At 53.7% G+C, this 112008-nt stretch overlaps 2 protein-coding genes across 3 annotated transcripts; both read right to left on the reverse strand.

Moving 5' to 3' along the window:
• Positions 1-13834: 13834 nt before the first annotated feature.
• Positions 13835-42127, reverse strand: SAMD14 (sterile alpha motif domain containing 14). 2 transcript variants are annotated; one of them, XM_090044720.1, is made up of 10 exons: positions 42009-42127; positions 31883-31934; positions 21156-21292; positions 19592-19913; positions 18946-19033; positions 16419-16493; positions 15760-15919; positions 15040-15159; positions 14558-14713; positions 13835-14084 (listed from the first exon to the last, which is right to left on the reverse strand). In XM_090044720.1, the coding sequence occupies exons 2-10, from the start codon at positions 31920-31922 to the stop codon at positions 13929-13931; spliced, it is 1254 nt and encodes a 417-aa protein (XP_089900846.1). In that variant the 5' UTR covers positions 31923-31934; positions 42009-42127; the 3' UTR covers positions 13835-13928. The 2 variants fall into 2 exon arrangements, with proteins under 2 accessions (XP_089900846.1, XP_089900845.1); XM_090044719.1 differs by having other exon boundaries at positions 21156-21313.
• Positions 42128-57994: 15867 nt separating this feature from the next.
• Positions 57995-104207, reverse strand: PPP1R9B (protein phosphatase 1 regulatory subunit 9B). Its single transcript, XM_090044718.1, has 10 exons — positions 102267-104207; positions 82681-82813; positions 79823-79943; positions 74163-74267; positions 69832-69967; positions 65554-65706; positions 64242-64295; positions 62958-63187; positions 62179-62275; positions 57995-61069 (listed from the first exon to the last, which is right to left on the reverse strand). Exons 1-10 carry the CDS (start codon positions 103656-103658, stop codon positions 61016-61018), a joined length of 2475 nt encoding a protein of 824 aa, XP_089900844.1. The 5' UTR covers positions 103659-104207; the 3' UTR covers positions 57995-61015.
• Between the last annotated feature and the right edge of the window lie 7801 nt (positions 104208-112008).

The raw sequence follows: 112008 nt of genomic DNA on the forward strand, positions 1-112008 counted from the left end.
CTTGAGCTGGCAACCAGGAGATGGGGTTCTCTTCTGCTCTGTGACCCTGATTTTTCTCCATCCTTGAGTGTCTCCTCCCCCAGCCTTTTGTTCATCTAGTCACTCTGACCCATGACAGCAGCTCTCTGTCCCCAGTGATCAGCAGTGACTCTCTCAGGACTTGCAGCCTGTCCTGCTCTGCCACTGACTCCCTGGTGACCCTGAAAAGGTCACCTCCCCTGCTGTGCCTCAGAGCTGCCAGCACAGCAGCCCAGTACCAGGACAGGGGCCTGGCCCAGCTTTATTGTGGGTTGGCATGAATTTTCTTGACGTGGTGGGGCTGAGAATAGAACCCAGGAGTCCTGCTCCCTAAGTTTCACTAGCAACAAGCTGCTGCACAGATCTGTGCAGATCAGGTTTCCTTGTATGGCTGGCAGAGGGCCTGGTAGGCACTTGGCAGCTGTGCTCACACACACCCTCTCGCCAGTGATTCAGACCCAGCCACCTAGCTCAGCCTCTCCCCTGCTTGGCTGGCTCCTGTGCTGGGTGTCTGGGGTGGGGGAAGCAGTGGGACCTGTGCCCCTGGCACCAGAGAGCATTGTGTACATGCACCCCATGGGCTTCAGGGTGGCTGGGGCATGGCACTGCACTGACCCTGCATTTTAAACCCTTCTTGATGTCCTTGAGAGGACTCTGCCTCTGAGGGCAGGAGCGGCTGCCAGGACAGCATGTACTCTGGGAGCTGTCACGCCTTCCCTGTGGCTGAGGGTCAAGGGCCAGTGGTGCCAATCAGGGAGGGGCAGGGCAGGATATGCTGCCTGCCAGCAAGTGCCTGCGTACACAGGGGCCCATCCCCACGTCACGAGCCTTGCTCCCTCTGTCCTTCCCCCCAGAGCTCCAGCACCTGTTCCTTTGGCTGGGACCAGCCAGCAGAGGCATACCTTCCCCCAGCCCTGCAGCTCCTGTGCCATAGGCCCTGGGCAAAGCTCCCGATCCCAGGGCTGGATTCTGCTTTTGGGTAGCCCCTTGCTGGATTATATCTGGAGCACACCACCATTCACCCCACTGCTCGGCTCATTGATGTTCTCCAAAGCAGACCCAGGCCTGGAGTGGATGGCATCAAGCAGGCACCAGTGCTGCATGGCTGTCTGTTGCTCAGCCCCAGGCCGGCAGGTCTAGCCCTTATGTCCCCATCTCTGCCCCACCTGCAGCAGGGCCCCCTTCCCCAGGGAGATCAGGGCTTCAGTCTGATCCTAGCCCCTACTCAGACTCCACCTACACCTCCTGTCACTTGTTGTAGGTAGGCCTGAGGGAGGGGTACAGCCCCTTTGCTTACAAGGGGAGGCAAGGGGGTGGGGGACGGGGCCTGAGACCTGACAACGGGGGTGCAGGCAGGAGGTGCTATGGGGCTGTGTTAGGGGTAGGCAGCCTGCAGGCGAGGGTGGAGCCCACCCCTTGGGGCCAGAGGTGGGGCAGAGACCTGGGGCTGAGGGCACTGCAGGGCAGCACCCGCTGGTGGTGCCAGGCCTATCCCTTTGTTCTGTGGCCCTGCCCCTCCTCATGCTCCCACACCTCCCAGCCTTGCTTGATCTTTCTACTGTAAAAAATAAGCTACAAAGCTGCCTGCTCTGGTTTCACCCCAGCCTTTTCCAGGCAGCCCCCAGGTGCCCCAGATTAATAACTCAGAGCCACTGGTATTTCTAGCCCCCTCCTTCCCCAGATACCATTGTTGTTGTCTTGCCATACTCCCTGCCAGTCCAACCAGAGCCTGTAAAGCCTTGCCAGTGGGTATGATTTCACTGTATCACTAGGGGCATAGCTTCTGCACCCCATCCCCGGGCTGCCACCAGAAAGTGCTTTCTCCTTGCTGCATGCTTTCTTCCTCTTCCATGAGGCCATCACCCTGCAGCTATAAAGCACCCGAGTCCCCCCAGAGCTGCGTCCAAGCCAGGTTTTGGGGGGGAGGGGGCATTGCAGTGCTGCGACTTGATGCCCTTCCCCCTACCACCACTTGTTGCCTCCCTGGTGTGGGGGTTATTAGCTCCTTGCTTTACTGCCTCCTCTCTGGTAGGGAGGTATTTTCCACAGCCTCTGTCTTTTCCCACCCTTCATTGCAGTGGTACCCAGCCTGTGGCTCACCCATGCACCTAATGAACACTGCCCCCACCTCCAGCCTCACCTGGGGCGACAGGACATGGTGTTTACCAGGGCCTGGGGCTCCCAGGTGGGCAAGGAGGGCACTGTTCTGCTGCTGCCTGCTCACTCAGCGTAGCTGCCAGCAATTGGCATTGGAGGTGTTGGGGGGCGGGGGGAAGAGAAAGTGTAGAGGGGCATGGAGAAAGTAGTGATCCCTTGTGCTCCAGGAAGAATGGGTGAGCAGCAGCCAGAGGCTTCAAGTTATTGGAGAAGCCTCTGAGCCACTGATTGGGCCGGCCCCCTGCTCCAGGTAGGATCGGCTGCACAGAGCCCCCTGCCGAGTGCTTGTCCACCCTACTCGATCACGCCCAGGAACAGTCACAGCCTCTGGGGAGTGTGTCCTGGTGCTGAACCACCCCCCAAGTGAGATGCCTCCACTGAATCTCCCATTACAATTGAGGCCTGTTCCTTCTTGTCCTGTCCCCTGTAGACCCAGAGAAGAGGCCATCACCATCCTCTGTATAGCCGCCCTTCTCGTATTTCCACACTGATATCAAATCCCCACCTCAGCCTTTTCTTCTCTAGGCTCGTTAATCCCCATTCTCCCAGACTTTCCTTGTCAGGCCTGTTTCCCAGGCCTCTAATCACTCCCGCTGCTCCAGTCTGGACACTTTCCAATGTGTCCACGTCTTTCCTGCCATGCAGTGCCCAACCTGCCCCTACTACACTGGGTGAGGCCTGCCCAGCGCTAGCACTACAGCAGGCTCCTGGTCCTGGAAGTTCTGCCATGCTGGGACAAGCTGCACACAGCCCCTTCAGTCTGAAGACCAGGCCTGACAAACAGCTGCCAAAGTGAGCAGCCTTGCCCTGACCCAGAGCAGGGCATGTTGCAAACCACCCCCCACCCGCTTCCAGCCCTATATCTCCGTGATCTGCATTGAGGGGAGGGGAGTGTTATTTCACTCAGTGTGTGTGGAGGAGGGAGGTGATGTTGGGTCATGAAAACTGTGCCTGTCTGGCCCCATGCCAGCCCCCCCCCTTCCCAATGGCTTTCTCTCCTCCCCTATTACTCATGGGGCCTGGAAAGGATAGCGCCAATGCAGCAGCAGTCACACTCCTAAAAGGGAAAGATAAGCCTCTGCGTCTGCCAATCCATGCTCTAGCCTTGAGCCAGGCCCACTGGGAAAAAGGCTGCTAGCCCCTACAAAAGGGCATGGGTCCATCTGGGCTTTCCAGCCAGGCTTTGGCTAGTGTATGGGGCAAGGCCCTCAGGCAGCCTGGCAGTGGTATGGCAAAGGCCACAGCTCCAGGCAATACCCTCTTTGCAGCAGGAACGTGGGAGGCGGGAGGGTAAGTCAGGGGAAATAAAACCCAGGCATCCTGATGGCTGCTCCTCCCCAGTGTGCCAACCAGCTGGCCGTGTTTCCTCCTAGAGCCAGGAATAGAAGCCAGGAGGCCGGCTTGCCAGTCCCTGTGCTGTGGTTCTGCTGTGTCTTGATGAATTTAGGAAAGGGGCTGCCCCCCTGTCTGCAAGCAGGACTCCCTAGAGCTGTTGCCATGCTGAGCACCCCCATCTCCTGGGGCACACAGGGCTCACCCCACCCCATGTCAGCACCATGAGAGGGGCTGGGGCAAAGCAGGGGCAGGGGCACTGGATCAGGAGCAGGGGATGCTCCTTTAGTTCTGCCCAACCCTCTAAGCCCATCCCTATGGTGATGCCAGCCCCCACTGTTGCAATCCCAGGGAGCCTTTCATGGCTTCTCTGTTCTAGGAAGGTTGGGGAGGGGGGTGGGAAGCAACCTCCAGCATACCTTGAAGCAGGCCAGATCTGTAGGAGCTTCAGGCTGATGTGCCTAGGACTCAGTAACCACATCAGCCTGTACTGGGGTTGCAAAGGAGTCTGGATCAGCTTTTGCAGTGCAGGGCATGCTAGCAGCCTCTTGCAAGGGCTACACATGCCCAGAGCAGGGACAGAATCCACCTCTGGACCTGCGTGAGCCTTAAAGGTGTCCTGCAAAGGGATAAGGCTGGAGCAGTGTGGGGATGAAGGGGGGTAGGGGGTCCCCTTATGCTGTAGAAAAAAAGGCACCTGGTCTGCAACACTAAGGAGTTACACTGAAAACAACCCCTTTGAAGGCCTGTACCAGAGGGCTGCACCCCAGAAACGTGTGGTGGTACCTGGCTGACTCCAGCCATGCTCATGGAGAGGGGCTGTGCAGCTGAGTAGCACATTCTGACCACCTGCGGGGTGGGATCCTCTGTCCATCCTTCAGGCAAAGGCTAGAGAAAACCCCATCTCTCCTCCATCCCAGGGACTTGCATGTAGCCCTTCAGGGACCCTTGTGAGCTGCCTGATGTGACACCCCTGAGGCTGCTAACCTGAGTGGCAGGGGGAAAGAAACCTCCAGATCCTTATGCATGCAATATATTAACTCTCACCCCCTTTCCCCACATGCTGCAGGTCATCTGGTATGGTTGAGGGCCTCATATGGTTGAGGGGCTCTGTGGCCAGCCCTATGAGGAGAGGCTGAGGGACCTGAATCTTTTCAGTCTCCGCAAGAGGAGACTGAGGGGGGAACTTGTGGCTGCCTACAACCTTATCGGGGCCAGCAGCAGGGACTCGGGGAAAGTCTGTTCACCAGGGCCCCCTTGGGGTCACCAGGAACAATGGCCACAAGCTGAGGGAGGATAGGTTTAGGTTAGATATTAGGAAGAACTACTTCACTGTGAGGGTGGCCGGAGCCTGGAATGGGCTCCCCAGGGAGGTGGTGCTCTCACCTTCCCTGGACATCTTCAGGAGGAGACTGGACAGGCACCTGGCTGGGGTCTTATGACCCCTGCCACCCCCAGCGCTCATTCCTGCCCATGGCAGGGGGTCAGACTCGGTGATCTGTCTAGGTCCCTTCCGACTCACTGATTCTACGATTCTATGATTTCTGACAGGTCTAAAAGAAAGTGCTCATGCTCCAACCCCCTTCCCTGCTCCTGTCACTGCACTGATCACACCATAACCCAGCACCAGGCAGGCCACGCTGTATTATAGACAGCTCTGCCTCTCTCTGTTCTTGATCACTGTGTGTGTGTGCATGCCTATACATGTATCTGCGTGCACGCGCGTGTGTGTGTGTGTGTGTGTGTGTGCACGCGCGTGCGCATGTGTGTGTGTGTCCTGGGCATTGCACCACTGCTGGCCCCACATGCCAGGACCCTGGAGCCTTAGGATCCCAAGGGAACGGCTGAATTGTAGCAATAAACCATGGACTTTTCCTTCAACTTGCAGGTTTCCCCTTACATGCCTTGCACTTATGCAGCCCCTAGAACAGTGGGGCCCTGCCCCCGGTGTGGCACCAGCTACCTCACCTGGCAAATCAAGGACAGACCGTGCTACTTTGAAAGCCCCCCCACTTCACCCCTGGAGGCCTGGCGTGCTGTCCAGTTATTGAGTGCATGCTGGCCTCCTGCGGCAGCTCTGGGGTACTGCATGCCGCTCTCGGAGAGGTGATGGCCTGGCACTCACTATACAGGTTTCCTTCACTTCATGCAGGTTCTGTATGTGTGAATTTGCTCTTATGCACTGACCCTTTTTATACCAAAAATGTGTTTTATGCGAGGCAAATTCACTCTTATGCGACTGGTGTGGTGGAAACCTGCAGTCAGTTGCTTCATGCAGTGCTCCTCGCTCACGTGTTTCTGTAGTTGCCATCCCCATTATGATAGTGCCTTGCACTTGTGTGTACTGTCTGCTGTTGGTGAGTATGAAAATTGTCTTGTAAAAGTGGTAGAAATGGGCTTGGGGGTCATTGCAGTCGATCTTGGAACATGTCCCTATGTGTTACATTGTAAAGTGGGTTCCCTTTATGCGAATTCGAGTTATACACCGTTTTCCAGGAGCACACATACAGCATAAAGCGAGGGAAACCTGTACATAGGCATTTCCACTCACTGTAACTGTCCCCACCGGGTTCAGCAGGACTTGCCAGGCACAGGGGCTGGCATGCCAGTGGTAAATGCCTTCACAGGCTCACAGGGCTAGATGGGGCATTACTTCTGCCCTGCCCCCTTCTGTGGTGTTTGCTCTGCTTCCTCTGTAGTGATGTATTATGTAGTGCCATGTGTTGTGTGAGCTGGAAATTAATATGAGTGTGTAACAGAAGCGGAGCAGTCCTTCTGGCTGTCATTCTGGACTACAAATCCCAGGGGCTTTCTGGAAGCAGGAAGAGGAAATGCTCAGAGAGTTAAGGTCTGGCTACCTGCCAGAAGGCAGGGAAGATGATGGAGAGGGGAAGGGACCAAACAGTACAGCTGAGCTAGACTGAATGTGGATGACGCCAGGCTTGGGAATGTGCACAGAGTGACTAAAGGCTGGTTTCTGGGTGCACCTCCGGAGGGTGGAGAGGGAACTTTAGTGCTGAACATATGTGTTCTGGTGGTACTGACTGCTGCTGGGGACTCACCCCTTGAGTGTGTGTTGTTATACTGTAAAAGTCTGTTTACCTGTATTTGTTCCTCCCCTTTGGCCCATTGGCTTGTGATCCTGATCCCTAGGACTTTCTGTATAAAAGAGAGAAAACCCCTTTTGGCTGTGGTGCTCATGCCCAACACGGCAGAGGTTTGGTGCAACTGGTGATAGCAGTGGGATTGGTGGTCACAAGCCACGAGATGCAGGGCAAACTGTTGCAGTGAGTGCATAGCTTTTGTCATTGTGTGGGCTTTGAGCAGGGAAGATGGGTCTAACAGGAGAGGAGAAGATGGGTTTAACCATGCAACCAACACGGGTTCATCAGACCAACCTGGTGGCCTTTTACGATCAGATCACCAGATCATTAGATGCAGGGGTAGCAGTGGATATAATCTTCCTGGACTTCTGGAAGGCTTTTGACACTGTCTCGCACCCTGTTCTCATTAAGAAACTGGGGGGCTGTGGTGTCGACACACACACAATCAAATGGGTCACCAGCTGGTTGGAGGGCCGCACCCAGAGGGTGGTAGTGGATGGGTCCTTCTCAACCTGGAGGGATGTGGGCAGTGGGGTTCTGCAGGGCTCGGTCCTCGGGCCCGCACTGTTCAACATCTTCATCAGTGATTTGGATGAGGGGGTAAAAAGCACCCTGTTCAAATTTGCTGATGACACTAAGATGTGGGGGGACGTGGGTACATTGGAAGGATGCAACAGGCTACAATCAGACCTCGACAGGTTACAAGGGTAGGCGGACGAGAATAGGATGGGTTTCAACACAGACAAGTGCAAGGTGATGCACCTCGGGAGGAACAACTGGCACCATACCTACAGGTTGGGTAACTCCCCTCTTATCAGCACAGAGGTGGAAAGGGATCTGGGGGTCATCATTGACTCCAAGATGAACATGGGCCGGCAGTGTGGGGAGGCAGTCAGGAAGGCCAACTGCACCTTGGCATGCATCCACAGATGCATCTTGAGCAGGTCCAAGGAGGTGATCCTCCCCCTCTATGCGGCACTGGTCAGGCCGCAGCTGGAGTATTGCGTCCAATTCTGGGCGCCGCACTTCAAGAGGGATGTTGACAGCATGGAGAGGGTCCAGAGGAGGGCCACTCGTATGATCAGGGGACAGCAGGGCAGGCCCTATGAGGACAGGCTGCGGGACCTGAACCAGTTCAGCCTCCAAAAGAGAAGGCTGAGGGGGGATCTTGTGGCCTGTTATAAACTAGTCAGGGGGGATCAGCAGGCACTGGGGAAGTCACTGTTCCCCCGAGCACCGCCAGGAGTGACCAGGAATAACGGTCACAAGCTGGCAGAGGGTAGATTTAGGTTAGATATCAGGAGGCGCTACTTCACAGTCAGGGCGGCTAGGGTCTGGAACCAGCTTCCAAGAGAAGTGGTTCAGGCTCCTACCCTGGGGGTGTTTAAGAGGAGGTTAGATGAACATCTTGCTGGGGTCATTTGACCCCAGTACTCTTTCCTGCCATGGCAGGGGTTGGACTAGATGATCTGCTCAGGTCCCTTCCGACCCTACAAATTATGAAACTATGAAACTAGGAGCAGGACCATGCGGCTGGACACGAGGGAGAGGGATGCCAATATGGGGGAGCTCAAAATTACTTCTTTAGTACTTGAGCCTGAGCAGCTGAAGTATCCAGAGAGTGCAGAGCGCAGCTGCAATGGGACAGCCCAGCTTGAGGGGGGAGCTCCCTCTGGGGGAGGGGGAGCCCACCTGCATCCCATCTACTGGTCTAAGGCCTATGTTCAATCTGGCACGTTATAGTGGGGAGCAACAAGAATGGGATGACTGGCATGAACAGTTTGAAATGGCAGCTGAGTTAATGAATGGGATGAGGCCACTAAGCTAAAAATCCTGATCCTGTTATGGGGAAGGCTGGGCTAGTCTCCTGTGAGCTCAGCAGTGAAGGCAGGTGGGATTACAAGCACCTGACAGGGGCCCTCAGGGACACTTTGGACCCAGATGCAGGTTCTGGCTGGGCCAGTACCATTTTCCCTAATCGTAAGAGGACATCAACTGAGTCAGCACAAGATTGGCCTGGCCCTAAGACAGCTACTGTAAAGGCCTTCTGACAAGTCAGCCTGGAGGTAGAGGACATGCTGGCTCATGACCATTTTGTCAACAGTGCCTTCAGTGGGCCAGTGCAGTCCCAACTTTGGCTGAGAAAACCCCAGAGTCTGGATGAGGCTATAAAGCTAGTGTGGCAGGGTACTGTTGGTACCAGCCACTTCAAGGGATGGAGCAGGCAGCAGCCAGGTGCTTGAATACGGGGCCATTTTGAGACCCAGGATATGTATAGGGTGAAGCAGCAGTTTGGTGCTGGCAGCCATGAGAGAGACATCAGCCGGCAGAGCTGAGGCTCAGGAACAGCTTGGAGGTAAGGGCAGGAGGGATGCCCAGCACTGTGGCCTGGGCTTCCGACTGGCCTGGAGGTAAGGCCAGGGTCTGTGTGGCCAAAGGTCCCAGGCGGGGGGGCACGCTCAAGAGGGAGAAGAGTGCAGAGAGCTAGGCAGCCCAGCATGAGGGCAGAGTAGGCTGCCTGATTAAGAGGGATCTAGTTGGGGTCCAGACTAGAGAGTTATGGGGCCCAGTATGGGGCTGGAGATGTTAAGAGCTTAGATGCCATCTGCGAGGCATGGGCTGCAGTGTAGGAGAGGTTTCGGAGCCACAGATAACGCCCTGGCAGGAAATGGGCAGCCTCCTGCCTTGGTAATGGGTGCTCTCACCCCCGGGTGGAGTGAAGTGCAATCATCAACTTCCAAGACCTACAGCTGCCATACAAACTCTTCATAGCAAAGGATACCAATCAAGATGCCTTGTTGAGCACCGATTTCCTAAAACAATTCCAGGTCACCATCAGTTTTGTTGATTGTTCCTGTTCCTTTCCGGGACAACATTTTCCCCTGTATATCACAGATGGTCAGACTGGAGTGTGTGAAGTGGTAGTGGAAGAGAACCTAATGATACCTCCTAGAAGTGAAATGATGATCACTGGCAAACTGAAGAGATGGCACCATAAGGACGAGGAGGGCTTATTTGAACCTAAGCCCAATAAGGAATTGGGATTCCTAGTGGGAACTGCAATGGGTAAGAGCCACAGGGCTGAAATCCCAGTGTGTGTTGCCAGCGCATTGACAGAACCTCAGGTTGCATGTCAAGATACCATAATTGGGACATTTGAAACCAGTGTGGCTGTCCTGCAGGAGGATCCTGGGTCAGGGAGGTCAGTTGCTATTCAAGTAGTGAGAACAGCACCTTGGAGAGCCAGGTGTGAATCACCCAAAGGACTGCAGGTTGATTGGCACACAAGTTCAAGTTGAGTCATTGTGGCCTGGAGCCAGAGCAAGTGAGGGGCAGTGCAAGAAGCACTGCTGGAGTATGCTGATGTACTCGACCTGGGGGACCATGACCTAGGATAGACAGGCCTGACAAAGCATGGGATTGACATGGACAGTGCCAGACCTGTCAAACAGGGGCAGCAAAGAGTACCTATTCATTTCCAGTGGGAGTTTGGGCAGCAGCTACAAGAGATGGATAAGAGGGGTGTCATCAGGCCCTCTGTCAGCCCTTGGGCTGCTCCTGTGGTGTTGGTGCAAAAGAAGGGCAAAGAAGTGCGGGTCTGTGTTGATTACCATAGAGACTGAATGACATTACTGTTAGGGATACTTATCCCTTGCCTAGAATTAATGATATGCTGGACCTCCTGCTTCTAGAAATGTCAGATGGGATCCGTGATCTGATAGGAATGAAGATAGCGAAGATGAGCAGGTGTAAAAGGGAAGGCCAGACCGGGGTGCAACACAGGGTACCCAAAATCCTTTAGAACCAGTGAGGAACCCCCATCCCTGAATTCTCAGGTAGACCACAGACAGCAAAGACCTCCCAGGTAGCTTAGTGACTACATGGTGTAACGCAATAGGATGTGGGTGTGAATCCAGTTAAAAAGCGGGGTTAGTGTAATGTATTGTGTGAATTGGAAACGCAATATAAATGTATAACAGAAGGGTAGCAACCCTGCAGAGTCCTGCAGCTGTCATTCTGGACTGCAAATCCCAGAGGCTTCTGGAAGCAGGAAGATGAATTGACCAGACAATTCCTGTCTGGCTACATGCCAGAAAACAGGGAAGAGATGGAGAGAGAGGACCAGTGTTGGATTTAGGCATAAGCTACTTAAGTCACAGTTTAGGGCCTCACAATATGAGGGGCTTCTAAATAAGTAAAAAAACCTGACTCAATATGAAGTTTTATAATAATCAGTTGGTAAATAAAGGAGAAATGGGCAAAATGACTCTAAATATGGACATTTTTGTTCTAATACGACAAAAATATACATACATTGGATAATTTTTATCCTATGGGGCCTCTTAAGCTGGACATAGTTTAGGGCCTCAGCATGTTATAATCCGTCACTGGAGGGGACCCACCACCACAGCTAAACTAGACTGAATGCAGATGACCCCCTGACTTGAAAGGCTGTATAGAGTGACTCTGCATAAAGGCTGGTTCCTGGGTGCACCCCCGGAGCGGGGAGAGGGAACTGTAGTGCTAAAGGTATGTGTTCTGTTGGTACTGACTACGGCCGGGGACTTACCTACCCTTTGACTGCATGTTGTTATACTGTGACTGTCTATTTACCTGTATTTGTTCCTCCCCATTGGCTTGTGACCCTAATTCCTAGGACTTTCTGTATAAAAGTGATAAAACCCTTTTTGGCTATGATGCTTGTACCTGATACTGCAGAGGTTTGGTGTACCCTCTGCCCCACCTGCCCTGGTGGTAAAGACTGTGATTCCCCCTGCCCCATCCCTGCTCCCTGGGGTGCCGCACTGCCCTTGGGCCCTGCTGTGGGCAGTGGTGGGGTTTGCAATGATGGAGACAGGCAGGTGCATCAAAGTCACATCACAAGGGATGGGGGGACGTGTTGCCTGACTCCCTCCCCCTGCCCTCTGATCAGCTGGGCGGCCTCTCCCTGCTTCTGTGCCTGCCTCACCCATCAGCTGTGTGGCTGTCCTGGCCTCACAGAGATGTTCATCTCTGGATACCATTCCTCCTACAGGCCACTCATTCCCCCATGGGCTGCATTTCCAGCTTGTGACACCTTCTCAACTGGGACACTGGGTTGTGCTGATAAAGGCTGGAGGTGGACCAAGTCCAGCAGGACAGAACCCTTAGGTAGGGTGGCCCCTGCACACTCTTCCCCTTCCTTTCTTCAATTGCAGAGCCAGGGCATCGCTGTTCATGGATGCAGGCCAGGGGAAGGACTGGGAGCAGTGGAGGAGTCTCAGGCTGGCTTAATTCAGGACAGGAGAGAAGAGAAGGGCATCTTGCTTCATCCAGGACATCCTGTGGTAGGGGAGGGCATCTTTCTCCCCCTCTGCAGCATGGAGACAAGGCCTGTTCGCCTGGCTGCCATGGTAGGGGTCGCTACATAGGGGCTTGACAGAGGGAATCCAGCTCCTTGAGGCCTGAAGCCTTTTGTTCTCCTGGCTGGCAGCTCAGTCTTTCCTGATGGTTGGGCAAGGAAGGATCTCTGGGATCCCCCAGGAGACTGTATTTGTTGGAGGGGATTGGTTTGTATTATACCAAAAGGCCCAGATCGTATTCTGCTACAACTACGAGGGGATCTTTTCCCCAGGGAGCATCATTCTCTAGTGGCTGGGTGGGTGAGCTTTGGTTGGCTGTGTCATGGCTCCTTGGCCAGATTGATGGTCACCCTGTTACCCGAGACAAGCCACAACTAGAGTTCATCCCCTGCAGCATTCATGGGCATAGGAGCCCCTTGCTCTCTTTTCATCCTCCAGCAGGTGCAAGGCAAGGCCATGCTCAGAGCTGCTGCACTCACTAAGGAGATGCTGATTCCCTGTGAGCACTGCTCCAAGTAACTCTGTGCCGTGTGTACCAACATGCATGGGGGGGGAGCCAGGTGAGCCCAGCACTGGGCTAATGGGGGATGTATGACATTGGTTGGGAGCCAGCATGCACAGAGCAAGCCTATGCCACCTTTCTCCACATGCAGCCCCCTCACTACTGATCTAGCTAAGAGGGCAAGAGCCTACTACAGCTGCATCAGTACAAACAGCAGAGGGCTGTGCTTTTAGTTCAGCAGGTTATGTGTTCACCCCCAAGGGAGGCACTGCAGCCTTGCATTTAAAAATACCTCCCTGGTGGGCCCTGCTGACGCATACTGCAAGCTCTCCCATCTAAATGCAGGGCTGTTTGATCGCAGGCCCTAGGCCATACTTCACATAGGCTGCATGCCATGCAGCTCCCTGAGAACTCCAGTGAGGGCAGGACAAGTTCCCCGTCACTGCCGGATGAGGTCCCACCAGGCACCCTCCCACTGTGCTGCCCCACGCTGGAGGCCCTGGTGGTCAAAGCAGCAGCAGCAGCCTGCAGGCCCCCAGTGGGACAGAATAGGTTGGGAGGTGACAGGTCTTTAACAAGGATGCCCTTTCTCCACCTTGTTGGGAATGGAGTTTCAGGACCACAGGTTACAACTGGCTGTAGCTGGACACCTCTAGATCTGACACTGGGACCTGCCCTAGTGTTGCTTCCTTGGCAGGCTACCTGACAGCCCCCTCCAGGAGCCCGCAGCGCAGCACATAGCCAGCCCCCTGGGGCTCATTGAAACTAGTTTTATTCCCTGGTAGCCTCTCCCTTGCCATGGCACCGAGTGTCTGTGCTCTCTAACAAACAAACCATTCCCTACTGGTCCGAGCCGTGCAGGCCCAGGCCCCTCTTGTGGGGGAGGGGGGAAAGCCCCTTGGGGGAGTGCCTGAACTCAGCACAGGATGGCCCATGGGTGGGGGAAGGGGTAATGCCATGCACTATCTTCATCCTGTGTGCCCGCTGTGGGTGCCGGGCTGTCGTTCGGGGGGGTGGCCGTGGTGCGCATGGCTCAGGGGAATGGGGCAGTGTGACAGGGCAGCCAACTGGCACGGAGCAGGGGAGACACCTTGGCACTGGGGACCAATCAGGAGCAGCTGAAGGGAGGGAGAGCAGAAGTAGGGCATCGACTCCTCCCCAGCACCTGCCCTGTTGTGCTCAGAGCTGCACGTGCCAGGCTTGCCCTATGGGGTGGGGAATGAGGCAGAACATGGGGAGAGGGGTTAGGAGGCAGCCGGGACACCTGTGGTGGAGCGGCTCCAGGGGCTGGCGTCGGGGTGGCACTGATGTCCCAACACAGCGCTGCCACCTCCGGCACTGGCAGGACCCCCACAAAGTCTGGTGCTGCCCAGCCCGAGACCTCCATTGTGGTCCATGGCTCCTGCATCCCCTGTGTAGGGGGGAGCCTGTGCCACTCCCCCAGGGACTGTTTGCCAGAGTGTCTTGCTGCCCTTAGCTCCTGCGCTGCTCCTGCTCCTTCCGCTTCTGCTTCTCCCGCTGCTTCTCCACCTTCTCCTGGGCCTTCCGCTCCTTCTCCACTGCGGCGCTCAGCTCCTTCAGCTTCCGCTTCAACAGCCCCCGGTCATGGGAGTTGCTGACACCCAGGGCCTGGTCAGGGGAAGGAGGGAGCAGAGGCTTCAGGATCTTGCACCCCAGGTTGCAAGGGAAGTCCCTCCGCCCTCCAGCCCTAATGGATCAGCCCAGTGATGTAATCAGCCTGCTCACACCCCTCCTGCCCCAGTGGGTCAGCCCCATTGGTCACTACTCCCTTCTGCTCCAGTAAGTCAGCCCATGGGTGTCACTAGGCCTGTTAAACCCCTCTTGCCCCACTGGATCAGCCCAGTGAAGTAACTGGCTTACTTGCACCCTTCCTGTCCTAATGGATCAGCCCATCGTTACCTGTCCTGCTTTTATCCCTCCTGCCCCGATGTGTCAACCCACTGGTGTCACTAGTCCTGTTACACCCCCTCCTGCACCAATGGGTCAGCCCATTAGTGCTTCTAGCCCAGCACCCCCATCACAGACTGCAGGGATCTGGAGCTACTCCAGCTTCCCATCAGGGCTTTCTGGCACCCACCTACCTTCAGCTTGGCCCCATCTAGGTGCAACAGCTGCTGGCCATCCACCTCGCGGGCAGCAAACTCCCCCACGTACTGCTCCAGGTTGAGGCTCTCCAGCCACTGCCCCACTTGTTGGCAGCTCCAGCCTGTGGCAGCGCTGAGTGGCTCATCCAGAAACTGCAGCAGAGGAGGGGAGGTCAGGGGTGACTGGGCTGGGGGGGTGGAAGGGGCAGCCCAGGCAGGTCCCACACTCCCACCCCCAGGGCATCCCCGGAGGGGCTGCTCTGAGAAGCAGACCAGCTCCACAGCATGGGGGACTGCCACCCCTATGTTCCCCATAGGCACTGTGGGGGTCAGGGCAGACCCAGCCTAGCTGCAGCGGTCCCTCAGGTGTGGGGCACCCCTGCTGTTGCCTTGACCAGCTGAGTTCTGCAGCCACCTGGATGGGTCAGCTCTGGACCCTGGAACCAGCAGGGCAGTCCCGCCCTGTCCTGCAGCCTCACCTCATCCGAGGACTGGGACAGGGTGTGGTAGGGATAGGAGCACTTGGATTCACTGGCACCGCTGCTCAGGATCTTGGGGCTGCTGCTCGGTGGGGTGGAGTCATCGCTTAGTGTGGATTCCTGTACCAGGAGAGGCTGCAGTGTAAGCATCACCCCTAGGGGCTGCACCTGGCCCTGTGGGAGCTGTGGCTCCCTCTCATCTACTGGTGCTGCTCTGGACCCTATAGGGGGCTTCAGTTCCCTGCCCCTTCATCTACAGGGGGCTACACATCCCATGTAGCAATGCTGCCCTTTGATCTGAAAGGCAGCACACATCTACCCCCATGGCAGTGCTGACCCTGGCCCTATTGAGAGCTTAAACAACCTTCCCTATAGCTGGCCTTTAATCTATATAGCTCTACACGCCCTCTCCTACAGGAGGGTTACCCTAGAGCCTGTCAGTGCCACCCCCTATTTCAATGCTGACCCTAGCTCTATTGCATCCTCCCCTGTGGCTGGCCCTGACCCTCTAGGGGCCTTAGGCACCATCACATCACTGTGTCAACCCTACAGGGGACTTTAGCACCCTTCCCTAGAGCTGTGCTGTTCCAGACCCTACAGAGTGGCCCTATGGGCTCCCACTCCACTTTTCTCTACCTGTGCTGCCCATGCCCCTCCCCAGATGTTCCTGCAGGCCTTGTTGCTTCCTGCTGGCAGTCCAGGATGCGGGCTGGGACTCACCTGGGAGGCCGACTTCTTGGGGCTGAAGCCCTCGTTTTTGGGCGAGCAAGTTGGGGAGACGGTGCTGCCAGAGGAGGCTGAGCCCTTCCCACTGTCCGTGAACCAGGAGAAGGGCATGAATGGGGACACGGATGAGCGGCTGGAGCCCTCCATCAGCTCTCTGGGGGAAGAGCCAGGGCTGGTCAGTGGGGGAAGCTGCAGGGGCAGGGAACCCCTGTGAAACCCTGCCCCAGGGGGCCCAGCAGGCTGCCTCAGAGTTAAGTCTGTCCTTGTGCGTGTCTCCACCCATCCTCCTCCCTGCCTGTCTCCTCCACCCCTTCCTCTACCAGTCTCCTGAACACTCCCCAAACACTTCTCCTCCATCTCTAAACTCATCCTCCCTCCCAGGACCTCTGTCTCTGTAGCCTGGCCCTTTAGCACTTGCCAGGCTCATGAGGTCCCACTACTTCAAGGGAGGTTTGAACCTGTATAGGGGAGGCCCATGGGGCCTGAACAAGCCAAGTGGGTTAAAAGAGAGGCTGAGGATGGGTCAGGAGGCCGTGGCTGCAGCTGTGACTGTATGGCTTGGTGAGATGTTTTTGCTGTGGACACTGCCTTGGGACATGTCATGGTGAGGGGCTACCTCACAGCTGAGGGTCCTGCAGAGGTCTAGTCCTTACCTGCTGCCCATGGACAGTCTGTTGCTTCCTTTTTCCTTCCTGCTTTTGCTGGAAGACGCCCGTCTCAAGGTCACCCTGTGGTAGAGAGGAAAGGACTGTCAGCACTGGGACAGAGGAGGTGGGTGCCAAAGGGACGGGGCAAGATGGGTTCATGGCATCAGCTGGGAGGGGCAGGGGACACCAGGGGGAATGAAGGATTTGGACCCATCCATCTCTGATGTGATCTGCCCTTGCCCACACACAGCCCTTCATCCATCACTGCACCCTCCACCCACCAACATCCTCCACCCTGTCAACATCCACTGACGCATCTGCAGGCACACCCCTCCATCCCTTCCCCACAAACCCCACTTCGTCCATCCATCTCTCTGGCCTCACACAGACTCCTCTATCAGTTCATCCCCACATGTTCTTCTGTTGATCCATCCATCCATCTGTTCTACCAGCACCTGCCCACCACAGCCTGCAACGTCCTACATCCCCCTGCAGTAGCCTTTGTTGCCCCTCTCTCCCAGGCCTGGAGAGGGGCTGGCTCTGCTCTTGGAAGGAGGCTCTTGGGCTTGCAAGTCTCTCATCATCTGGAGCACAGTGGCATCCAAGGGCCCCAGCCATGGACTTGGGGCCCTCACTGAACTAGGACCTGCATAGAGCAGCCCCTGCCCTGGTGAGCTGACTGGCCCCAAATACGACTGTCCAGCAAGATGGGCCTCTTGTGTTATCCCAGAGGCAGTGAGTACAATGGCAGGCTGTGCCAGCCAAGGAGGCCTTAGAGTTCAAGGCCAGGAGTGACCATCCAGCCTGATCCCCTGCATCACAGAATCCAGACAGCCCATCAGTCAGCCCAGAGCTTCTGGCTGAGCTGTGGCTTTCCCAGGGCTTGTAGCCACGACCCATACCATGACGCTGAGTATGTCCCAGGAGCCACCTGGTCCCCTCCATGTTTTGATACTGTGCTTGTTAGTGGGCTCTAAGCCTTCCTCAGGGTAATCTACTCCCAAGCGGCATCCTCAAGAGGGAGAGGGAGATGTGAGCAGGAGTCCTATAGGGGCATAGGCACAGATGAGTATCAGGGACCACTGGCTTATGGTAGCCTAGGGAAGGGGAGATGGAGCAATGCAGGGTCCACAACAGGCCTGCAGGTTGCAGGGAGGACACAGGGTGTCCAGAGAGAATGGGAGCCTGTAAAGAGGAGGAAAAAGCACATCCACTCGCAAGCGGGCTGGGGGTCCATAGACCGCTCTGAGAAAAACTAGGTCATGGTGCTTCCACAGCCTGGGCCATGGGCCCTCAGGGGCTCTATGGAAACAGGAGTGCTAAACTGGGTCTGGGTGGTATCAGGGATTCACTGTAATGGGTCTCTGCCTCCAAAGGCAACTCAGGAGCCTTCAGGCAAAGGCAATCCCAGTCCCATTTTGCACTCTGGCCTTCCAGGGCACTACCCTGTATTCACCTGCCATGCCTTGATCTTGATTATAATAAATTTGGGAGACAGCCCTCAGATTACCAAAGTGACACCTTAGGTATCTCACTCTGTCCTACTCATCACTGAGTCACCCGTGTCTGGCCCAGGCTTTAACTACCTCTAACTCTTTTAGGGTGTCCCTGCCCTCAAGTGGGCTCAACCCCTCTCCCCAGCATCTTGGATCTTAGTTTCTCGGACCTCAGTCTGCCAGCTCTTAGTCCCCAGGGCCTCTGTCAGCCCCAGATGAACCAAAAACACAGTGTCCTCCCTTCAGGTGCCCACAGTGGCCTCCCTACAAGCCACTCCTTACCTCATAGCTTAAACAAAATCATCAATGGAATATACTCATGGCCTCACTGAATCCTATACTGTCTTGCAAGGCACCTTCCCTCAGGTCCCCTTCTATTGCTGGCACATGCCACCCTCAGCCCCTCTGGGCTTACTTACTATAACATGTCTCTTCACAGCTCCTTCAGGGAGCTCTATTAAGTTCCCCTGCCTGGGCGAGACTGAATCCTCAAGCCTGGTTTATAACTCCTGCTGGGTTTTGTCCCTTCTGGTCACTATACTCCCCTACCCCAGTACAGCATAGGAGGTCTCTGTTTGTAATCTGAAGGCTAGCATCCCAGGGCACCTATATATGTGCAGCGAGGTCGCTCTGGTGCACTGTAATTACAGTTTGTTGCAGCAGACTTGATTAATCAAGTCCTCTGGAGTGTGGTAATTACAGCAGACTCCAGCGTCATGTGCATCAGCATCCCCAGACAGAAAAATGGTGGTGGGGGCGATTAAACTAAAGCTCGTTCTAAACTAAAGCGCCCTCGCTGCCACTTTTCAGCATGGGGACACTGATATATGTGATGCTCCAGGCATTTTAATTAGAACAGCTCTTGGAGCCTCTCTAAAACACCCCCCGCCTTCCCCCCCTACACACTCCTGTTGCATGTGTATAAATGCCCTCAGTGGTCCGCAGCCCTCTAGCAGTGCTACCTGCATCACTGATACCGTATAGTACTGCCCCACTCTACTTAAGTAACTGGGGCTAGTGGCCTCTGTCACACTCACCCCAAATCCAGGAACTTCCTCCGTGTCTTCTTGTCCAGGCCGATGGTGGGGCTGGCAGGCTCTGGAGGGCTCGTGTCTCTGCTGTCATCTGGAATACAACAGGAGGAGGTCAAAGGGCCTGGGAGGACATGACCTCCCCTCCCTTCCCTGGGCAATAGGTTTGCCCCTCCTGGGGTGGGGAAGCCCACTAGGCTTGGAGAGGAGGATGCTAAGAGGAAAGGCGGTGTGGCCTGCGGAGCCCAGGCTGCTGGCAGGTTGTCAGCTCAGTGAGAAGGTGCTTCTTTGCTGCTCCCACCGAAGACCATATGGGGATAGAGCATGGTGCTGAGGGCCATCAGGGAGCAGCATCTGCCTCCTTGCATTGCAGTCTTTCTCTGCCCAGCTGGGACCGCTGCGTTCTGCAGCTCAGGACCCATCCCAGTGAGGATGTGCAGTGCACTGGGGCAGGGAGCCCCGCTGCAGAAAAAAGCAGGGGAGCCCTGGCAGAGAAGAGAGACACGTCTCCTAGCCTCTCCCAGCAGGAGGTGCTAATGTGCAAGGTGTGGGAGCACTGCAGGGCTGGAAGCACCCAGCCACCCCTGCCCAGCCTTTCCCAGCAGGCAGGGTGCAGGGTGCTGGCAGTGGGGTGGAGCTGGTGGGCCATTACCTTCACTGTGCCGCTCGGGCCGGTGGTCCCTGCGGGCATAGATAGGCGAGCTGTCTGAGCTGTGGCAGGACTTGGGTGACGAGCTGGTGGGGGTGCCCCCCAGGGCCTCTTGGGAAGACACATTGGTCAGGGGCCGGTAGCGGATGAGCGGGGACGAGGGCTGCTCGTCCTCCTCCAGCGTCCTCCGCACAACGGCGGTCTCGAAGGAGAACTCGGTGGCACGCAGGAACGGGGAGGAGCCAGACAGGGGCGACGACGCCTGCAGGGAGGAGTGCAGCGGGGACCGCATCCGGTGCAGGGGGCTGCCGTAGCTGTCAGCTCCCTGCGGGCGGGACACCCAGGGGTTGGCCACTGGGGACCTATCCCATGACAGACCCTGGCACCCACTGCCCCAGGGTGACTCCTGCCTTGCACCCTTTGAGCTGATGCAGCTGCAATCGTGGCAGAGGGTTGAGGCTCCTGGCCCCACTCTTGCCATAGTGCCTGAGTGTGAAGGGGTGGGGTGGGCACCCTGGTCCAACACCTGAGTGCATCTAGAATGGCACCCACTTTGCAGCCATTATGGATTAGCCCATTGCTGGGCTTCTCCACCCCCCTCCCCACCAGCCTTCTGCCCAGCTCTTGCTGGGCTCCCCCTCCTCTTCTGCAATAATGGATCAGTCCATTGCTGGGATTCCCCCCTGCAGCTACATTGAATTAGCCCATTGCTGGGTTTCACATCCCCCCTTCGCATTGGATCAGCCCATGGGTGGTAGCCCCCACCCCAGCAGTTCCAAGGGAGTCTCCCTTTGCTGAGAGCCCCCTCCCTGCTGCTGCAATGGTTGGGCCCATTGCTGGTCTGGCCTGTGGTGCATGTAGCCCAGTACCCCCCATCATGCCAAGCTGGATGACGTCATTGCAGGGATCCCCTCCTCTTAGCTGGGGTCACTAGTACACCCAGCCTGGTGCCCCCTCCTCCCACCACACTGCAAAGGTGTTGCATGGGCCCACCTACCTCTACACCTCCCTACTCTCATGGCTGTTCGGCTCTCGCCTCATCTCCCACAACGCTAGCATCGGCTACTCCAGAGTGGGGGGCAGGTGTAAAGCCCCAGTAGGGAGGGTCTCTGGGGTAGGCATGTGTCCTGGCGTGCTCGTTGGGCAGCATTGGGTGCACATGGGAAAGTTTGTAGCCATTGCTTTGAGCCCTGTGCTGTATGCAGCGTCCCCCTTCTCCCCACCAACCCCCTGGCTTGTCCAGCCCTTCCTGGCACCTTTCCTCAGCCTTGGCCACTGCTCGCTGCGCCAGATGGCCCCAGCATCTGCCCTGGCGTGAACAGGTGGCAGGGCATTGCACTGGCAGCACACACGGCTGGCCCTGGGACAAAGGGCAATGGGGGGCAAGATGAGACAGCCCTGTAGCCTGGTCCAGGGTGGCAGTCGGCACCAGGATAAGGACAACAGTGACTTGGTGGGGCAGAAGAGGCTGGGATTGTACCTTAGGAACGCCTTCCCTGCTGCCTCTGCCCTTCCACCATGGTAGCACCGTGCCCCTGGGGGTTGGAGGGACTGGGCACACACTCACTTTCCTCTCCAGGCTCTCATCCCCCTCTGTGGAGCTGACACTGTCTCTCAAGCGGGACCGGGATGGGCGCTGCCGCCTGCCTTTGACCGATAGCTGGGCTCGGGCCTTCTGCAAGCTGCTGTCCAGTCTCTGCGTCTCTGGAATCACATCATTAAAATCTGGGAGTGACAGAGAGAACGGGGTAAAGAGGCGGGAGAGAGAGAGACAGCCAAGACAGACGGCAGAGAGAGTGCAAGGAAGGACAGACAGGGCAGATGGAGGGGCACACAGACAGGGAGAAGGGTGCAAGGACAGAGAGAATGGGGGAGAGGAGAGGGGAAGGGGAAGAGGGGTGAGGAGGGATGGGGGAACATCCCAGCCAGGGACGGGGAGGGTATGGGGAAGGAGGGGGTGGAACAGGAGAACAAAGAGAGAGTGTTCAAAGAGACGCACAACATTCGTTCTGTCCTGCCCATTCCCTGCCCTGTCCTGCTCCCCACGGCTCAGCCCTTCTGCACCTGAAGCCAGGGCAGGAGGCAGCTTGGACCCATCTGGGAGCCAGGGGCACTGCTGGGCAGAATCCGGCCCCGTGGGCTGCTGGGAGTGGAGCCCTCCCAAGGATTTGGGGTGCAAGGAAGGGGTGGGGGTGGGGGGAAACCTATGCAGTTGCAAGGGGGAGGAAGCGCTATGGTACTGCTCAGGTCTTCCTGTGCAGGGGAAGTTTTGCCCAGCCTCCTCCTGCCCCTCAGCTCAAAATGGACAGCTTCCTAATGGCAGGTGGCTGGGTCGCTGACAATTGCCCCTGCTCCCACCCCTTCCAGCCAATAAATTCACCAGCCATGGCTTCCAATAATGCTGCAGCCCCCATATTTCCTCCCTGCTACACAGGCTGTCTGTGCTGCCTGGGTGGTGGATCTGGGCTCTGCAAGTGGTGTTGGGAAAGCTGGGAGCAAAGAGCCAAGCTGAGTCAAGGTTGTAAAAGCTTTCCCAGCCAGTGCAGGCCCGACGGGCTTCATGTCCACCCCCTGCATTTGGTTTGCATCTGGCTGCTCATGCAGAGCAAGCGATGGGCCTGCACAGACACCCTGTGCACTGGTGCCAGAAGCAGTGCCAGCCCTGCCTGGGTACACTTGCCCAGCCCCAGCCCAGCCCCAACTCCAGCCATGTGCTGTGGGCTCCGTGCAGATGTTCCACAGAGCCCCTGTGTGACCCTAGCAAGGAACTGGCCACTCATTTTAAGGGTGTTGCAATCTGCTTGTGGCTTGGCAAGAATTAAGCCACTTGCCTCACACCACACTGAAAGCCATTGGAAATGCTGAGGATACCAACCTGGGCCCCCAGTCCCAAACTCTAACCACTAGTCCACCTTCCCCTGCCAAAGCTGCATGTAGAACCCCTGGTACCTCAAGAGGAGGCTACGTGGCAGGGTGGGGATCACCGTCACCTCCAGCTCCCCTTCTTTGCACAGGGGGCCAAGCCTCTGGGTTGGCACCCCGCTCCCACCTTTGGCTTGTGCTTAGCATGCAGACTCCTGCTCCGGGGTGGGAGGGAAGGGAGGGGGGGAGAGCTCCCCTGGCAGGAATGCAGGAGAGAGAGGGAGTCTGCTGAAAAGAGGATCACTCCAGCTGACACCAGCTCTTGCCCCAGTTCCTATTCCTCTCCCTGCCTACCACAAATAGAGCCTCACCTCCACCCCTATTGGCAGCTGTGTTCCCATGCTTATGTTCATGCACAATTCACACAGTCACATGCATGTACACAGAGGACATGCAAGGACATGTATGGACAGTCACATATTACACTTACATTCACACACATGGGTAAATACACAGTCACACACAACACAGTCACACAGAAGTCCATGCTTGCACACACTCAAAAGTGCACTCTCGTGCACGTACACACAACTTGCTCTTTCCAGCCCCAGGAATTGAAACCACTCAGCCTGAACTGGGTTTGCAGCTGCTCCCAGTACTGACAATTCAGCACCTGGAGGACCCCGAATGAACTGAGTCCCATGGAAGCTACCAGCAGCCTTCACAGTGGGGCTGTCAGCACTGAGCAGTGATCAGCCAAGACACCACAGGTGAAAACACCAGGAGAAAAGGCCCAGCAGGGGAAGGATGCGTTAGTTTGGAGCATCTGTACCCATTCTTCCTGTATGCTCTTGACTGTGAGGTGGAGATACAGGCTGGAGACACCACAGGGGCCTGAAATGGCCTGAGAAACAAAACTGTCAGGGAGGATGCAGGTTACTTTGGGCACAGTGGGACCAAGCTAGTGCCACCCTGCTGCCACTTTGTGCTAGCTGTACAAACACCAACCCCACTACAGCCTGCTGCTTCCTTCTCCTATGCCCCCCCCTCCCAATGCACACATTCGTTGACACTCCCCATAGATGGAAAGACACAGTATCAATCTTTTTCCCTCACTCACACATACTGGCAATCTCTCTCAAGCACACCCAAGTATATACAGAGTGAGAATCTCCCCCTTACACACATACATCCACCTTCCAGCAATCTCATCTCCTTCTTTGTTGTGTTTCAAGTCTAGACTTTCTATATGGTCTGGTTCCCAATATTCTGCACAGCCATTGCTTCTTGTGTTGGTGTTGCCAGATCTTGTGCAGTGCATTGTGGTCTTGTGGGATGTACCTCTTCTCCAAAACACACACACACAAAGGAGGATATACCTGCACACAGAAGGTAGTGATTGCCTCCACCCCCTACAATCTCACACACATCAAAACATGCAAAATAGCACCACAGCAGAACTGCAAACACACACATACCAGGAAGCATCCACCCCTGCCTAACAAGAGATGCACTAAACAGCACTCCTTCACTCTCCTCAAACATACAGGCAGCCCCTTCCTCCTGCACACGAACATGCTGTACACAACAGTGTAAGCACACAACCAGTATTGTCCCTGACCTTGCCCAGCCATCTCCCCCCAGTGCACAATACTTGTGAGGTGCTGTCATTCTGACTCAGTAGTACTTACACTGGTGTAAGGAGTGTGTACATGGTTACACAAGGGGCAAGCAATAATGAACCTGTGTTCCAGACACACACCAAGAAACTCCCTCCCATAATACACCTCCCCCAAACTGTGATGTCATGGTGATGGGCCCTTTGCCTTGCTGTTGGGAGAGGAGAGGGATCTAAAGAGAAACACAGGAAAAGATGGATACAGGGTGGGCTCTGCAGATGACAAGTGACAATAATGCACTAACAGTTGTATAGGCACCCATAAATACCAGCAGATACTTAAGACACTCCAGACCACAGGCTCTGCACCCAGGCATGAGCATGGATGTGCTTTGGCACACTAAGGAACACCCTGTTTGCTTTGTGTATCTGCTGTGTCCAGCCAGGACTTTTCAGGCATTGCAGCACTGAAAGAAGAGGTAAGATGCTACAGTTTGTACCCTATAGTCCAGTGGAGTTGAAATCATGGGGCCTACAAACCTGGGAAAGCCCTGTGCTGACTGGGATGGAGTTAAATGCACACATGTTATCACACACACACAAACACCCCCCCCCTTGCCCTTGCCAACCATCAGTGCTTGCAAACAGACAGATAGACACATATGGACACACATATATGCATGCATGCACACCCGCCCAGAAGACTGGATATGCAGCTTCACTCTCTGCAGTGCTACTCTTCATCCTACTCCATAAATCCTCCCCCAGTCCCAGTGGCAATCCAATTTGCAAAGCAGCAGCAGCAGCAGTGTGCATCCATCCATTATGGTCCATAAAAATGTTGTCTCCAGAGGAAGCGCTGGGAGCTGGAGACTGCTGCTAATGGGGGAAGGAGTACGGTGGTAGCCAGACTCTCCTCCCTCCATTCTCCTTTGCAGCTGAGAGTGGGGGCAGGGGCCCCTTACAGGTCTACATTTACAAAGGGGCCTATGGGGGAGATGACCACCACCCAAACCAAGTTGAAACTGGTGTGTATTTTGAGCCTTATCCAGACCCTCTCCTGCTGGGTCCAGAGCTCAGGCCTCAGGAGGAGCTGGTCCCGCAATCTCACAGCATGGAGTGCAGATACTTTGTGGGCTCCCCACCAGGCACATAATTGCCACTGCTGAGCCCCCAGCTGTGGTACTTATAGCTGAATGAGGGCACTGCATGGCCAGAGTTGGGGGCAGAGGGCACCTGGGGTCAAGGTGCACTGCCAACAGCAGGGGGAGCTATAGATAGCACTGCAGTGCCATGGGGAAGGGGGAGACAGGCCTGTTGGCATGGCATGACCAGTGTAGGGGAATGGGGTACATCTCCAAAATTGGCTGGGCCAGTACAGATTGTGCTGTCCACATATGGTCCCAGGTGTCTTGGGCAGCACCACACTCGCAAGGCTGAGGGTCTTTGGCTGGCACTGCACTGCCAACCCCAAGATACACACTCCTGACAGCACTGGGCTGTTGTGGAGTGGGTATGAAACTAAGAACATGCCCTGACCTGCACACTGAGTTGTCCATGGGCCTGTAGGCAGCTACACAGTTGGATATGTGCATGCACACCACTGCACAACCTCTGCTACAAACTCACACTGCCACCCGTTCTGCATGGATACACACGCATGCACATATTACACATACACTCTGGCTACACACACATCCTTACACACAGAGGTATATACATACACACACTACATCCCCATGAGCACTACTACACATATAGAAATCACTGTGCACCAACACGCATGCACATACTAAAAGATGAGACACACAAACTAACACACACTGCTATACAACACCTCTCACTCCCCCTCTCCCTCCCTCTTTTTCTCTCTCTCTCGTACTTCCTCCTCCTAATATCTGAGCTGCCTCTGCCTTTCTTGCATACAAAGCAGAGATATGCCTGCAGGAGACCATGAATACTTAATTAGGCCTGCCCAGCACCCCCTGGAGAAGATAAATCCATGTGCTCACTCTTTAGCACTTCATGTGTGTGTGTGTGTACCCATGTGTAGTGATGTACGGATGTATAGGAGCATATATACATCCGGGTTTCCAGACATGTGCGTGCATGTGTATGGACATGTGTAGCAGTATGCATGTTACCTGGTATGTAGGTGTATGTGTGTGGCAACTACGTATGTGTAGTGGGATGTGTGTGTACTGGGACATGTTGTGGCAGTATGTATGTATGTAGCAGCGTGTATGTGTGGGAAGTAGTGTTTAGAGGTGTGTGTATGTAGGTCACTGTTTGTAGCTCTGTGTGGGTGTTTGTGTGTGCATGCAGTGGTGTATTTGTGACAGTGTGTGTGTGCAGGTGCAGTGCTATGTTTGTAATTGTGTGTGTATATGGGGGGGGGTGCGCACAAGCCTGCATGCCTGTGTGTTCAACAGTGTGTATAGCTGTGTAAAACAGTGTATGGATGGAGTGGAGCATAGGTGCATGCAGATTAACTCCTTCCTTCCTGAGGCAGAAAGGAGAGGAGGAGTTTCCAAGAGCTGGATGTCAGCTACTGCATAACTAGTTGTGGGGGAGGGGGAAGGGATTTGTTGATAGAAGAGCAGTGGACCAGTGTGATGGAGGCAAGGACAGAGAAAGAATGGGTAGGGATGCAGATGGGCACAGGGAACCTTATCCAGAGCCATCTGCCTCCCAACTGGCTCTGGGTGGACATTTAATGGGCAAGCTGGAGTGATGGAGGGGATCAGCCTGGCTTGGCCTGGCCTGGCCACAAGTGATACGACACCAAGATCTCGCCTGCTGTCCTTGGAGGCTTGTGCCAGGACACAGCCTTGTTTCTAGCTGATAGACCCCCCTGCTGCTTCCTCTGGGGGTAGGACAGAAGTCAGGTATCAGGGAGAGAGGAGGTCAGGGGGTATGAGTAGGGAGGGTTCCTGGATGTCTTCAGACATTCATCTGACAGGTGACTGGTAAAAGTAACTCCAGAGAAACAGACAGACAAATGGAGAGGGAGAAAGAGGGAAGGATGGAGCTAGGGTGAGGGCAATGTGGGGAGGCAGACAGAGACAGATTTCTTTTTAAGTGACTTTGCTTTGAGATCAGAGCACATGCATTATGCATAGAAGTATGGGAATAAGGAGGAGTAATTGCAGCTAGCTCTCCTCACGGCACTCCCAACATACAGGACAGAGGCTCCCATTCCACCCTGATCTGGGCTCCAGCCTTCCCCACTTCATCCCAGGCACCTGAAGGAGCTGCCATAGCAGATCAGCCCACCAGCACCAGTCCATCATGCCTCATATCAGGCCTCCTGTAGCAGACAGTTTTGGTGCTGAAAGGAGAAAAGCTCTCATATGCTTAGCTCTCAAGCCAGGCAACCACATGCACACCTGGGGTCTGGTGGTGAGAACCAGGGGTTTGCATGGAGTGAGCTGAAGGTTGGTACAGAGCATCAGGAAGCTCCATCTCCTGACAGGGGACTCAGCCTCAGTCCCCACCTCTGCCACAAATCTGTTGCATGACCTTGGTTGTGTCCCTTCCCCTCCATCTGCTTCCATTCCCTGTGCCTTGACATAGAGGGAGAAAGCTCCCCAGGCTTTGTCTTGTCTGACTAGCTTGTGAGCTCTTCAGAGCAGGGGCTCTCTCTTTCTGTGTATATATGTACAGCACTTTCATGGCAGGCTCCACTCTGCTTGGGACCATGGGGCCCTACTGAACTGGAGGCAGTAAGGCCCTGGCTGTCCCTTCCATCACTTGCAAATCCAGGCCTGGGTTTAGGGAAACTTTGCATGGTAGCATCATATCGTGGAGCTGCCAGGAGTTACAGGGTCTACGTGTGTCCAGCAGGTACCACAAACATTCCCTTTCCACCTGCAGCTTGAGCAGGTCCCATCTCTGGCTCTCACAAGGGATGCTGCCCCAGCAGCATTGGGTTGTGGTTTCTATGGTGGAGGTTAGGAGCAAATAGTGTTTCCCAAGAGACAGAAAGCCTGCAGGGCCCTGCCCAACCCCCATAGCAACACACAGGCTAGTCTTTGGGGACAGAGATGGAAAATACCCAGGAGGCAGCAGGCTGAATGCCAGGCCACCAGAGCCTGCAGTTTAGGGGCATGGACATGTGCACAGCTCTGTGCCCAGCACCTTGCACCCAGACATCTGTGCATGGCACATCTAGTCCTGAGCTCCTGTCTCCCCATGGGAGGGTGGTCATGGACCTTCCATGTTTCCCAGGAAATGTGAACCTGAGCACTGTTGCCATAGAAACCAGAACAACTTGGAAAAAATCCAGGTGTTCCATCCCATCCCACTGGCCACTTGGGGAAACGGCCGGCACAGGTATGGGAGGAGAATGGGAAGAAGCACACAGAAAGGGACTTAAGAAGCTACTGAATTTTGATTAGTAGCCCCAGAGGAAACCCCAAAGGAGTCAGACTGTGTGAAGAGCTCCAGGCCTCACAGAAGGTCTTCAGCACCCATCAATGGGTCTAGACTTTCCAACAATCTCAGCACTCAGTTAGGCCCCTAAGCAAGATGCCTGCACTGGAAAAATATACAAGGCAGTATGATCAAGTGAATGGGACACTGGACTTGGATATAGGATTTCTGGTTCTGTTCCTGACTCTGCCACTGACTTGCTGTTTGATCCTGGGCATTCCTCCACTCTCTGCCTCTTTCCTACCCATTGCCAGGCTTGTTGCAGAGCAGGGAGTTCCTCTCCAAGAAATAGTCCTGAGAATCTTTTTAACATGGGCAAAATAGCTCTTTTCCCTTAAACTCCTTCTCCCTTCAATTAAATCTGAGGTAGGCACTTGGTCTAGGAAATGTCAGCCCAAATGTTTAAAGTTTGGCAAAAGTGAATGTGACTGAAAACAGGATCTTAGAATGGAAAGTGTCAGGCAATCAGAGGCATCACTACCAGCCTGCCTAAATACTCACCCATCTTTGATGGCCTCAACAGCAGTGGTTCTCAACTGCTCAAGTACACTTTGGACTTTCACTTATTTCTGGATTACGGAAAAGTAAAAGAGCAATTCTTTTGATGCAAAGAACTCAAAAGGACCACAGCAGAGCAGAATGGTTAAAATTATGAATTTCTATTTGACATCTCTGGGTTTATTTCGTGAATCATATATGTACACCTAACTGTGATAAGATTGTATTTCATCCTGTGGTACCCTTGGTACTCTTGAAAGATGTCAAGGCACCCCAGGGTGCAGCATCACCCTTGTTGAGAATCACTACTCTACAGCCATCTTTGCCTGACAGCTCATCCACTGCTTTCCAAATACATCACTGTACAATAAAACTCTGTGCTGTGCAGCTGTTTTTAGAACAGGCAGTGCCCCTGGCCTCTGTGGTTCTTACATGATATTAATTTCAGCACATCCACAGCCAGACCCCAGCACCATCCCTGCTCTTTGCTCCTTCCTCAGACACACCTAACTGCCTCCATGCAACTGGGTGCTTCCAGCTGAAGCCTTGTCTGAAAGAGTGAGCACAGAAACAAAGCAGAACTGCAACTCTCGGAAGCCCAGCACACAGAGCTTACTTGTGCAAAGGTGTGCCCAAGCACACAGGCACTACTATATGCATGAGCAGATGCAGGAGAGCACACACGGGGAAATGCAATGTGTACACACATTTGCAAACTCACACAGGTGCAGCTATTCACACATAATGCATGCATGCGCAGTTTGCACACCATTTGGTAGGCAGTACACATCCACTGTGCACACATGGGTATTATTCATAAACATCTGCACCCATGGGACTATGCAAATGTGTGTGAGTGGGTGCCTGTGTTTGGGCACCTTTGCATAAGTGCACATGCATGTGTTCACCCCCAACTGCCCATGCTAATGAACATGTAAGTTGCTATGCTGTCAGTGTGCAGCTGGCCCTGTGTTTTCTCTGCCAAGCACTGCAAACACCGCATGCTGCTCAGACAGCAAATGAAGCAGGAGAAAAATCCAAGTGCTGCCTCAGGGCAGATCCCTCACGAGGGAATCTGCTTGCTTTCCCCCTGCCCCCAACCTGTTTGTTTATTTATCTGTCTAAGGTGCCATTATTTTCCTCTAGCTGCAGCTGGGCACCACCCCTCTGCCCCACATCAGCAGACAGCGCGTGTTCCTTACACTCCAGCCCCCTGGGAACCAAAACAGTGGCACTCACTGTATAACAAGGAGCAGCCTCCTGTTAACAGCAGACAGCATGTGTGACATGCATGCACTCTTCCAGTGCTGTCAGCCCAAGATAAGAGCACACACATGTATGTGCACACAGGAAGGCATCTTGCCTATATAAACATGCTCATGGAGAGCATCACACATGCATGCAACCACACACATGGGGAATAAGAAGTGCATACCCAGGGGTAGAAAACATCTCACACAGAGAATCACATATGCCTGTACACAGGGAGAGGATGTGCAAGAAGAGAATCACACACATACAATCACAGGCACAGGGAGAGAGAAACTTGCACACCGAGAATCACATTCATATACATCCCCTGGGAGAGGATCACACATACAGAGGGAGTGAAAATCATACCCAGGTATAGAGAATCTCTCCCACACACACAGTAATGCTCACCCTCCTCCCCACCATCTCCATGGAGAAGATCCTTCACACACATAGTGTAAGGGGGCTGTGTGCATCCAAGCCATAAATTGCCCCTGGCTTATGCTCTCCCAGTGGTTGCGGGGGAGAGAGTGGAGGCTACATGGTCCCAGACTCCTTTCTGCCCAGTAGGCTGCCAGGTCTGGCTCCAGCTGGTGCATGCACAGATACAGGGGGCAGGAAGTGGGGACAAACCCATAAAGGAATCATCCTCAGGGCTGGAGGGGGCACTAACAGGTGAAGTCCTGTTGGATGGAAAGCTCAGGCCTTTCTGCTAGTGGCACAGGCCCACGCAGTTCCTGGGCACAGGGAAAAAGGCCCTCAGCATTCAGGGAGAGGGGTTCACATGTAGGTGCTGCCTCCACTACCCCCAGAGCCTTGTGCTTGTGTCTGATGCTGGGAAGCCAGGATGGAAAAGCATCCAGAGTTACAAGGAGACAGCAGGATGGGACACATGGTGTGTGTGTGTGTGGGGGGGGGGACAGAGCATTTCCATTCACCTCAGGCACTGTATGGACCTCAGTGTCTCTCACTCCCACATCCCTGATACTGGTATTAAGCCTGGATAGAGCTGATGGGAGGGGAGGGTACTATGGGTGAGATGGGTGAGCTGCAAGCTCTGCCTGGACTCTCCAACACCCCTCCCCCAATTTGCTAGAGCCATCTTCAGCTCTTCACATGCATGCGCGCGCGCGCGCGCACACACACACACACACACACACACACACTTCACAGCTAGGCCCTAGCTCCCACCTCTCACATAGTCATGCGCATATGCACACACCACAGCTAGAGCCCACTTCCAACCACACACAGTTTATATTCCACCACACACCTGCCCACAAATCCAGGTAGGCCCTGACTTCTACCACACACAAACACACACACAAATACAGCCAAACACTAGCTGTACCACAGCTTCTTCTACACCTACACACACTCAGAGCCAGGCACTTATTCCCATCACACACAGCTGGTGCTAGCTCCCTTCCCTCCAGCCAGGCCCTGGCACCCAGCCTGGTCTCCCTTCCCATTCCCTGCCATGGGTTTCTGCTCTCCCTTCCCTGCTCTGAAGCCTATTGGCACCAGGTGAAGGTCCCCCATGGGCAACAGTGCTGGGGGAAGCTTGGGATAAGTGGCACAGAGGGACTAAAGTGCAACAAAAGAGGGGAGGGACTGTATATCATACTTACCAAAAACTTCATCCATGTCTTGGAGTGTGGAGGATGACATCGCGGGGCCGATCTGCAGAGAAAATGGAAGAGGGGGATCAGGGCCCAGTGAGATGACCCGCTCTGTCACAGGTTCCCAGCCCTCCATCCCTCCCCACCCAGCTCCCTCAGCCCCATATGCAGAGCAGCTGGAGCCATGCAGTTCAGGCACCGGCATTAGTGCCCCCACCAGCAGCACCATGGACAGCGCCTCCTAAGCACCAGACCAGGGCTGGCCTGGCAGCTTCACCCCCTCCCCAGCTCCCTGCAAGTGCTTAAAGCTCGGTGATAGATCCCCTGCAGGCCCCCTCCCAAATACACCCACTGCCAAAGCCCGGCTCTTCCATGGGGTCCATCCAGAGGGGTATGGGACATAGGACTGCATCACTGGGACGCTGGGCCAATGGAACATGCCGGGGGGGGGCACTGCCAAGTGCACCATCCCCAGAAGGAGATGAGTTATCGAGCTGCCCCAGAGCTGCCATGGGGATGCCCCAGACTGTAGGATGCTGTTGCTCTTACTGGGTCAGCCCTGGTCAGACGGCATCCCTGATAGCACAGCACCGTGGGCCCCTGTGTGCAGGCAAAGCAAGGGAACAGCTATAGCAAGAGCCCTCCGTGGCCACCAGCACACATGATTTCACTTCTCCCTTCCCCCATCCCTGTCCCCCTTCCCCCCATGCCTGATATCTCCATGGAGGGAACCAGGATGGATGATGCAGGAGACATGCATGACAGTCATCTGCTATTGTCCGTGCATTTAAAGAGACAGGGCCCCTATTTCCCTCCCACTGCCAGAGAAGGCTGCACCATAGCCTTTTCCACTGCTGTCACTGGAGCCAAGAGGGAGGGTCACCCAGAGGAAAGTGGTAAGAGGGGAAGAAAAGTGCAGACAAGCTGGAAATACTATTTGCTCAGGGAGGGGGTGAGAATTGGATGGGGGTATTGTACACCAGGACAATCTCACCCAGAGCTCCAGGGAATTCACTTCCACACAGTTTCCTGGAGCTAAGAGAAAAAGGGGACTGGGCTTCTGTCTATGCCAGTGACTGCAACCTGGGTTCCCGTGACAAGCTGGGGATCCATGAGATCCTTTTCAGGGTGCTGCAGGGTGCCACACAAAGCTAGCACTGTTAGATGTCTAAATACCCACAGATGATTCACAAGATAAATACAATAGGAACCACAGTGAAAAAACTATTCAGGTCTGCTGGGGGCTTTCTGAGTTCTTCGCAACAGAAGATTTCCCCGTTATTTTTCTGTAGTCATGAAATGAATGAAAGCTATGAGCTGGCATTTCCAAAGTGGGTGTGTGTGTGGGGGGGGGGGGGGGGAAGGGGGGACTTGAGTCTGGCAGGGAGGGGGAGTGGGCCTTGTGTCTAGCAAGGTTGAGAACTATTGGCCTATGCAGAACAAGAGTGCCCCAAGCTGTAACCAGAAAAGCTCAAGGAGGCAAGAGCTGGGAAGTGGCAGAACCCTGATGCTTTAGAGCATGAGCTGATGAGGAATCCCCTGGGGTAAGACAGGGACTTTTCCTGAGGGAGGATACTCCATAGGTGCCTCCCTCTGCAGTAGTTGGGGCTGCTACCCATGGAGCCAGACCCCAGGAGGGAGATTCTGTCTCAGCAGGGCAATCTGCCCCCCGGCCCTTTGATAATGGCAATTCTCTCCAATAATCCTGTGTCTTATACAGCCCCATTCATCCAACCATCTCCTGAGTGCCTTCCAAGCAGTGCATCCAGCCATATGGTTCCCAAGAGAGGGGCTGACTGTAACCACCAGAGGGGGAAACTGAGGCAGTCACAAACTCTGGAACCACTGCAACCCAGTCAAAGAAAGGCCACAGGAGTCCTGATCCCCCTAGCCCAGCTACATAATTCACACTGCAAAATCATGGTCCTTCACACCCTGACAGTGAACAAATCTTACATGGGCAGAGAGAGACACAGCACATAACCAAGTCTCTGTGGCCAGTGGGCCTGATCCCACCAAGCCCCAGGCCCAAGGCTCTGACTGAGGCTGTGTGAGGAGTGGGAGCAGGCTGGCACCAGTCATGACTTGCTCCCAGCTCCCTCATCATGGTTACTGGCCAGAGGAGTGGCCTTGCTCCGTGCAGCAGGGAGGCTGGGCAGGCCTGGCCTGGTGCATTCAAGCATAGCCCCATATCTTCCAGCAAGCAAGAGAGCGAGAGCTGTCTCTCTTGGTGCTGTGCCAGGCATTTGTTTGCTTTCCCTGCTGAGCTGTTGGCCTGCATTTCCCCAACAGCAGCAGCTCCCTCTGTTGCTTCCCAATATGCTGCCTGCCAAGCACGTGGGGAGTGGGTGGGGGCTGCAGAAGTTACAGCCTGTACTGCCTTGCCCCCAACACTTAATGGGCAGCATGAGTGAAGGCCAAACAAAAAGGCAGTGGGCACTGGGTCCTGAAGTGGTGGATGTGGGGGGATGGCAAAGTAGTAGAGCTTCTTCTACACTAGGGCCAGGCTGCAGCAAGGGGAGGTGGCAGAATCCCATTCAGGTGCAGTTGCCCTCCTCCTGGGGTGCCCCCTGTGATACCCCATGCTCATTGCAGGGTGGGACACAGACACTTCCTCTGGACAGCTCCTAGCAGGTCCTCAGCCCTAACCTATCTGCATGCAGACAGGATGCCCCTGGAAGCAGATGAATTCTGCTGGAGGCCCCAGGAGCCTTGAGCTTCCAGCTGGAGAATGGAACTGACACCCCACAGCCCTGAATGGGGACAAACAGGAAAGCAGGACTGATGGGGAAAGAAATAGACATGTGCATTTTTCCCCATCTCTAGGAATATGCCGTGCCCTACTATCCTGCCCAGTCCCTGGCTGGAAAAGGGGCTGGGTTCTCACTCACCTGCAGGTACGGACCGAGTCAGTCTCAAAGGAATTTACAAAGCCCCTCAAGCTGAGATCAGTGTCTATGTGCCCCCATGGGGTGGTGGCATCAAACTGGTCTGTGTAACCCAATGATTTTCAACCAGGGTGCTGCTGCAACCTGGGGTGTTTTGAGTTCCTTTCCTCAGGATGCCACACACTGTCAGCACTGAACACAATTCACAAGATAAACCAGAGATTTCAAATAGGAATTCACAGTGTTAAGAACACTCTGACTTGTTGTAGGCTTTCTGAGCTCTCTGCAATGGAAAAATTGCCTTAGTAGTTTTCTGTAGTCAAAAGATGAGTGAAAGCTAAGAGCTGGCATTTTTCAAGTGGAACCTGGAGTCTAAGGAGGGGTGGTGTGAGTCTAAAAAGGTTGAGAACCACTGGTTTAGACTGTGGGCTCTGTGGCACAGGGATTGTCATTCCCTACATGTGTGTACAGTTCCTAGCACAGTGGCAGTCAGGTTCAGGCCTCTGGGGTACTACTGCAATGGAGAGAGGAACAGGTCCATGTTTGGCCCAAGATCACAGAGCACCCAGGCACCCTCACTCCCCACCTCTTGCTTTAATGATCACGGCACTTGGCTGCTTCTGGCCTCATTAGTTTTAGGCTTCTTTTCCATCTGAAATCCCCTCTGAGCTAATCAACTGGACATTTTCTTCTTCTTGCTATTCACTGCTGTTTGCACTGTCATGGGGCCCCAGAGGCTGCTGTGCAGATCAGGGCCCCACGGTGCTGGGAGCTGCACATGCACAATGAGGGAGAGTTCCTGACCCAAAGAACTTCCAGTTCACAAACAAGGCTAAGGGGAAGCCAACACAGAGGAAGGGCATCTCAGGAAGTGTGCAGAGCATACTATACTTGATGTGTGCATCCCAAGGCCTGAAAACAGCTTCCTGAAATATGCAGTTTACCCAGCTCAGTGTAAAGGCTAATCACCAGGCCCAGGCTCACTGGCTCAGCATTCCTGACCTTCCCAGAACACCGTAAGCCTCTAATGGCAGCCTTGGAATGGACCAGGCCTAGTGGATGTGGATTCAAGCCTGCTTTAGAAGACTAGAAAATTAATGACTCCTACTCACTTTCACCAGGGGTGCAGTTAAACAGAGCACAAAGCCCTGATCAAGCAGGCCAAAGGCTTCCCATGCACTCAAGCAGTTTATGCAATCCATTGAAATACAGATAACTCATGCTGGCTCTGCTGGAAGCAGTAGGCCAGGAATGGGGCCTACAGTAAGTGAGTTAGGTACCGATCTAATATGAATGTAAGTGGACTACCCTCTAATGTTCCTTTTGTTCCCCTGCAGAACAGGGTCTGAGAAATGGGAACCCACTGGGAAAATAAGTGCCAGAGAGTTCCCTGTCCGGTAGCCTTAGTTACAGCTGTCTTCTACCACCCTGACACAATGTCCATCACACTCCTGGTGCACTAGTGCAGGAGTGAGCAAACTCTGAGCAGTGATGGGCCAAATTAAATGGAGATCTGTCTTAGGTGGCCACTGCCTATAACCTAGCCATGGCCAATCTGCCCTACTGCTAAATGCTGCTGATTTCCCCTGCTGCTGTATACCACTGTGTGGCACTCTGTGCCACGGATTCCTTCACCACTAAGCAGTGCTGAATCACCAAATGCCACCACTGTCACAGCTGCACCACCTAGATACAATCCTTTTGTAGTCTGGGTCCAGCCTGTGGGCTTTGGTTGCCAAACCCTGTACTAGACAGTAACAACCTATTCTTGCTATTGGTGTCAGGGGTGCTGCTCTTTCAGTTCAAGAAGCAAGGTGTCACACTTCTGGGCCAGCATTCAAACCCAGGCAGGAGGGCTTGTACAATCCTTGTGGCTCTCACAAGGGCTGCTCAGCTGGCTCCAGAGATCACCTTCCCCACCACTGCTACTGGGGCATCAATGATGGGGTGTTCTCCTAGTGCTCAAAAGCAACCTTCCTGGTGTCAGAAACGATCAGTGAGGACCACTGTGCTGCCATAACTTCACAGCCTTGCTCAGACCAGCCTACATTGGCTCAGAGCCTGCCTGTCTTCTTCCTCCTGCAGGGAATTAGCTGGTACCACAAGGGGAATCCTTTCAAGCAAACAAAGGGAGGAACCAAAGGCACTTCCCTCCTCCTTAATCTAACTGATGAAAAGCAAAGAGGAGCATCTCCAGCCTTCTCATCCCCTGGGAGTTCTGGGAACTGTCTGAAGAATCAGCCCACACACACCGGACTTCCCAGCTGACTGACTGCACACGTAGAAAGGAGTCTCCTAGCAGCCCAGTGCCTTTGAGCCACAGTTGCTCCATGATCAGTGGGCCAATGAGCCAGTGCATTCCAAGTTGTGGTGACCTTGCAATGGGCCCATCTACACTGCCATAGCAATCATGGACTAAACTATTTCAGGTGAACTGCCTGTAGGGAATCAATGGTGCCTAAATAAAAGCAACTTTGATTCCACAAGAGATTGTCCACTGAGGATCATGACAGAGATTTTCTGGAGCAAGTAGCTAGACAGTGCTAGGGAGTCAGGGATTTGGTGCCACCTTCAGTGGTGCACTGGGATCCATGGTGAAAGGCAGTGCCCAGTATTTAAATCATCCTCCTGCTGTTCTTCTTTTGGGGTCCAGCAAAAATCTGGACTCCCTTGTATGCCCAAGTCAGTTCCAACCTGCCACTTCTCTGGTTCCTCCCTCCCTTTGTGACCAGAAACCTCACAACATCCCAAGAAAGACTGCTGTTGTAACAGGACCAGTCTGAATAGGTCACCACTAGACACGGCCCCTGAGGACCTCTTTTCATGAGGTGTTCTCCCATGGGAGAACAGAGAAATACTGCATCTGCCCAGCAGAAGGAGGCAACTAGTCTTCAGATGAGAAAGAGCAAGGAAGATGGTAAACTAGACTAGGGAGCAATCACCAGCATTTTTCCTCTTGCTGTTCTCACTGATTTTGTAGCTTGCACACATCCTGCAGCCCCAATACTGGACCAGACTGGACCCCCCTACACACACACACAGCACTCAGCACTGTATAAACCTTAAGCCCAAGGGGGTCACAATTTCAGTGCAACATCTTTGAGGGGCTTGGTCCTCTAGGCATGAGTGTAGCTGAGAACATCACCACCCCCCTAGCATGGACACTGCACCAGTACTCAGGGCTGCTGTTTTATAGGCTCAAGTCCAGAGCCACACTCACCCCTGTATAATTCACGACTGTGGTGGCATCTCACCAGGGCCAGCTCTGTGTTGGTGAGGATATTCTCAGCTCTATCCTGGCTCCCTGGGCAGCCATGGGCTGGGGCAGTGCTGGAATCACTTAGCTCATTTCATTCAGGGCAATCCCACACAGGTTGTTCCATCTTTGGTAAAGAAGGTTGGACTGGTGTGCTGGGTCTGAGAAAACCTGAGCTATATCTATGCCTTTGCCACTGAGCTGCTGGGTAGACATGAGCAAGTCACTCCCCTCTCTGGGCCTCTATCTCCCATCCCACAGAGACTCTCTGTGCCTACGCAGTCTCAGCACTACAAAACTTGGCCTCAGCCAGCACCCTGAGATGTATGCTGTGGATCACCAAGACAAGAAAACATCTAGGACCAGTCAAGGGGCTAAATTTTGTATGGGGGCCCCACCCCAGACCAGCAGGATTGCATACATTTACACCTCACCTTTGGGTAAGCCAGTATCCAGGAATGTCTGGAGAGCATACAGCTGCTCCTCTTTGGTCTAGAGGAGCCAGCATGATGGGAAAGCCACCCTCCCCCCACCTTCAATGCCCCATTAAATCCTGGATCCCTTTTGGGACCAAACATGAGCAGATTACTTAGCATTCACTGAGACACCTGCCTGCTGTGAAGCAGATGCATCTAACCAGCTCCCACTGGCCTTCTAACAGCTCCCATCCAGCAAGGGGCTGAAAGCCCTGCAGACCTCAGCTGTGTTCAAAGCGCTGGGGACTGACCAGAGGCAAGGCTCCATGGCCTCCTACCAGTGCCCTGAGCCAGCCAGTCCCCTGGACCTGCACCAAGCGCTGCCGCTTGGCAATGTGTGAGGCCCCAGGTTGGGGCCTCAGCTTCCTGGTCCAAGCCTGGACCCATGGCTCACAGATGGGTACTGAGCCCTTCAAAGGTGAGGTCTGCAGGAAGCCTCAAGCCAAGCAGTGAGAGAGTTACCTGAGGAGATCACAGGCCCCAGAGATGCTAAGAGACCTTCAGAAGATCAAAACCTGCCTCCCCCTAGCGTATGGGGGGCCACGGTGGCATTAATGGGTAGGGCAGTGCTGCTGGGGATGAGGCCCCCTCCTGGGCTGTATCCTTGGTTCTGGTAAGGGGTATGCTCTAGCAAGGTAGTGGCAGCTGAGAGGCAGGACACCTGGATTCTGTTTGCCTGGGTTGTGTCCTCAGCTCTGGGAAAGAGTAGGCTCAAGTGGGTAGAGCAGGGAGGAGCGGAGTTGTGCCCTTGGCTCTGGGAAGAAGAATGGAACAGCGGGGCACCAAGAGCCAGGACTCGTGGGCTCTGTTCCTGGCTCTAGAGGGAAGTGGTTCCTTTGCGTCAGACTTCCCATGTCAATCTCTGCTCTGCCACGCATTCACTGCAGGGCATTGGGCAAACCACTTCAGTCCAGTTTCCCTGTTGGTGTAACAGGCATACCTACTCCTATGCACTGTCTCCCAGGCTGGCCAGGGGATGTAGTAAAGTAATCCAGGGCTCTCCACACAGGTAAGACCTGGGACCAGGCCCCTGTGAATGTTTGACTAACACTTGTAAGACCAAACAATGATGATAGCTCAGGGCCCAGGAAAGGAGCTGGGTGTGGAGTGAAACATCTCTGAAGTCTTGGGACAAGGGAACCTTATCTCTGGCTGTGAAGCCCCTTTACACCTGGTGCACAGACTCTGTGAGGTCCACGTGCCCCTTGGGGACATCCTGGGGACACTTGGCACATTGGCCACAGGAAGGTCTCTGGCAGGTCTGCAGCAGCCCTAAGTGCAAGGGTGAACTTGGGAGGGAGGAGGGAAGGGGGCGTCAGAGGGGAGAGCCAGGCCCCTGTGCAAGGCAGGAGTGGTTGTGGCCAGGACAGAGCAGTGCTCCAGGGACTCCACAGCCCTGAAAATCCCCATCGGGTCATGGAGGAAGGGAGGCAAGTAGCTCCAGGGCTGCACTGGCCCCTGGGGCCCACTCTCCCAGCACCGTTGTGGGGGCATGGAACCAGCCACAGGTGTTCTCAGAGGGGAACTATCTAACACCCTGGAGAGGGTGTTGCACTCAGCTCTGGAGCGTCATTCGCTCCCCATCTGCCTGGCTCCTGCCAGCATTAGCAGACCATACCCACAAGAAAAGGAGCCTTCCCTTCCACTGCATAAGTAGCCATGAGGCTGCAATTCAAAGAGATGGAACATTACTGCCCGCCCGGCCAGAGCTCTGCGTTGGCAAGGGTCCCAATTGATCTTGTGCATTTCCCTCAATGCCTCTCCTCCCAAAGTGCTCTGCAAATGGAGCTCTCTTGTCTGCCACTGAAATACAGCCACCTCCGGGGCAGGCTGCAGCTGCTGGTGAACAGTCCTGAGCCATCAGGCTTCCCTAGGACTTTAGGACCAGAAGTGAAGAATGCTGTGCCCAGCTGAGAGCTGCAGGGCATGGGTAGGGAGGAGAAGTCATGTTCTGCTTGGGATTTAACCTGGGTTCTGGGCTTGTATTCAGACCTAAGGGTTTGACTGCTCCTATCTCCAGTGGCAGGGACCACTGCTTCCACTATGGCACTGGGGGTAGTCTCAGGGGAGACAATCCCCTCTACTACATTGCTCCCAAACCAACTTCCAGCCTGGCTATCTCCAGAGAACAAGATCACCAGCAGGCAGGGAAGTGGGGCCTGGATTTGGATTCAGGGGACAGGTGATGGGTCCTTGTATTATGCTACAGATTGTTCTCCACCCCCCAGAGCTAGCGATCCCCTTCTCCCTCAGCTCTCCAGCATACACAGTAGGCAGCAGCCACTTACAGCCCTGGCATGATTTGTACCCAGCTCAGATCCTCCCCAGTTCAGGGACAAAGCCTGCTGTCTACAGCTGGGACTCCATGCTCCAGCAGGGCTCCTGGAGAGCAGGTCAGCGTCAGTCCGAGCTGAGAGGCCCAGATGAGTGTATGGGGTAGGGTGGGGGGAGGAGTTATCCTGCTATCCATCCCATGCCCTAGGTAGCATCTCTTACTCAGGGCTAGAGAGAAGGACAGTGACCACTGAAGGAGAGGAGAGAAATGCCTGGGGCTGGGACAGAGGGGGCAGGTGGGGGCTGGAATCTGAGAGGAAAAGGGGAGAGGGGGGCCTCTGGACCACCCCTTGCAGCACTTCAGCTTGCCCTGCCACAGCCCCACACCTGCTCCCAGGAGGAGAGTGTGGCTGGGCTAGTCAAAGGAGGCAGGGGTTGTAGGGCTGGGGCTGCCTCATCCTGGGAACCATGGGGCCAGCTCCCCTCAGTGCCAGGCTCCAGGGCAAGGGGCAGATAGAGGGGATCGACCCCCCTCCCCCCGCCACACAGATCAGGAATGAGGGCAGCTGGCAGAGCATTCCCAATATAAACAACATCCTTTGGCATATGTGTGTGTGCATGCAAAGGGGCAGGTGTGGTTTCTGTGTGTGTGCAACAGGGCAGGATCTGTATGTGTGCATGTATGTGCACCTGTGTGTGTGCGCGCGTGCAAGGGGGCAGGGTCTATGTGTGAGTGTGTGCATGCATGTGTGTGCATGTGCCTGTGTGAATGTGCAAGGGGGTAGAGTCAGTGTGTGTGCAACAGGGCAGGATCTGTGTGTGTGCATGCATGCAAAGGGGCAGGGTCTGTGTGTGTGCATGTGTGCACCTGTGTGTGTGCACGCGCGAGGTGGCAGGCTCTATGTGTGAGTGTGTGTGCATGCATGTGCCTGAGTGTGTGTGCGTGCGCAAGGGGTAGGGTTCGCGTGTGTGTGCAACAGGGCGGGATCTGTGTGTGTGCGTGCAAAGAGGCAGAGTCAGTGCGTGCGCGTGTGTCCGTGTGCACGCGTGCAAGGGAGCAGGGTGTGTGTGCCTGTGAGGGTGGGCGCCCGGCGCGGACAAGCCCCTGCAAGCAGCTGCCCGCCCCCCCCAGCCCCGCGCGCGCGGCCCCTCTGCCCCGCTCACCCCCGGCCCGGCCCGGCCCGGCCCGGCCCGCAGGCAGAGCGGGGCGGGGAGGGCGGCCGGGCCGGGCCCGCACTCACCCGGGCTTCGGGGCATCCTCCGCGCCCCAGCCCCGCCGGGCTCTCAGGCGACGGGCCGGGGCGGCGGGGCGCGGCCGGGCTCCGCAGCGCCGCATCTCATGCTGCCCGCCGGCCCGGGGCGGCGGGGAGGGGCTGCCGGGAAGCGGGCACGGCGGAGGGGGCGGCGCTGGCCGGGCGGGCTCCGGCATGCATTGCTGTGCCGGCAGGTGCGGCCGGCCCCGGGGAGGGGGAGCGCCCGTGGGCGAGGCGGAGGGAGCAGGGCGCCGGGGACCGTGGCCCCCGGGGCTTGAGGGGAGGCTGTCGCCCCCTGGGCTGGACAGAAGGGGGCTGCAGCATCGCGCAGGGGGGTTTTGTCGTCTCCCCACCCCGCTCGGGGACAGCTGCTGCTCCTGCGGGAGAGAAAGGCCGTAGGATCTGCCAGGCCCCGGCAGGCAGAGCTACTCAGGTTTTAGGACCTCACGGCCCTGCTCTGCTAGGCCAGCTGGAGGCCTCCAGGACTGCCGCCCTCCCCCCCACCCCCCGGCTCTCCGTGGGCTGTGAACCACTGGGATGTCATTGGAAGCAAGACCATGGCGGGGGAGTCCATGGAAGAGGCAACACAGGGGCTGAGACAGGCTGAGGAGGCAGTGCGGGGCCCTAGCTCCTAGCTGCCGTGAGGAGCAGCGGGCTTGTGCAGCAACTCCCCCACCCGAGGACCATGGCACCTCGGGCTGCCTTAAGATCCTTTCAAGGGGGGTGTGGGGTGCCACTCTGGGCTAGCAGGGCAAGATGTGCAAATGATAAACCCCGAGATTTCAAATGGGAATTCAAAGCATTGAACCTTTCTGCCCTGCTCTAGGGTTTTTGCTTATAGCCATGTTGGTCTAAAGACATAGGCAGGCAAAGTTTTTGGGCAGATGTGATATCTTTTATTATTTGCTTGGTCAATAAAAAATATCACATCTACCCGAAGAACCTTGTCCACCCTGCTGTGGCCTTTCTCTGCAGCAAGGGACTCACTCTATTACTCTTTGGTAGTCAAAAAAGGAGTGGAAGCTACCAGCCGGCATCTTCCAAGGGCCGCCGCGGGTCTAAGGAGGGCTGCGGTGGGTCTATAAAAGTTGGGAACCACTGGTGTAGTGGTTCGGACATGTGCCAGGACCTTGCGTTCAGTTCCTGGCTGAGCCCAACCTGCTGCGTGCTCTGCGGCTCATCACCTCTCGGATGGGACTCCGTTTGTTGTGTCTGGAAGGTCCTTGGGGCAGGGACTGTCTCTCTCTATAGTCACTTGTACAGCACGTGGGGCACCGGTGCCGTCAGGTTAGGCTGAGACCTCGGAGACCCTGGGAAGTGAATGCATTTGAAGCAGCCTTGGAGAGGAATTGATTTCCCAAGCCCCCTGCAGCCTGGTCCGGGAAGGAGAGGAGCGGAGGCGGCAGGTCAGGCCGCGAGCCGGGTGGTGCTGAACGGACAGCTCCGGGAGCCCTCCCTGCCCGCTCCGGTGCCGCGCTGGTCTGGCTTCCGGCAAGCAGAGACCCGAGGAAGGATGTCTTGGATTCAAAACCTTGTCTAACTTTATCCCAGCTGCATGCATAGTTGGTCTAGTAAGAGAGATCACCCTAAGGCAGCCTCGCCTCGCGCATCATTTCTGGAACATCCCCACTACAACAACACTCTTAAACTACCTAACCTACCCAGAGAGGCAAGCAGTGGGGGCAGATCAGGCATCTTGGTGAGGGAACCAGAGGAGCTGGGGACTGAAGCCTCTGAAAGGGTGAAACCAGCCCATGTCCCAGAGGGACAGCTCTGGCTAGGAACTGGGAGTCAAAAGAGGCTTCCCTGAGCCAAGCCAAGCTTGAGGTGGAGCTGATCTTGTCCTTCACTGGGGTACAGGAAGCTCCAGTGAGTAGAGGACAGATCAGGGGCTTGGAGCCCCCTGCTTTGAGGGGGCTGTTTTGCCCTGAGATGGGCATGCCCTTGCCTGCCTGCTTGGTGGTCTGTTTGCAGCTCAGCAGAGCAGGGGATCTTGCAGGGACAGGTCTGGCCCTGCCCACTATGCCATGAGGCAGCAGGTGTGGATTTGGCCATGCCTGGCACTGTTATGCAGGTAGGTGAGGCTGAGACCTTGGATGATAACTCTTCAGAGCTCTGCAGCACCCAAAGATGCAGACACAGATCTAAAGGAGGTCAAAGAAGGGAGCTGGGCACAGGTGGGCCTCTTCCCTTCCCATGCTGCTCAAGGAGGTAGCCTACTCCCAACACAAGGCAGGCAGGGCTTGGGTGAAACCCCAGGCACTCAGATCTGCCTTTTTCTTCTTGTCCCAGCCCCCCTGGGTAGTGCTTGCACACTGTGCTGCAAGTCTCAGCAGACAAAGCCCCTCCTTAAGCTGCTATGAGCTGCAGAGACCCAGGTTGCCCTCCCTCATGCAGAAAGAGCCCCACTGGGTGGTGTTGATGTACAGCTAGGCACCATGCACACAGGGATCCAAACAAGCACACACAAACACAACACACATGGCTTCCCTGCTGTAGCAGCACAGCCACAGTGAGAAAGCTGCCAGCCCTGAGAGGGCTGGCAACAGCACCGGCACGGTCGGGTGCCTTCACAATCCTGACTGCAAAAAGTAGGGCAGCGGGAGGCAGCCTTCCCTGTGCCAGACACTCTCCACCCACACTCCCCTTGCCCTCGGAAGACAGTCAAGCACATCAGCTGGGAGTGATCTCTTCTGTTCCCCACCCCCTTCCCCAGCTCACTCTACTATGGGAAGCAAGGGGAGAGCTGATTTCAGCTTTGCATCCATCTCTCTGCTAGCAGGAAGGTCACTGTGTCCCTCACACCACCACCATCCTGGGTATATTCAATTTAAAGGGATAGGCCCTTGCACAGCTGCATTAGTGATGAGCACCTGGGAAATGCACTGTGAGGAAAGCTGGGCAGGGAGCTGTTTCCCCAATCAGTGAACAAGTAAGCTGTGGGCCATTCTGAATCTCCATTGCGAACCAGGGTGAAGAGTCAGAGTCTCAAAGAGTTTCACACAGCAAGTCAGAAAGAAAGAAAATCAGGCTGGAGAATCCCAGGGCTGGAAAAGACCTTTGAGGGGCAACGCTCTGTACTGATGCAGGATACACTGGTTTAATACACATCAGGCAAGAAAATACCTAGCCTCTGCTTGAGGTCCTCCAAAGAGGAGAATCCACAGCTCCTCTGGTCAGCTGGTTCCACTGCTGCTCTGACAGTCTGGAGATTTTCATGTAACCAAGTATTTGGATTTCATTTCTTTCACTGGACATTTTTCCTGTTCACATTGTTTTACCCCGATGAAATGAAAAGCCAGTTCAAGCCCAAAATCCAATCTTTGACTATCAGACACACCACAGAATTATAGAAAAGAAGGACTGGAAGAGACCTCTGTAGGTCATCTAGTCCAGCCTCCTGCCTGAGACAGGATCATCCTAATTCAAACCATCCCATACAAATCCATAATCTAAATTATGCATAAAACTATTTTCACCCCTGACACAACACAAAACATGACACCCTAACCTGCCACAGATAAAGCAGGGGAGCCATGGCAGCCAACACCCTATTTCTATAAAAGATTCTTGATATATGCTCAAGAGATCCCAGGTAGAGGGCCATGCCCACCACTTCAGAGGAAGGCAGCCCCCCCCCCCCTGCCCCCCAGTCCATACCAAACTGACCATGGTGTAAAATTCCTTCCTGACCCTATGTGTCAGGCAACCAGTCTAAGTCTAAGTGGAGGGGAAGACCATCTAGCCAGGAACCTCTGGATTTAAGTTCCAGCAGGAGCATCAGCACATCCCAGTCAAAATCCCTAGCTTTGACTGCAGCCTAAACCCAATTCTTCTGAGGAAGGCTTAAAAACACCCTGACACACACAGCAGAAAGGTGAGGAGGGGATAATCATCAAAGCCCAGTAACATGGGAAGTACTAATAGTAGAACATAGGCACAGCTATGCCTGGATCATTCCTGACCAGGGACTGTCCAACCTCTTCTTGAACACCTTCAAGGGAGTGCCCCCAGCTTCCCTAGGCAGTCTTTTTCACTGCCTCCCTGTTCTAACAGTGAGTCTACTTTGCTGCAACTTCAGCCACTAGTCCCTGTCCTACCCGCTGAAGTAAGAGAGAAAAGGTGCGTTCCCTCTTTTTTATGGCAGTCCTTCAAGTATTTGAAGACTGCTAGCTTATCCCCCCTTAAGCACCTTTTTGGTCAGCTGAACACACCTAGTTCCTTCAGCCTCTCCTAATATGACTTGCTTTCTAAGCACTTTATCACCTTGTCACCCATCTCTGGATGCTTCTAACTTCTCCATGACCTTTTTAATATAAGGAGCCCAGAACTGCATGCAATACTCTAGATGAAGACTCACCAGTGCTGAGTAAAGAGGCACTGTCGCCTCCCACATCTTGCACCTAATGCTTCTATTGATACATCCCAAAACTGCATTCACATTTTGTGCAGCTGCATCACAGACTCATATTTAGTTTGTGATCTACCAAAACTCCCAGATCCATCTTTGTAGCACTGCCATCCAGTCAGATGTTACCCATTTTGATTATTCTTCCCAAGCTATAGCACATTGCATTTGTCAGCCTTGAACTTCATTCAATCAGCTTCAGCCCAGCTTTCCAATTTGTCAAGATCCTTCTGAATTGCGCTCCCATCCTCCAACATGTTCACAGTGTTGTATCATCTGCAAACTTGTTCAAGAAGCTTTTCATGCCAACATCCAAATCATTAATAAGCACATTGAACAGCACTGGGCCCAGGACAGACCCCATGGGACTCCACTTGAAACAACCTGCCATTCTGATATGGATCCATTAACAATTACCCTTTGCTTGTGGCTATTGAAACAGTTGCCTGTCCAACTTATAGAATGGTGCACAGCCTCTTAAAAATGTTTCCTAAATTTCTTTTTTACCCCTCAAAATGGGCAGGTCCACCAGGCTGGTGCTTTGGTGCAGCTGGTTTTGCTGAACCAGCATTTTCTGACAAATACACACATAGCTGGCAAATGCTAGAGCACCACTCATTACAGCAGGATCCCCAAATTATACTGAATGTAAGCTTGTCAGGGCAGGATCAGTGCCACCTTAGTGGATGTCAGGGCTTGCAGAACAGCAGGCATGGCCTCACTGTGTGGAGAAAGGGAATACATTGCAGCAGACAGTCCTAATTACTCATCAGAATATCACCCAGGCCTGGAGAACCCACCAGACCACTGACTATTCTATCTCTGCTTCTGACTATTGATTTGTGTTGCCAAGGTCCCTAAAGCCCTAGTCAGGGAACATGTGCCAGGCACTGTACAAACACAAAGCACAGAGGTGATCCCTGCCAATAACTGTCTCCCCCTCCCCTTAGCCACACCAGAGTCTGGCAGAGCCCCAGCTGTGCATTTGATGCCAAAGTGAGTTTCCCAGAGATCAGTCCTCTTCCCCAGCCAGGGTTCATTTAAGGCCATTATTGTTACTGAGAGGCTGCAAATGCATTAAAGGGAAAAAGGGATCTGGGTTCATCCTGCCCAGGAGTGCCAGCAACTGCCCACTGCACCTCCAGCATGGAGGTAGGAAAGGGACAGTAGGAGGAGGTGGACTGATGCCGGGATGGAGGAGGAGGGGGCTATTGGGGGCATGATCCCAGCTGGGGGGGAGCAGAAGGGGGTGGCATGAGATGAATCCTAGCCCATCTCATGTGTATCTTGTGTGTCTCATGCCTCCCAGCCTCAGTTGCCTGGGAACCTCCCAGTTAGCTCATTTGTTTGGGGAGACCTGGCTGGAAAAGGGACCCAGGAACTCCTGCCAAAGAGCACTGGCCCACCACAGAGGGACCAGCTGGCTGAAATGGCAGAGGGGAGGGCAGGGGCATGTAGGCTTAAAGGCTGGGCACAGCTCTGCTCTCTTGCAGGGCTGAGACACTGATGGGGTGTGTATGTGTGCATGTGCATGTATGCACGTAGGCATGCCCATGTGCACTCCTCAGGTAGAGCTGTGCTCACACACACCCCTCCCCCCCCCAAACTCTGGCAGAGACAGGCCCATGCACAAACTCATTTGCACACAGCAATCTCACACATAGGGTACTAACATACAAACTCATGCACATATTCAGCAGATGGGCAGACCCGTGTCCATGCGGTCAGGTCATACCCAAGCACGAACATTTACTGCACACATGCACAGGCACACTAATGTGCACCCATGCAGCACATTGGCTCACACATGCACAGGTTCAGTACACTCACACAGAGATACATGACATATGCATACAGGGACAGTCAGTCTTATGCCCAGAGACATGACATATGCACACAGCCACCATGCTCAGGCTCATGCCCAGAGACCCTGACAGAGAACAGCAGCTTTCCCCAGCTTCAACACAGTGATACAGCCATACCCCCATTCTCAATCTCTTTCCTTCTGTTTCCAGCCCAATCCCTGCTGCCTCTGAACCAGCTGGATCACACAGTTTAAGGTCACAAAGCTGTACCTTTTGTCCTAACTGCCCTACCCAGCAAAAGCAGCTGTGCCAAGAGATCCCCCTTGTGGCAGGGCTGCACATTGCCAATTGTAGGGAAAGGCTCTAGTAGTTGCTGGGTACATGTAGCTCTGTGGAGCTTCTCCTGGAAGCAGCTGCAGCCTTTGGAGGCAAGTAAGGCAGCATGGTCTAGTCATAGGGCAGGCTGCAATCCCTGGCTCTGCCAGGGTGGCCTGCATGACTCAGTTTCCCCTCCTACCCTGCATCTGTTTCAATTCCAAGCTCTCCAGGGCCAGAAGCAGCCAGTTCCTCTGGGGGTTCCTCTAGTGATACCCTCATACATGTCTGGGTGCTCCCATCAGGCTTAGGAGTTTGAGCTAAAACCCACCCAAATCATCTCAGCCATGGCCTTGGGCAGGGCCTGAGAGCAAGGGGTAGGTATCGGGTCTTACATGATGCTGCACTAAATCTAGTATAGGATCTGATGTGCCAGCTCTGCCTTTGGAGGATTGTATCATCATGTGTCCAACAATCATGACATCAAGACTCAAACAAAACTCCTATTATATAAGGCTGTGGTAATCCCAACTCCTCTCTATGGGTGTGACATTTGGGTGACCTACAGGGACCACTGGAAGCCTGGGACACTTTCACCAGTGCTACCTCCGGAAGATCCTTGGCATAAAGTGGGAGGATCATCACACAGATGCCAGTGTCCTCACTGCTGCTAACACCACCAGCATAGAAGTGTTGATTATTCAACATCAGCTGCAGTGGACAGGGCACTGTATACACATGCCTGATGCACATTTACCAGAACAACTGCTATACTCCCAACTCAGCCAAGGATAAAGGACGCACAAGGGCCAGAGCAAAAACTTCAAATATACCCTCAAGGCAAACATTAAGAAGTGTGGCATTGACATAACAAATTGGGAAAAACTAGCCAGGGACAAGGCTACATGGTGATGCCTTGTAAGAGAAGGTACATCTTACTTTGAGAAAAACCATCTCACCTTCGAGGCAGAAAAATGACAGAGATAGAAGGAAAGGAAGCAAAACCAAGACATCTGTTTTTCAACACTCCCTTTAACTACCACCTGTGGCATCTGCCAGAGACTCTACAAGTCTAGGACTGGCCTTCTTAGCCATCAATAGACTCATCTACAACCCTTTACTTGACCTGTGGGAATGATCATCCTCAGCCATGAGGGATGTCTGATGTTGATGCTGATACTGGGATTTGGGCAGGGCAGAAACTCTCAGTCTGGCTGGGGGGCTCTCTGCTCTTTGGGTCACCGCCCCAGTCCCAAGGTTTAGGAAAGCATCCTCACACTTACAGGAAAAGGCTCCCTCCTACCCTGTGTGGTGGACCCTGATTCCATTGCCTAATAGTATCCCTTAATGTCAATGCTGTGAACTTCATTTTCACAGGGCACCCTTCGCTTTTTCACCCCTTGAATTCTTTCACAAGTAAAACACATCCCACTGAAGGGTTTTCAGTGCCGCAAAGGCTTCCTGGGGAGCCCATGCTGCCCCTCTCAATGCTGTCCCCCATGCTCTGTTCACCCCAGCTCATCCCTTTATGCCACCCTGCAGATATGGATATCCAGCCCAGGAGAGACCTTTTGCCCAGCCTTGCCCCACAGATACTCTGGTAGTCACCAAGGCAAGGGTGTGCATTGCTAAAAAATGGATCAATCCCCATGCCAGGGCAGTCCCCACATCTGCCCCTGGTGCCACTTTGGCCTAACTAAGCCCATGGTGCTGCTGGGGAAGAAGCCATGTGCGATCATGCTGCTAAATGCACAACTGGTGGTTGGGTGCTGCAGGGTGGAGGATCAGGATGATTCTCTTGGGGATGATCTCAGACCCAGTGGGGGAACCTTTTTGTGTCTGTGCCCCGTGCGCTAACCAAAGCCTATCCACAGCGATAGCAGAGACCCCTGAACCACCCTGCCCCCGGCTTTAACTTTCTCCCACTGACTTCATCTTGCAGCTGTGATGAGCCACATGCTGCCCCAGGGAAGCCCTGCCAGTTTCTTCCTTAACAAACCTGTTCTTGAGGCAGGGCTTTCAAGACCAGAAGAACGGAGCTTGCACGTGTGGGATGTATCCAGCCAGCATGCAAATTGTCTATGTGCATTGGCACTTGTAAGTGCCTCAGTTGAGGTATGTATAGCACACTGGTGTGTGTCCATGTGGTTCTGAATGTGCTGAGATTTTTTAAATGTGTGTACAGATGCATGTACGCTTGTATATAAGGCAACTTGGCTTTGGCAATATTTTTATCTCTGTGTGTACATGTGCATCCAGCCATTTCTGTGAGTGGGATGCTGTATAGAGCTTTTCTCTGTGTGTGCTGGGCTAATCTATAGATATTTTTCATAGAATTATAGGAACATGAACATGAACCTGGCAGGGCCTCAGAATGTCACATGAACTCCAACCCACATGGCATTGTGGAAAAAGGCTACTTTGCACTGGTGACCCACTACTGCCCTCAAAGTCCTCAGCAGCATGTCTGCTGCAACAGGAAAAACAATAGCTCTCCCACCTTCTCCCTACCTTGCCCTCTTCCCATTGGATCCCCTCATGACTGGTGCTGGGTGAGGCTGACCCCTTGGAAGAGATGACAGCACCTACTGCTGACCTTGGGAACCAGGGGTAGAGAATTTAGTGTAGTTCAGGATATGTGAGTGGCTCCTCTCCATTGCAGCAACAGCACCAACAGGTCAGAGGAAAGTAGAGCTGCTAGGGACCTCACAAGTTTCATCTAGTCCAGCCAAGGTCATCCCTGACTAAACCACCCCAGCCAGGTGTCTGTTCAACTCGCTCTTGAAAATGTCCAGGGATGGAGATTCTGCAACCCTTCTAGGGAGCCTCTTCCAGTACTGGACCACCACATAGTGAGAAAGTTCCTCCTTATCTCCAACCTAAATTTCCTCTGCTGCAGCTTGAGGTCATTGCTTCTATTCCTGTCCCCTACAGCCACAGAGAAAAACCCATATCCATCCTCTCTGTAATTGCCCATCAGGTATTTGAAGCCTGTTATTAAATCCCCCCTCAAACTTCTCTTTTCCAAAATAATAATCCTAGTTCTTTCAGCCTTTTCTCATGAGCCACATTTCCAAGGTCTCTAATAATTTTTGTCACTCTCTGCTGGATCCTTTCTGAACTGTCCATGTATTTTTGAAGCATGGGGCCCAAAACTGGAACCACTACTTCAGGTGAGGCCTCAGCTGTGCTGAATAAAGTGACACTCCTGTTAATACAACCTAGGATACCGCTGGCTTTTTTATTTGCAACAAGAGTACATTGTTGGTTCACATTCAGCTTATGGTCCACTGTGACCCCCAGGTCCTGCTCTGCCTGACCAGTGATTCCCCAGTTTATTTTTGGGCATGCAATTATTCCATCCCTAGTGCAGGGCTGCACTTGACCATGTTGAATTTCTTCTGATTGATTGTGGACTATTTCTCCAGTCTATCCAGGTCATTCTGGATCTTGGCCCTGCCAGAATGTCTGCAACTCCACACAACTTGGCATCAGCCACAAATTTGCTAATCATGTATTTGATCCCATCCTGCAAATTAGGGCTGTCCAACTTCAAAGTGGCCTGGGGCGACATACCCCATGGGCTGCACCAGTAGACACACATGCTGTAGGGACAGCATGAATGGGAACCATGACTGCCTCCCCCCAGCTGCACACCCTATATGCATGTGTGCGAGTGGCTGCTTCCTCATCCCCACTGCACTGAGTGCACGGGCAGGTGCTCCCTCATGCAGCATGGCACTCTGCCTCCCTTTCAGCTCCCTGTGGGCTCCCTTGTGGCACCATGCCACAAAGGCACTCTGGCTGCTTGCCCTCCTGGCACTGTGAGCTAAACCACACTGTGCTGCTCCATCCCCTGGGGTAGAGGCATGCAGCAGAAGCTGGGGGGAAGATGGGAGGTCCCTGAGCTCCAAGCTGCTGCTGCAGCCAGAGCAATAGGTGCAGTGACATCTGACTAAGAGCTTAGGTGCTGCAAGTTACGAAGAAGGTCCTCAAATAATCCATTTTTAAGCACTTGAAGGAGAAGGTGACTAGGAACAGTCAGCATGGATTCACCAAGGGCAAGTCATGCCTGACCAACCTGAGTGCCTTCTATGTTGAGATAACTGGCTCTGTTAATCTGGGGAAAGCAGTAGACATAATATACCTTGACTTTAGCAAGCCTTTTGATAATGTCTCCCACAGCATTCTTACAAGCAAGCTGAGGAAATATGGGTTGGAGGAATGGATTGTAACATGGATAGAAATCTGGCTGGATTGTTGGGCTCAACAGGTAGCAATCAATAGCTCAGTGTCTAGCTGACAGCCAGCATCAAGTGAATTGCTCCAGGGTTTGGTTCTGGGGCCAGTTTTGTTCAATATCTTCATTAACAATCTGGAAGATGGGATGGATTGCATCCTCAGAAAGTTCGCAGATGACACCAACCTGGGGGGTGTAGTAGATACACTGGAGGGCAAGGTTAGGATTCAGAGTGACCAAGAAAAACTGGAGGATTTGGCCAAAAGAAGTATCATGAGGGTCAAGAAAAACAAATGCAGGTTGGGGACTGAATGGCTAAGCAGCAGTTCTGCACAAAAGGACCGGGGGGTTACAGTGGACAATAAGATGGATATGAGTTAGCAGTGTGTCCTTGTTGCTAAGAAGATTAACAGCATACTGGTCTGCATTAGTAGAAACGTTGCCAGCAGATTGAGGGAAGTAATTATTCCATTCTAGCCTGAACTGGTGAGATCACATCTGGAGTACTGTGTCCAATTTTGGGCCCTCACTACAGAAAGGATGTGGACAAGTTGGAGACAGTCCACAGAGGGCAATGAAAATGGTTAGGGGGCTGGAACACATGACTTATGAGGATAGGCTTTGGGAACTGGGTTTATTTAATCTGCAGAAGAGAAGACAGAGGAGATTTGATTGCAACCTTTAACTGCCTGAAGGGTGGTTCCAAAGAGGATGGAGCTGGACTGTTCTCAGTGGTGACAGATAACAAAATAAGTTGCGATGGTCTCAAGTTGCAGCAAGGGAAGTTTAAGTTGGTTATTCGGAAAATCTTTCAAACTCATATCTTTCAAACTTTGTGAGGTCTGCTCCCTACTGGGGTCTCTGGTACACCAGTTGGAGGAGCTCTAGGCTGCAGTCCAGAGACTGTGCGCCATCAGGGACTATGAGCAGATCGACTCCTACTACTAGGCCCTTCTCCACTGGAAGGCAGAGGGTAGACCACGGTCTCCCTCCAGGACAAGGGAGGACTCGAGGACCTCCCCTACTGTCCTGCCCGGGGGTTGGACCAAGTTAGTCAATGGCCCCAAGGCCCACCGCAACAAGGCCCCCGCCCCACTGGAGCTTTGCAACAGGTATGAACCTCTTGCAGCCCCAGCAGAGCCTGCTGAGATGCCAGCCCCTGCAAGCAACACAGGCACTACTGTAGCTACTGCCTCTGCTCTCCCCAAGACAAAACACAAAGTGTTTGTCATGGGAGACTCCATCCTGAGGGAGACTGAGGGGGTAATCTGCTGCCTCAACCCCTTAGCCTGTGAAGTTTGCTGCTTCCCGGGAACCCACATCCAAGACATTGTGGAGAAGATCCCTAAGCTCCTCTGGCCCACTGACCACTACCCTATGCTCCTTATCCACATAGGCACCAATGACATGGCTTGGAGCACTCCCAGCCGGGTCATGGAGTGCTACAGGGATTTGGGAGTGGGACTAAAGGATCTGGGGGCACAGGTGGTGTTTTCTTTGATCCTCCAAGTCTCAAGCTATGGCCTGAGGGAGAGGAGGATCCAGGTAGTAAACAAGACTGCAACGCTGGTGTCATCAGGAAGGCTTTGGCTTTCATGACCACATTCCGTTCTTTGGCGAGAGAGGCAGTGAGCTGCTGGGAAGAGATGGCCTCCACCTCTCTCCCCTGGGGAGAAGGCTCTTCTCAGCCAGACTGGCTGACCTGCTCCACTGGGCTTTAAGCTAAACCCACCAGGGGATGGGGGAGACTACCGCCACTACTGGAATGAACTGTGGGCAAGGCAAGGGTCCCCAATTGCGTACCTATACACAAATGCCAGGAGCTTGGGAAATAAACAGGAGAAACTTGCCCTCCTGCTAAATGCAAATAACTATGATGTCACAGGGATAACAGAGACCTGGCGGGACTCCACCCATGACTGGACCACAGGTATAGATGGCTATACCCTGCACAGGAGGGGTCGAGTAGACAAAAGGGGCGGGGGTGTAACTCTCTATGTCAAGGAAAGCTACATGTCCCTGCAAACTGACATTGGCACCCATGGTGGATGACCTGAGACCCTTTGGGTTAAAATCCGTGGGAAACACGGCACAGGGGATACTACAGTGGGTGTCTACTACAGACCTCCCACCCAGGGTCAAGACCTTGACCAGGAATTTGCCAGGGAATTGGCTGAGGCCACGCACTCCCGGTGTATGGTTGTCATGGGAGACTTTAACTACCCAGACACCTCGTGGGAGGAGCGCTCAGCCAAATCCAAGTGGTTGCAAAGCTTTCTCTTGTGTGTGGATGAGCTCTATCTGACATAGGATGTCTACGGGCTGACAAGAGATAAAGTGCTGCTTGACCTGGTATTGGCAACCAGGGGCGACCTAATCAGGGAAGGGAAGCTGGGTGACAGTGACCATGAGCTGATCACCTTCACCATCTACCATAAGGCTGGCAAGTCAGTCAGTAATACAGAAGTCCTTGACTTCATGAAAGCTGATTTTAACAAGCGCAGGAGGCTTGTCAGTGAGGCCTTAAAGGGCCACAACCCAAAGGGGTGGGGAGTTCAGGACAAGTGGTTGCTCCTCGAGGGAGCAATCCTGGATGCGCAAGCAAAGTCCATCCTGTCTTGGAGCAAAGGCAGCAAAAAGGCACAGCAGCCCCCTTGGCTCTCCAGGGAACTGGCAGACCTCCTGCATCTTAAAAGGAAGACCTACAAAGGATGGAGGACTGGAACCACCACCAAAGAAGAATACTCTGCTCTGGTCCGGTCCTGCAGGAAGTGAATCAGGAAAGCCAAGGCTGCAATGGAACTCCAACTAGCTGCAAATATCAAGGACAATAAAAAGTCCTTTTTCAGATACGTGGGGAGCCGGAGGAAAAGCAAGGGCAACGTTGGACCCCTGCTAAACCAGATGGGACAACTGACAACTGATGCCCATGAAAAAGCAAACTTGCTAAATGGGTACTTTGAATCAATTTTTCACCAGTCCCATGGGATGTCCCTGCCCACTATGGATGAAGGAGGCCTGGGTGAGGCAGATTCCTTACCCTCCATTGAAGCTGACCTCATGAAGGAACACCTTGAGAAGCTGGATACCTTCAAGTCAGCCAGCCCTAACAATCTACACCCCAGGATACTCAAGGAGCTCGGAAGTGTCATAGCCCAGCCCCTGGCACAGAACTTCGAGAACTCCTGGCGCTCTGGTGTAGTGCCTGAAGATTGGAAGAAGGCCAATGTGGTGCCGATCTTCAAGAAAGGGAGGAAAGTAGATCTGGCAAACTACAGGTCCATCAGCCTGACCTCTAACCTGGAGAAGGTCTTGGAAAAGATTATTGAAGAGGCCATCCTTAACAGATTAGCTGACGGCAATATCCTGAGGGATACCCAGCATGGGTTTGTTGCGTAGGTCTTGCTTGACCAATCTCATTTCCTTTCAAAACCAGGTGACCTATCACCTGGACAAGGGAGAAGAGATTGATGTCATATATCTTGACTTCAAAAAAGCCTTCAATCTGGTAACCCATGATTGCCTCTTGACAAAACTGGCCAACTGCGGCCTTGGCCTCACCACGATCCACTGGCTGCGGAATTGGCTCCGCGGTAGGACCTAGAGGGTGGTGGTTGCCCGAAGTCAATCGTCATGGTGCACTGTGACCAGTGGGGTCCCCCAAGGCTCTGTCCTTGGGCCTATACTATTTAACATCTTCATCAATGATGTGGACACCTGTGTCAGAAGTGGACTGGCCAAGTTCACTGACAACACCAAACTCTGGGGTAAAGCATCCACATCTGAGGATAGGTGGGTGTTCCAGGCAGATCTTGACAGGCTCATGAAATGGGCGGACAAGAACCTGGCGGTGTTTAACACCGAAAAATGCAAGGTTCTCCACCTTGGGAGGAAAAACCTGCAGCATCCTTATAGGCTCGGCAGTGCAACGCCGGTTAGCACTACAGATGAAAGGGACTGAGCCTTCAATGAGTAAAGTGAGCAAAATGCTGGCTTGCATCCATAGATGCTTCTCAAGCAAATCCTGGGACATCATTCTCCCACTGTACTTAGCCTTGGTGAGGCCGCAGCTAGAGTACTGCATCCAGTTTTGGGCTCCACAATTCAAAAAGGATGTGGAGAAGCTTGAGAGAGTGCAGAGGAGAGCCATGCGCATGATCAGAGGTCAGGAAAACAGACCTTACAACAACAGGCTGAGAGCCATGGGACTCTTCAGCCTGGAAAGGTGCAGGTCCAGGGGTGATCTGGTGGCCACCTATAAGTTTATCAGGAGTGACCGCCAGGATCTGGGGGAACGTTTGTTCACCAGAGTGCCCCAAGGGATGACAAGATCAAATGATCACAAACTCCACCGCAACCAAATCATTAATGAACATCTTAATAAGGGACTCTCTGGGGACCCCGGCCTCATCCCAACTAGACATCAAGCCATTGATGATTATTCTGGGTACAATGATTCTACCGGTTATGCATCCACCTTATATGCTATCAATTAGTTAGTTTTTCTTTAGCTTGCAAATAGGAATGTCAGGGGAGGCAGTGTCAAAAGCCATGTTAAAATCAAGGTGTATCACATCCATTGCTCTCCTCCTATCTACAAAATGTGTCACTATGTCATAGAAGGAAATCAGGTTGGTCAGGCATGATTTGTTCTTGCTGAACCCATATTTGCTGTTCTTTGATGACTTCCTCCATGATCTTTCCAGGTCTTGAGGTCAGACTGATTGGTCTATAGTTCTCCAGATCCCCCTTTTTCCATTAAAGTTGGTCACTGTATTTGCCCTTTTCCTAGTCAAATCCTCACCTGACCTCCACAAGTTCTCAGTGATGACTCTGAGATTACCTCAGCCAGTTCTTTGAGTACTCTAGGATGCATCTTGCTTAGTTTGGCTGACTTCAGAACATCCAGCTTCTCTAAGTAATCCGTATTCTGTTCTTCCACTCTCAAAGCTGCTTATCTTTTCCCCTGTCCTTGCTGCTAACTGTGCTCACCATCTGATAGCTGAAGGTATCGAATACTTCAGCCTCCTACATCAATAGATATAGAATACCGATATACACACACGCGCAAATACACACACGCACACAAATACCAGTCAATTCTCCCCCAGCCAATGACAGCAGCACACTACACCCCATCGCACCCAGCAGAAGTCAGGATAGTGCCAGCAAGGAGGGTGCATGTAGAATAACAGTGGCACAGGGACAATGAGGGTCTGTATTTATCTGATATGATCTGATGAGAGGACATTGCAATACAAAACCAGAAACAATACATACATACATACATATATATATATATTATATACATACACATTTATACGTGTGTAAGGAGATTAAATAAAAATTTAAGACAACGTCCCATTGCTCTGTCCTACCCATCAAGTTCGCTTGCCCTCCGGAGGTCTCTGCTCTCCACACTGCCAAGTCTTTTAATACTTTTTTGCAAGTTCCACAATGTATCCTGTGGGGGGGCTTGCTTCCAGTCCAGCCCCCACACATGGCTTGCCCCACCCAGAGGGCCATTGTCCTGTTCAGAGAATGCAGCTGGTCCCTGGGAGGCTCACCAGAGACCTGGATCCCACATCCAGTCACTGTCGGAGACACAGCATTTCGGGGCATCAGGAAACAAAATGGAGGCAGAAGGAGAGGGGGTGCTGCTGCCATATCCCCAGGGGAGAAGGCATCAGTTGGGCCTGTAAAACCTTTTTTAAGTGGGCGGGTTTGTGGGGAGAGAATGGACTGTCCCCCCCCACCCCCCCAAAAAAAATATCCAGCTTACAAAGGAGGGGGGAAAAGTTATCCCAGCCACATATAAATACTGCTATTTTTTATTATTTACACTTTAAAAGCAATATTTTGGCTTTTAAAAAATTAATTCGGGGGGGAAGGTTGTTGTCACTTAAAAAAAATACTGTCTGGCCTTTCTGTGAGTGGTGGGGGTCACCTGGGTCACCTCTCCCGCATGCCAGGGTATAATACTGTCAGGCAGGTACCCAGTGAAGGGGGTGCTGTTGGCTCCCAAGGGTGTGACTCCATCTGCAGAGGGACACACAAGGGGACTAGAGATGAGGATATGGTTCCCAGCTGGCAGCACCCTGCCTCCCATGATAACAGTCAGCAGGGAGAGTAGGTTGTGGACCCCAGCTCTTGGGGGCAAGGAAAGGCAGGCCAAAGGGCCTCACTTTCAACAAGGGGCATGGGAATTCTTTCCCCACCCTCAGGTGATCTCAGGGCCCCAGTGCAAATGAGATCCCTTTCCATGAGATCCCTTTCCTTAGAGGAAGGGAGGGCAGGATCAGCCAGCCTGAGAGGAAGGAGGACTTTCAGTTTAAAGCAACACTGCTTAGTAATTTTGATGCCTGTTGAAGCTTTGCTGGCACCTTTGTTTTAAACAAAACCTGCCCCCAAATGGCCAAAGTGAAAATAAAGCACCATCATCACGGGGGCTGGAGCTAAGCAGGTGATCCAGCTGACCTAAACACAGAGTATCAAGGGGAGCCATGATTCTGGTCTCCATCCTGGTCCTGCATGCTGCCACCCCTGGGGCAGCCCATATCAGTGGCAGCATCAACAGCCTGGGCTGTAGCTTGCCGCTAGGACTGAAAGAAGAAGGAGGCCCTGGGTGGAAGCTGGGTACTGAGGACAGGCCCAAACCCAGGAGCTGCCCTTGGAGCAGAGAGTGCACAGATGGGCTTGGGCAGCGCCTGGGTAGGGAGCTCTTGGCCCAGGCTGCATCAAAGCACTACTCTGGGTTGCCAATGTTAGATGTCCACTTGGCTGCACGTGTGTGTCGGGGTGGCTGGGCAGGCAGGGAGGCCTGTATCATCTAGCACTTCAGGGAAAATTTGGGGGAAAAACAGGAAAGCAAGAAAAGCAGATGAACACCAAGGCCTTTCCAACACGAGAAGACTGCAGCGTGACTAAGGTAGTGTGGTGACAAAGGTGGCACAGCGCAGCGCTTGGATGGGACACAGCCTCCTGCCCCATGCAGGGTGAGAGCACCAGCTCTCCGTGAGGCATTGCACCCATCAGCTCCCTGCAGCTGGTTCTGGGGTGCGGCCAACACCCCCTCCCAGCCAAAGCAGCACCAAGCAGCATCCCAGCCCCCCTGCCAAGGGCATGGCAGGAAGCTAGAAGCAGGCACAGCCCTACCCCCCCCAACCCCAACCCACAAGCCCTCATGTTCCTGCTGTGGTCCTCTTCCAGCCTGCCCCGACATAGCTAAGTGCAGGGCAGCCACCACAGGCAAGGCCCCTTTACACAGTCCATGTAGCTCTGTCCATCCTGCTTGGGAGGGAAGGGCAGTGCAGACAGCATGCACGCACCCTGGCATGCTGTTCACCTGGGGGGTGTTGCCCAGATCCCCCTGCCTTGCTGCCTGGCAAAGGTCTGGTTCAGCTCAGGCATTGTGGTAGCATCCTGAGATCATCCAAACTACCAGGGAGGCAGATCTGCACTGGAGAGGCCATGATTCCAGTCCAGGCAGCCTTCCAAGGTGGGCAGGGGCAGGGGTCTCCCACCTGGCTCAGCCCCCACGGCACGCCTGCAGTCTGCCTCCACTCTTGGCGCTGCCCAGTCGATGCCTTGAAACACACAGGCTTCCCACCACCAAATGAGACCCAGAGCATGACAGACTGCGCCAGGGTTAATAGCTCCGAGGGGAGGAAAGGAAAGAAATCAGCTTCCCTCCCCCACCCGGTCCTCTCCACAGAGGCTCTATGTGGAAAGAATCGGGGTCAGTTCTTGTCAGCCTGATTCCAGTCACCCCCATGCCCCTTAACAGGCTGGCATGGGCCTAGGGGGTGCAATCACCTGGCTCAGTGCAGTCCTGAACCAGCAAGGCTGCTGCAAAGTCTCATCAGCAGAAGCAGGTAAGTGGGGGGAGGGGCAGTGCTGGCATATGCCCTCCCTCCCCGTCCAGGATCCATCCATGAAGGGGAGCAGAAGCCCCCTCTGCAAGGCCCACCCATGCAGTATCATTCAGGACCCAGCTGGACAATGCCAGAGCCCCTCCCTGCACCTTCAATCACTGTCCTTCCAAAGGGATGGGGGGAGGGAGGGAGGATTTTTGGCCTCCCAGTAGTGGTTTCCATGTTGTCTCTCTTCCCTTCCCCATTGTGGGCAATGGAGGGGAGCTGAGATGTGAGGGGATGGGACAGGAAAAAAGGGAAGGGTCAGTGCGGGGAAGGAAAAAAACGTCAATTGCTTCAAGTCCTGGGCAGGTTTAAGTCGGGTTGGAATTTTTCAGGGTCTGCAGCTTCCCCTCCAGCTCGGAGATCTGGAAATGGACAGAGGGGCGATGTTATAGGCAAAGAAATGGGAAGGGGAGGAGGATCGCAAGGGTCTTGAGGGGGTGAAGCTAGGAGCCAGATGGGAGGGGGCTGCTGCGGGGCGCTGTGAGGAGAGAGAGGCAGGGGGTGGGTGGGTTGCACAGAGGAATGCAGGAGGCACTGCTGTGAGGGTCTGATGCCAGGGTAGAGGGAGCCATGTGGAAGCCATGAGGTGCTTTATGCCACACATCAAGTGCTGGGAAAAGTTGGGGGTACTGGGAAGGGGTGGGACTGGGGGTACAGTGCAGGGACTGGGTCCTGCATGCAGGTGCTGCCCTGAAAATGCCCTGGCTTGAGCCGGGGGGAGGCATGCCTGGATGAGCCCCTCCAGCAGCTAATGGGCAGCAAGGGGCACAGATGCCAGCTGGGAGGGGAGGATGCCTTGGCACATTCCCTCTTGAGCCAGGCTTGATTTGCCCAGGAGCCCAGCAGAGGCAGTCAAACTGCTCCCTGGCCTTCACCAAGGTGAGGCAAGAGGCTTGTGCCCAGTAGGGACAAGTGGCATTTGCTTGCCTGCACCCATGCTAGTCAGCAGGGGGCACCTGCCTGCAGGCAGCAGAATGGGTACCCAGTGCCTTCTGGTTCACTCACTCCCTGAGGAGGAGAGCCATCATAGGGTGCCTGGGGACAAGAGGTCACTCTCTGTCCCCACCAACCCACCATGGAAGGGGGGGGTCCCCAACCCATCGTCTTCAGTAGGAAGCCCCTCATCCCTGTCCAGGTACCCACTGATCGTGCACTGAGCTATGACCTAGTATTCAGGATCTGGTAGGACTCAGGACCCAGCATGACCTGGCATAACCCAGGATTAGGCAAGACTTAGCCTCCCATAGGAGAGCTAGTATGACCTCCTGCCCATCACCAGCAAAGGCCACCAACCCACAAATGAGGTGGAGAATGCCACGCGTGGTGCCAGTTCAGAGTGAAGTCTGCATGGGTGGTACAACAAGCCACCCGCTAAGCCAGGTCCAGAACCACTCAGCCAGAGCAAGGGCCCTTCTCCCCTCTTCCCACTGTGGTCTTAAGGTAACCCCACACCCTGGTCCCCGGTGCCCACCTTCTCCTGGAGCTTGTCAATCTCCTCCTTGTGAGCCAGCTCTGACTCCTCCAGGATACGTCGCTGGGCTGTCTCCTTCTTGAGGAACTCGATCTCCCTGCAGGGTAGGGGTGGGAACAGGACAGGGGTCAGATGCCAGTGGCAAGGAAAGGCCTTCCAGTGCATAACCGGGGGCCAAACAGTACAGAACTGTTTTACAGGAGGCTAGATCCAGTCACAGGGACTCTAGCCCTTGGCCCTGCTGTGCCAAGAGGAGAATCCACTAGCAAGCAAGAGTAGCAGGCTGTTATCCTCTTACATGGAGCAGCCACTAGATGATGAAGGCTGTGCTTGTATGTGTTCCACCCGTGTAGAAATGGGGTAAAGGGGAGGGCATGGTTACTGGAATGACTAAACCACCTCTTTGGCATGGCAGTCAGACCATTCTGGGGCAGGCAGAGCATCAAGTAGCAAGGAGTGTCTAGCATCTGCACATCCAAGTTCTCCTTACTGGGGTACATTTATGTGAGGCTGAGCTTAGCTAGTCTCCTGGCTTCCTTGAAACAGGGGCCAGAGCAGGCAGGTTTCAGACCCAGGAGATCTGGGAGCAGTGATGTTGGGAGACCTATAGGCAAGGGGGATCAGAGACCCCTAGTCAGGGAAGTATGGGGATATGAGATCACAGGTCTGGGTGATCCACAGTGGGTGGGAATCAGAGCCTCCTAACCTAGTAGAGCCACAGGAGATAGGGACCTGAGACCCTAGTGTGGGAGAGTCAAAGGATGAGACCACGGCCTTACTTTTGCTGGTACTCCTTGATGAGCCGCTTGGCCTTACTGTACTTGCGCTCCAGGGTCTGATACTGGGCCTGTGTCTCCTTGAGGTGCTCATCCACAGCCTGGCACAGGTTCTGGGCCTCCATCCAATACCCCTCCAGCTTCTCCATCCGCTCCTTGTTCTCCTCCACACTCTGCTCCAGCTGTGCCTTCTCAGCCCGCCAGCGAGCCTTCTCCTGCTCAATGGACTGCAGCTTGGGGCAGAGCAGAAACCACAGGGCTCAGGAGCCACAGCACATGAAGACCATAGCACAGATCACCTATGGGTGCCAGGGGGGAACTCAGGGAGGGTAGGAGCTGCACAGAGGAGACAAGTGTGGAGAGCATCCAGCAACAAGCGGATTGGAGGTGGGGGAACCCTGAGTGTGTGTGTGTATCTGAGTGTACTTGTGCCTGTGTGTGGTTGCGCAGTTTAGTGCAGTGGTGTCTGTTTGGGTGTGTCTTTGTGTATCCACCTGTTTGGTGCAATGGGGCATCTCTGGCCATTGCTGCATGTCTCTTTGTGTGCACTTGTGTTAGTGCCTAGGTATCTGTTTTTGTATGTGTGCACATGTGGTGTGCATGCTCAATCTGTGTTTGGGGGGTGTTTTAATGTGCCTGGGCCTATATGACAGGGCCTAGTTGTATTTATGTGTGGTTGTCTGTGTGTACAGCTGTATGTGTATCTCCATGTATGCTTACATCTATGTTTGTTGGTGTGTGTGTGTATTCATTTGTCTCCATGTTTGGATGTGATTGTGTTGGAGTGTGGTTGTATGTGGCTCTGTATGTGGCTGTGTATCTGCATGTGTGATTATGTGTGGTTTTATCTATGTGTGGTTCTGCATGTTTCTGTATGTGTCTTTGCATGTGTGCATGTCTGCTGAGTTGTCTCTTTGTGGCTGGCTAGTGTGTGTTTTTGTGGCTGGCTGCAGAGATCTCAGCATGTGCAGTTGCGTAGCTGTGTGTACCCATGTCTGCAGCTCTGTGTGTCTTAGTGCCTGTGTACCTCTGGGCACTGTGGGGCAATAAAAAAAAATCAGCAAACTTGGAGTGAGAAGGAGACCAAAAGATGCCAGGGGGAAGGGCTGACAGGGAGGAGGGGGGAACAGCGGGGCAGGGAAGTTGTAGCAGCTCCAGACTGTGGGTGAAGCAAGCAGGGCTATGAGGGGAGAAGCATTGAGAGAACAAGGACAGAGTCATGGAGCTTGGCAGAGGGCCTACCCCACCCCCATCCTCCTACACCCCTTGTCCCTGCCCTGGGCTCACCTTCCTCTTTAGCTGCTGGATCTCAGCCTCAGTTACGGCGTGCTTGATCTGCAGCTGTTGGAAAGGAGCAGAGCCTTAATACCCCAGTAAAGCCAGCAAGGTGCCAGCACTATCCCTTGGTACCCTCAGAGGGGCATTATCCCAGGTCATGGCAGGAACTACACGGTCCCTTCATCTTTACATTGAAATCAGGGAGTGAACACTGGTGTCCTAGTGAAACCCCAGTTAGCTATACAGTTTCAGTGAGTCCCCACTATACACACACCTGACAGGTTTGATTAGCGATGGGACTCTCCTCCAATTCCTTGTCTAAGCTGTTGAGTTAGCATGGCTGAACAGCTGCAAAACACCTGCTCCATCCCAGAGGTGGCTGCACTTCAGTAATGGGGGACTGATGGTTTCATACTGATATGACTCTCCTGGCCTTGATGCAGTGACTTCAGATTTGCACCACAGTGAGAAGAGAACCAGGTTTGTGGGGTCAGACCCCCAAAGGGCTCAGCACCCACAAGGTGGGTTCGATCTGAAGCCTCCAGACAGAGCCCTCCTGAAGACCTAGGCCACATGGTCTGAAAATCATGTTGGGACCATTCAGCTGACAGATGCTCTGCTGAGGTGAACTGTTTCTATTTGGCAGGAGCAGAGCAGCTGTACCTGAGAGCCTTGGAATTGAAGGGGTGTTGTTGCAATCAGCATGCACATGGCTTCAATGCACTTGAGCTAAAAAAGGATGCCCACCAGCTGCCCGGTGCGGTGCCTAGTGCATAGATGGCTTGGGAGATATCTATGCGGCCCTTAAGACATGCTGGTAGAGCTTCCAGCCACTAGAGGGCAACATAACACAAAACATGCATGTGTGCACCTTCCCCACACACAGAGTGCTCTCATGCACTATATACCTCCTTCCATACCTCCATGCACAGACACTTACATCCATATAGTTCCTGACCCACATGTATGTCCATGCACCTCAGGGTGCACATGCACACAGACACATACACATACACACACGCACACCTCTGTTAGTGTATATACACGATCATAGTCACATACGGATTGAATTATGAATGTACATGTATGCATACACACAGTCAGGTACCTATGTAAACATACTTGCACAGAGACAGTAGCATACACACATGCACACTCACATTGGTAAAAACATCCTCATAAGTGCATGCACACGTATGGCCCTATGCACCTGCATGCATATGCATGCATAGACATTTGGGTTTGTGAGTTACTGACCCCTCCCATCTCCCTGGATTCCCAGGGCACAGGGTTTACTCCCCCCACCCCCCGCATTCATTACCTCCTTAAATTTGTGCACCAGCTTCTCAGGGTCCATCTCAACAGGGGACAGCATGTCCTCATTCTCAGCCAGCTCGAAGACTTCAATGGCCATCTCGCTGCTGGGGAACATGGGGCTCATCTCCTCGTCTTCGTCCGTAGCATATTCGCCTGTCTGTAAATATAAACCGGGGGGTGGGGGGGCAAGGCATTGGCTCGGTTCTGGCTTCCTCTCCTATAACTCCCCAGGTATATGATGTAGTACTCACACAGACCAGATCACAGTAACAGCTCCCCACTCCACTCACCATCCTGTACCACCCCTTAGCAAAGAATGCAGCTCCCAGGATCAAAACAAAGCACTACTCTAGCTTAAGACTGGCCCTGTGGGGACAGCACCTCTGCTGACACTCAGGAGACCCAAGCTCCCCTTGCAGCTCTGCCACTGGCTCCCTATGTGATCATGGGCATCACCTCATCTTCCTGTTCCCCTTCTGTAAAATGGGAACAATACCTCTGTGTTGCATCTTTTAACTGTATATACTTGGTCCCATACTCTGTGTGTGTGTTCTGGGTATTCACAGCACCTAGCACAATGGAGACCCCACAGTGGATGAGGAGTCTATGCATCAGGTCAGTACAGTTAATTGCTGGGGAACACAAGTCTTTCCATTGGCTTCAGGATGCACTGGACAAAGCTCCTTTTCCTCAGTTTGCCTTTGAAAAGCTGGGAATTGTATTCCCCATTTCAAAGTGGGGCATGGCAGTGGGGGAAACTGAGGCACAGTGCAGCTGTCAAAGGTCATGTGGCCAGTCAGCAGCAGAACCAGGAGCAGCACTCGGGACACTCAGGGCCAGATCCTTCCCCACCTAGGTGCAATCTAAGTGGGCTTAACTCCTATTCCACCCTGCTTGAGTCCCTGTTAGGCTGTTAATGCAGAAGGTGGCTGGGTCCACTTTCTGCTCCCAGCTTTGCATGATGTCATCATAGGGCTGAGATGACAGAATATTACACAAGTAGGTGCATTCCTGGTTTTTCAGAGACCTGAGCATAGTGGGGCAGGATTGCACTTAGGCACTTATCAGGGGGGTTAGGATCTGGGACCATAAATCTTTGTCCCATGGGCCAGCCATGAGACCAGACTGCTCGTAGCTGTATTTACCAAGGCAGGGCTTCTTAAAAAGGCTCAAGTGATACAGGTGCATGGCTCTTATTGAAGCTGAGTTCTAGGGGAACTGGTACCTTACTTTAACAGGCTGCATTCAAGGTTCCTTTGCTGTATGGGCAAGGGGGTTAGGCAGCTGGCAGGAGAGATGGAGGCAGTGCACACATCTCCTGACACTTTACTTGGGAAGGGAGCAGTGGCAGTGCAACCTAATATCATTACTGTAATTACTATTTTGTGTGGTCCAGTTCTATTGTATTGAAGCCCTCAGAGGCCTCAGGCACACCCACTACCCAATTAAAAGCAGATTTCCAAAGCAATTCAGGCTAAGTGCAGACTGGAGGGACTTTGTGACCAGGTTTTTATCATGTGTCTGTCCCAGTACAATGGGGTCCCAACCCTACCCTATGGTGTCCATGCTGCATAAACCCGATATAATCACCATCATTAATACAGTAGTGTAAATCAGTGCTACTTCATTGAACTCCGTGAGCCACGTCCCCAATGAGTTTCATAGTTTCATAGTAGGTAGGGTCAGAAGGGACCTGAGCAGATCATTGAGTCCGACCCCCTGCCATGGCAGGAAAGAGTACTTGGGTCAAACGACCCCGGCAAGGTGTTCATCTAGCCTCCTCTTAAAGACCCCCAGGGTAGAAGCCAGCACCACTTCACTTGAAAGCTGGTTCCAGATCCTAGCCGCCCTGACAGTGAAGTAGCGCCTCCTGATATCTAGTCTGAATCTACCCTCTGACAGCTTGTGACCGTTATTTCTAGTCACTTCTGGCAGTGCTCGGGAGAACAGGGACTCCCTAAATGCCTGCTGGTCCCCCCTGACCAGTTTGTAAGCAGCCACTAGATTCCCCCTCAGCCTTCTCTTGTGGAGGTTGAACAGGTTCAGGTCCCTTAGCTTCTCCTCATAGGGCCTGCCCTGCTGTCCCCGATCATGCGAGTGGCCCTCCTCTGGACCCTCTCCATGCTGTCCACATCCCTCCTGAAGTGTGGCGCCCAGAACTGGGTGCAGTACTCCAGCTGCGGCCTGACCAGTGTCACATAGAGGGGGAGGATAACCTCCCTGGACCTGCTTGAGATGCATCTGTGGATGCATGACAGGGTACGGTTGGCCTTCCTGACCGCATCTCCACACTGCCGGCCCATGTTAATTTTGGCATCAATAATGACTCCAAGATCCTTTTCTGCCTCTGCACTGATGAGAAGGGAGTTCCCCAACCTGTAGGTATGGTGCTGGTTCTTCCTCCTCAGGTGCAGTAACTTGCACTTGTCAGTGTTGAAACCCATCCTGTTCTCATCTGCCCTCCCCTGTAACCTGTCTAGGTCCGATTGCAGCCTATTCCTCCCTTCTAGCGTGCCCACTTCTCCCCACATCTTAGTGTCGTCTGCGAATCCAAACAGGTGCTTTTTACACCCTCGTCCAAGTTGCTGATGAAGATGTTGAACAGTGCGGGCCCGAGGACTGAGCCCTGGGGGACCCCACTGCCCACATCCCTCCAGGTCAAAAACGACCCGTCCACCACCACTTCTGGGTGCAGCCCTCCAGCCAACTAGTGACCCATTTGACTGTGTAGGTGTCAACACCACAGTTCCCTATTTTTTTAATGAGGATGGGGTAAGAGAGTGTTGAAAGTCTTCCTAAAGTCCAGAAAGACTACATCTACTGCTACCCCTGTGTCTAAGGATTTTGTGACCTGATCATAGAAGGCCACCAGGTTGGTTTGACAGGACCTGCCTCTAATGAACCCCTGTTGGTTGCCCCTAAGCATAATCTCCCTTGCTGGCCCCTCGCGGACATATGCCAGGATAACTCTCTCAAAAAGCTTAACCAGGACCGAGGTAAGACTGACTGGCCTATAGTTTCCTGGGTCCTCCTTCCTCCCTTTTTTGAAAATGGGAACCACACTGGGTCTCTTCCAGTCCTCTGGCACCACACCAGAGCACCACGAGTGCTCGTAAAGCCATGCCAGGGGTCCCGCAATGAGTGTAATAAAGTATTGCATCATTGACGTCAGTGGGTCAAAATCCCAGAGGGTGTAAGTCAGTGCAGCAACTCTGAAGTCAGTGGATTCCAGGTTTGTACCAGATGAAGATGTGAAGTCATGGTCATCATCCCCACAGGACAGAGCACTGTCAGGGAGGCATTCCTAGCTCTGCCCCTGAGCTGCTGAGTGACCTTGGGAAGCTCATTTATTCTCTGCGCCTCCATCTCCCTGTCTTTAAGATGGAAGATCTCATTCCTGCACTCCTTTGTAAAGCACTTTGACAGCCGCTACTGAACAGAACTATATGACAGCCGAGCCCTTATAATCAGACCCCACAATATGCTGTTCCCTCATTTTCCAGCTGTCTCCCCTTCAAGACAGTGCCCCCAGGTCTCCTGCAGGGAGATGCCACCAAGCCTAGAAGCTGCCATGTTCCACCAGGAGGTGGAGACACATCTCCATCCTGGGAACAGAAGAGGCCTCACAGCATTCCTTTCCCCGTCCTCCAGAGTTCAGAGGCAGGGAAGTAACACCTCAAGCTGGGTGCCAGTTAGGGTCAGGTACATACAGCATGAGGGACCAGGCCAGCACCATGGCCAGAGCTGCAGAGACAAGATGGAGGAACCTGTTCTCCAGTGCATCACTAGACAGGCCAGTACTAAGTGCTTCCATGCACAGTGCAGCAGCACTTCATGCCTGCCATCCCCTGGGGCTGAGGACAGCCCCATCAGGTCCTGTGAGTCTGGTTTGCCTTCAGAGTGACATGGGGAGGGCACAACAGAAACCAGTAGGAGAAACCTACTATAGTTGATTTGGTCCATGAGTGAAATGGCAGAGATATGGGGAAGCAGCATTGTCGAATGGTTAGAGCACCACCCTGGGGCCCAAGACTTGGCTCTGCCACTGATCTCCTCTGCCACTGACCTCCTCTGTAACCCTGTCACGACTCCTCTTTCTCCTCCCAGACTTTGTTTGTCCTGCCAGTATGGAGCTAAACCTCTTCAGAGAAAGGAGGGTCTCATTGCATCTATACAGCCCTAAGTACAGAAGGGGCTGACAGTGACCCAGGGGCATCTTTCAGCTAGGGTACCAATGCTGCTCTGGCCGGAAAAGCTGAGATCACACTCACACTCCACTTACTTCTTCATCATCCTCTGTGTACTGGGTGTATCGTTGCTCCATCATTTCCCGCTGCCATCGCTCCTGCTCTAGTGTCTGCTGGATCAGCTGAGCCACCTCACTCTGCTCACCTGGCTTCTCCCGCCCGATCAGGAACCTGGAAGAGGGAGAGACAAGCAGTCAGCCTGGGATACTGCTGGGGCCCTGCTTGTCATTTCATCTCCTCAGGTATCACACGTTACACACTGTCTTTGAAGCCGCTAGACTCTGTGGGACCCTGCAGTGGGGAGCAATGCAGGGTAATTGCAAATGGTCTTTTTGGGGAGCACAATGCTGTGACTCTGCTGGGTGTTGCCTCTGTTCTTGTGTAGGTTGGTGCTTAGAAAGTATAAAACACTACCCCTCAGGTGGGGTAATAGCGGGGGAAGGAAAATGAGGAGCTTGTGACTTTTCCAGGCATCCCCCTAATCCCACTGCATCCTGTCCCCCACCTGCCGTCAGCCCCTATGAGATGGATGTCCACTCCCTCTCACCACATGGCCCTAAGAAATCAGCAGGTGCCTGGTAGGGGAGTCTGACAGGGATCTCTGGGTGGGGGTCAGAGCCCCCATCCTGTGGAGGAGTTTACCTGTCCTCACTCCCAGCCTGGAGAACAACCAATTCCTTCTCTGCTCTGTCTGTGGAGCCGTGATGGAAACAGGCCGCAGTGCAGAATGAACTGGAATCTCACTGCTTTTTAACTACCCCATCCAGCCCACATGAGAGGCAGGGGGAAACCTATCCTCCTCCATAACCACTAAGGCTAGGATCCCCTGAGGCTCCCCAGGCTGTCTCAGCCTCCTCGGGCTTCCAAGGCCACATGCTCAGCCTGCAGCTGGGAGTGATGGAGCAGGGGGGACTCACTGGCTTCAGTGCAGGCAGGATCAGGCCAATGTGCCAGTGGAAGGGAGGGTATACAGGGCTAGAGTTGGGTCCTGTCTGCTCTGGGCTCAGCTGCTTTGGCCTGATGCTGCCATCTTGACGCATGAGTTGACATTGGGCTTTTTTTTTAATTTACAGGGGAATCTATTTTTTCAGTATATTCCACACAAACATCCGCCACTGGGTATCAGGCACAGATCAGGGGCGTCTCCTGCCCTGCCGCGCTGGGCCCTGCCAGGAAGGGAGGTGCCTCAGATACCCAGGGTGAGATAAAGGGACTGTTAGGCAGCTGCAGGCCATGCCGGCATGCTGCCTGTGGCCCAGCGGAAACGCTTGCCGTGCATGTGCTTCCTCTCAGCTCTTCACGCTCGCTCACTTCCTGCCTGGCTCCCACTGCCCACCAGGGACTGGGCCTGCCCTCCCTGTGTCCCGCCCTGCCAGCACAGTGTGAGGTGGGGCAAGGACTGGGTATGCAGGGAAATGCAGGAAGGCTGGAGAGGTTAGACAAGGTGGTGTCAGGGGCCATGGGGCGATGCAGATGGAGCGCCCTCTGGCCATTACCTGGCACGGTGGGAGATGGATAATGGGTGCTATAGAGTATGTAGTAGGAAGGTTTGGTTGGACAAAGACAATGGGGTGCTCTAGTGCTGGAGGTCAGGAGTGATTAGGGGTTACATAGCGAGACACCAGAGGGGTGAAGGTTGTGGAGTGATGGAAGATAAACGGGTTGCTACAGGGTGAGCTGTAGAGGCTATGGGTGCTGTGAGCCAGCAGGGGAGATTATGGAGTTAGAGGAGATCCCCAGGAAGTGCTACAAGTTATAGGGGAAAAAAGGATGCTCTGGGGTCAGAGTTGCCATGGTGGAGGGTGTGGAGGATGCACAGTGAAAGCTGTCTTAAGGGACCCCAGGGCAATTCTGGCAGGGAGGTGAGGAAAGGGTGCCTGGCAAGTACATGGAGCAGCAAGACAGAGAGGGTCCCTGCCTTTCCTGCTCAGACATGGGGCCACTGAGCCCTTGAATCAGCTGGCTGCTTGAATGAGGAGCCAGAAGAGGCTGCTGGTGCACAAAGTAGAAGCCTGCCTGCACTAAGATTAGGCCTCTAGGGTCAGGTAACATCACTCTCCAGAGCAATACCATCCTGCCATGCTGGCTGGGTTTGATCAGAAACTTTTGCTTGCTTTGTTTCTTCATTCTCTGCCAAAACGGCATGGAACAAAATCAGCCTCAGCCCTGCCCCTGCCCCCAGCTGAGGCCATGAAGAGCAGGGGCGGGCAGAACTAATGACCTGGGTGTACGCTCAGGCAGGTGGGTGTCTGCTGGGTTTCTGCTTCCTTCACAGACGGTCTGTTGCTGCCCAAGGGCAGGCAGTTTGGGGACACCACGCGGGAGTTTCTGGTGCCTGGCCAAGTCTGATCTAGCTGGCTGGGCAAATCTCAGCAGCAGCAGCTTCTTCCCACACTGAGTGCTTCTTCCTGCTTTCGTTTTGAAAGGGGCTGGGAAGGCCTTTGTTGGTCTCTAGAACATCACCTATTGCTGCTCCATTCCCCTTTTCAAAGTCCAGGGCTGGATTTTCCAGTAAGCTTTAGGCCCTGCCCATATTGATCTTGCAGCGTTTTACCAATTGGGGACAGCTCAGCTCCCGTCCCCTTCTGGCGTGATGAGTTATACAGCAATACATGACCATAGGTCACTATTGCTGTTTCCACATAGGAAGGGGAATGAAATCTTGGCTGTACTGTACAGCAAGGATGCTCAACCTCTGGCTTGCAGAGCCATGGCATCTGACCATGGGGCTCCTCATGAGTCAGTAAATTTGGTGGCTGGAGAGCAGTGATAATTAACACCACTGCCAAATTTCCAAGCTTCACATGACAGGTGGGAGCCAGGCCATGCTCCCTTCCCTCCACGCCCACCCCAGGCTCTGGATCAGGACTGCCAGCTGGATATGGCCCATGGATGCACTAGGCACTGCCCATCTAGCCCTCTGGGCAAAAAGGTTGAGCATCATTGATCTACAGGTAGAGAGAAGGCAGCATCCTTCTCCAGCAAAGAGCTCCCAGTTGGGACGTGGTTATACTGGCAAAGCTGTGTTTGCATTGGTCTAGGACAGTACTTGTCAACCAGGGGTACGCAGACCCCTAGGGATACTTAAAAGGGTTGTAGCGGGTACGTAGGACACTGTGTGCATGCACAGCTGCAGCGCAGCAAGTGGACGGGCAGGAGTACAGCCTGACCATGTAGAGAGCAGCCGGGTCTGGCAGGCAAGTTTGTTATGGGGGGAGGAAGTGGGGCTGGGGCAGGGGCTGCCCAGCTGGGGCATGGCACGGGACTAAGCTGCACGGGGGGGGAGGGGTGTCTCCCGGTGCTACACGCACCCTGAGAGGACATGGGGGAACGCGTGTCCCTGGATCCGCATGTGAGGCTGGCTGCAGGCTGGGACTGGGGTGGCACTGGGCTCTTCCTGGCGGGATGCTGGGCCAGGATGCGCTCAGGGTGGGCAGCAACAATGTTGGGAGGGAGGTTGTGGGGGCTACAGTGAATTTTGGGGTGGCTGCAGCTCCCTGCCTGTAGCCTCGCTTCCACAGGCCCCTGCAGTGAGGGAGGGAGTGGAGCTGGGGCTGGAGCAGGGAAGGCACTGCCAGCTGGGGCAGAGCGCAGGACAGAACTGTGAGCAGCTCATGTAGGGGGTGTGCGGGGTGGTGGCACCCGTCACTGTGAGGAAGGAGCAAGCGACATCTGGGAACAGACAATCACCCGCCTCCTGTTAATGCCTATGGTAAGAGAGAGAGAGAGGAGAGCAGGGCCAGTCTGGAGCTGGCAGTGTGAGATCTTCCTGGGCAATTCCAGCAAAGCCTTCAGTAGCAACAACTCCAGACTCCCTTCCATTCCCCAAGGGCAGTGAAGTCACCTGGAACGTGACCACAGAGCGAGGCTGTTTGTCTGGCTCCACAGAGCTGCAGGAAGCCGAGACAATGGGCCTGTCTCTGTTCTAGTCATTTCCACACGGTGCAGGAAGGGGCTGGAGAAGACCTGTGGGCTCCCCTCAGAGCTCGGCTCTCAGTGGTGGGACCCATTCCCCCCCTCCACTCCCACTTTCTGCAAGGGGGCTTGTTCACTTTGAAGCCTATTACTGACATCTGTCTGAGGCTGGTGACCAACTCACTGCTAATGGCTGTCAAGGCTTGTTTGAGAATGAAACATTGCAGGAAGGGCTTAAATAGAGCCCCAGGCCTCCACCTATTTCCCCTCCCTCACCTGGCTGGGGACTACAGCCTCCCATATGCTCCCTGCAGGAAGCAACATGATCTCAGGAGAGACGCTAGCATGGGGCACCTGCTGGCAGGGCACTAAGGGGCATAGTCATCCCCCCTCTGGCTGCTCCATCCTGTTTCTTTGCTCATGGCAAGCCGGGCACACGCTGTTCCCCTACCGGACTCTACCCTTGGTGTTCCTCAGCACTGAGGCCGCGAAGCTCTGGGTCACGCCCACCAAGCTGGTGCCGTCCACCTCCACGATGAGATCGTTCACCTGGATCCTAGGGGAGAAAGGGCATGAGTGAGACCACTGATCAGATCACTGGCCTGTTTCATCCAGCATTACACCACTTGCTGCACTGGACCACAGCCATTATCTTTCCAGTCTGGCACCTTGCCTCCTTCCACTGTCAACATCCAGTGCGGCACAGGAAGGAATGACCTTAACCCCCTGGGCTGTGTTGCAGAGCAATTTCTGCCCTGATCCCTGTCCTGCCAATGATCAGATTATACCTTGAAGCAGGAGTGTTGATTGCTTTTGGCACCGTAATCCCTACTGGTATCACTGCAGCTAAATCCCCACCATCCTGCAACTTCCACCTCCAGCAGGGTGCTGGGATAGACACCTGGAAAGAGTTAATCAGAGACTGTTCTGCTCCATGGAAAGAGGAAGGGAAATTCTGGCTGGGCTGAGCTATCTGTGCTCCGGAAGCAAGACTGAGTACTGGGCCAGAGAAGGGGAGTTCTCACTGCCAGGAGGAGGGGCATGGATGAGGACTAGTGCAATGCTTTAGAGGGTCTCTGAGGTGCTGTCAGGTCAGCACCAAACAGCGCAAGCTCAGGCATGTCCACAGAGGCCTCTTCTTTTTCTCTGCCAAGCCATGCCTCCGGATCTCTCCTACTGCCCCGCACCCATCTGCCCCTACCTGGGTACCACATTCTCATGCTCTCCCTCACCCCAGGGACAGATGGCAGCAGGAAACCTAGCTCCCCATGGCCAAAGTGGGAGCCAGTGGGTCGGACAACCCAAGCCAAACTATGGCTGGGCAGGAACACAAGGGCCAGGGAGAAATGTGTGGGGAGGGAGGAGCTGGATGAGGCCTCTGAAGACAAACTCGTGGAGAGTCACAATTCAGCCCCCACCCCAGTTCCCCCAGAATAAAATCCCTTCTCCCTTCCCCCTTCACTTCCACAGGGGAGTTCTCATCTCCGAACCCACTCTCGCTAACTTCCCCATACAGCCCCCTCTCCCATTGCCGTTCCCTGTAGCTGATTCCCCTTATAAACTCCCCTCCTTCATTTCCAGTTCTCCCTGGTAACCCCCCTCGTGCCCCGCATAAACCCCCCTCCCTTCTACCTCCCCCTTCAGCCCTCAGTGCACCCCCTACCCTGCTCCTGCCTCAGGATCTCCCAGGGCCTCTGTCTCTCCACAGGCACCAGGCAGGGATGAGGCCTTGCCATGGCGGTTTTTGTCAGAGACAGGAAGGAAGAGTTTTTTTGCAGCTGGAGAGGGATCCAGCAGCTGAGCTAAGTGTCTGCAGAAACCCAGAGGGGTGCCTGCCCCAGCCTGGCCCGGGATAGATGAATCAAAATCAGTTCTCTCTACTCTTGCCAAGCAGCTGAAGCTGTCACATCCAGGGCAGTGTGTGAAGCTGAACCACAGGGCAACTTTGAGGAAGCTCTTTGGTCCCAGAAGCAGCTTGGCAGTGTTCTTGGTATTCAGAGTGACTGAGAGTTAAAACCTTAAGAGAAGGCAAAAATGTCCCTGGATTCAGGAGGCCACAGACGAGACATCAGGGTTGCAATGGGGCCCTGGTCTTGAGGCTGACAGGAGTCTCCCAGGTACTCCAGTCCCACCCAGGCATCCCCCACACCCTACCTCCCCTCGGTCAGGATTGTTCTCACACTGAAAAGCTTTTTCTGTGCCCATCTCAGGTGCATAATATGCTGTGCCCTGCCCCATCTCAGGTCTGTAACATGCAGAGAGCAGGTTTCCTCCTTTTCTAAGTCCACACACTAGGCCAGAAGCTCACGCTCCCTGACAGCCACTTTGTCCTCTCTGCATAATTAATAGTGCCGAAAGCTCCAATTTCAGCATCAATCTGGGCAATCTGAACTCACACGCAGAGCACACCCACCCACTGCGCAAGCACGTCACAACAAACACAACTCCCCTACACAAACACATGTGCAGACACACACAGTCAGGCTCGGTTATACTAAGGAATCCATACAAAATCCCAACTCTTCACAAATGCACTTAATGACACTTGCACAAATGCATACGCAGAGACCCTGTATTTGCAAGGGGCTGCCATTTACAAGCCTGCCTGGCCTATGCCTGTTTGGTTCATACCTCATTCAGCTCTACCCGAGGCCCACCTGAGGCAAGGCATGCCACGCACAGTTGCAAACAAACAGTTAGGCAGTCACTGCAAAACACTAGTCAAACATGAAGTCAGCACAAAACAGACCCCTTAGAAACTTAGGTGTTCACTGGAGGGTTTCAGGAAGAGGCTGATTAAGCATTGGTCAGAAGTGATTTAGAAATAGCATTCCTGTATTTGAGAAAAAGGTTAGAACTGATGACCGTCACGGTCCCTTCCAACTCTATGATTGTACACACACCTGGAGATGCCCACTGTGGTAGGAAACACTGGAAGCTGTCTCAGGGTTGGGCATTCAGAAGTGGAGCCTGACTCAGTCAGGTTTTTTTTAATGGATCACAAATGTCTTTCACCTAAAAGGTACGGATCTTTCTTTCTGCATGGCCACCCACCACGTTAGGACTTAAAATGCAAAACCAACTAGCCAGAGCCATGATCCTAAACCAAGTAGCCAGGAACAGTGTAAATATAGGAAGGGGGCTTAAGAACTTATTCTGGGCCTGAACATTTCTGCGGTCGGCACTGCACACACAAGTGTATCCCACTGCATTAAATCCCCTGACACACACACAAAGCATATCTGTGCAAAAACAGAGGAGCATGGCAAGTGCTGAGTAGCTAGAAGGGTCACAAGGCTAAGCCACCTATTCCACTGACCTAACTTTCACGATTGCTTTTAACACTTTTCTCCCCCTTTGCTCTGCAGAACCTGCCATTGTAAAATTCCTTCAATGCCTACTGTGGCCTTAGGGAAAGGGCCTGATTCTTTCAGAGGACTGGATTCTTCAGCTGTCCCTCATGATAACATTCACACCCAATGGTGTGACTCAAGGGCTAGTCTATTCAAAATGTCACCCTGTTTTAACAGTGAAGGCCCCATTAAGCTGACTTAGTTAAACTGGGCCAACTGGAGTTATCCTGCCTGGGCTGTGGAGAGGTAAGCTGAGCCAACGGAAACTAGGTTTAAATCAATGTCAGCATCCACATGTCAAGCGGTACTGATTAATTCATCAGTGCATCACCTCCCCCATAATGAACCAGTGTGGAGGTCAGGTCTGAGTGTTCGCTGCAAGCAAGCAGAATACCCCCTTTTTGGGTTAAAGTAAAGGCACTACTGGGTGTAAGGAAATGAAGGATCCTGCCCTACCCCATTCTGCATTGGCTTGTTTGTGTTGGGCTGAAGCAGGCTGGGAAAAGATTGTCTGAGTGCTCTCCCCAGAGCCCCTTCTGGGAAGGAGGTATGTGCACTGCACGGCTGGCCAAGTGAGCAAGGCTTAAATAAATACAGAAATCTGTTACAGATGCGAGCGGAAGCCACGCAGCAATGTCCTCTCCAGCTCATCACGACACACGCTGTAGCCCATGTACACATTCACACAGTGGCTCACGGTCCTGCCAACTCTCACCATTTTATCAGGGGTGCTACAGCATGGGTTGCTTTCTTCTGAAAGTGACAGCTGCTGGAGTCACATGATTCTGAAAGCATGTCATTTTAAATAAACAAAGTGAGCTTCTCACTCTCCCAGCTGTGGAGAAAGTGTGGGAAATGTGACCCATGAATGGTTGATAGCAAGAAGGCAAATAAAAGGAAGCCCAAGTTTATCAGCTATACATATGTCTTGCTATGTAAGCCAGTCTCACCGTTTTGGAACCTGATTCATGATTTTTAAATGCTTGGGGATAGTAGTACTGACTGTGGGCTAGATCCTATTTCACTTTATATGCCCAGATGGCACATACGCAACTACATTAGAGCTGCCTTGGCATGGTTAGTAGGGCTGTGCTCTAGCCAGGCAGGTACATGATAATGTACATCCACAAGTCCTCAAATTGAAAGGCAAAAAACAACGATGGGAGTAGAGGGAGGAGGAGGAAAGTAGGCAAGTTTTAGCCCAAGGGGGCACATACCTAGGTTCTAGCCCCTCCCCTGCACTAGAAGGGTTTGAATCTACTTCTCCTGCTTCCTGTATCAGTGGTTAGCAACTTTCTTTAGGCTATTGGCCAAAACGACCCAGCTGAGGTGGGTAGGTGCTAGAACCTGATTACTACCGCATCCCCCTGCCACAGCAGGATTTAAACCATATGCCCTGGCTCTAAACCACTAGGCTGCAAGTCAGGCACTAGCTAATCCCCTCCCCTTGAAACTGGTCCCTTCGACTGCTGGAAGGAGAAGCTTTGCATGGCCCCAAAAAACAGAGGAAGCTAGAATGTCTGTAGGTCAGTGACAGCCTGCCCTCCAAGATGGGAGCAAGCCCTGGTTTCTAACCCAGATACTTGCCCACAAAAAGGCAGAAGCTTTTCCACTGCTCTCCATCCATTTGATCCAATAACTACTAAATGCAAAGGGCAGTGGGTCAGCTTTGAGCGGTGGACTGAAGAGAGAATGAGGCAAAACACAACTGCACTCTGCGAGAGTGTGCCAAAAATAGCACTGATGAGGCTGGGGAGCTGCCATTTAGGTGTCTACGGTGAAATAGGATCTAGTCCAATGGGTCTGCAACCCACGGGCTGGACACGCAACTACACCTATGCACAGCACAATATCAGCAAGAGGTGTGCACACAATCTAGTGCACCAGGCAGATTGTATGCACTTTCACAACTCAGGCTACACATGTGAAAACACTATGAACAAACATACATATAAGCATGTATACATATGTGTGCATGTATGTATATCAAGAACAATGACCACAACAGATATTTGTTAGCAATTAATTTACAACTGGACTGAAAACACACATGAGCATTGTTATACACACACACACATCTATGCTACCATGTACACTAATACAGCTACAATACGCAGATACAATATCTGCACACCAATATCTGCACACTCCCCCCGAAGAGCTAAGCAGTCAGCCCATATCTGCAGCACAGAATAGCCAGCCCCTTCACATCACATGCCTAACAAACAAGGCACAACAGGAAACTGGCAGGCAGCATTCACAACATCCCAACCACATAGAGTTATACAACACACAAAGCACTGCCTGCAGCCAGAGTTTCAGTAACTCCTACAGAGACAGGCTGAGCCCAGAGGAGCAGGAAGCTATTGGCAGCCAGCACTCATGCACTGCACCAGCCCCTAACAACACCTTCTGCTGGGAGGGGGTGGGACTACAGTGGCTGGCAGCTTCCTCAAGTGCTCTTTACCCCACTCCCCACAGCAGCTGCTGCTGAGAGTGATGGCAGGGGAAGCCCACAGATCAGCAGAACATGTGTGCTAGAGGGGGCAGGTTTATGCTGGGACTGAGCAGGATAGGAATCTTGGTCTTGCAGTGAAGACACCGGTACTGGGATGACTGGTGACCTGGTTCTGTCCCCAGCCCTGCCATTCATGCCTTTGCCTTTGAGTCCAGAATCACGGGCCCTGTACCATGCTGCATGACAGAGGATGGGAACATGCCCTTTTAACTCAAGAGCCTGTGCATTAGCCAGGGTTACCTGCCGTCCCGATGAGCTGCCCCACCTTCAGTCACCGTCTTGACGAAGATGCCAAGTTTCTCCAGGCCCATGTCGGCTCCAGCGCCCATCCCGATAATGCTGATGCCCAGACCCTCGGAATCTGCAAGAAAGAAATCCAGTGTCCTCAAGGGCTCCAGCAGGGAGACTCAGAGCCAGTGCTGTCCCCTTTCCCCAGCCTGGGTGACATGGGGATCCTGAGTAGGGGGGTGGCCAGGCAGGAGGTGCCTGCGGGCATGGCACTGGGCTGAGCAAATACCAAGGGAGGGGAGTGGCAGGGATCCCGGCAGAGTCTGGCCCCCAGGGCAGGAGGGGAGTGAGGAAACAGCAGGAGAGAGGAACAGTGTTTATTACAGCGGGAGGAAAGGACAGATGGCAGCTAAATTACAGGAGGCAGCGTGTGTGGGAGGGGGACGCACCAGCAGGAATGACAGCGTGAGAGAGCAAGAGGAAGTAGAGCCAATGAGCCAGCGTGAAGGCAAGCGCCCTGGCCAGGCAGGACTGGATCACTCCCATGGGCATGGCAGCATCACCAAGCTAGGCTGCTTTGCTGCTCCAGACCCAGATCACTACCCCCTGCTGAAGCAAGTTAGAGCCCAGGCCCAGTCTGAGCTTGTTCCTCTGTATTCAGAGTGGTGCAGCCTGAACTGGCAGAAGGAAGACTGAGTGGGGGGTGGTGGGGAAGGGTCCAGTGGCAGATGGATCTGGTGGTTCCAGCAAAAGCAGGGAGGAGGCTAGCTGACCCTGGATGCCCCCTCTGGTCCCCTGTCCTCTGCTTCAGCAGCAGAACCTTGGCTAAACCTACATGTCCCCTCCCCTCCCGATTCTTCAGGCTGGATATTCCCTGGGACAGGGGCTGTCTCTCCCTATGTGAACAGTCAGTGCCTTGCAGAGGGGCCCTTATCTCTGCTGTCTCCCTGAGCTCCCAGAGTAGCACATGCAATGAAATGCCTGGTGTACCCCTTTGATAGCATGTCTCACCTCATGCCACATGGGTCCAAACCATAGCCCATCAGACCTGTGTCTGCCCCCAGTCCCTGGCAACACTTCAGAGAAGGGCCTGGCTTCTTGCCCTGTCAGTATTGTGCTCCTTCAGCTACCATGTGCTGCACATGTGCCTGTCTCAGCTCCCAGGAACTCAGCAGCTGCTCTAGCCCAGCAGGGTCTTACCTACAGGTGCCCTTAGTAATACCAGCATCCTTCACCCTTACTCCCTCACTCTCAGAGCCCTTCAATTGAAAGACACAGGCCCCTCCTGTAGGGAAAGCTGCATTTCCTGTGTCCTCTGCCAGGCTTTTAAGTTGCTTACTCCCTGGCAATATAGGGAGGTGCTAGAGCAGGGCCTCTGCCCTCTAGGATCCTCCAGAGCTCATCTTCCTCCCAGGCTCTAGCATTTTAGTCCCATGATTACTCCTACCTTCTCTCCATCAGATTCCTCCCCAGCCCCAAAGCACCCAAAAACAGCTTTCCAATACCCTGTCTCTTTTTCCCACGCGGCCTGTTTGCTTTAGTAACAGCTGCTGCCTATGGGGCAGGCACCCTCACTGGGCTACCCATGGGCCTCTCACACAAGCTGTGCATTTACAGCTATTTGATGACAGAGTGTGCAGGAATGGGTATGTGTGGATATGCAGGTGCATGTAATAATGTGTGTGCAGGGGGATACATGTGAACAGACAGGCAGACAGGTGTGTGTGCATGCATTCACCATTGCATATGCATGAATCACTGTGCCTGCCTGAACTGGCATGTGCATGTACCTGTGTTCAGATACATGTGCATTAACATGCAGGGGCGTGTGAACGTCTGGCAGCAGATGAAGCGTGAATGGGGATGGCATGGAGTGCGCATTTGAGTGGAGGTTTGCAAATGAGTGTGTGGAAGGATCTGACAGCTTGGAGGAATGTAGGGGTGAACAGGGGGTGCTCAGGTGGGCTGGTTACACCCACAGGCCAGGCAGAGCTGTAAATATGTTGGCAAGTCATATAAAAGAACAAGGGCAAGTTCAGTGGGAAGAGGGAAGGCCTGTTGTGGCTGTGGGCTGGGCAGACCTGTTTGTGCGGCAGGTAGTGTGAGGGGCTATGTGTGTAAGTAGGGTGTGAGAGTGGTAGGCATGGGAGGACCAGCTGTGCCCGTGGGCTGGGTGGAGCTGTGCTTCCCAAGCAGGCAATGTGAGGGGCTGAGTGTGTGAATGGGAGTGTGGGGGTTTCACGAGGGACCAACTGTGCCTGAGGCCAAGTGGAGCTGCGCAGATTCAGGAGGCAGTGTAAAGGGATGAGTGTGTGAGTGTCACGGGAGCCAGCTGTGCCTGTGGGCTGGTCAGAGCTCTGCAGCAGCAGGTGGTGTGGGGGGATGAGTGTGTGAGTGTGACTGTGAGGAACTGGCTGTGCTCACAGGCCGGGCAGAGCTGCATGTGTGTAGCAGCTGGTGTGAAGCAATCAGGTTGTGAGTGAGGGACACAGTGGGGACTGGCTGCACCCATGGGCTGGGTGGAACTGTGTGTACATGGACAGGTGGTGTGAGGGGGTTCTCAGGTCTTGATTCTCAGCATGCTTGAGCCCTTTCACTGCACCTCTGCCTGCACAAAGGGGCCTTAAATGGGCTGCAAGGAGCCTAAAGGGCCTCCCTGCCTGGGGTGAGGGCTCTATGCCTGACCTACACTAGGGCACACCGTGTCACACTCTAGGTTACCCCCTGGGATGCATGTGGCATTGGGCAGACTCAAAGCAGGGGCAGCACAAGGATGGCTTAAAACCATCCTTATCCTCCCCCAGCACAAGGACCAAGCCCTCAGCCTTCCTAGTGTCACCTCCACCAGGGCCAGATCCCCCACTTCATACCTTTCTCCAGCTCCACAGGGAACAGGTCTAGTCGCTCCACCCGCTTCTCCAGCTCATACTCTGCTGAAGCAGCCATGGGGTCCACATCCTCGTTCCGGCGGTCATAGTCCTCATTGGAGTAGGTGCTGAAGACCTGGCAGCAGGGAAAAAGGAGTAAGGTCAGGAGAGACTCAGGTAAGGGAGGAGCTCGGGGTATAAGGGGCACTAGTGAGGGAACACCCAAGAGACAGGCCCACTTATACATCCCCCACAGCTGGAGAGGCTTCCATAAAGCAGCTCAGCGCATGCCCCCTGTACACAGCCTTGTGAGAGCTGGGACATCTCTCTAATGCAAGGGCAGCAGAGATGAAGAGGACCTCCATGTTCACCATGAAAGTGAAGCACCCCTATGTTATAGGGACTGAAGTGTCACTCTGGCCACCTGGTGGGAGCCTGAGCTTGGCAGATGAGGCTGGGGTTGGTGCATGAGGCTGGTATAAGGAGATGTGGGTCCAGGTCTGTAAGGGAACGTTAACGACTAGAGCCAGCTGGAAGCACCATGATGGAGCCATCTTCCATGGAAACATTCCACGAGCCCGGGGGAAAACATCCCGTCAGCGTCAAAACAGTCTGTTTGGGTGGCAAAGCCTTCCAGCTTCTCTGCTGGAAATGGGATTTTATTCCCCAGCTAATTTTGTTTTTCCCAGAAATCTTTGCTTGTGGAAAGTAGAGGCATTTTCAGATGTAGAAATAAAGCCAAACCCTGAGCTCTCCAAGTCCCTCACACAGCAGGTGCATGGTCCCCCCGCTTAAGTTCTGACCTCCCCTTCCCACACAGGCCCACGGATGCATAAGCCCTCTCTTATTGTAGTGATAACAGTAGGACCTCCAGGGCCTGAGCTAAATCCGACCTCCATTGTGTCAGCTGCTGCATAATGGAGGACAGTGCCTGCTCAGCTCAGTACCTAGGCACTGCCCAAACACAGTGAGACCCAAGCCCTGCCTTCAAGTACTGAATGGACAAGGCAAGAAAAAGACTTGCACAAAGATCCAAGCAAAGGTGAGAGGAGAACCTATGTGCCCTGAGGGCTAATCCAGGGCTCTAGCAACTGGCCTCTACTGCATCATGCCATAGCTATTGGGAGTCAGCTAAGCTCTCAGGGCAGAGAGCTATCTCACCATTTTTGCCTTCAGCATAACACACGGGACCCCAGGACCCCAGACTCCAAGCCAGGGGCCTATGTGAGTTCACAGCAGCAGATCTCCCAGGTGGGACCTGCCCTCTGAATGCACCATGTCTCTGGTTACCAATAACCCATGTAATCATGAATAAATTATGAGGTGACCTGCTCCCTGATGGCCAGAGGACCCATTTCTGTAATTACAACAGGAACGGGAACGCCTCCCTGGAGGGACATGCCTGCCTGGCCCTGGAACTGTGAGTCCTGCAGCCCCTGGGCTTCAGCTCCATGAAACCCTGGTGGGGCTCCTGGAGTTGGTAGCAGGGTGGCCCCAGGTCAGTGGCTCAGCAGCTGTTTGGATGGGGGATGGGGTTTGCTAGGAAACACCCCCACAGTTCCAGGCCACCATACCTAGCACATCCAGGGCCAAACTGTGGGGACCTGTCACCAGGAACAGGGTGCCCACAAGACAGGAAGAACAGGGAGAAGCAGAGTTAGAGATGGTTGGGGATAAGAGAAGGAGCTGGGAGGGAAGGAGGGAGAGAAAAGAAAGAAGGAAGATGGGAAAGGGAGAAGGAGGCAGGAAGGGTGAAAGGGCTGTGAAGTTGGGGAGTTAGCAGGAGCAGAAAGAGGTGACAGCCCCCAGGGGTTGGGGATGGGAAAGGGTGTGAGTCCTTCTGCAGGAGGCAGGGGAGGCAGATGCTATCAGCTTCCACATTGTCTCACTGCTGATCTCTGGTCAGGTCCCTCAGGGATGAGGGGGGTGTAACCCCCCATCCCACTCCCGCTGCAGTGTCTGTTCTCTTCACACACTCAGGCCCTACCTAAACCCAGCAAGTGCACTGGCTCCTGGTAGGCCTGCCTTGGTGCCCACCCCAGTAGGCCTTGATTATCCTGAGGGGGTGGGGGGGAAGCAAACAGCATCCAGCACCAATTGGGTGAAGACTAGCACAGATGCCCTGGGGCTCTGGCAGCCCATCAGACACATTAGTCAGACAGATTAGATGGTGGAATCTCTCCATCCATCCGTCCATCCAGGCACTAATACCATGATCGTGGTATGGAGAGCCGGGAATTCACAAGCTAACTCCCTCAAGCAAGGACCAAGGGGCTAAATCCATCCTTAATGCACCCCCCCCCCCAACATTCCTCATGTCCATCCCTCCCTCTTATGTGGGGCAGGAGGGAAACTGGCTGGGAAGCATAACCCAGCTGGGCAACAGGCCCCAACCCTGCCCTGGAGAGAAGACCTAAGGCAAGGAGCCCCATGCCCAGCCCGATGAGAGCTCTTGCCCTGAAGAAGGCTGGCTCTGAGACCAGGTGGGCAGTGCCCATGTGGGAAGGGTAGGCTAAGATGCATACAAGGGGTGGGTGCTACCTTCCTTGTTAGCAGCTGGGCCCCCATTATCCATCCATTGCCCAGGCCATGGCAGCCAGGAGGGCACCTGGAACATGAGGCAGGTAAAGGTAACAGCTCAGAAGAAAATTCCTCTTGTCTCTTGCTCAGGGCTCTTACTAACTTTCCCCTGCCCCCATGGCTCTGGTTAGGGATAATGAAGCCTGAAAATCTTCCATTAGCTGCCTTGGCATTGACTCCCACGGTTCTCATGCCAGTTTCAAGTTCACTCTAGGTGCCAGCAGTACCCATGGCTGTGCTCACCGCTATTGACTCCTGTGACAAAGCCAAACCACAAGGAAAAGGCCCTTTCAGAAGCATCACCCCAACCAGGGCAGCTGAACACAACTACAGTATTACTGATTTGCCAGAGGCCTATTGAGACCACCACCGAGTCAAGGAGCCTATGCACACTTGGAGCTGCACAGCATGACATATGAGCCACGGTCCCAATTGAGAGCAAGCACCAACCAAGCAGATGCTGTACAGACACCGACGATGGAACTGCCCAAGAGTAGCAGAAGGTGACTTACCCCAAGGCACAGCACTGCGAGGTAGATTGAGCTGGGGCTGGAAGCCAGGTCATCCAAGCACTAAGCTAGCCCTGGCCCTGGAGAAGCATACCAGTCCCCTTCCTGAGATTCTTCCTCTGAACAGCCACCTCCTCCTACTGTAGTCTGTGGGTGCATCTACACATCACCCTACAGTGACATAGCGGTGAGCTATGTTGCTGTATGGTGCACTACAGTGGTGTAGCAGTCTACACATGATCGCTAGCTACATCACCACAGCAGCACGCTCCCTGCTTATAGCACACAGCGGTTCCAAAAGAAACTACTAAAGCAAGGCACAGTAAAAACATCACCATATGGTGACGTGTAGACGTGCCCTGTATTGGTGGAGACATTTAGAGGAAAATCTAAGGCATTTAGAAGACTCCTGGGAAACTCCGTCCAGTTCCCCCCAAGGCTTTTGAAGAGCATGTACCATATAAAATCATAGGAAGCAGGGCTGGCAGGCTTAATGAGGTCATCTAGTCCAGCCCCCTACCCAAGGCAGAATGATCCCTGACTAAACCATCCCAGTCAGTCTGTCCAAACTGCTTTTGAAAATTTCCAGGGATGGAGACTCCACAACCGCTCTAAGTACCCTGTTCCAATGCTTGAGCATCACCCTAGTCAGAAAGCTCCTCCTAATCTCCAACCTAAATTTCCTCTACTGAAGCTTGAGGCCATTGTTCCTCATCTTGTCCCCTACAGCCACAGAGGAAAGTCCATCTCCATTTGCTCTGCAATTACCCATCAGTTATTTGAAGCTTGTTATAGTTGGGGATGGTCCTGCTTTGAGCAGGGGGTTGGACTAGCTGACTTCCTGAAGTCCCTTCTAATCCTAATTTTCTATTATTCTATGATCAGATCCCACCTCAGTCTTCTCTTCTCCAAACTAAATAACCCTATTCTTTCAGCCTTTTCTCATATGCCATGTTTCCAAGACCTCCAATCATTTTTATCACTCTGCTGGACTCTTTCCAACCTATCCACATCCTTCTTGAAGTGTGGGATCCAGACCTGGACCCATTAATTCAGGTGAGGCCTCATCAGTGCCAAATAAAGTAGAAAAATCACTTCCTTTGTTCACAAGTGATGCTTCTGATAGTACATCTCAGGACACTGCTGACTTTTTTTGCACCAAGAGCACATTTTTGGCTCATACTGGATTCCAAGCTGTATTGCCTCTTCTCCAAGCCTGTGCAAGGCTCCAATGGGAATCTCAGCTGTAGGGTACCCATGCCAGGACCCTCTCCAAATGTAGGGTGAAAAAGAGCAAGCCCTGCCCAAGATGGGGGCATTTTGGGTAGCTATTACAACAGCTCCTTCAGTAATCTGGCTGGGTCACACCCTTTCAGGCACACATGGAGCCAAAAACTGAAGTTCAGTGTCTTCTTATGCTGACAAGACGTCTATGCCCAGGACTCCATGTGGATAGATGAGGGGGTCTTGGAGGGGGTCAAGCTAGACACTGACCTGACAGATCTTCAGGGGGAGAGAGAGAGACAGGAAAGGATGGAGAAGGAAAGTGGATGCTTTCTGGAGTTCCCTCTGGGGGCTCAGGTGATATGAGTGTGGGGGCTGCCCTCTGGATTCCCCACCGTGGAGGGGAACCTCACACAGCCCTATGGGCAGAAGGGATGACACAGATAGGAGGGCATGCTCCTTCCACTGCCCTGTGCCAGGCTTTGCAATGACATGTGGCACTGAGGAGGCTGGGGGTGGCAGGCAGAGGGCACGCTGGCAGATTAATTAGCACTGTCCCGGGCTTCACAAGGAAGAGTTTTCACGCTTCATTTCTCCTGTGACAGCCTGCGGGGCTCCATTACAGCACAGAGCAAGTGTGAGAGACAGAAGGGAGGGGGCGGGGGCGGGCACAGCATGGCACCCAAAAATGTGATACCAGGAGCTCCTGGCTCTGCCGGCTGAGGAGGGGTGAAGGGAGTGGCAGGCGGCTGGCAGAGCACCCAGTGGGGGAGGAAAGGGGATGTATAGGGAGGATGTGTGCAGGAATAAAGATAGGCAGAAACAGGGAGTACATGGGGATGGAAAGAGGGAGGCAGGTAGAGTGAGGGACAGAAAGAGAAAGGGTGTGTATAAGGATGGCTAGATAGAAAGACATATAAATGAAGTAATAGATAGATAGATAGATAGATAGAGTGTGTCTATGGTGATGGAGAGAGACAGACAGACAGTGTATATGAGGATAGCCAGATAGGTAGACAGATAGCAGGTGTGTTTCAGGCTGGATGGTTATATAGCTAGTTATATAGACAGAGGGTGTGTGGGGGGCATGGATGAACACAGAGATGGTCAGACACAAGCAGTGGAATCCTATTTCTAAGCAGCAGCTCTCTAGCAGTCTACCTGGCAGTTTTGGCTCTTCCTTCCCACTTTGGGTTAATAAACCTGTATGTACACCTGGCTACAGAAATTCTGGTTAAAACTGGCGCGGAGGGAGGAGAACCCTTACAACCTGTAGGTGCATTTAGTAGCCATGGGATAAAATGGATGGAAAGCAGTGGAAAAGTTTCTTTGGAGTAGGAAGAGGGGCCCAAGCTAAAACCCAAGACCTGCTCGTTGCCGGGGCAGCAGCCACCTCGCTGGCCACAAACCCTCCTGACCTCACATCACAGAGATGCAGGTTTCAAATGACCTCTGGGTAAATGGGGAGTCTAGAATCCAGGTCTTTGACTTCTAAGGCTGGCAATTTCACCACTCAGATGAACTGAGTTAAAACATAGAAATGCCCTCCTCTTCCTCCGTCTAGCACCTGCTAATTACGGGTTCCCAGGTGTCTATGTTTGTGAGCCTCAGACACCAGTAGATGTCCATAACAGGTGCACATATATAGCTGCATACCCACCCAGCCAGTGTGTAGTCCACTGAGCATGCTCAGTTGGGACATGCAGGCATGTGCATCAAGAAAGATAACTGCAACCTGTGGGCAAGTGGTGTGCACAAAGGGTAATAGATTGCTACCCACAACGCATTTGAGGACAGATATCTAGACAGACCCTAGGATGCATGGAGAGTTAGATGCATATATATGTAGTCAATGGAAGGATCAGTATGGAGGCCAACAGGAGCTGGCAAGTTGCTCTTTCCTCCTGAAAGCTCTCACTCTTTCCAATCCTGATGTATAGCCCCTTCCCCTGTCCTCCCCCTGGCCTGGTCCCTTGCTGCTTCCCTGGTGTCCAAGGGAAGTGGCACTGGCAAGACCAGGGCACGTCTGTACTGCTGGGGGATCCTCTCTTCCCTGGAGGGAAACAGGATCACCTTTCTCCCCAGAAGAAGCCTGATTAGCACTGCAGTTAAACTCTAGGAGTCTCATGGAAGCAGAGTAGAGCAGAGGCCTGCTCAGGAGCCCAGAGGCTGGGTGTGTCAGGGGCAGCAGCGGGTACAAGCATAGCCGGGGGGGCAGTAATGGCTGAACATTGTTACTGTCTAGTAGCTGATGTGAAACAAGTAGGCAGTTGGGTCTGGGTCTTGGTAGAGCAGGTGTTCACTGCCCCAGGAAGACTAACTTGTGGACAGTGGTTCTATGCAGAGGGATAACTAACCTAACCTCTCATGGGCAATGCAGCCCTTTGCTCAGCGGCAGCAAGAGGCTGGGCACTGGGTCACCGCAGACACAATTTACACAGGGTTTGATCTGAACTTAATTGCACAATCTCTTCCTGTGATAAACAGGGGCCTACCCCACTCCCACCCTCCTTAGTTAACAAAGGAGAGCAGGTCCCGGATCCAGATGCAAGGGCTGATACAAGCAACAAGCTGGGTCCATTTTGTCCTGGCTCCTCATCTACACGATCCTCCAGTGTGAGAAGTGTGCCCTACACATGCAGCTTGCCATCCAAGCCAGGCCATGAGCCAGCCCTCCCTTCCCACAAAGGGAAGATCCCTGTACAGCATGATCCCTCCTTATCCTGAAGAGATGAAAAGTAAACCAAGCTGTACCAGGAGCCCAGCCCACACACAAGCTGCCAAGTGCTTACAGCTAACCTCTCAAACCGTGTGCGCTTCAGCATGGTGGTGTGAATGCAGCAGTCATGTCTGGGAGCCAGAAATCCAGACCAGGATTTCCCTGAGACCACTGCCACATTGGGCAGCTGGAATGGGGTCAGACCAGCACAGGTTTTTAAAAGGCTGCCCATTCCCTGAGAAGAGAAACACCGGAGTTGGATCTCTGGGATTCCTGGAAGGGAGCACTCTTCCACCTCCTCTCCCCAGAAATACAGCTGTGGAGCCTCTGGCATGTATATAATAGAGGTATCACTTTGTGTGTGCATTCATGTGCACGTGTGTATAAAGGCACATACATACTCATATGTGTAACTACAAGTGCATATATTATATATATATGTATGTATGTATGTATATAGGTATGTATGTATATACACACACACACACACACACACACACGTAGGCAAGTTTATTCGGATAACTGTGATATTTTTTATTAATGAACTAAATGTATATGTTTGTGCCTAGTTGGGCAAGTGCTCTCATGCCTGTGCATACATGAGTGTGTATGCTCTCCTGCACATCCCTGCACCCCGCCTGAGTGCGTATGTGTGCGTTTGCTGTGCCTGAATGCCAGGTCCAGGCAGGCAGCCCAGCTCCCTGCGGTCCATGGCTAAGCAGACGCAGCAGAGACACACAAGCTCCATTTGTTTGCTTCCCCCTCTGCCTGTCCAAACCCTACTCTGCAGCTGCAAATTCCAACAGGCACTTTCATAGGCAGAGGCAGCCCCCCGGGCACCCCGACATGCACCCCATACAGCGAGCTCTGAGGCTCCCTTTTCTCCCTCACTTGGGATGGGGTAATGGCTGCCAGGACCCAAAGAAACCCCATTCTCTGAGTATAGAGAGACCTTTATTTGCCTGGCCTTGGCAGGGAAAGGGCCCTGGTTGGTTTTGCAATGCATGTGTGCAGCTGTAGGAGGCGCGGAAAGGGGCCATCGTGTGTGTGAAGGGGAAGAGCAGTTCTGTTCTCCCATGGTCCGTGGTGGCTACATACCCAGAGGGGAGAAGAGATGCTTGAGCAGTAGAGCACCCAAGACTCAGAGGTTTGGTTTCAAAGCATTGTACGCTTACCCATCCTTTACCCACCTCCCAATGAGGGAGACCTTCCTGCCAGAGCTGGCCACTTCCTCCACCTTCCAATCCCTCCTGAGCCATGCTGCAGCACTGCAACCTCAGAGCCCTGTCTCCCATTGCTCCAGCACTCCATGTGTGGCCTCCTCACCTTCTCTGGTTAGTTCATTTACTCTTTAAATCAGGCACCCAATGCCAGAGAGCTAGAGCCCACAGAGAGCAATGTACATACTGTGCTGCCATCCACCAGTACTTAGAGCCCCTGACTCCAAATCTCCATGTGTAAGAGGTCGGTTTCCAAACTCTGAGATGCTCTTCAGAAATTGGGCCCTTCCAGTCTCTTGCATTTACCTTCTGGCTTTTGAGCCCAAGAGTCTGCCTCTGTCTATGGATATGCAGGGGGTTGAGGAGGTTATAGCTTCAAAGTCTAATCAGCAACCACACAGGCACCATCTTGGCCACAAGAACATAAAAACAGCCATGCTGGGTTGGACCAATGGTTCAACTAGCACAGTCTGAAGCCCCACAAAACCTCCGGATCTTCTGGTCTACCTCCTCCTGGCTCTGGCCAACAAGTCCATCTCCCAGATCAGGAAAGAGGTGCTGGCCAGAGGAAACCTGGGGGATTGTGGAACTAGTTTCCTTTATCTTGCCTGTGCATATCTCAAGGCAGAGTCTCACTGGGAGTCATTGATGGACTCCTCAGGCACATTCAAGAGGCATTAGGTGCTAGCCAGTGTTCTTTTCTCAGTGGTCCTCTCTTGGCTAACTAGTTATTAATTTGTACCCTGCACTTCCATTCCTGCTTTCTCATAATCTGTCCCAGGGATTTACGTGTACATTTGGTGGCCTCCCTCCAGCCACTGAAGCAGGCTTGTTGTTTCTGTTGGGCCTAGGTCCACTATCATCATATAACAAATAGGCCTGTCTCCAACAATGACAAGCAATAGATGCTTTAGAGCATGGGGGGCCAACCTGTTTGGCAGGCATACCACAAATTAGCCACACACCCACCCCGAGTGCCACTTCCTCTGCCTGATCTGCTGCTCTGCTTTCTGCTCCTTGCCCTGTCTGCTGCTGTGCTACCTGTCCTCTCTCCTTCCTGCCATGCGTCACACACAGAGGTTGCCTATGCCACTTTTGACACGTGTGCTGCAGGTTGGCCATACTTGCTTTAGAAGAAGGGTATATGAACAGGTCACATATTGAGTGACCTGTCTCTGGTCACGCCCTCCCTGGGTTCAGTCACCCTTGGTTTAGGGATGTCAAACGATATATCTCTGACTGTCTACTGAATAACTCCCAGCCCACCCTAAACCAAACCACAGACCATTGCAGCACAGATTGCCTCAGCCTGACCTAAAGGCACAGTGGGAGATTCACCTCCTCTTGGATCAAGGGGGGTGCTCTGAAAAACACACTCCCTAGCAAACAACAATGGAAACTTGACTCTTTTGTTTTTAAGTAAAAGCTGAGAATCAGAAAATCCCCTGACTCCAGGAGATGGGGATTAAGCGAAAACTGACCCCCAACCAGTATGAGATCCCTGATGAAGTTCAAGTTGGCACCATTCTACATGAGGCATGAAGAACATGGCAGTAAGATGGGAACTGAGCTGAGATATATACATATCTATGTCCCTGAGGCATGGCATGGATCCAGCCCCCGCACACATCTGCTCGGAGGGGCTATCAGCCCCCAGAAAGGGGGGTCTTTGCTACAGTCTCTGCTACTCCTGTTTGCTCATGCCATATGGACAGCTGTTGTTGGCAGCCTGCTTTAGCCCACAAAGCCCTGGTGGGGATGCCTGAGGGGAGGGGGAGTTATTTCTTCTTTCGTGCCAGATGAAGGAGGGAGCACAGCTTTTCTTGTAGCCCCTGTTCTGGTCACCTTCCATGCGGTCACCAGGGAAACCAGCAACAAACTGAAGAGACCATGGGGAGCACTTTTCTCTCACTTTTGTACACTTGGTGCCAGAGCTGGGGGGGTGAAGAGGGTAGGGAGAGCAGGCAGCCAGGGAGCTGAAGGGGCGGGGGGGTCGTCGCATCTCAGTAAGCACAAACAGCAGCGGCCCACTGAGGCAAAAGAGCAAGGAGTGGGGACGGGTGGTGCATAGAATAGGAAAGTAAACTGCTCAAAATCATGCCAAATTCAAGATGCATGCCATGAATGATTGCTCTATCTTGCCCAGTCCATGCACGCTCTTTGCAACCTGTATATGGCACTCAAGATCCTTGTTATTGGCATACTTCATGCATAACCCTGGACATATGCATATCCCAGTCACAACCTGCATATTCTGTGTATTCCATGTGCGCTCATTGCAACTGGCATCTTTGCTGCACAACCCATACAATTTGCATACATTGTGCACGAACTTCCCATCTTGCAGGTGCTACACATGATACTGGCACAGTACGATCCTCACTCTTGCACAGACTGGCAAGATGCTGCCAGTTCTGGGGGGACAGGCCAGTGTGGGAACCCTACATCTCTGGGCCTAACAGAAATAGACACTCGTGAAGGTCACCAGGAGATGCCACAAAGTTGTTTTGCTTTGCAAGATGTTCCTTATTTTATCAAAGGCTTCTGCGATTTTACGTCAGCCCTACACGGCATCTCCACGCCTTCTGCTGGCCTTGCACTTTCACAATTAAAAGGCTTTTTATATTCTAAGCGACTGACCTCCAGCAGCCCTCTCCCCGGCCCCCTCTGGCTTTGCTTTATCCAAGGGAAGTCCCCAAATGAAACAGATGATCTCAAGAGGACACATGAATACACAAAAAAAGAGAACCCAGGAGCTCAGAGGGAGAAGAAAAGTGGGAAGGAGGCAGGATTTCTAAACCAATAACACACACCCTGGCCAAAAAGCCAGGAGAGGTATCGATCCCAGACATCTGTTCAAAGCTGGGAGATGAAAGCAAAGGCTGGATGGAGCTGGCTCTCCTTCCTTGGAAGAGATGCATCCGTGTCATACAGGACTGCCCCAGGCCCATAAACACTCATCATGGGCAGCTTCTGCTTGGGGCATCTACATTTCCCAAGGGGAGGAGAGCAGGCAGCCCCCCTCTGCTGGAAACTTTCCGCTAGCTGCTCCCCAAGCAGAGCAGTAGCTTCACGTAGCCAGGCTGGGCAATAGCTACCCCCCAATGCATGTAGATCCCATTGATCCGGAGAAGGAGTGGTAGGGATGCTGCAGGCCTATGGCACTGCTGGTGCCCCACAGGCCTGCCAACTCTCTGCTGGCATCTCCTCCCCAGCCTGCACATGGCCCACCCAGCCTTGCAATAGGCTTCATCCTCAGCTGATGTGTGTGTGCCTTGTTCCTTGCTGGTATTGGAACCCTGGCAGGGGAGATCGGGCCTCATTATTCTACCCCCAAAAACCCTATGCTGCTAGTGGAGAAGGGCTGGACCACACCTGGGTAGGTGTGAGGAGGGTAGGGAGAGCAGGGGGTGGAGGGTGAGGGAACTGAGCCCAGGACTACCTCCAAGCCAACCGACTGCCTCACTTCAAGGCAGCTTGAGCACAGAGGCAGCTGCCTGGGATCAGTTGTAGCTGGGTAGCTTGAGTCACAGCTGATCAGACCCTCGCCCTGTGTGTCTGTGGCCCTCCCAGGGTGCAACAGACCACACTCCACATTGCAGGGGCCTCCAGCCCCCAACGTGTTCACTTGGTGGTAGTAAAGTGACAGAGCAGATGGCTCGTCAACAGGGGCCACACCGTAGCCAGCCCAGCCAGGCTCTGACATGATGCATCTGCTTCTCCCACAGCAGGGATTACCACAGCGGGGGGGTATAGGAAGGAGGGATAACACTGCTCAGATAAACCCTCGGCACAAAAGAGCATTAGGGATCAATGTCATGGCACACAGAGCAAAGCCCTGTGACACCTCCACCCTGTAGGAATCCACAGGGTGGCCATAACATAAGTTAGTAGGGCTGGAGAGGGGGAGAGGTGCAGAGGTCACCCTGGATCCAATGTTACCTACTTATGAAGAAAAAGGAGGTCCCTGTAATTAGACACAGGGAGACCTACAGCTGCTTTAATGCACTGCCACAGCCTTCCTTTGTGTCCTTGGCAAGTCTCTTAGCCTCCCCAAGATGCAGCTTCCCCTTCATGAGGCCTGCCTACTCTGGGCAGTGCTGTGAGATCAGGGGTGGGAATTGCTCCTTGCAAGCCCAGTGCTCTTTATTGTGACAGCAATGGATCAAACACTCTTCCCACTGCAGATGGTCTAACAGTATAGCAGCCTTTGAGAGTTCTCCCTGACTCCATGGCTAACCCTCCATCCCGTCCCACGCCAAACTGCCTGTGCCCCAACTACCAGCCCTCACCGGGGACTGCCAAGCAGTCCTGCAGGCCACCTCCAGCTCAGCGCACACAATGCTGTGTGCTAGTGTCAGGGATGGCAGGGCAACTCCCCTGTGGTGGGAGGTTTGGCATTAATGTACCAAGGGGCACTGTCAATTCTCCCTATGCAGACAGCAGCTCTGCGCACACAACAACCCATCACGTGGCACCCGCTCATGCCCCTGTGGCTCCTGTGAGGCATTCAAGGTATTTTTTGATTGCTTGAAAGGTAGCTTCTGGGGGAGGGTTGGTTCTTACGGAACCTCCCAGGGGTTACGCTGTACAGCAGAGAGAAAAACACCAAATGCCACCAGGGCCAGGGAATGTGCTGCTGGCTCCAGACAAGCCCCTGCCCCTCCCTCCAACATAACAAGCCCCAACTGCCTGTGGAGATAAGGACTGAGCAATGCAGGATCCATCCCATCGGAGGCAGGGCTGGGATTTTTAGTGTTGAATCCTTCTCAGGGGACCCTGCAAGTGGGGGGAGGGGCAGGAAAAAGCATTATTCCTCCACTCTCCCAATCTGTGCCCTATATGTGTGCAATGCATCTCACATGCCTGCTGTGGTCCCCCCACACCACATCAGGCCCAAGCCACAGAGGAGCTGAGACTCTTACCCAACCAGCCAGGGTACCCTGGCTTGTTAGACCAACCTGTGGCTGGTCTGAAGATGTCCAACCCCTGGCCAAAAAGGCAGCTGTTGCATTGTCCCTCAGCCTACTCTGCTCCAGGCCAACCATGCCAGGAGGGGACAACCACTGCACAGGCCACATTCTGGAAGAGCTGTTAGTGCAGTGCCTATGTTCCCAGATGCCCGTGGTGATGGTCTAATCCTTGGGCATAGTTACATCCCAGAAAAGGACAAACTTCTCACCAATGCTTCATTATCCAGGAAGAATCCAAGGTTCCCTGCATCTGCCAGCTTGACTTCAAGTTTTGGTACTATGGCTAGGGAAGCCAGGAGCTCTGTGTCCTGGGCAGCATCAACAATGCTGACAATGCTGACCTTAACCCTGTCCACCCAACAGCCAAGAGTACTGTATTGGAGAAGGAGTAGGAGGCAGGTGGGTTCAGATAGAGTCTGTGGGGCTCACAGCATGGCACAAGAATCTCTTAGGATTATCCCAAAACCCACTGGGCCTGAAAGCTATTTGAGAGAAAGGAATGGACAAATCCCACACAGGTAGTGTGGCCTGGAGCAGGAAAGGCACTGCACTAGGACACCTGGGTTCTGTTCCTATTTTGTCCCAACCTGACAGGTGACCTTAAACCTGTTACTCTGCTCCTCTGTGCGTCTGTTTACCCACCCCGCCTTTGACTGCAAGCTCAGCATGGACTGGCTCTTGCAAGGTGGAGTAGCAAGCCTGAGCATCCACAAGGGCAGTCAGTGGGGATGCCCATTCCAGCAGTATGCATAGGTGTTAATCCCAGCTAGGTGGGGGCTGGAGCTGCGGCTGCTGGGCAACTCTGGCAATGAGGACAATTTTAGGGGAAGATAATGGTGAAAGTCCAGCCCCTCACAGCTCACTAGCACTCTGGCTCCAGGATGACAGGGCCCAAATTCAACTCCATGTCAAATCTGCTGGGTAATCCCCTCCAGCTTTGCAACCTGCTATTCTTGCAGTGATGCACCAGAGGAAACGCATCAAAGCAGTCCAACATTTGGACCTATAGTAACACACATGGTCCTCCTTAACTCCCTCTGCTGCCTACAAAGCCTGTCCACAAGCATTCCCAGCACAGCACTGCTGAGATCATTGCCCCTAGGCAGACAAGGCAAAAAAAGCTCTCCTTGGGGTGGACTTTCTTCAAAACCCAGGAGGGAAGGGACACCAGTGCCTGCTGTATTCCACAAAGGATGAGGTGGAATAAAAATGCCCTGGGAAGAGATGAAAGTTGCAAACAGTGAGTGCTGAGAGGCAAATCCTACCATTCTCCAGGCTTGAAGAGCAAGCACAAAACCAGTTCCTCCAAGTCCAAGCAAATGCAGATTTCCCCAGTCCTCAGCACCTGTCCTCAGCACCAGGTATAATCAGCTATTTTAACTGCCTCAATAAAGGCCTGGCTTTTCCTGCTGTGTCAACAGCCAGATTCACAAAGGGTCTCAGCACCATCCTGACACCCAGCTCCTGTAGGGCCCCAAGGGAGCAGAGTTCTCAGGAGAATTCTGGGTGCCACCTAACCACAAGCAGAGATGCCTACACTGCAGCCGGCTGGTGCCCCTCACCCCGCAGGCCCCAGGTAAGGACAGAACCGATGGCACTGACTCAGCCATGGAATCCAGGCCGCGTCTCTATAAATAACTGAACACCAACACAAAGCAATTTCTGTTCATTCAGTCAAGGGGATACAAGTGGGAGCTAATCACTGATGCCCAGAAATAGCTGCACAGGTCCCAGAGACAGGGACCAGCATAATCCTGGGCATCTCCACCTGCCTTTGTAGTATTGTAGCCCGCCAGCCATGCCCCAGCCAGCAGAGTGGCATGGGGATTGTCAGGGACCAAATGGAAGGTGTGGCACTGCCTGGGCCGCCAGGGGGTGGCACAAAGACCCGCTGTGCTGCAGGGGTAGTGCTCAGAAGGGATCCTGACTCCCCATCACCACCCCTACTTCAGGTAGCTGTGGGGGAAGCCCCACCTGCCTGTGGGGCACTGTTCTAACCCATGGCAAAGGGCAGTGTCCTGTCAAGGGGACTCACTTTCTAGTGATACCCTCCCAGGTAGCAGTAATGAGGGAGCTGACATGAGCCTTCTCCTCAAGGCCAGGGGCTGAGGGCACTCACAGTTCCCTCTAATCAGGAGCCCCGCTGGGCCCTCCTGATCCCATGGGGCATGAGGAACTTCCCTACCTGCAGAAGCCCAGCACCCAGGGGCTAGCTGCCTCCAAACCCCTCCTCTATGTCCCTCTCGGGTACATTTCTGCTGCCCCCAGCTTGCCCCAGGGGCCTGGCTGAGGGCCCAGGCCCGGTGCAGACACTGAACATAAAACAAATGCATCTCACCCATGCGCACACTTCCTCATTTTCACTTCTGCTGTGCTGGGTCAGGGTGTGTAACCGTTTGGAAATCAGCACAGCACCGGCATTCAGCTCCCAGCCACCCACTCCTTCCTCTACCCTACACCCCTCCCTTTGCACTCCTGCCTTGATCTCAGTCCTGTCTGGGCAGTGCAGGAGAACCACCAACCCAGCCTCCCAAAATGGCCTTGTGATGGGGAAGGAGAAACACCCATTCCCCAGTGCCCAGGAACCCGCTCCTGTCCAGCAGTAGCAAAGGTTAATGTAATGAATGGCCATGCCTAACTCCTAGAAGTTCCCAGCTGTTCCTCCTCCCCGAGACAGGCCAAACAATAGATGAGATGGAGCCGAAGGCTAATTGATGGGACAGAAGGGTGACCTACAGGCTAGAGCACTGGACTGGGGCCCATGAGATGTGGTTTCTCTTTCCAGTGTTGTTCAATATCTTAATCTACAACCTGGAAGACAGGATGGATTGCACCCTCAGAAAGTTCGCAGATGACACCAAGCTGGGGGAAATAGGAGATATACTGGAGGGTGGGCTAGGATTCAGAGAAACCTCAACTAATTGGAGGATTGGACAAAAGAAATCTCATGAGGTTTAATAAGGACAAGTTCAGGGTCCAGCACTTAGGACAGAACAAACCCATATACCTGTATAAGCTGGGGACTGACTGGCTAAGCTACAGCTCTGCAGGAAAGGACCTGGGGGTTACAGTGGACAATACGCTGAATATGAGTCAACAGTATGTCCTTGTTGCAAAGAAAGCTAATTACATACTGGGCTGTATTAGTAGAAGTGTTGCCAGCAGGGAAGTGATTCTTCCTCTCTATTCAGCACTGGTGAGGCCACATCTGGAGTACTGTGTCTAGCTTTGAGCCCCCCACTACAGAAAGGATATGGACAAATTGGAGAGAGACCCGTGGAGGGCAATGAAAATAGTTTGGGGGCTGGGACATCACTTCTGAGGAGAGGCTCTTGGAACTGGCTTATGATCAAGGGCCACGTGATCAAGGGCCTGGGGGATAGGCCTTACGAGGAGAGACTTCGGGACCTGGGTTTGTTCAGTCTGAGTAAAAGAAGGCTGAGGGGTGACTTGATAGCCGCCTACAAATATGCCAAGGGAGAACACCAGGATCTGGGAGAGCAACTTTTCAGAAAAGCACCCCCTGGGAGGATGAGGACTAGTGGGCACAAGCTAGTCAGGGAAACATTTAGGCTAGACATATGGAAAAAAGTCTTTTCCGTACGGATGACCATAAACTGGAACACTTCCAGCAGAGGTGGTGCAGTTGCCAACCCTGGCAGTGTTCAAGAAGAGGCTGTACAAGCAGCTCGTTGAGCTCAGTTGAGCCCCTTACCTCCTGCCCATGGCAGGGGACCGGACTTCAAGATGTTACAGGTCCCTTCTGGTCCTTCTTTCTATGATTCTGTGATTATTTAGTCTGGAGAAGAGAAGGCTGAGGAGGGATTTAAAGATAGTTGAAGGGGGATCTGCCTTCAACTACCTGAAGGGCAGTTCCAGAGAGGATGGAGCTAAACTGTTCTCAGTGGTGGCAGATGCCAGTACAAGAAGCAATGGTCTCAAGGTGCAGCAAGGAAGTTTAGGTTAGATACTAAAAAAAGCTTTTTCACTAGGAGGATAGTAAAGCAGTAGCCCAGGTTACCCATAGAGGTTGTGGAATCTCCAACCTTAGAAGTTGTTAAGACCCAGTTAGACAAAGCCTTGGCTGGGATGATCCACTTGGGGCTGGTCCTGCTTGGAGCAGGGGGTTGGGCTAGATGACCACCTGATGTCCCTTCCCACCCTAATTTTCTAGGATTCTGTGATTCCCCATCCTGCCACAGCTCTACCATGAAGCTTCGAGCAAGCAGGGGGTCTTGAGTGGGGAATGTCCAGTTCTCACTGTGCACATGCAGCTCCCAGCCCACCAGTGTCCAGGTCTAAGCTAGGGCTTACCACTGTTGTGCTGAGACAGCTCAGCCCCAAGAGAAGGGGTTTTACCAGGAGAACTAGCCCAGACACTGGGACAGCTCATGTCAGGGAAGAAGAGGGGGTTACCATAAGGAAGTGCTCACCACCAAGCCAAGACAAGCCACTGGCTTACAGATCAGAAGCTGACCGGTACCAAACACCCATTCCCTGCTAGGTTACTGCAGGGACCCCATCAGGTCCCTCCTCCCCTTGGCACCCTTAGATGGCCTCAAGCTGCCAGGCTGATGGCTGTACTTCCTCTGCTCCACAGTGCCTGCTGCCCAAGCATTTGCAGGCAGCTAGTGAACCCACAAGGAGCTCAGTCAGCCTTGTTGCCCACACTTGGCTGTATCAGCAAGGACTCCCTCAACCACCCAGTTTAGCAGGGGCAGAGCGGGCGGTGAAACCCAGCACTCTGCTTTAGTAGCTCTCCTGCCCCAAGTGAGATGCCTGCCCTGAAGCCCTCCAGTGGGGTGCGCCAGCCCTCAATGTTTCAGTGAATCTGTCGGACTCCACATTCACTTGAGGAGGAGAGGAGCAGGAGCACCCCATCTGGAAGGAAGTCACTTCCCTTGCCTTCCCCCACCTCCATGAATCAGGGGTCTGACCTGGGTCTGAGGCTCAGCTGGGATCAGTGGCAATAACGCAGAATGAGAGACCCTACATCCTAGTCCACACCACTCTCTGCCAAGGAGGGCTGGGAAGAGACTGATGCAAGGACATCTGGCCTCCATTCCCTTTAACTATTCAGCCACAGTACTTCAAATACCCCAGTTCAAAAGCTATCCCTGATGTAGCTCAGGGGGGTCACATCAGAGAGGAGCCTGGCACTGCAGTTTGGCCTTGGGGTGAGCATGGTCAGTTCTCAGGGGCACCCAAAGGTGCTGAGACACGTGTGGAGAATCAGGCTTAGGAAGAAGTGGAGAGACACCCCCTGACTTTGGCTTGGATAGCAGATGCCTCCCCTTATCCCTCCCTGCAGCTGCAAGCCTTCTTCGTCCTACTAAGGCTGTGCAGCCTAGAGAAAAAACAGGCACCCAGGGGCAGGGTCCATCTGGGAGGCAGAAGAGGACCAGGGAACAGCCTTCTGGCACTCATGGTCTCCATGATGCTCTCTAGCCTGTGCCACGGAGGGCCCCTCCTCCCCGTCCCTACCACCATTCAGGAAGTCACATGCCCCATCCGGAGCCCTCCACGCGGGCCTACACACACAGACATTCACACTACACTGATGGGTCTGAAATGCCAGAGGACGGCCTCGTTGGCTCTGAAACGAACCCAGCAGCTGCCCCACACCGTGGGATGCAGGGGGTCAATATTCGGTGGTTTCTGAGTTTGGGCTAGGTTCTGCCTGCACAGGAGAAGGGGCAGGAGGACTCTGCTGGCTCCTATTACAAGGAATGGCTTTATTACCCACCACCTCAGGCTCCCCATCCTTCAACGCAATGGGGTCACCTCGACCTGACAGATTTTCACAGTGGTGTGGAGGTGGCAGGGAAACCAGACCTTCCTCAAGGCCCTGCCTGCCCTGCCTAGACCTCGGCAGCCCCCGACCCTTTTCCTAGCTTTGCCGTTCTTGACCGACATTTCTTTGGCCTCTATTCTGTTGCATCCTGCCTGCATGCTACCAGCCCCCACAACCCAGAAGTGCTGCGTTTCAATGGCGCTTGCCGACAAACGGCCTGTGGGGGGGAAGCACTGAGAACACCAGTCCCTGGGCAGATGGCCAGCTGGGGTGGGCAGGGGAAGCAGAGTGTCCTGGCATTGCCCTGTGAGCCTCTGGGATGAGTTGGGGTGCTGGTTAGGGGACAACCAGGTGGCTGGGAAGCAGGGAGGCGCAGAGCTGAGAATGCCTGGGTTGCAGTCCCCAGCTCTGTCATTTCCTGCCCATAGGCCCTGGAACGAGAATCACCCCCTTACCCAGGGCTTCGTCCCCTCCATAACACCATGTGCCAATGCAGAGCAGATCCCATTGGCTGCAGTGCCCCGCGCTGCCCTCCCCCTGGGGTGGTGCCATGGCACCTGCCCCTCTTACCTGGATGGGTGCTGTGCTAAAGTGGATTTTGCGGTTGGGCACCGGCTCCTCCTCCTCCGAGAGTCCCGGGATCTCCAAGCAGCTTGACTCCGGCTCATACAGGCCATCGGCTTCCTCGTCCTCATCCAGCCCGCTCCCCCCCGAGTCCTCCCCCAGCCCGCTGTAGGCACTAATGTCCACTAAGTCAGCCTCCGAGAAGTCCTCCTTCTTGGACTCGTCGCCCAGGTCGGCCTCCTCTTGCCCCTCGGCCTTGCCCACCTCCTCACCAAAAGCAGCCACCTCTGGGGCCTCCAAATGTTTCTCTGCAGCCAGGCTGCCATTTTCCAAGGCTGCGTGAACCATCACCTCAGCCTGGATCACCTCTGCCCTGAGGTCGGGCCCTGCTGTCTGCCCATCGGTACCCTTGATTTTGTCCTGCTCAAAAGCCACCTCCTCTGCCCGCTCGACCACCTCGGCTTCCTGTTCTGAGTCCCCGCTCTCCTCCACCTCCACCGGCTTGATCTTCCTCACCTCCTGGACACTCTGGGAACGTGGACCTGCCCCGTCCTTGTCACCCACCCGGGGTGCGCCCTGGCCCCCTGCAGCTGGCTTGGCTTGGGCCTTCTCACTCTCGAGCTGCCTGACTCTTGCCTGCAGTGAAGGCCCATCGCCAACCCTGGGGTCCGCCTTGCCCGCCTCCTGGCTCTGAAGAAAGACCCGGGACCTCTTGCTGACAATTTTGGAGTTGAGGGGCCCAACTTTGCCAGGCGTTTTGTGCAGGTTGTTCCTCAGGTCGGCCTTCTCGAAAACAGCGCTGAGCTGGCTCACAGTGGGTGACACGGCCTCCGTGTCCAGCTTGTCCAGGGACTCAGTGCTACCATTGAACCTCACCACCACATCCAGCTTCCTGTCCTGGAAGCCAGCCCTCTCCTTCCTCAGCAGGAGTTTGTTGGTCGTCTCCTTCTCCTGGAGGGTCCTCTCGAAGATCTTCCGGGTCTCCTGGAGTTTGGAGAATGGCTTGTCAGGCTTGGAGTCGAAACGGCTCACCCTCTCCGACACGCTGGTCCCCAGCTTCAGCAGTGCACTGTGGTCTACATTCTCGTTTAGGCTGCTGGCCCTGGGCAAGGACAGCCTGACGGGCTTCTCCTTCACCTTGGCCAGGTCACAAGCCCCTTCACTCACCGGAGCGGTCCCCATCTGCAGGAACATATTCTTGATCCGGTGGACGTTGGAGCCATACTTCTTGCTCCTGGCTTTCTTGGCTTCCTCACTCTCGGTGCCAAGGGCATCTTCTGTGGCTTTGAGGCCCTGTATCCCGGCTTCGTAGGCATTCCTGTGAGGCGAGGAGCTTCTCAGGCTGCTGCTGTTGCTGCTGCTGCTGGGGCTGGAGGAGTGGGGCTCAGTCTTCATCATGGTTCACCGAGGAGGCTTTGCCTGTCGCCTACACCACATAGCCTCGCTCTGCCTCTTCTGTCTGTCTGGCTCTTCCTCTCTCTGTCTCCTGCTGCAGTGGACTCACATCACCAGAACCCCTTGGCTGTAGGCAGGGGCTAGGCTGTGCTGTCTATCTACAATACAGCGGCTCGCATTGTGAAAGGGAAATGCGGGTGGGGGGGAGAGGGGATGGGAGAAGGCAAAACTGGTCCACCGCTCAGCTGCCAGAGGCTGGGACCAGATTGCGGGATCTCCTAAGGGGGTGGCTCAGTTCTGGCCATGTCCAGCCAGGTGTGGAGATCCCTTGCCCCTCCTGTTTCTGCCCTTCTCTTCTTCCTCCCCCTTTCTGTCTCTTTCTGCGCCTGAATGGCTGGTGATGGAGACCGAATGCTCTAACCCTTCTGCAATCTGCACAGCCTACCGCCCTGGCGTGGATTCCTCTGGGTCTTAGAGAAACCAAATCCTCTTTCCTCTCCACTTCCTCCCCCTTCTTTGGCAAGTGAGAAAGGAAATTCGGTTGCAAGGCGACACCCTTCCCTCTCCCCCCCAGAAAAGACTAGTCCACTGAACTAACTGACCGCAAGCCAACCCAGGAGGGGGCTGGCATAAGAAGGTCCAGCCCCTCCTCCACCCCCCTTCCCCCCGCGCTGATGAATTATTTAAAAAATTGACAAACAATGTAACCCAACCCCCTGGAGCTTCCTGGCTTTGGCAAAGGGTTAGGCTCTTTCTGCCTCAGTGGGCCAAGCCCTTGGGTTCTTCCCCCTGCCCCCACCAGCTCCTAATGCCCTTTCCCCAACTTTGGGCCAAAGGGCTCCGTCTATCTGTGGCTGGAGGCACGTGTCTGGGTGAATGAGCATGGGCATTCTCCCATGACCCAGTGACCTGTAACCAGAGCCGTCCCTTGGGCGGGGTGAATTGGGGTGACTGCCACAGACCCTGCACTTTGGGGGGCCCTGCAGACAGAGCCCTACAGGCCCTAAGGACAGCACCATTGACGTGCCGAGGGTGCCACCATTCTTTACGGCTGCTGCACACCACCAGCTCCGCGCTCCGGCTACTCGCCACCCTGCCCTCCCCCCGCACAGACTGATATGTCTCAGTCCCTGCACACTCCTAAGGTCGGCTCTGCCTGCAACACTGAGTCAGAAGGGAGTCTGGGCCAGACCTTTCTTGCCCAAGCTGCTTTCTTGCAACACAGTCAGGCTGAGCAGCTGGAAGTCAGCCCCTGAGACATAGATTCAGAGTTGGAAGGGACCTCAGTGGGCCATCTAGTCCGACCCTCTGCCCCTGGCAGGCAAGAAAAGAGTCACAAACCCTGGGGTCATGTGAACCCAGACAGGTGCCTGTCTGGTCTCCTCTTGAAGACCCTCAAGGATGGGGCAAGCACCACCTCCCTTGGGAGCCCATTCCAGATCCTGGCAACCCTCACCGTGACATGCCCTGCCTCTGAGGGGCTGGTTCTCGGTGGGGCAAACCGCACTGAAACCAGCAGGAGCTGCACAGCCATGGTCCCCTTGACAAATGAGAGAGCAGGGGGGCAGCCGGCTGGAAGGAACCTGCTTGGCCGAGGTGCTGACAGAGGGGTGGCTCGGCCCCCTGGGGCCCAGAGGTGCCTGTGTGTGAAGAGCCTGGTCTATGATTTCAGCAGCTGCTCAGACACCTGGTGACTGTCCTCTCCCTCCCTGCCAACAGAGGCAATAACACCTCGCTGTCAGTGTGTGTTGTTAACTCCTGATTTGCATGATGCACCTCCTTCTTTGGCTGGGGCAGGGCTATAAAGCTGCAGGGCTTGGCCACAGAGCACATCCAATCCTCCTCCTTGCCATGCCCCGCTACCCACCCCAGCACCCCGTCTCCCTTAGAGCACAGGGCTGGGAGCAAGAAGCCCTGTGTTCAGGTACCAGCATGAGGAATCCAGCACTCACTGGTGCCTGCCAAGTTCAGGGGGCTCCACTTGAGCCCCCCCCCCCGCAATCACTCCTCTCTTGGGAAAACCTGAGCTTTGGGGACACCTGTGAGGGGTCCTAACCAATCCCAGGTCTGCTTCTGCCCCAGAGGCCGCAGGCAGAAGCAGCCAGTGGGCACCAGGACCCTGCAGATGCCACATGACAAAAGCTCCCCCTCTGCTACGTTGCTTCCTGCATCTTCTGCCTTTTTGTGTGTGAACCAGCACAGTTCCCTCTTCTCCTCCGCAGCCCGCCCTGCCCCAGCCTGAGCCCAGCAGCTGCTGCAGAGCCAGCTGGGGAGGGCTAGCAGCTAGCAGGGAGTGCGGCTGAGGGGCTTAGGTCCCAGGGGCAGGGTGCTGGCCTATGCCAGCCTGGGATTCCTGTACCAGCCAGTTGGACCACACTTCTCACCTGACTCATCAAGCCTCAGCATTAACCCTTGCCAGGGCACAACCAGAGGCAGAGGCACATGGTGAAATCCCACATGTCAGGGATTCCCATCACCGCATGTCAGGGATTCCCAGTTGATTAATCCTTTGCAGCCCCTAAAGGCTGTGATCACCATGCTCATGGTCCCAGTGCGCAAGGCTCTGTACATGTTGCATGAGGGGGAGCCCAAAGAGCTCACAATCTTGATAGAGAAAGAGAAAATGGAGGTCCAGAGATCTGGCAGAGTGGCTGTGACAGGGGGCTGGCTGAGCTGGGAGCAGGACCCACATTTCCTTATCCTGGGAGTCCTGAACCCCAAGTAAGAAAGAGGGAGCAGAGAGAGGAAGCAAGAGGGCAAAGCAGTGGCAGAGGTCTCCTAAAGACTTATTGAGGGCCCAAAACACAGGGCTTTGCTGTCAGGTCACAGGCACATGACACTTTCTCATGGGAACCCCCATTATGTTATTCTTGTTCATTATTTGCATTGTGGTACAGTCTGAAAAGCAGGGCCTCCTCATGCCTTGTGCTTCATGTGCACACACTCTGAAGCCATCCCTGTCCCAGAGAGTTTACAATCTAAAAAGCCAAGGAAGGGGGCAGGAGCGTATTGTCTCCATTTTGGATGTGGGAAATGGGGGCCTGGTGATCAAGGAACTTGGCCAAGGTCACATGAAGAGTCAGTGGCAAAGGTGGAAACAGAAGCCTAATCTCTGAATGGCCAAGGCAGTGCCTTAGCCAGCACCCAGTCTTTGTTAACTCTTTGCTCACCTGTTCCCTGGTTCATACAGGGCTTTTTCCTGCAGATTCAAACAATTAACAATTGCTTGGCCCAAGTGACTGGAAAGTAGCCTTTCCATATTGTCAAAATTAGAAATGTGCTCTTAGCCAGGAGGGACTGGATTTCCAAGCCAAATTTTATCACTCATTCAAATCCTCAAAGGATCCCAAAGCATTTCACCAATGGGTTTAGATGACACTATGCCCCAGGATTGTTGTAACCTGCTATTTTAGTACAGCTACCTCTGGGGTGGAACGCAGCGGTCACTAGACCGTGTGTGCCTTGCCAGGCTGAAAATCCAGAGGGAGGATTTTAGAGACAAGAGAATCATTGGGGTGAACACCCTGGCTGTCATCCAACTGCAGTGGAATTCGTTAACAAGCCCAAAGCAGGCAGGCCCACGTCTCATGTGAGAGAGGGTCCTTCCAGCAGCACAAGGCCAGGCTAGGGGACTGAATCAGCACTGAATCAGAAGGAAATGCATTGAATCACTATTAGCACACCCTGCAGGGCTCTTTGTAGTTCTCATTCAAGTACTGACCTGGATTTGCTCTGGAGGTCACCGCCTGAGCCAGGATGGCTGGGAGGAAGGGGTAGTGTTAGGCAAGCTCCTCTGAGCTGTCTTGGAAGGTATGAGATTCTAGTCTTTCTACATCTCTCCCCAGGCACCAGCATCCTAACCAAGCCTGTGCCATCCATCTAACACTAAGCCCCAGTATCTCCCCCTTCCCAACAGCCCAGATGTTGCCTGTACTGTCCTGTCCATACACCCCAACCCTGACCTATGCTACCCCAACCCTGGGCTCCATCCTCTGTGCTGAGACTCACCAAGACCTGCAGAAAGCACTCATCTGTCCTTACCAGCACCTTCATCATTCTGACCTGCCGCTAACACATGCCCTGCCCAAACAGGAGCTGTCAATCACCCGTAGCTGAATCATATGGACCACCCTGATTTTGTCAGGCAATCCTCCTGGGGGATGGGAGACTTTCAGCTGTAATGGGCAAATAAAGGCTCTGCTCAGCAGGCCTGGAACATATTTAACACCAGTCACAACTGGTCATTGAGGTCCTATCCTTTCATGCCCTTCCCTAGAGGGGAAGCCATGCACGGGGCTATGCAGCAGCCTGCCACCACACTGTTTATTTGTTAAGACTGCACTGGTATTTCCACTGAGATGAGAATGGGAGAGGAACTGCCAGATAGGCCCGCCACATTGCTTGCAGAACACACTGTTCAGACTCATCTCAGGCCATCTGCGCTGGGAGGAACTGGAAAGAAAAAGACTCGAGAGTTTTCTGCACTGGGGCAAGCACAGACCTGATGGGGGTCATTCTGCAGCTGCTCCATAAGGAGGGGCAAGAGCCAGATGCAGGCACCTATGGAAAGTGAACTTGGGAGGGATATAGACCAGTGCAAAGCCTGATGAACAGGAGCTGGGGCTGTGGGGATGATAATGAGTATTGATTTGCACCCCAGGCTTCAAGGAGCTGGTGATACCAGATCAGTGACATACATCAATGCCAGTCTGCCAGGTGCTGCTGCAGGGCATGAGACAGACAGGATAGGAGAGAGAAAATCTAATATCTCTTGGAGCCAAATGGAGCACGGTGTCATGTGAACCACAGCTGTGCCCATCTCCCTGCTCTCCCTGCTCTCCCTGTTGGAATAGCATCAGCACAAGCTGAACTCATTTCCTGGGCCAAGGTATCAGGTCAGGACTATGCAGGCCCTACAGTGGAGAGAGGGCAGGGGAGATGGCATCTTGGTTTCCTCATTTCAGGCTGTCTGCAGACTCAGGTGGGCAGCACCGCTCAGTGCATGGTTGGAAGGCTGTTTTGCAGCCAGGAGGGACAGAGCTGGGGTTTGGAAGAACCTGAACGTGTTGTGCAGGCCAGAGAGATCCACAACGCAGCCAGATTCAGCCTGCAGAGTAGACACTTGCTCTCCCTCTGATGCCTATAGGCATTGATCAGAGACACATCCAGGTGTTATGGTGCAGAGGAACAGAAGAGATGAAAGGGGCAAGTAAAATAGATGAGTTGGGCAAGCAGACACACCACGCTCTCAGAGGGGCTGAAATGGAACCCAGACATTTGCAGTCACCAGCTCAAACGACTCTCCGCTTTCTGTCACATTGACATCATCGCTTCTAAAGCAAGTATGCCAAATTTACCCTCAACATGAGCCGGTGACAGTCGGGAGAATCACCCCAAAAACAAACCTGGCTCATTCATCACTTTTGCATGTTCTTCCTCATTTTGGTTGCACTTAGATGCAGGATACTTCTTCACTTCCTGACCCAAACTGCCAGCTTCTGCGTTCAACCCCAGAGGTGGCAGCCCACCCACTGCAGGGGAAGCCCCACAAGGACAGCTTAATTTTGTGCGGAGGTAAGTCCAAGGGTACTCTTTCAAAGCCTGTGATTTACTCTGGTGTGAGGGAGGAGTGAGAATTGAACCCCACTGTTTGCAAATCAGTTTGTCAAGAGCCCAGGGGGGCGTTCTCATGAAAGGGCTTAGCTAAACGGCAGCTCTTATGAATTATTCATCAGCATTATTAATAATAGGCACAATGGTTCTGTCGCCACGGAGATCCCATGTGTATGTGTGCGTGGATGTGTGTTGGCGGGGTGGGGGAATGTGTCTTTTCCACTCATTGGTCCCCTCCCTGATTAGGTGCAACCACTACCCACACCTCCCGCAGGGTTCAAGCATTTCCAAGGACCTAGCACTTTCCCAGGAGGCGTTTCCTAGCTCCAGGTACCTTCTAGGAACTGGCTTTGCTTTCAAGCTTTTTATAGGGCCCGCAATCACTCTGGACTCTCCTTCCACCTTTGCTACTGAGATGCCAAGACAGCTTCTCTGAGTCTGAAGGCCATTTACAACACAGACTCTTGAGGCCTTAAAGTTGGAGGTAATCAGCCCAGGCAGCCAGTGGAGAGCTAGTGCAAGGGCAACGCAGCAGCTGTGCTCAGAAGGGGAGCCAGGAAGTGTGGCCAGAATGCACTGCCCTGCAGCTGAGCTCTGTGGGCTTGTGGGAAGGAAGTGGCTAGAGCAGCCCCAATGCTGCTTTAATTTATGCCAAAGGACACGTGGTTTCTCCTGTGCAATCCTCTTCAGACAGGAAGAATGGAAAAGTGACTTTTGTCACCTGTCTCTGTCCTGGAGTGACCAAGAATCATGGCCACCAGCTTCAATAGGTACCCTGCTGGGGCGAGGTCAGAACAGAGGCCTCCGAGCTGGATCTCCCAGAGAGATCGACTTGCTGAAGGTCTGGGCCCAGTCATGCATGCTGAGCCCTTGGAAATCCGGGCCCAAGTGTATGTCATTGATTCCGCCCCCCATCCCTCCTCCAGAGCCCCTCCCACCCACTGATTATATTCCTGCTCCTACTGGCTTTGTTAGCATTTGCGGAGGCTTCCACAAAGCTGTCCCCCCACCCCCACCCCCCCAGCTCCTGAGATTTATATTTAGCCTGCTTGGTAGCACTATAAAGGACCTGTAATTATGTATTTTAGAGATCAGTGAAGACGGCGCGGGGGCTGCACCCACATGCTGCCAGGGGCCATAGGAAGCTGGCGTGAAATGCGTTCGCTGAGTCTGCAAGTGAAGCAGTTCCCAGTGCAGGAGACCTCAGCTGCTCAAAGCAGAATCATTTGGCAGCAATAAAAGCCATGATGGGGGCCTGGGAGGGAGGGTTGTGGCTTGTACATGGTCAGTAGTGCATTGGCTAGTGGCTTAAGTAGCACATAAAGGTAACAGGATGCCTCAAATCTATTCTTTGCTCCAGCATGTTGCATGGTCCAGCCAGTGGTCACAGTAGAGGCCTAGGAGCCCTGGGTTACGCTCCCAATTCTGGGAGGAGCAGTACCATAAGCCTACAAATGAGATTAGGGAATCAGGGTTCCATGCTAAGAAGAGACTCATCCAGTGGGAAGAGCAGGGAACTTGGTTCCTGGTTCTACCTTGGGTTCTGCTACTGACTGGCAGTGTTGCCCAGGGCAAGTCACTTAACTGCAGCAGCACATAGTAAACCTTCAGCACTGTGGCTGGGAGCAGGATGCCAGTTCCAACATCTGGGGCCTGTAGGGACGTAGACCACTGCCATGCATTGGTGGGAAGCCATATGATCTCATAACTAAGGGGTGGAGGGGCTGGTGCCTCTTGGAGAGAGCAGGAGAGACTGGCAGTCAAGACATCATATTTTCATCTGTGCAACTCTCTGGGTCACCACGAGGCCAAAGAGGAAACCACTCACTGAGATGAGCTGCAGAAACTGGTATTTAACCTAAGTGCTTTGCCGGGTGCTGGGAGCTGGAATTCATTAATGGACAGAAAGCCCTCAAGCCTCCAGGGATAAATACCAGAGAGCCAGCCAGAGGGGCTGATCTCACGCTTGTCCTAATTGGGCCATATATAAATGCACAGATGCACACAAACATGAACGCTCACCTTAGCGCATCATGCACACACACATCAACCTGCAGATGCACACACACACAACTGTGCATCTACTGTGTGCACACAGGCTCATATACGCAGAGGCACAAGCACACGTTGCACTTACATGAACATGCACCCTCCCACCCATGAATCACCTCTACATGTGAGCTGTACACCTGTGAACCTCATGTGCACACAATGAATTGCGCGTATTCCAGTGTATGCACACACTTGTATACACAGAAGTGCATGCACACGGACACATGCCTGTACACACATACAATAATTGTGTACAAACTCCCAGCTCTCTCCCCTTGCTCAAGGCCAGCTTCCAGTTCAAAATGATTTTCTAGAATGCAGTGGCAGACCCAGGAAAACAGGGGTTTGGAATGGGAGCAGGGACAGAGAAGCCAGTATGAGTGTGACCTCGCCAAGACACCCCCCCCCTCCCCCCCCCCAGCCAGAGGAAGGTGAGAATCTTACTGGGGACTAATAATGCTACATAGCTTCCTTCCCTGTTGATTCCCCCACTCCTCCTAACTTCTCCAGCTCAAAAGCCATCTCCTTGCAACCTGCCCCTAGCCTACACCCACCCACTTTAGCTTCTTTCCATCCACCAGACCAGGCCTCTCCTTCCACCTCCCCGCCCGCACAAGACAAACAGGAACCAGGTGGTAGGTCTCAGTGGCTTGGGGCTGTTAGCTTAGTGCCTCTCCTGCTGGTGGCA

Source organism: Crocodylus siamensis, chromosome 4 (assembly GCF_052110815.1).
Source record: "Crocodylus siamensis isolate JL-2025a chromosome 4, ASM5211081v1, whole genome shotgun sequence".
Taxonomy (NCBI): domain Eukaryota; kingdom Metazoa; phylum Chordata; order Crocodylia; family Crocodylidae; genus Crocodylus; species Crocodylus siamensis.

What these genes read in the sequence shown, in the direction of transcription:
- PPP1R9B (XM_090044718.1), bottom strand. Translation starts at nt 103,658, where the DNA reads ATGATGAAGACTGAGCCCCACTCCTCCAGCCCCAGCAGCAGCAGCAAC. An exon ending in GCAGCTCATCGGGACGGCAG is followed by an intron (nt 74,268 to 79,822) that starts GTAACCCTGGCT and finishes TTTCTCCCCTAG; the next exon opens with GATCCAGGTGAACGATCTCA. An exon ending in TCCAGCAGCTAAAGAGGAAG is followed by an intron (nt 63,188 to 64,241) that starts GTGAGCCCAGGG and finishes CTCTGCCCCAAG; the next exon opens with CTGCAGTCCATTGAGCAGGA.
- SAMD14 (XM_090044719.1), bottom strand. Translation starts at nt 31,922, where the DNA reads ATGTCATCCTCCACACTCCAAGACATGGATGAAGTTTTTG. An exon ending in AGACATGGATGAAGTTTTTG is followed by an intron (nt 21,314 to 31,882) that starts GTAAGTATGATA and finishes TGTCACTCCCAG; the next exon opens with ATTTTAATGATGTGATTCCA. An exon ending in AGGAAGTTCCTGGATTTGGG is followed by an intron (nt 16,494 to 18,945) that starts GTGAGTGTGACA and finishes TCTCTACCACAG; the next exon opens with GGTGACCTTGAGACGGGCGT.